This window comes from Lepisosteus oculatus, chromosome 12, assembly GCF_040954835.1.
Source record: "Lepisosteus oculatus isolate fLepOcu1 chromosome 12, fLepOcu1.hap2, whole genome shotgun sequence".
NCBI lineage: Eukaryota > Metazoa > Chordata > Actinopteri > Semionotiformes > Lepisosteidae > Lepisosteus > Lepisosteus oculatus.
The window spans coordinates 14,893,853-15,038,031 of NC_090707.1; the positions used below are offsets into that span (position 1 = coordinate 14,893,853).

The 144,179-nt window shown below is 34.8% G+C and overlaps 2 protein-coding genes across 14 annotated transcripts in view; both read right to left on the reverse strand.

Moving 5' to 3' along the window:
- Positions 1 to 26,779: 26,779 nt before the first annotated feature.
- grb14 (growth factor receptor-bound protein 14) lies at positions 26,780 to 84,628 on the reverse strand. Of its 4 annotated transcripts, none has more exons than XM_015358953.2 (15): positions 84,087 to 84,624; positions 81,839 to 81,968; positions 67,749 to 67,835; positions 49,898 to 50,054; positions 43,113 to 43,234; positions 42,100 to 42,174; positions 41,303 to 41,440; positions 35,111 to 35,221; positions 34,244 to 34,339; positions 33,914 to 33,976; positions 32,306 to 32,422; positions 31,275 to 31,344; positions 30,686 to 30,773; positions 30,355 to 30,448; positions 26,780 to 29,554 (listed from the first exon to the last, which is right to left on the reverse strand). In XM_015358953.2, the coding sequence occupies exons 1-15, from the start codon at positions 84,272 to 84,274 to the stop codon at positions 29,408 to 29,410; spliced, it is 1,683 nt and encodes a 560-aa protein (XP_015214439.2). In that variant the 5' UTR covers positions 84,275 to 84,624; the 3' UTR covers positions 26,780 to 29,407. The 4 variants fall into 4 exon arrangements, with proteins under 4 accessions (XP_015214439.2, XP_015214440.2, XP_015214442.1 ...); XM_015358955.2 differs by lacking the exon at positions 26,780 to 29,554 and adding an exon at positions 29,564 to 30,165 and having other exon boundaries at positions 84,087 to 84,628; XM_015358954.2 differs by lacking the exon at positions 67,749 to 67,835 and having other exon boundaries at positions 84,087 to 84,620.
- A 29,223-nt stretch (positions 84,629 to 113,851) lies between these two features.
- cobll1b (cordon-bleu WH2 repeat protein-like 1b) overlaps positions 113,852 to 144,179 on the reverse strand; it is a 56,499-nt gene continuing 26,171 nt past the window's right edge. For 5 of the 10 annotated variants that reach the window (XM_015358895.2, XM_015358888.2, XM_015358887.2 and 2 more), the window contains 12 exons: positions 135,911 to 136,099; positions 130,658 to 130,865; positions 129,317 to 129,542; positions 128,527 to 128,568; positions 128,197 to 128,291; positions 127,849 to 128,079; positions 125,350 to 125,482; positions 120,125 to 120,377; positions 119,067 to 119,158; positions 117,167 to 118,686; positions 115,612 to 115,791; positions 113,852 to 114,564 (listed from right to left, as the gene is read on the reverse strand). In XM_015358895.2, the coding sequence (XP_015214381.2) occupies positions 114,490 to 114,564; positions 115,612 to 115,791; positions 117,167 to 118,686; positions 119,067 to 119,158; positions 120,125 to 120,377; positions 125,350 to 125,482; positions 127,849 to 128,079; positions 128,197 to 128,291; positions 128,527 to 128,568; positions 129,317 to 129,542; positions 130,658 to 130,865; positions 135,911 to 136,023 (3,168 nt within the window). In that variant the 5' untranslated portion in view covers positions 136,024 to 136,099 and the 3' untranslated portion in view covers positions 113,852 to 114,489. Of the gene's footprint in view, positions 114,565 to 115,611; positions 115,792 to 117,166; positions 118,687 to 119,066; positions 119,159 to 120,124; positions 120,378 to 125,349; positions 125,483 to 127,848; positions 128,080 to 128,196; positions 128,292 to 128,526; positions 128,569 to 129,316; positions 129,543 to 130,657; positions 130,866 to 135,910; positions 136,100 to 139,247; positions 139,349 to 139,399; positions 139,423 to 140,530; positions 140,555 to 142,286; positions 142,769 to 143,027; positions 143,319 to 144,179 lie in introns of those variants that run through there. The other 5 variants (XM_015358889.2, XM_015358890.2, XM_015358896.2 and 2 more) reach the window with 5 other exon arrangements.

Genomic DNA, 144,179 nt, shown 5'->3' on the forward strand with positions numbered 1-144,179 from the left:
TTTTGGGGGGAAAATTAGCATGAACAAACAATCTGAAGCTAAGATAGACAATATAAAGTGCTGTTAGATGAGGCCTGATTTTTATGTTTTAATAGGCCTGATTTTCCCTGGTGATCAATTGTCTTTCTACAAAAACAAATTTGCTATGGAGTGGGCAGCTTGCACAGGAAAAATAAGGACTAATGCTGAAATACAGTGTAATTGGTAGCACTGTTAGTTTTAATAGCTGCCTCACGACATTGGTGTGAAGGCTTCCATCTTATGTTACTAAAGATGTGGTTTCAAGTTCAAAATTAAGGCCAAGATAGCTAATACAGAACCATCGGAAAAAAGGATGATTTTGAAAAATGGCGTTTATGGTAAATCTTCTAGAGCAGTCTGTTGGAGATGGAGGACTCCAGAGACTGAAATGAGATTAGCAGAAACGTGCCCTAGGTAATTCATATGAAGGTTCATGGATAGGTTTCAAGTTATGTTTAAAAATTATATGAGCTGGGTTAATTATAAAGTGAGGTGTTTTTTATCAAAAGACCTACTTACCTAAATAAGATGCTAAATGAGTTTTAATATTCTTAAATTCAGTCATTTCTATTATACAGATACTGTATATACAGATATTTAACGCCCAAAGAAATGTGTGCTAACTAATTGTACGCTTTTCTTTTTGCAGTTGACGATGAGATCCGATGATTGAGAATCCATATTAAGTTTTAACATTTAAGTTAAAACATTTCTTAAAGAATATTTTCTGTAGCAACGCATGAGGATTTCTTGAATAGCTCTTCATACATTACTCTTAACGTTTCTTTTGATCGTTAACACTATTTTGTTGTTTTTCCAGAGCCTAGAGACACCCAGCTTCTCATTTCAAATTGAAAAATTCTGCCCAAAATCTGATGTGCACCTAAAAAAAAATTGTGTTAAAAGACAGCATTGATGAAGGTAAATTTTGATTCAGTCATGGTGATAGTAACGCCATTTTAAAAAGTCTAATTCAGACCAGATGTTAAATAGACTTGCAGTATAACCTTTTGCCTCAGAAGCTATGGATCATTCATTGTCCAGAAACCACATCATAGATTACTTTGGTGCAATGAAGGTAATTTTCAGGGAAAAAAACCCCATAAAAACAGGAGTCTCAATGTGAAAAAGCTTATGATGGTGAAGAAGATAAACAAAGCAGCCTAAAGGTTATAACTGACAGAATCCTTGTTTTGATTAAATCCAGATAAAGATAGAATAACTACTTTGCGTTTAATTTTCACTATTTTATAATAGGGAAATTCTGATTCATGACACCTTTTTTCAACTTTGCCTTCATAATTCAATTCATTAAGCAATTTAAAGAAAAGAGTATTGTGTGTTTACAGTATAAATATGATATGGTAACATTACACACAGAAAACAGGAAATGGGCAGATTGTAATTTACTCAAAATACTTAAAAAGGAAAAAAAAAGGGATGGAAAAAAACAGTCATAATTCTATTGCTGCCATTTACAATCTGCTAGCAATGTCCAGCTTAACATAAACTGGTTGGTTTTGCTAACTGATTATTTTTAAAAATCAAAGTAAGATTAGCTACAGTATGTCATTTTATCTATTAACACTGCTGCTATAAAACTGCTATAAGACTAAAACTGACAATTAAAAACACCTAAAATTTCTTAAAAAACACATTGGTTGAAATACTAGCAAATTCTGAAAGTGATAATCATCCATGATTTTCATGATTTCAAATATGCTGGTCTAGAAAGAAGTTTATAGGCTCTCCCTTCCTATTTAGCTTGTTCTTTATACAGTCCTGATAGTATTCTTAACATCTGACTGCTGGGGGACATAGAGAGAAATCTTCAAAAACAGAGCAGGCAAAAGGCAATATTATTAGAGACAATCTTGTTATCCTTAATGCCTTCTGCCAAACTCTTGACCCTCAGACGTCTGAAGAAATCTAGGAGAGGTAAGTACTTTGCAGTAGTAACCTATGGTTTGCAGCAGAACTTTGAGTTTGTCATCAGCGTACACCAATCCCAATGACATTTCTATTTTAGCTTAAGTCTTCTGACCAGTGTCACAAGATGCTGTCAACTTACAGTATACAATATAGGTCTCATCTTCCACTATTTATTTTCCATAAGGAGACGTATCCCATCTGGAGACAATTGTGTTTTAATTAGAATGTGAGAAAATAAACTCCCCTCACACAGGAAAGTATATACATTTGAGTGCTTTCTGACAACACTTATAATACAAATTCAATAACATGACTCCCTACGAACAACAACAATTTCCACAATGACAAAGTCCTGAACATTTCTCAGTGCTCAATTTACAAATAGAAAACAGTTAAATAAGATTTTTTAATGTGGTGCTACAGACAATTTGATTGTATTTTTTCTTCATCTGAATTGACACACTTACCATGGTCTTTTTATTTTAAAGTTGGGTTAATTTCTATCTCTTTACAGGACATTTCTTCTCATACTCTCCAATTTAGATAGAGGGGGCATGATGTGTGACACAGGACCTCATCCAGAAAAAAATAGTTAGAAAAGCCCGTGCATGTACTTTTGTTGTAAAAGCCTGTATCCCTGACCTGGTGACAAAGCAATAATGTCTTGCAGTGTCACAGGGAAGAGAAAGCCAAAGCACTACTTGCACTTTTTAAAATTGTTCTTGAAGGGGTAAAAAGGGCACATCAGAGTAGCAGGGCTCACCTGTTCTGCCAAAACATGCTTGATAGAATATTTTTTTGGGAACAGCAAGAAACAGTATTCAAATGTTACATGTTACTATAAAAATGGTGTCAGGACATTAAGAATGGAAAGGCAATTTACAAGTATATAAATTAACTACATACAGTACTGTATACAGAGGAACCATATAACATATTTTTACAGTAATCGAGTTGAAAGACTCATGAATCTTAAGCAATTTTTTAAAAGTCAATACACTTTCTAAAATAAGTATTATAAAGTTGACTGAATGAAAAAGAAGTAAAGATTGCATTATAAGAAAATAATACTATAGAGCAAAAAGCACCATGATAGATACATGTAACTTCTAAACTGCTTCTTGGCTACAGTTTTGAAAGGCTTATTCTTTTGCTAAAAGGTACTGTATCTCTCCCCAAACATCTGTAACATCTAATATATGTGTATACTAAAGAAATGTTGCATTCTTGAAATAAAGTTGCAAACATTTTATAAAAAAATGCATTTCAAAATGAAGACAAAGGTGGTCTTTTTATTTAGGACGTAAGCATTTTCAATTTTCTTTATACACAAAAGTTTCCACTTTGTAGGAAAAAAAAATCTTAGCTTTTTCCTAAAAGGTGTTGTCACTTTAAGGTCATGGACATTTCACCTAGAGCACACACCACAGAATGACAAACATTCTTAGAACACACTCCACCAAGGCTACAGGAGCCAAAGAAAAATCTGATAATGGATTAGATGGAGACTTTCCTCAGCAGTGTCAATAGATTAATATATGAATAGGTCAATGTGTGATCTTTTGAAAGGAAGATGATAGGAACATTATCCAGAGGTGAAATTAAAGTATTTACAAAGCTGGATATGCCAATATTCTAACCTCCTGACCAGAGGAAGCTTAATCTGCAATACAAATAAAACATTTTTTACTGTAACACTTGTACCATCCCTTTATATTTCCTTCCCATAAAACATCTCATAAGACAGAATGAATGCCGTTTCAATTCACTCATCTTATAACAAGGGAGCTGTGAAGACATAGGCTATACAGGATGAAATGTGGATACCGTCGTGTACAGCTTATAGCATTAATTCAGTCAAAGGTATCAGAAAAATTCACAAAATGACATTTACTCTCTTCAGGAAATATTGTTTTTAAGAACAAAGGATGCATATAATTAGAAAGAAAGGGAAGGGAAACTCCTTTACAAGCATCCATTATGTGCCACTTTTCCCTAGAACAAGTGTGATTAATTACGTCTTTCAAAGAAGCAACAAACTGTCAGATCACTACAAAGATGGACATGTTTTGTGCTTCTGTCATGAATTGAATAAGTCAGTGCATTATGCAGTAAATCTTCAGTATGAAGGCCAAACCTCCGCGTGGAATCAGTGGGCTTGATACAGAAGAAAATCTAAAAGGAAAGAATTATTAAAAGATGGAGAGGATAAAGGCTAAAGGAGCAGTGTCAATAGCCAACAGTGAAATATAATGGATTTGGTTATATAGATACGCATACAGCCTTGGTTCTTTTCTCATTTATAAGGCACTACAAAACATCATTTAAGGAGACATCACTTTTAGCATTCTCTGATTCTCTTCTGGACTTATTCTACCTGTACATTAATCAAGATGCTTTTGTGTTTTTGAATAGATTGTAGCACCTTAAATCAATTTCCATTTGCTTGTTACAAAATAAAACAGTGTCAGATACAATCTGGGACCTGTCATTCTTCACTCTGATTGATGTTTTGAATTCCTATTGCACTCCAGTCTTTTCTGTGTAATTGGGCGCTTCTCCAAGTGTTTAATATTTAAGACCATAAGACAACTTGTAATCAGGAGGAAGCGATCCAGACCACAATATTCATTTGGTTTTTAGGTCCCTTAATGATCTGGCAATGAATCTATAGTATCGGCTTTGGCAACATACTGTACAGTAACTGGGTGGCTTGTTCTAGATTCCCATACCACCTTGCATAAAGTAGTGCCTTCTGTTTCCATTTGTAATTTCTACTTTTTGGTTAGAGCAGTAACTGTCAATCAAGTCCAGGAATGCACTGTACCCGACTGCTCTTCTCTGGATTGATTCTAGAATAGTAATATTTTTTCTTACTGACCAAAATTGTTTATAATGCCCTAAACAATGCAATATTAATACAGTGTACAATTTTAACATCCCATAATTAAAATTCTGTTTTGTATCCCAACATTTCTGTCTTTTTGTTACTTCCCCCACAACATCCGCAAAAAAATGCTGTGTCCACATACAGTAAACACCTAAGTCTTCTTCAAGCTCAGTATGCACTTTACATTCTATATTTATAGTTTATGCTTTTGCTACTTTGCACTTGTCCACATTAAATTTTGGTGTGGCTCTGTTATTACATGAAATGCTGTCAAAATATGTGCATCAATGATTCATCTTAACCCCTTGTTAAAATACCTTTGCAAGTGTTGCTGTTTTTAAACAAAGAATGGCCATGTAGCAAGTTATACAGTCTTTATCACAACATAAATCAAGTAAATCCAGGTGAAAGCAAATATATTGAGTAATTTATTGGTCCTCTCTATTCCTGACAATATAAACTCTTATTCCACCCGAAAATACAAAGTTTTCCTCTGGAAGAAATTGATTAACATCTACAAAATTCAGATCCAGTGTTGAGTACTCTGGCAGAAGAGTGGAGATCAAGCAGAGAACTACAAGAATATTACAGACTGTAGTAATCCTCTCAAATTCAAATGCATTTTAATTGTTGCAACGTTCAGTGACCCATCTTGGCCTTAAGACTGAAACTGAGCAAGGAGCTATTTCACAAAGTTATCAGAAAAATGAGTCTTTTTGTGCACTGAAAGTGCATTTAACGAACATGACAAATGGCAATTAAGCAGATTAATTTTCAGATTGATCAAGAGAGGGTCAACATTGAACAACAACCTTGTAGTATGTACCTTTGCTAAAGGAACTAAAAGCTCCATCTGTCATGCATGTTTTGTATCCAGTTGCAGATACTGCCTTGCAGGATTCTCACACAAAACCTGGATAAGCAGGTGCTTCACATCCACATCACATCAGAAAGCCACTGTTGCACAATTAGCAAAAAGACATGCTTGGTAACATTCCAACAGGACAAAGCCAGAATGAATCTGCCAGGAGAGCTGCAAGTGAGGTACCATGCCTTTATTAAAGCATTAAAGCAGTGCCTTGCAGTCTGTAGTACCAAGACTCCTATCCAGCTGCTCATGCTTGGACCTCTTTAGCAACTGGACAGTATAATACTACAAACAATTGTTTAGTCTACACAAAGCTTTGATTCATCACTAAAGAGGACTTTACAACTATTAAGTTCACCTAAAGTGCTGCTTACACCATCTAATGCTTTTTTTGTGTTAATGAACATTGGTGAGCATACAGACCACCAAGTATTTGTCTGGCCTGCAATTTACAACTGTTACAAGAATTCAGTGCAATCAATTCCATGTCTCCCATCTTTAACATTCCCTAAAAACCTTTAACTCAAGGAGACACAGGGTGACATTAAACCCTTTTCAAATCTTCACTTTAACAGGAGAATTGACAGGATTTAACAGGAGAGTTGTATTCAACTCAATTCTTTAGGCCCAGTTCCCCCCACCCACTTTTTCTTCCAAGTCAGGATCACAGGGACCTAGTTTTCCCGTTTTAACATTCAATACACCATGAAGTCTTATTCACCAACCACCATATCTTCACTAGCAACTACTAACATATCCAGCTGATCCTGTTTGGCCAGGGACACTGCTTTATAAACAGAACTTGTGCCCCTGACACAACAGGTTGAATTCTGAATAATCAAGGTAATCTAGACTCACATCTACTGTGCTGACAAGTGATGCCCAACACCATCAGGTTTTAATGATTCCCATTAGCCCTGGTTCAACTAACCCACACTTCTTCCTCATTGGCCAGCTCAAGTCCTTACTACTGCAACATACCACAACAGAGGAACACTCATTCACCCTCTTCTTATAGCTTATGAGCAGAACATAGTATAAAGTTCCTTTTCTCCTAGCTGTTCTTATAAGCCCCTTAATTAGCCCAAAGGCTTTTTCCAAGCAGAGGTTATCCTATCACCTATTTTCCCTCTGAATGCTAATTGCTCGGTCAGACCAGGTGTGCCTCATTCCACAGGTTTATTCCATTAACGGTTGGCTCTCACAAACTCAGCTCTCACCCCCACATACCACATTTCTTTTGATACTCAGTATATATTGTACTGTATGTAGAAGTTGTTTTTTTATAAAAAGCCTAGCACGGATGACAGGAGGTTTGGGGAATACACTCAATTAAAAAATCTTAAATTGTCAATTAACTATACAGTATATTGTATGTGTGTTACACTAAGAGTGCTGTGTAACTAGAAACAAAATTGTAATAATTTTTTATCACAACACTACTCACAATTTAAAATGTCATTCTTAATATCAGTCACAGATATTTTTAACTATCCCCTCAAGCATATTAATATTAATTGAATAATTTGCTTTGTCAAGTATCTCCTGAAACAGAATTCCATAACAACACATTTTCTAAAAAGGACAAGCAGAATATTGTGAAACAAAAGTGACTTGTTCATATAAACTCTGGCAGTGTAAGGGCTCTAAATATAATAAAGACTTCCTCTTCTTTACCACTCAGGCTAATTTAGTATTCTGCATTACTGCATAACTGGGAGTTTTTTTAATCCAGGAAGAAAATAAGTAAGGTATTTTTTCACAATTTAGAGAATATTGTGTTGTTTAATTTAGTGATTTTAATAATTGGATAATTTAGTAACAGTGTCTATATAATGTTTGATTTTTTGTTTTGTTTTTAATGACAATTGTATTTGTTATGTAAATATAAATATGAAAGCTCTTGACAGATGGATTTGAATGGAAAACTAATTAGTACTGGAAATGAGAAAAATGTTCTAAACAAAGAAATGGGATTACTATGATGACAGGTGACTTGTTTCTTGTTTTAGTGACTACTTCAGAAAAGATCTAGAATCACATTTATTCTAATGTTGGAGAATGTCTGCATTGCCATCTATCCCTGAAACTGTTAAGATTTTTGCCAAAGGTTTCTTCCAGGGTACTCACCATAGCCGGGAAGTCTGTACATACTGTACTACCCCTATTCTAGCAATGCTCCACTGGCTCCCTGTAAACCAGAGAATGGATTCTAATGTATTGCTCCTGTTTTGTTAAAGCTCTAAATAGCAAAGGTCCAGTCTACCTCACTGACATCCTTCTTTTCCAAACTTCACCCAGATCTGGTTAATTTAATATGTTTCAGGTCTCCAGAACCAAGCTACTGTACATACCATGGGTGACTGTAACTTCTCCATCTATGTTTCTTGCTTCTGGAATAGCCTCCCTGATCATCTCAGACAAGCAGTTTCAAATAAGACCATTAAAGGAGCTCTTAAAGCCCTTTTCTTCCAGAAAGCCTATCAACTTCCAGTACTATAAATTGTCTAATTTCCATCCTAATTGTTCATTGACTACTCTATTAGCTTTTTCTTTTATGTGGAACACATTGGAATTCTCTGTTCAATGTTGAAATTCAATGAATTATTATTAAATTCAATGTATTACTATTAAATTCAATGTATTATTATTTTTTAGAAAATAATATTATTGTGAAAATAAAACTCAAACTTTAAAGTCTAGCCATTGCTGAACATAACCTTTCTGAGTAAGTTCTTGAGTACAGTATGTTCCATTTTGCCAGTCTTAACGGTACTGACAGAATCACCAGTGACAAATGGTAGATTCTATTTACAGTATTGTATTCCCAAAAAATGTGAAATCACTGTTAATTAGCTGTTGAAATCACCAATTAGCTTTTCTTACTGTCGCTACCTCCACATTGCAAAATGAGGGCACATGCTTCTCCAACCTGCTCACTGCCTGAGCCAGTTTTTCATTTAATACAGTACGTTGTAACCCCCAAATGTGAATTGCAAGAACAACAGCAGTTCTTAGTGAAAGCGCTTCAAGCCCTCAGATTCCCAGCAGGACCCAGGAGTCACTGTTGAGTTGCCAACTCAAACCCATTTCACCCCAGGTAACATTTGGCCAATTGTATGGTTTTGTTATCCCCATCAGAGAAAGTGGGAGAATCCCCAGCTGGCTAGGATCCAACTAGCCAGATGTTACATCCCCAATTATGCTCAATCTAGGGGCAAATAGGGACTAACATATGAGCCAGGGATTAAACGGACGGAAATATACAAACAAAAAAAAACACTACACTCTCCTACAACCCAATACCCTCTAAACCTGCCTCCCGAGAAAAGGCGGTGGCAAAGCCAAAGAAAAGCCTTCCGCAAGCTAACTTATTGCACGAAACTAAGCTGTAACAGGAAACAAAAAAATACAAGAGCCACAACAATCCCAATCCCCACCACAGCCAAATAAACAAACCCGATAGATCTCGTGTTTACCAAAAACACAAACGGACATCAGTCTCACAAAAATTTGCTGTAGTTTATTCCACACCACTCTTCTACCTCTCTCTCCGGACATCTCGTATCGGCATTTTAAAACCGGACCGCTCTCTTCAACCAATCCACAGAGAGAGCCAATTTAGGTACACACCCACCTCCAAAAATGGACCCTGCACAGGAGGGGAGTAAATAAAACAACTGTACGTAACAGCCGACTATAGTGTTCAACCTGTACAATGAACAAGGGCCTTTCTTGAGCCACAAATCTAAATCAAATCTTGACTAGACTTTGACTATGATTTTTGCCTAAATGAAGATATAAATTCTCAAACTGATTTAAAGAATACATATTACAGTTTGATCAGGAAATATTTAATTCATTGTGGTCAATTGTCAATCCTGGACAATTTGTGTACAGTCAAGACAAGATCTACATTATATGTGTGAAATAAGGGAACTGAGTTTGCTGTGGTTAAGCTATTGCTTCAAAATACAATGCAGAGCATAATACAAACCAATAAAATATTTAAAGCTTTCTGTGCAGCATGTAATAGCTATTTTTTATTAAACTGACAAATGTACAAAATTTTATTTAGTGCTCTTCAGTTTACTTTTCATCCAGAATCAAGTCACCTGCAACAATCTTATATCTCAGCGGTAAGTAAATAAATCATAGGCCTCAGTTACTGTTGCACAAGCTTTTCGTCATTTAAGAAAAATAATAGTTAATCAATGAAGAAGTGTAATGTATTAGTTTGCAGCCCTTCATCATCCCATTTTCCTCAATTGCCTGGGGGTTTGTATTCACTACTCATGAAATCGATTGCTATTGAGAGTGATCATTCAGCGCAGGCTGAGCACTGTCAGCTGTGCCTTTCGAGAACAAACTGTAGTGTTAGCTTTAATGGGGGATACAATCATCACGGAGAACTTGAAACAAGGTGGTGTTATCTGCAGAGAAGAAGAAATATAAATTAAATATCAGGACACCAGAGGCTGCATTGAAATGGATATTGCTTTGCATGTATTTCCAAACTTTGAGATTTGATCTAGTCAACAATTTTGTACAGACAATAATTTTTTGTACTTTTTTACATATTTTTTTTTATTTGGCAGCATCTTATTTCCCTTTACTGTAACAGTTAATTTCAAACTTCCTTCACCTATTTACAGTTTTGCTTTTTAAGTTTCATCATTTATATGTCATACAAGGTACAGTATGTCTTATTGTTTTAATACTCACAAAACATCTCATGTTTTCATCTGTGTTCAGTGTTCCCTGAACTTTCTGTGTAGATCTTGTACTAATGTTATCACTGTGCAACAATTCAGTTACATTCAGTTATAATGTGTTGTTCTTGTGTAACTTCTGTTTACAATTGTCTTGCTTAAGTGCAACTATTTTCCTGTTTAACTACTTCAGTACTTCATGAATTTCGACATTATCATGGTAGAAAGGTCTGTGTGACCTTGGGATCCTGGGAACTATAGCCACGTAGCTCAGTTTCCTGTTGGGGTTAAGCATGCTGAGGGATCAGACTAACACAGCATTAAGTTAAAACAGCCTCAGTTCCCTGCCATATTTAGTTTTTTTTTCTCCTTTGGGAGGTACCCAGGTATTTTTCTTCTTAATCTCATTTTTATAATTTCCCGCCAATTTTCACGTAGGTATTCTGCTAATCTCAGGTGTCTCTCCCACTCTGAATCCTGTGGTTAACTCAGTGATAAAGTTACAAATATACCCAGTAGGTGTTCCACATGTTCACCATTCCCTGTGTAAACAGTGAACATAAGGGCTGATGTCTGATACCTCCAATATACCCTGAACATTTTTTAAGGATAAATATTTGTGAATAACATTGTGAACTACTGTAACTGCCATTTTCAGAGAGATGGTAAAAGCTTATATAGCACAGCAGTGATTTCTATAATCCAAAATCAAAACAATATGGTCAGGTTTTCGATTACCTGAATTCCAATTGGAACTGGTCTATTACAACAAGACCTCAAATGATCCTATAAGAAGCCTTGGTGAGTGGAACTCAGCATACACATTTCATAGCATTTACTGTGCCTTCACCCTGATTTTCTTAGGGAAAAAAAGGCAAGTTGCTGGTTTTCTGAATGTGGCAGGTTGGTCTTTGAAGGGAATTGTAATACCAGTTAACCTGCCACTGGAGTCCACGCAACGGCTTTTATATTCATTAATAGTTATAATGGATGATTGCTTTTAATTAGATTATTGGTGAGGGTTAATTCAGCATTCTTACATGGGGTTATTTAGTGGAATACTTGGGTATATTGAAGTATTTCACAGTTTTAGTGATGGTTGGTATTTGATACCAGTCACGAGGAGGTTGTGGTGGAGTATTACTGTACAACCACTACAACTGTACTACAGTTGGATAACTGGCAAGATCTCTAAAATTATGCCTCATGAACTGTTCCCTTGAGGGCGGTTATGTTTTCAGCTCCCTGGTTCCACCTTATTTAAAGGAGGTGACTGTCATGTTCACTTTACATACAATATATTTTCTTTAAAGTTTCCTTTATAATACCAACACTGAAGGGTGCACTGTTCTTTTTCCTAGCATAACCAGAGGGTTGTGTACATTTGTAGATAAACAAATAATAAAAAAAAAACATTGTACTCCTGCTGGCATGACCCACAGGAGAAATATTGAATCGTATTCTGGAATTAAAGACCGCTGCTCTGGTTAGGAAAGGTTCATTTCTCTTAGAGTCTTGGGAAGGACTTACAGTACAAGGTGGGCAGTACAGATCAGCCGTTTGGCCCCCATGCATATTAAAACAATTCCTTCCAGAACATGGCTTTACATTTAGAAGGGGACTGACTTCATCGATCACTGAAGTGAAGCTTCCACCTAGGAGATGTGCAACCATCATAATGTCCAGGAGCCCCAATGCAGTATAACACAGATGAGGTAGAAAAGTAAGCAACTAACTCACTTGTTGAATCAAGGGTGAAGTTTAGGAAAACCTGATTGTACAAGACTGGATCCTAAAACAATGATCACGTAGCTATAACTCAGTTGTGCTTCTTATCCAAAGGATAGCACCGCCTACAACATATTGTCCCCTGTCACCTTTAGATTGATCAGTATTATCCAGCAGATGATATCACAACTGTTTGATGCACACATCAGCTTTCTTCCTCAAACTCATGAGACTTCACAACTGATGCAATTTCTCCTGGAATTCCCTTGGTTTTCCACATAAACTGATAATGGCAAGCATACTGTACAACCAAGACACAAATTGAAACAACTGTACTTTTAATGGTATTTCAGAATTCTTAATTAGAAATGTTCTATGTTCTCTGGTATGTTGAATAAACAGCTAAAATGTTTATTGTGAGAAGTAGATTCAAACTTTAAACTATTAAATTTACAGACTCTGGGATAATATGATGTGTTTGCAGATAGCGCATAAATCTTCCCATATTACTACACTTTTTTTTAAACCATTGAACTAATAATTAGGTTAATTACTTTATTGTTAAATAAACACTCGTTGTAGCGTTGAGCAAGAATAAGCTGGTTATTCAGGAATCAGGGGGCACAAGGTAGATCAACACTCTGGATATGGATGCTAATCCACTACAAGACGCAGACACACAAGAAGCACAATTTAAAGACTCCAAGCATGTTCACATGCAAGCTCCACACAGATGGATCTCAAGGCTGGAATCAAATTCAGACTGATGAGATTTCAAGATGTATAACCCCCACACCACCATGCATTCCCAATAACGATCATGTTCTAATTTTATATATTAACCTGTGAATACAGAAAATTATTTGGTGTGTTAACAATGTCAAGGTTTTTATTATTTATTAATATCGAATTATTAAATCCAGATAAAAGTGTTTTCCGCCCTTATTGGAATACCTCTGTTGCAGTGCTTGTAGTGCCCTCTAGTGGTTATAGGACTGATTTAGGAAACATTAAGTATTTGATTTTCAGATCTTTAAAGAATTATTAATTATAAACAGATATTTTGACCTTTCTTCTAGGTACAGAAAAACATAATATGATATTGCAATGTTACATGTTCTTATGGAAAAATGTTTTATTTTTACATATTTTAGCATAAAAATAAGATTTTGCTGGTAATCTAATACTGAAAAGCTAAATGCATTTGACATTAAATACTTAAATGGCAAGTATTTGTGCAATAGAATAAATTGTGTGCATACAAATATCAAGTACAATGCATAACACTGATGTATGCTGCTTGTTACAAATGCAGTTTCAGAGATTGAAAAACCAGAATGATGAAAAATGAGGAAAGAAAACTGGTTATCCGAATACTCTGTTCCACAGTGACAGATTTGGTCACCAATCAAAATATATGTTTATTTCTAAAGGAACATTTATGGCAGTAAGCATATTACCACCATTACAAATATATAACTTTCCCAGTGAGACTGTTCTGTGCCAGCTCCTGTTTAAAATGACTTTTATAAAACTGGAACATACATATGGTTTCATGTGATCTTTTTTTATTAAATTCATGAAGCAGCAGTGTAAAGGTAAAAAATATTTTTCACAACTAGGTCATGCATGTTTCAAATACATACCTTCAAATGCCATGAAAAATAACCTATGGATACAGCATATGCACGTGTGAATTGTCTGGTTCTGAAATAATGTCACATTTATGGAGCATTTCATAAGGAACAGGACAAAGGTCTTCAATATGATCCACTTTGGCTTAGAATAAAAATATCTGTTTAAAAATGAAAAATGGACTGATCTGTCTAAATATTGCTCTCAATTCAATACTCAAGAAAGCAAAATCTATGCCATAGCTCAATTCACTCAAATCCCTCTGTTACATCTAGATTGGTATTGATATGTATTGAAAATTGATTGAATGATTTTTCTAGTTACAGTATAAACACTGAATGCTATAAAATGGAAATCATACAAGCCACATTTTGTGCAGAATCCACAGTACAATTTCAATTTTCTTCCAAAATCCATAATAATGCAGTGTGATTACTGTCTTAAACTTCTCATTGATCATTTAATAATGAACTAATGCATATTCACAATAATTCCTAAAACTGGAGAGGTTTATTTAGCAAGATATGCGATCACAAAATATTTGATCTATATTACAGTTACCTCAGACATGTTATTTGTTCTTACCAAACTTTTAAACTGTAAGTAATTAAAACTTCATAATATTTAACTCTATTAAATCAAGCTCTTTATGATCTACTGTATTATTACTTTCTGTATATATTAGATACAGTATTACGTTGTACAGTGTATATAAAATATAAAGCTGTAACTTTTAAGTAACAGATAAGGTTAGCTGACAAACTTGACAGTTTAGTTAATTAATGGAAGGCTCCAAATTTTAAAATGTATGGATTTTCGACCACACTAACAGTTAACTGGGGAAGATTTTATGATTCTCCATGCTGTAAGGAAGCGTAAGACACCAAATGTGAATGGTATTGTATGCCCAGCGAAGGGTCAAAGCTGTATCGGATTTCTCGACTATTTTCACAGTACCTTCTGGCATTGCAAATATTTTTGACCACTGCTTCTCACTGTGGGTATGTCTCATCATCCCTGTGCACCACAATATTCTGATATCGAGTCCAGAGAAATACAGCTCTAGGTTATTCATCGATTGAGTATTTAAATGGGAACATACGGTGCACCAGTTCTTCTGAGTTCTGGTTATAGGATTGTTCCACTTCTTTACCTTTTCCAAGAAATTTCCTTCCTACTTCATGTGCCAGTGTCTCACGCTTTCCTTGAGAAAAAGATATATTCTGCATTAGTGTATGAAGTAAACATTTTTGAATTCATGCATTCATGTATATCACATGAAGTTAACAAGGGTGCTACTGTAGGTCAAATGAAAGAGGCTGCAGGCCTTAAGAACAGCTGCAATTTACTGTGTTTATTTATGTATTTGCCTTACTTGCATCAATTAATTCAAACCATGATCTCTGTGTATTGTATCCAAGTGTCTGTCCTCCATTGGATTTACAAGCAGTGCTCACTGCTACCTTGTTTAACATATCTGAACTTGAACTGCCCTGAGATAGATAGATGACAATGCTACTTTGTTATTTAAAAAAAAAAAACATTTACACACATTAGATTCTCTTTTTCACATTTTCAAATTAAACAGAGTTCTGCTTACAATACAGTACAGTTTGCAAGAAATAATCATAAAAATATCTCAAGGTCAGGTCGCATTTCACATTTATACTCATTTGGGTAAAATATAATTTACGAAATATTAGATTCTTAGATATCATCTAATTACTGTATAAAGCATAATATTTGCAGCTCTAAGTTATTGTTATTGGGAATTTTTATTTGGACATTTTCATGAAATTGCATAAAAATATTTATTTACTTTTTAAGAAATATCCCTGCTCATTCATTGCAGCATAGTTAGTAGTTTTTTGTATGAAACAGCTGTAGGTATGAAAATTATGATAAAGTGATTAAGAGTTCAATCTCTATAAATGAGTGTATAAATGTATAGTAGGTGAAAATCCTTTTGCAACACATTGAAATACATTCATCCTAAGGAATTAGAAATTCCTTTGATTTGTATAAATTGCACACTAAATTAGAAACAGACAATTCAAGTTTGTTGGCTCATTTCAAAGAAACATTTGCGTTTCAGAAAATGCAGAATTAAGATTACAATAAACTTTTTTATTAACACATTCCACAAGAAGCATCAGATATAGTATATTTGTTGTTTCTCCCCATGCCAAAAAGATATAGATCATGTTGACGTCATAACTTTAAATAATGCTAATTATTTCCAATTGAAAGAAACAATATCTGAATGTCCCAGTTAACCATATTAAACAGAGCAGTAATATAGACATCTTAGTCTGAAACTGTTAATTAGAGGCAGGCAGGTATGAGGACAAGTGCTCAGTGTTCTTGAAGCTGGTCCCTTGGTTTTTCAGCTGATACACATGATGTGTATTGCAGATCATTTTTAGATTTCTATTCTGGTTATCTTTGAATTTTACAGACACGGGCAATCAATAAAACATAATTCTCCTGACTCACAAACCTAAGTGTCTCTTTTATTGTATTAATGGAAAAGAGATTGTTTCTGCAGCTGTAGCTGATAAACTCCATACATTACCTTGTACTAAACCCCACAAAACTATTCTGCAGTTATTTGTTCATTTCTTAACTCTAAGTGAGTCTAAGTGAGTTTCGGATGGCTTACTTCATTTGAGAAGTTAAGACTGTCTGGTAAATATAACACATAGTTACTGTTACCATTTACTCAACAAAAACCTGTGCATGATTTGTAGAATGGGCTAGGATCAATAAACAGTCCATCTCCTGAGGGATGGTGAACAGAAAGTCTAGCTGTACTTAAAGTCACTTTTATGGGGCTAATCTGAAGGAATTGTCCCCTCAATTTAAAAGAGCACATATTCGTTTCAACGTCAATGTTCATAATGCGACAACTTCACTTTCCATTGTCTACTGTTGCTCTTAAGGTAATCTGTGATGAATGAATTACACAATACAGTAGAAACAGGGACAGGGACAGAGTCAGGACAATCTGTACTTACTGTAGGTTAATTTGCAGGTGGCTTTTCATTATTGCTTTATTAAGTGTTTTTTCTAAAAATATAAGGCAATGATGCATCATTATTTCACAGGTGTATGAGTTATATAGTGTAATAGGTTCTGTAAAGATGCTTGGGATTTATTATCCCCTATTGAAATGAACAAAATAGTCCATTAGGAAATACAGAATAAAGAATAAAAATTAATTAAGAACAAGAGAATAACATATATTTAGCCTTCATATTTATCTGTGCAAATAATATCAAGCTCTTTGGGCAAATGCAATAAATTATTTCTAATAATTGTAATTATTTACAGTATATAAGTATTTCTTGTTTCTAATGCTGATAAGCAATTAATAGAAAGAATTCTGTATCTTCAACAGGAAGTGACAGATGAATTTGACCCCCATCAGGTATCCCCAATACTGAGGCAGAAATCTATTAAGCCATCTTCATTTCTCCACAAAGCTTGCAAAGTGTTTTGAAGCTGCTCTGAAAAGATTATGGAAGTATTCTTGCTGTCAATTAAAAACAAAATGATGTTTTTTAAAGAACGCTTTGTAATGCACAATTTAGACATAATTCTAAAATGGTCAAAATTGTCCCATAATATTAAGTAATAATTTGTATTATGTATTAGTAATGCAAATGTTGTTTAGAGCAATTTCATTAGTTTGGCTTGTCTAACATGTGAAGGTTTCAGATGGGGAATTATGGTATTCACCTGACAGGTTTGCTTTGACTACAGGCAATTGTACTCTTTAGTCTTTAATCTTCACCTTCAAACATAAGAACACATATGGTTATCATAATTGTTTTAACATACATAAAACTAAATTGGCATTTAACCTCAATAAATAAGAAGAATAGAAAAGCTTGTCATTTTAATTTACAGGAACACCCACCTCAAGCAGGAACTACCTTGACTCAGCTCATGGGTGTGCTCATAAGAGTTGAAGACGGTGGCCACTTTTCTCTGAACCACACTCTTGTTAGAGTCGGCTGCAGTTTTTCACACTGGATGTTCTACAGTGCCCGAACAAATAGTTATCAGCATAACTAGAGAAGTGGTGCGTCATCCCTCCTCTAGAGGGCACTCCTACCTTTTTCTTGGTGTTCCCAGTTTTATTTGTCCCAGCCCTTTTCCCCATTTAAGGCCAGCGTCTCTGTAGTTCTGGAAGACGGATGCCCGGAAGCCCACCTACCACTGGGCACAGGAGTGGCCTGACGACACAGGCATTATCACAGTGTCCTGACCTACTGAGTACGGGGCTCGGAGTGCCTTGTCCCGTCAAGGTTTTAACTATCCGTATTCCTAATTCCCTATTCCCTGTGTTCGTCTTGGATGGATCTCCCAGCACCTGGACCTTGGACTGCGCCCTGATTTCCCCTAATGGACTTCCTTTAGGACTCGTTCGCCTGCGCTCCCCTCGTGCACCAGATCACTGCCGTCACCACCCCGTGTTTCTGCCCGACCCGATCCTGCTGTGTCTTCCTTGATGTCTTCCGGATTATACCGTCTCACATAGGGTCTTTAACTACGCATTTCACGGGAGTCAGAACCCGCTCCCGTGACATGGTGTTGCTCCTGCTGTAGCGCAAACTGGCAAGATACTGTTGACACTGTTGGAGGCACTGTTGCGCAGCAGACTGAGGGTACTTTGGATAACTCAAGTCCACCCAGCGCTTGACAGGGCATCCCCACTTGGGGAATTCCAGTCACAGTTAGTTAACAAAATAAAATGTATTCCCTTTAGAAATGTTCTTTAGTGCAATATGGCATCACTATGTGGCAAGGGTTACTCACAGAGGTAAAAAATTATATACAGTGTAAGGTTGGCTGTTATACTCCAGTTTAGCTGTTTCAAAAGAAATTAAATGTCTTAGTTCTCACCTTTGTAATGATATATGGTCACGTGGTTATGTGACAGTTGAGGCCTTGCCACATTCATTAAAGAAGCTGTAGGTCTTTTTTTAATAATCTCACTTTTAATATTCCTGGTCTAAATGAGATAGTTTGCATAAGAATAAAGTGGCAAAAAATGCATAGAAATGAAACAGAATCAGTTCCCTCATGGTTGTTAAAAATAGAGCTTTTGACACTTTTGCATTTCGCATGTTTCGTCTTTTGAGACTTAATGACTCTCTTGTGATTTAATGGAGAATTACTTCCAGTAATTGATTATTAAAACTTGAAATTGCAAACCATATCCATTATTAGATGAGTGAATATGTTATCCTTGTAATTAACAAAGCTAGGGACTTGCTGTCCTCTAGTATTTGTAATGACTAGAAACCTTAAAGCCACATTTAGCAAATCGTTTAGTGAGCAGATGAAAAATGTTATGATGAAACAGGGCAGTAAGATTAAATACAATATATAAAGAACAATTTGAAAAGAAATCCATCTCAAATTTACTAGCAATAGGGCAATATGTTATGTACAAACCATAACAATTTAAAAGTACAGTATGTTTTAAGGACATACAGATGTATTCATTCTTCAGTCTTTCTGACAAGATGAAGTAGATAATTTGAAACAGTAAAAATCATGTTAAGAAGACCGGACAAATTAAAAAAACTAAAACATAAATAAAAATAATAGAATATCAATATAAAGAGAAAATGTATAACAATATATAACATACAGTACATAAATATTTATAGTACATATAAAACATATAACAAAGCACTTAAAACTTAATACTTGTTATCATAATCTCCATTAACAAATTTACTATTCTGCATAAGCATAGTTAATCAGAAATTAAATGTATTATATTCAGACTAACATTTGTAAAGGACTAAACAGTGCAGACATATACTTCTACTGTATGTAATAAGGTTCTTTCATGGGAAATAACTTTTTGAAGACAGTTCATAAGAACAAAACATTACAATTTAAAAATGCAGTAATATAGCACAGTACATCAGTACATAACGTCTTTTTAAAAACAAAGGACTTATAAAATTTTATTGAATACTATTTAATAATATTATTAACATTATAAAATGTAATTGAACATAAAAAAGTAAAACAGTGAAATGGGGGGAAATTGCAGCAGTAGTACAGCGCAATCCTGTCCAAGTATTATAAGAAATGTTAGAAAAATTAATTAATTAAAAATTGTCGAAAAAGAGGCCTCAAAGACATGACCATACACAGACTTCTCTGAGCTAACAGAGAGCAGTAAGAATCATTTCAGATTATAGTAGCAGTTTTAGGACAATTATCAACTAACACCTCTGATTAAGATATCAGATTTGTAACCACTGCATAAAGAGAAATATTTTGGAATCTTTACATTGCATTAGCAGTTAGCAATTTTCAGGAGGTTAACATGCAATACATAATGCTCCACAAGTCTGCAAGATCAGTCTAAGATTCGTATCCTGCTGTACTTACTGTAGTTAAAACAGTTTGATGCGACTGCAGAGAACATGAACTTGTGATCGTCTTGATACATGATGTAATAATGTACCACAGTTAATGTTTTTTGCTCCTAGATTTCTTCTTTGCTATTTATTATAAGCATTTAAAATTTAACTGCTTGTTAACAACAGAATTGTTACAATATTAATTTTTGTCATGCTTTATTTTTGTCATGCCCTGAAACATAAAAAAGAAAACGTAATCTGATTTTTTGAAATGTAATCATTAATCCCAATGTTTTTCTTTGTATTGTAAACTATATTTCAGACTGTATTTCAGAATTATTGTAGATCACTGAAAATGTGAAAATGGATAAACAAATGTAATATAGTGTACTTGTACAGTATTGAGGTTTGATACTGGTAAAAATAAAACAGAAAAAAAAATAAATGTAAATGAGGAATATTGCAGAATCTCATCTATTTTAGTTACCGTACATTTTTCCATCCAAAAATGTCCCCATTTCTTGTAGACAAACCAGATTTGTTTTACAATACTTCACAGCTCACATCAATCATGTGGATTATTGCTTTTAAAGCTAATTCTATACACCCCTGTATGAACTAAAATGCCTTTAGTGTTTTATGCAGCTTAAATGTTAGAATTAATGTGTATGGATGTCCAAACGCATATATTACTTTATAATAACTTTCTGCTTTAATGAGCCCTCCTACAAAGCTTTGCCTTTTAATAGATTACAACTGCTATAGTTCATGCTGTTTGTGTTCTGTGCTTCTACTTATCATCACAACTGATTATACCCATAAAACCTTCACTTAATGTGTAAAGTTTTTCTTTGCAACATATACTTTGACAAAAAAAATAGAACTTTGTTACATTTTAAACAGGCTGTTAGAAATATTAATCTTGCGTCTTAAACATTTTTATGTAATTGTTTAAATTGTTATAGGCCTGAATTTCCCTAGATTGAAAATCTATAGGTAAATGTTTGCATTTAAGTGTTTTATCCCAAATATTGTATTAAAACGACTAGTACAATACTTTTATTAATACCCAATGTTGCTCACATACAGTATACTGTATATAACCTAACATTACGTTTTGAATGTGTCACATCTGAAGAAGACTCCATTGCCTAAATCTTGTTTTTCTTCTTTTTTTTTTCTCACTTTTCTCTGCTGGTTCCTTTGACAATTTGCATTTTGATGTCCCTCTCTAGATCCTTGTGGAAGAGCTTTTAAAAACAAGAACACTTCTTCAACTATAGGGGTTGTGGGAGTCTGTTACAAGCTGCCCTGTTGTGGAAGCTGATACAGTACCTCGGCTTCTTTCAAGAAATGGCTGCTTGAGATTCTTGGATCAGTTAGCTACCATACTCCAAAACAAGCTAGACAGGTTGAATGGCCTCTTCATTTGTTCTGGTATTCTTTATATAAAAGATTCTATAAGAAAGTTCTTACATCGAACTTCAGGACCTAGGTATTGTTGAAAAATGAAAATGAAATAGTACAAAATGACTCTCCTTTCTTTAGTGTAAATGGCATGATTTTAGATGGTAGCAAACAGCTATACTTCACCTTCATTTTCTTGGCATAATTCCACCCAATTCTTCATTATCTGTTTTTCCTACTTTAGCACAACAACCACATCCTTAAGGCGTTCTTGAAGAGGTGGAGCGATGGGCCATCAGTTGTCAATCTTAATTCACTTCACCGCTTAAAACAGGTACGAGCCCTTTCTTTTGTGTGTATTGTTTTTTTCCCGCACTGTGTTCCTCCTTCCAATTCGTTTACCTTTGGGGCTATAGTGACATTTAATGTGACAGTGACATCTGCCATCTTACCCCACGACCCAACCTGAACTCTCAGGAAGAGTCCCTGCAGGAATACACAAGGGTCACTAGGACCTTACTAGCGAATGAAATAACATTACACAGTCCCTTCTGCCAGCTTCTGAATATACCCCACACTATGAGACGCTTGCAAATAATCAGTGACCACTGTCCTCTCTGAAGCCCCAAACTGAGCTTTATTCGACCACCATTGGCTGTGAGAAAGCCAGCGGAGGACCAGACAACTACCATCTCAGACTAACAAGGAGGAATGGAAGAGTATCCACAGGCTGTTTAGCACCGTCTGGCTGAATGAATTAATTAACGGAGCTCTCACACGGCAGTCATCCTCCCTCCAGCCAAAGGTGGATCAATGGCTAAAATACAACGGAGAGAGTATTTAACAACATAACCTCAAACCATAAACACATTTAGATATTTCATTCTATACATTTCCCCAGACTGCGAGCTGATTTTGTCTGATCTTTATAGAGATTAGAAGTGAACACTTCAGGTTTCATTGCCTGGCAGGTAGTAAAATGCCCTAGTACTACAGATGTCAGATGCTGAAAAATTAGCAAAGTACAAAATCCAGCTCAACTCATTTTTTTCCTCATTCTACTATTGATATAACAATAATTAATAGCATACTATATGTACATGTACTTACTGTATGTAAAAACATCTTAGCATTTTGCATTGTTCTATTCCTTTCAATGTTTTTTCTTTTTTATAACAGAAATAATTTTACAGTGATCTTTTTAACTGAAACTTCTGCTGTTTTATGTTACAAGTTAATTTTGATAGACCTGTGATTTGTAGTACAGTATGATATAGTTATATATGATATGAGGTATTTTAGCATTATGAACATGTACAGAAGAACAAAAAATGTTCATGACAAGAGTACAATGTGAATTAAAGATTGCTAAATGACAAGATTGGATTATTCTCACCCTAATTTACCTAATATAATAACCACTAGACGTTTATTAGTACTAGAAAACATTACTGTGTAAATCACTAAGGCTTTGCCTATCATTTGCCTAAATATCCCAAACACAAGTTATTTAGGATAACAGTAAAGTAATTACCTATTTAGTAGTGCATCTTCCAGTGTATTAAATATACTTCAGAATGTCAAGAATTATAATGTGCTAACAAAAAATACTCCCTATTAGTACAGACTGTAATTTCCAACCTTTGTAAATTAATCTGAGTCCCTGTGATAGAGTGGACATTAGGTTTCTGTTGCTCACCTAAGGTATTATCCACATTATCTTAAGGACTTATTGCATGAGTATACCTGAATTCTTCATCTGTTTTACCCTTGGTTTTACTGACAGTTTAATGTGTTTTCATTTTTCTTCTGTTTTCTTATGCTTCTGTATTACAGTATGTGTGGACTATTTTCTCTAAAGATTCTTGAAAAGGGGTCATAAATGTATTATACGAACATATATTTAGAACCCCAGATTCTAACATGGACATTTAACACATACTTTACAGTATATATTATATATATATATTATAAAACTCCAGCTATTACTTACAACTTTCATAAAAATATTACATATACTGTAGCTTACACAAGAATATATATATCTGTTGAATTGAATGTTTTATTGGAAGAAAATGTATTTTACATTGAAAATGTAGCAAAATAAATAAAAGAGACACCCTTCTTTATGAATAGAAAATGAATAAATATAATTTTATATTTAAGTATCAAATGAACTAAATTGAATCTGAAAATGTGATTCTTCCTTGAACTATAATATAAATTATAATCAAATACATACAGTATATTCCAAAGAGGTCTTATTTTCTTACAATTCTTCCTCCCTTTAGAGCTCATACCTTCTGAACTTGATTTTTTTGGTGAAATTCTAAACTGTAATAGTATTTAACAAGTGAGAACTTTTGTGTTTCAAGTTTAAAATATTGATTTACATTCTTAATGATTTATGCTGATAAAATTTTAATCACTTATCAAGTTCAGGGTCTTTTCTCGCTGCTTAATAATAACAAACCCAGCAATTCACACAACTAATTGGTACAGTACCTGTGAATTATTTATGCATGTGAAAACAGTGGTGTTTGTTCAGAATGTGTAGAGAGACTAAAAGTCAACACATATTATAGTTGGAAGATGTCTAAAAAAGAAGATAAGCACACAGAGTTAGATTTTTGGTTAATAACCAAATGCTGCCACACAGTGCTTTAAACTAAAACTGCAGCTCCAATATTTATTTCGTAACTAATGCAAATTTGTTTAATGCCTTTATATCCTTCATGCCACTTTAATGACCTCCAATATGGACTGTACTCTAAATGGTAGATTAAAATTAAATTCAAAACTTGCCAATAAAAGGAGGATTAAGAATATACCCAGGTACCTATTAAAATCTGTAAAAGTTAAAATGAGTTGTCAATGTACAATATTAAGTGAAATTCAATGAACTATAAAAAGTTTAAACTCAGGATGCTGTAGGCAAGCGTTTAATGGCACCTAATTTTAAAGGCATGAATATAGAACTGAAAAATCTAAAAATATTTTGACACTGGCAGAAGAAGACCTAAACAGTCCAAATCAAGGGGCTTTATAGGTAAAACCTAGCAAAAATGCGACCATTGTGAGGTTTTCAAGGAAAAATGATGTAAAGATCAAAATCCAAGTAATCTGTATTTTAAACACTTTTTATGATTTTGGAGATTATGTTTCTACAGACTTTAAAGGATACTGTAACTTTTGACCAAAAACTAGTTAGAAATCCTACTTACAGTACCTTCTCAAAGCCATCTCCATTGTGACAATAGTATATATATTTAACTTGAAAACATAAGACAACATTCAGAAGTTATAGGTTTTCATGTGATAACATCCATACATGTTGATATTCTCCAAGACTAAGACTGTGAGAATTAACTAAGTGAGATACAGTAAGCAACTTAATAAATATCGTATAAAAATGAGAATATATGTTCTGGTAATGACTTCTGAAAAATACATTAGTTCAAATAAGAACTACAGTAAATAATAGAAGGACATTATACTGTATACATAGAATTAATGGCTTAACCTTCATTAGAAAAGGATTGTTAATAACTGTAATTTTAATGCACACTACTGTGTAAAGCATAGACACAATTGTCCAGGTCTCAGATTATCTCTAGGACAGTAAATGTGAAACATTTGCATCTGAATTGCCTAATTTACCTGCACAAACAACCCACTCCAAATGATCATTGTCTTTTTATTCCAATTACTTTTTAAAATGTAAAATATTTTCACTATGCAAGAGGTAGTCAGTTTGGTATCCAAAATTATTTAAAGGGTTGCTCAGAATGTTTTTTTTCCTGCAATGCTGAGAAGAATGTCTGACTTTGGCAGATGGAGTTAGGTTTTATATTGTTAATAATTATTTAAATTGTAAAGGCCCCTCAAATTTGGTTGGGCATAATCACAATTCTTAAATTTGAATTACGTTATTGTTGCACCGAGTATTATAATTCTCTAACGCGAAACAAATAAAATGCCCTTGAAATACCGTGCTGATGTCTGAGAGAGAAGAGAGAGTCAGAGAGAAGTGATTACTCTGTAAATGACACTCGTACTTCCAAAGAAGACATTAGGAGCAGGCTAGTGAAGAGTAGGACAACGCATTCCACACAGTAGCTTAGGAATCCTGCCTCCCTTACTTTTCTGCTTACTCAGCTGAAAATGTAGTAATGCTTACAGTAAGCTGAACCCAAATACATCTAGAATATCATTTGAAGTGTTCTTGACCTGTATTTCATGGGTTTAAGAAACTTCCTGACGCAAACCCGTATTTGATTAACCGATGAAATGAGACTTCTTAAAATTGCAAAGCAAGCATTGGATTGCCTTGAAAGAACTAAACACAGAAGATTATTATAATTTAATTGTTTAATGCAATCAAAAAGGTTTCCGGTTTTTGGCATTTTTTTTTTTACAAGCTTAGTGGTTTTGCTGAGATACTTTTGGAATGCCTTTAATTTGCTGAATTTTGAGATAAAATCTTTTGAGAACAGCTTGACTAGCTGCGGAGTGGCTGCATCAAGCACATACACAGTATACAGTAAGAGAGAAACAAATGTGACACCATTTACCTGTTAGACATTCATATTCAGTGAGCACAATTTTCATTATTCAAGTTAATTCAAAAATAAAAATGATTATTTCCTCTTATTTAACTCCAAAGGGTGAACTAAGAATCAACAATTCCTTTTGCAGAGCTATTAAATATACAGTACAGTCTTGATTTACTGTCTCATCCTGCTGCATTGTGAAGGGAAAATGCATTAGAATTCTGCATTGAGAATTAACAGACAATAAACCTAATTCAAATTCCTCTCCAAGTTCTTCCAACTCTCACACATTTGAGAGAAGTGACCCCCATTTATGGTTGTAAACAGTGGATCAAATGGACTAAAAGCATCTAAACTGTTACCAGAATGAACCTGAGACAAAATAAACATATTTTAAGGAAATAATCATTTCTGTGATCTTATGAGTTGTAGAAAAAAACAAAAGAACATAGATATAACAATGCTTTAAAGTCGTGATTTTGGAGTCACCATAGTTTATTAATGTATCAGTTTTTCTTTTGCCTGTCTTTACATGCTATTTTAAAAAGGAAAGTATATAATGTACCTGGTACAGTGCATTACCTTTCTGTAAATAGTGACAATAAGTTAATTTTTTGTAAAGGAGAAAGAAACATTGATTGATGGAAAAAATAGTTTATTGGATATTCTCTCTTTTTATTTCAAGTTTACTTCACATAATACTAATATCAGTATAATAATAGCCTCTAAAGAAAACTGGAATAATGAAATGCCTAATACAAGTGGCTATGCAGCAGATTCCTAAGTATTTTGGTACACACAGGATGAAAAGTACTTAAGAATATTATAACACAATATTGCTAATTTTCTTACTTCAAAAAGTAAACATTTTCATTAGAATTATTTTTTTTTCTGGGAATTCTTCACAATCCTGTAAACATTTCATGTGCAGCGGTAAAAACATGCTGCTAGAAAATGGTCACTATAGCTGAAGTGATAAAATATTTCAATCTGGGCCACTTGTGATCTTGACCAATCAACATGGATGGATTAATATCTAGAAGAAAACAACACGCCTAAAAACTGTACTGACTTTGAAATAACAGAAGGCAGTAAACATGATAATGATGGATGCAGACAGAAATAAAAATGTGAGTAAAAAGCTTTTATGAAGACATTAAATTATATATACATTTCACATACTAGATGGTCATTTACATACACTTTAGACTATTTAGGTCCATATAAAAATTAAGCAAAAGCATAACTGACCACACATACAAGAATGAAAAATGCAAGCATTTAACATCTTAACGTATTTCAACAGTCCTTATAGTCAATATTAATAGTTAGCATTAGAAATAATTGTTGCCAGTGTTCCAACTACAGTGCAATTAATATTGTCATCTAGAAAGATTTAAAAGCAACCCTTTCGATGAATGTAAAACATCTTATAAACCTGTGTGACTGCTCAATTCTGAATACACACAAATTACTAAACCGAACCCACACAGTGGAAATTGACATTGATTTATACAAAATACATTGCAGTCCTTGATATTTAATGTTTTTAATGCACTGGTCTTTGTTAACTAAAACATATAACCATCCTGATTTTTTTTTAAAAAAGTGCATTTCACTTTCAAGATTTTTTAGAAGTGCAAGTCAGTTAATTTCTTTTAAAAGACTAGGTTTTAAAAGATTTGGTTTTCCTTTATTTGGGTTGGCCTGTCCTGAAGTATTATTTTTTTACACTATCCAGAATCAGATTAGGCAGTATGATTCAACAAAACCCACAAACCAACCTATTCAAAAGTAACTTGCTTCCAAAAAAATGGTTTCAATTTAGTTTTATTCATTTGAAATCCTCTCAATTTACTTGCTGACATTACTCAATAGCATCAAGTGTTGCACAAGGCATTAGTTGAATATTGGTCAAGGCCTACAAAGCACACAATTGTAACATTAACAATAATTCAGGGAAAATAAAGATATTACACTCACTTTGATGTGCATTACTATTCCAAGCTTTTTCATTTTGAAAGAATAACAAATGAATAAAAATAACACATTATCCAAAACCAGAAAAAGAAAGTATTTGGTTTGGTTTTTAATTAATTTAAGTTATCTTTTTCACTACATTCTTCATCATGATCATACACAGTAATGGTAGTTAATTTGGATTCATGATCACCTTCCATTTTTCCATTTTGTTCTAAATTCTGGTATCATTTATACTGAAAACAATTACTTGTAGAAAATACCTGAATACAAAGAAAAGGAACACAAAATAATAAGCCAAGCCTTACTTTCACAATTAGTCCTGGAGCTCTATTATACTCAATATTTACTGAAGTGTGTGCAAAATATTGAAATATCCAAATTTAACAGTTCTGCAAAGCAAGGAGACATAAGTTACATTGTTCAAACTAAGACACCTTCCCATTAAATTAATCAATTAACGCTTTAAATCTGGTGAGCCTCTGAAGAAAAGAGTTTGCCTTAACTACACTTATCTGGGCCATGAAGTGTGATCAGGTCCTACAGTAGTATTAAGTGTATCAGCCCTGTACTTAGATGATAACCAGAATAACAACAGCTTCAGTTTAAGATTCTATGAGTAAGCACAACAAGAACAAAAATGAAAGTTACTAAAACGATTGATGATAATTGCCCTCCATAATAATTTCTTCTTTGAAAAGTACATGAAGATTATTTTGTCACACATGAGCTGATATACTGTACAAGTATATAGCTTACACTGTACATTATATACAGTAAATTCTCAAAAGCTCATCTTTATCAGTACCACCTCATGAATCAAATCCATGCTCATGGTTTTGCAATTCATTCTACTTCCTACAAACCAGGCCAACCCAGTTCACCATAAAAATACGCAAGATTAGAAGGCAAAACCCTAGTACATGGTCTTAACCTGCACTGGGTTACTAAATATACTACTTTGTGTTTTAGAAGCAGTTTATTCATTTAAATTATGATTTACTGTTTTTGTTTTAATTGTCTTACCAGAAAGATTAAAAATAAATCACAAAGTTTCCATGAAAATGAATCAGGTTGGCTGAATCGATAGCTTCAGGCTAATTTGGCTACATTAATATTAGTGCTTTTCTTGTCCAAGGCACGATATGCATTCACACGTGTAGCTTGAAATTATCTTCAAAGCCATCCAATTAAGGTGCGTTCTGCACTCAGCACGCAATGCCTTTTGCTTTTTGTGACTCTTCCTTTCAGAACATCTGATGAATGTAAGAAATGGCATGCCCCGATTAAAGAGCAATTCGAGCACAGTGATGTTTTAGCTTGCAGGGCAAGACTCCCTTATTAAGCTGGTAGAACTCCACAAGCTGGATCAGATCAGTGAATCTTGTGTGACCATCATCCAGGCTAAAAAACAGCTCCCCCTCTTCCTCAAGCTGTGCAAGTCACAAAGAGGAACCACAATAAGGACACATTGTCATTTTTTTTCAATGTATAAATAAAGCAACCATCAACAGAAAATTTAAGCTAGAGTACACCTCACATTTCTCCTTAAAGAGTTAAGTAGAGATTTGCTGAACTTATACAAACCCCACATACTGCAGACAAGCACATTTGTGCCATGTATCTGAGACTGGTTCACTGATTTCTTGAGAGTAATATATATATAGTTTCATAATTGTCTTCTACAGTACATTTACTAAATACACATTACCTTTGCTATTTTAGGATGTAAAGTAATAATCCTTACTACAATATATGTCTGCAGTTGTACCTTGCATATTTTCACACGTATAACACTGTATAACCAAGAAAACATCCACTGATGCTGTGAAACACCATAAATTGTGAATTACTTCAAACCTTTTTATAGTGGTCTTGTTTATATATTTAATTGACTTTAAGTACATTTTCCTGAAACATGCACTAAAGGTATAATATGAAGTAGGAGAATATACAGAGAAAGAAGACATGGGAAACATAGATCCTCACGGATATTTGCCTAGCAACAGCTCTTTCAATGGCTTCCAGCCTCCCTAGTGCTGTCCTGCAATCCAATGGAAACTGAAATCATTTGTAAACCAGGTTTACAAGCACTTACTGAAGCCATTTTACTGTAAATACCAAAATAAAACAATACTGAAACACGGGGCTTTACACAACACATACACAAGAAAAACAAGGAACAGATGGAAATTATTTTATGAAAATGTTCAAAACTTAAATGTATACTTACTGGTACAATCTGAAAGTGTTTTATTTTCTGGGCGTGACACAATGACAAGACATATGTCTTGGGATTGCTTTGGCTGTCCCGTAACAGAAAAACCCTGCAGTTAAAACATATTGGTGTAGATTCAGTTTTGCCATTATTTTTAATATCTAAAATCCTACATTAAAAATTAAAAAGAATGACATTCATTAGAATAATATTCCTCCATTGTCGGAACTTGTAATAAACATAAGGATCACGATTTTCAAAATGAAACTGTTTCTTACCATGCCATTAATTCAATTGATAATGGTGCACATGTACCCATTTAATAAAAATGCCAATGTGTTCTTACCCATCAATAAGACCTTGCTGTGTAATTAAGCGCTGAGCTTCATCTCGTGATATTTTGCAGTGAAACCAAGGCTGACACTTGTGGATAGCTATTAAGAATAAATACATTAATAAATGTAAGAAAGAGCAACCTGTACAAGTTTCAAATATTGAATAATCATTCAATTTTGCACTAAGAGGAAGAGTCTGCATTAAAGGTTGAAAAAAATATACTGATATGGAAAAGAGCCTGATTTCTATTAAATATGTCTGTGATGTTACAGTGAGAAATGTATTGTCTAGTAAAAAGGCACCATGCTATTTCAAAATAGAAGTGCCAAATTTGGATAGACAACAAGTAAATACTGTATGTTAAAAACACATTCAAGATTCTGAATGCAGATCTTATTATTAATTTAAAAATGTCAACAATTTTTCATTAACTATAACAAGTAGGTCCATGTGCAGATAATATAAAAAACATAATGGTCATAGAGTTAAGAGAAAATGAATTCCTTGATATCTTCTTTCAGTTTTTGGTAAATAAAGACTAGTCTAGATTTTGAGGTTCCAAGATAAGGAGTTACAAAGTAGGGACTATCCCCACTCACCTAAGTTTGAAGTTGGGCTCTGAGAAGTAGATGGGCTTCCATGTGAGCTCAAACGATGGCAGCTTTTTCTCTACGTAAAAAATCACAAGACATGCAGTCTAGAACGTACTCTCAAATGAGTCTAATTCTCACTAGACCTCTGTTGGATCTACTACGAAGAAAGGTTTCTTACTGTATGTCAAGTGAATTAGAAATGTGTCTAATTTGAGTGAAAAATGAAAAAACAGCCTTTATGCCATGAAAGGAAAAAACTGAATCTAAGAGACTTGTTTTCTTGATGCGCTTACATGACTCAATACTACACTACCACTCCATGAAACATTTAAGTATCTTTAAAGTACGTAATGTTTAAGATTCTATTTTGTGTACTTTATGCATGCTGAATTCTTGTTGTAGATAATAGATAACACTGTTCTTCATTACAATACAATATTGTATACAATGATGAATACACTTCTCTGTGTATTGTTGTTTTTTATTGTTTTATTTATTGAAAACACATGTTTGTCTGGACTGAAACCCATCATCTTCAAGTCATTTATCCAAGCATACTATACATTCAGGGACAGTATCTTGTTTAAAGAAATAACAATACCCCAAACTCAGCAACTGATTTTTGTAGTTGATGCAGTTTTCAAAAAAGAAGAGTTATTTATAGCTTCCAATTACCTGCTAAATTAGCAAACATGCTGGAGTTACAGCAGGGACAGTATTGTAAGGAGCAAGGAAGTATTAAATAAAGAAGCACATCTACAAATTTATAAATGCACAACTTTTCAGAGTTTTAGAATTGGAAAAAGCACACACAGACATACTGTAGAATCTAAAATCTAGTAAGGTAGTGGTAGTGGTAGTGAAACATTATTAATATGTTTAAAATATTCTCTGGGAAATAGCATATAGTGTAGATCCTTAAACAGAGTGATTTTGGGGGAAGAAAAGAAAAGGAGCACAATCAATAAAAAAACAATGGGAAGATCCTAAAAGCACTAATTTGAAAAAAACTCTGCCAACAGAAAGAGAAGACATACCCGCCAAGACAGACCTTCCTCAACTGCAACAGACAGCGCTTCTGTAGGGTTCTCTATCACCCTGCTCTTGTGCCCTGAGAAATCCATTGCCACAAGGGAGTTTTCAGAAATGCTTCTCTGGAGAGAAATGTGAAAATAACATGTTGAAACATCTCAGAGGCCCAGCTACCTCTATTAACACAAGCTGGACAAACTGCAAAAACGAATACAAGGAAGCCTTTGTATCGCGATACTTTAGTGCCATCTAGTGGCGGACACAATTAAATGAAGCTCAGAAAAATGCAGCCCTCAAAAGCCAACAGCTTCACCCTAATTACACTTTTCTTTTTTCACTTAAATTTTACATATCCTGGAAGAACTGCAAAAACACAGCATTTTGCAAATAAAATGCAGTGGTTTAAAGCTATTTGTCAAAAGCAGAAAAGGCAAGTGTGAAGCTTTGAATTAAGTTGTCACAGTTTCTAACTTCCCCAAGACTCCCCCACATGTGCTTAGAAACTTCTCATTTATTAGAGTTAATGAGCAAGCTCATCAGCTCAGTAATGTGTGTTTTGTCTGCTAACTATTTTCAGTACATTCTTATTACACCAATAATAAAAACTAGGGCTGTTTCATTTTAATGAATCATTTTTTCTACAAATTATTAATAGTATCCTATACCACTCTAACAAAGCACCAGCTTTTATTACAAGGTTAATGGCACACCGATGACAATAAGATTGAGACAAGGATAGTTTTAAAGCTTTCCCCTACTTCCTCAACAAGACTATATCTAAAGCATTAGAACAGCTAACCAAACGACACACTGGAAACACTGTGCATTTTTCTCATACAGAAGTAGAGGTGATGAGTTGCTTAATCTAAGAGCAGCTGATCGAGAATCTATTTTTGGGAGACTACAGCACTCATCTACCCAGTTATAGTTACTGGAATGGAACAGCAGTTCACGTATTTAGAATTCTAATTGTCTGGTTTCATGTTTTCAGGGACAGAACCAAGCACTTGGAGCAAATTATTCACACTAGATTACCAAAACAATAGTAAATGTATTTATTGTCCCACGACTATATTATCAATGCGTACATTATGTTATTTGTTAAAAGGTCATTCTTAATGATTCATGTACTGTTTTCCCTAATATTATAATAATGACTACTAAAATTAGGTGATAGCTTACAATAACGTGGTAGTCTTTAATGTCCTACAAAAATTTTAGATTTTAGATGTTAGATGTTTCTGCAGAGTATGAAGCATTTATAAAAGATGGCAAAGATAAGAGTGCTAAATGTTAAAAGTGTTAGAGGGTTAGTATGGTTTGGTTTTTCTTCTTTTTCAGGGAAAGAGATCATCAGCAAAGCAGTAACATTGTTAACATTTTCTAAATAGTACCACCATTTTCTCAGTGATTCAAGAGCAAAAATTAAAAAATGTGTAAGATGGCCTCCTCTTACTCGTAACCCTATTTCTAAAGCTTACTTTGCAATACAATAACAAATGCTGAGTAAGTAGTTGCATTAAATTTGAGAATAGCCCAAAATCTCGTTTTTCCCTTTAATGTTTTTTTTATTCTTGAATGGATAAGAAAAAAACTACAAATAAGGCACATACCATTGGTGATGCTTTCTGCTTTTGATGTGGCTGAATGAAATTTTGGTACAGCTGCATCCCATACTAAAAATACAAAACAACAGTATAATTCATCTACATACATTTCAGCAAAATAGTAAAAAGAAGAAAAAAAGACATCAGAGAAAAATAAAAGGCAAAACATCTTCATTCATCTTCAGTCTTTTGTGTTGAACAAAACTGCATATGAATTTAATTTGTTGTACTAATACAAAACGAAAACAGACTTTTCATTTCAAGAGCTCCTATAATCCAAATCTATAATACTAATCACTCTAAAATTACAAGGAGCCTGAAATTTGAAGAACTTACTTTGAAGAGACGAATGGCCGTCACCCAGCATGTCTTAATCTGCTCCTCATCTGCACACAGCAGTTTCAGGTCTCTGGCTGCTCCAGATTTGGTAGGCTAGAAAGCCACAGCATATTGTTTAGGATTAGTATTTAAGGCTTTCTTGAAGACAAAATCTGTAGGAATAAAAGCCTCTAACATTGTCTTACTCGTAACTAATGGATAGGTTTTATGTCACATTCCTTTTTATACAAATATTTGTTTTTGCTCTTATTACCAAGGTAAAAGATGCAAATATTTGTAGAATGATTATCATGCAGTATTTCTGCAGGAAATAAAACAGAAGTTGTGGTCCTTAAATTAAAATTATTAATACAGTTTGCCTCTATGCATTTCCTACCTGCTTTATCCAATACTGGATCAAGGGGGAGCCATAGCCTAACCCTTGTGAGCAACAGGCACAAGGCAGGATACACCCTGGAGTGATGCTAATCACTGCACCACCATGCCACCCCTAAATGTATTTAACCCCTCATTAATTACCTGAAAATGTAATTTGGGTTTGGGTTTCTCTTCTCTTTTACAAGACAAATCTACTTTTAACTTCAAAACAACAGAGCTGAGTAAAGTACTGTACTGTAAGTACCAGACAGATTGCTTTGTTCTCAGCAATCTGTGATCTACAGTACATTAAACATACATGTACAGTATAACAGATAACTGGAAAATGCCCAGAAAAAGTTTGTGTCTCCCACATTTACTGTATTAAGTGTAGCTTAATATAAAATTATGTCAAACTATGTAGCATACTCATAATGTACAGTGCATGCTCATACTCATATTCTGTATCTATCTTTCTTGATAGGAAATAAACTATTATAAAAATACCTTAATACAGAATCCATAGTCTGTTGGAGCGCCATACATCTTTCTGGCTGACATCAATGAATACACATCATTATCGCTGAATTCAGCAATGAATTGAAGATGCCTTGGCTCCTAGAAAATGAAAATAGCAATTTTGTGTTTGTTGGTTTCAATTGATAATTTCATAGTTTGTTTTCCATAATGTTGTTTTGGAGCCTCTGAGGATGTACCCTCACAGTCATAAGCAAACGAGTGTTTTGCTGTTGCCTTTTTTATTTTTCATTATACTTTCCTATTCTTATTTAATTTTAGTTTAGTTCCTTCAGTTTTTATCTCTGTTACTGCTTTATCCTTGTTTTCGGTTGATTACTTGTACTTTTATTATCTTTTTTATATTTCTCAGGGGATTAAATTGGAAAGTTGGTTCAGTTGTTTATCTTGACTTATTGTTCCCCATGTAAAACTTCAGTAAAGAGATTCGATAAAAAGTCTTAATATTGTCCACCTTGTGGTTATTACATCTTCCTTTTCCATGCATGGACCACATCATGACCACATCTTGTCCTGAAAGAAACCTCTAGGTGAACACCTGTTAATAGACACTAAACTATACACTGAGCTTTTGTAGGAATGTTAATATATGGCATAATGCCTTTATTGGTTGCTTTAGTGCTTGGGATCAGTTGAGCCATACACTGGAGGATATGAAAGGACTCATTGATGTTAGTGAAAATCGCAAAAGTAGATTGAGATTTAAAAGTAGCTGAACAGAAAGGGTCTTTATTGCTGAGAAAGAAGGAAGAATTGTGTTGACTAAGCAAAATGACTTCCATCATTTAACATCAATTTAGAACAGGGCTCTACATATTGGTTATAGTTCATTCAGAAACAATAACAAAAGTATTTTTTTCCCAATGTTGTCTCCCACAACCCTACATACTGTATCTGTACAGTATCTATGATTGGTTATACAAATTATTAAAATGCTATACTGACAGACACATGTAATAATATAATATACTACTGTATATTCAGTATTACATTTATTATAAGATTATTATTAATGCCAAATTAAGAAGAAAAACAACTCCATTACAGTGCACTTCAAGGTCAGACCTTTGATTTCATCCCATACATTACTAACCAAAGCAGAGTATACTCTTTTCTCAAATGTATACTTTATGCACAGGTGAACATCTGTACCATGATTGGAACATGACTTAGAAATGTGACCAAATTTAGGTAGTGTGGTAATTGAGTAGGAGGTTACTGAATATTCAACAGCAGAAACTTAAAATGAATCTGATAGAACTTTACAGAGTTATACGGTATATATAGACAAAAGCAATCTAGACCCTCCTTTCACATTAAAAGCATATTTATTATTGATCTTGAAATTAATAAAACATAAAATTAGAGAAGGTGATAGCATATATACTGTATAAATCTGCCTTCTGTACCACATAAATCTGAGCACAATCATTTAACAAATAGAATAAAACGAGTCTGACTAAAAAAGGCAGTCATAGGAAATACCTTACTCTGCTGTACTGTGTTGCACTGATAAAATCTCATGTTGATCATACTAAAATACAGAAATAAAAAATAACTTTCAGGCTAGAGCTGATACCACTGGAAAAACAAAGTTCATGTACTGTAGCATTTTACAGTTCCTAAAGAGCTGAATGCACTAGTCAGAAAAAAAAGAACTATAAAATTGCTTCTACTGTATAGCATACAGGGGCTTCTTCTAATGTTCACAATGTTGGTCTTTACCTTTAGAGTGACTGAAGCTCTGTGACAGAACTGGCATTTGAAGAATAACAAAATAATAAAATATCTTCTAAACCATATCAATGAACCAGAAGAATAAACAAGATTGACAAGTCTTTACAAGATTAAACATTTACAAGTTAATAATGGGTACCAAGTACAGTAGTTACTGTACATACTGTACTTTCCAGCAACACTGTACAGTATACACCTTGTAGGTGCACTGCAAAAGGGGTTTTCAGAGCTTTCCTTATACTGTATTTATTTGTATTGTATTTTATAATAATAATTAGCAAGAAATAGCTAATTACTGAAGTAACTTTTACGATCTTTTTTATTGGTATTATTCATGTGCCTCTATCAATGAACAGTATACAGTACCTTGATACTATCAGAACACATAAAAACACAAAGTGACGCAAAGTGAATGCTACCTCTTGGAACCAAAGACTGCCAGTTTGGAGACCTTTGTTTTGTTTATTCACCTGTCATTTTTGTTGCTGAAAAAACACATTACACTACACATCCATGTATTTATTAAGCTTTACCATATTAAACACATAATTCTCATCATTTTCTTATTAAGTTTAGCATGTTAACTACACATGGGTGGCAAAGACAGTTGAAACAAAAGAAGGGAAACAAGGCTACAGCATTTAAAACTAATTTTTAGCTTTAATCAAATTAACATTAGCTTTCAAATAAAGGATATTTTTAAAAATATAAACCATGTTTTTCACAACAATTTTGTAAAGTATGTGCACTATTTATGCACATACTGTATGTTTTAAGAAACAATTGAAGCCTACAGATTTTGGATATTGATTAATGCTTTGGAATCATTTAGATTAATTGATAATTTGTGCCTGGTCATGATTCTTGAATGGCTTTGACTGTTACAAAAGCACTAAATAACCTCAGTAATGAGAGAGTTGACAGAGCAGAGGTAATGATGCAACTAAACCTTTTGAATATTAAACATGGTGAAAATTAAGATGGGAAAACACAAAAATGAAATACAGAAATGACCCACCTATCAACATATAACACCTTTGTGCCATTGTTACAGTGGAGAAACACCAGAGATGAACATGCCGGCACCACTACCAAGTCATTTTTAGCAATGAATCCAGGTTTAATGTTGACTACTATGATGGATGTCAGTAAGTGTGATTCAGGAGTGGATAATGATATGCTAACACAGCAATCAATGAGGAGGGCATTTGTAATGGTCTGGACAAGAGCATCTAGTCAATACACAACTCTGCTCTTAGTGATTGATGACAACCTGATTACACTGCATTACATTGATCATGTCCTGGGACCTCAATTGCTACCCTTTCTGCAGGCTTATCCAGACCACATTCCAGCTGGATAGCAACGTTACTGGCATAGCCAGAGGGGTGGCATGGAGTGGCTCTTGCCATCCTTAAATCAATTTTCCACCCCAGCTGCCAACCCATTTAAGGCATTACCTAAAATCCCATATTGTTGTTAATTTACCAACAAAAGAAAATTTCATCATAGGAAACAATTACAGTACAATGTGTTTTAAATGTTTTTAAGAGTACACATGTAGCCTATATTGTAAATGATTGGTGTCAGCAAGTAAAGTATGCGTCAGATCATTGTCGATTATTTCCATGTAGATAAGTGAAAGATAAGGTGAGATTTTGGCTGGGGGATGTGATGGCATCTCAGATCGAGCCAAGGCAGCTCATATCAGCTCAGTTTCTTAAGAGAGATGAAGAAGGTGTTTAAAATCAGGAATGAATAGATATTGATAAATATGAACTGATATTAAGGCACTTAATTTCGATCATTGTAGTTGTGATGTTTTAGTCTGATTTAACGGGAAATAACTGGTTTTCTGCACAAATCCACTCTGCTTGCATGCCAGTTCCATGGTCTAAAACAGAGGTTACCATTGTAATTGGGCAGAGAATAGTAATACACCTTTTGTAGTACAGTACATCCTATTTATAGTCCAAATAATATCTTTTAAAAATGACATCCCCATAAAGTAGATGTCCCAGCCACCCCTCTGCCATGCCAAATATAAAATCCTGGCTATACCATCGGCACACATCCTTATGCTAATCATGTAAAAATGACTTTATTGCAAGCTGACAATCTGACAGGTATGCTGTGGATTTCCATCATGCCAGAACTGAGCCTAATTGCACAGTTGTGGGATGAGTTGCAATGATGTGTGGCATCTCTGGCTCAGACATCAGTGAACAAGTACATGCTTGTCCAAGGTCTACCTTATATGGACAGAATCCCACCAGTGAGCATTTGTGAACTGGCGTAAAGCAGGTGTCACAGAAACACAACTTCCATTGTTTTCAATAGTGGCCACACAACCTACTGTACAAGTCTTTATCTTAAACAGTGGATTCTCTATCGTGTCAACTGTGTTTACATATCATGTCTGTTCAATGAGTCGTCAGTACACCTTCAAAAAGACTGTCATTATCCAAATAACTTTGTGAATTTGCAGCAAGTCATGGGTGATAATTTTCTTTTGATGCTCAGTATGGAGTATATCTCTTTGTTGCTGACCTCATTATAAAAGGGGAAGCACCACAACCCCCAGAATATCAAAAACACAAAACCTGATTTATGAAAACAACATTAAAGCACTGGTGATCTTAGTTGAACTATGAGACATATTTTTCCTTAAAGATGTATTCAGTAGTCATTAATCCTTGTAAAACGCCTTACAAAAATACGCATATTTATTCACATGTACTATTATTATTCACATATTCATATTTTGTTGCTTTAATTCGTGCCACCATGACACTTTGAAGTAGCAATTAATATGTTATACACACCACCTACACCACACGTTCAAAGCATCAAACAAAAAGGAATAAATAATTACTATGAAAGAAAGCTGAAAAAGTCATTATTGCACAAGTGTTCAAACCTTTTGCTTTGGTAAACCTAACTGGCACACATAATTACCTTAACAAATCTTTCAATTAGCTGAGGGGCCTGTATACAATAATGGTAATATGACATCAGAATAAACACACCTACAGTACCTCTGTAAGATCCCTCAATCAGGTAGTGAATTATTGTAGTCATGAACATTTTGAAGACTCTAGATATGTCTGTGAGCATGGTGCAGTTGATTAAATTATGAAGTGGAAGGTCAAAGGCATTCTTAATATACCTACATTCGACTAATCTGCCAGGCAAGGGGAGAACTGGTTATGGACACCACCATGAGGCCAGCAGCAACTTTAAAATGAGTTACAGATTTCAGTGGCTGAGATGGGAGAAAATGTCCATGAGTCAGCGACATTCAGTCACTCCACAAAGCGAGCTTGAATAGAATTTGAAAAGAAAAATCAAATTCCGCCTTGGGCTTTCAACAAAGCATTTAAGTCATACTGCAAACATGTGGAGGAAGGCTTTGTGGTCAGACAAGACAAAATTGAATCTTTTTTGGTTTGGTTACATGTGATGCAGACTCAACATAGTGTAATACTCAGTCAAAACCATCCTTACTGTCAAGGATGGTGGTGGCTGAATTATGTTTTACAGTAGTTCTGTTTCTCTTCAACATGGATTGAGATACTTGTGAAGTCTGGTGGGAACACTGAAAGAGCAAAGTACTGGTACTGGTTTTAAGTACTGGTAAATCTTAGAAGCTAACCTGCTACAGACCTAGAAAAATTAATCTTCCAGCAGGGCAAAGATACAAAGCGCAAAGATAAGGTTACATTGGAGTGGCTTAAGATTTTTTTTTTTTAAATGCCCTGTAGTGGCCCAGATGTGACTCCTACTGACCATTTACGGAAAGACCTGAAAACTGCTGTGCAAAAGTAACGCAACCAACTTGAGAGAGTTTGAGCAAAGCTGCCAGGAACAATGAGCAAGAACTGTACCAAGCCAGTATGTTAGCTGGTAGAAAGTGACCCAAAAGGCCTTGCAGCTGTAATTACTGCCAAAAGTATTTCCAACAAAAAAGTTTAAGGGTCTTAATACTTATGCAATCCACATTTTTGTGTTTCTTTCACTTTAGGTTTTGCAAACATTTAATGTAACCTATCCAAGACGTGCCCAGTTTGAGCACTCCGGTTTTAAATAAAATATTATGTGTAAAAATGTGTATGTTTTGTAAATTCATATAATGGAACACCATAGTAATGGTCTGAATACTTTTGCAAGGCACTGTGCACTCCCCACCTAATACAGTGAAGTCAATTTATGACAAAGAGTTTCAGTGTTTCTGATGCATATACAGTACATTTATGTTGATCCTGTCACAAGAGTATGCTGGTCTCAAAGATTAAGGTATGCATCACACAAGCTCCGTAGGTCATACATATGGCCCGTACAGTGAAACTACAAATGGCTCATTAACTCACTTATATGTCCTATACTGTTTATAGAATCACCAGATATAAAATAATATTTACAGACCTTTGATGTTCCCTTGTTTGAAAAGTACAGTCCAGACCTTCTCAAAACAAAGTAAAACTTTTTCCACGACTTTTTTCCCTGCTCCTTAGCGTGCAGATAGCCATGAATCTCAGGACAAGTACTTGAGCTGAGAAATGTCTGTGGAAGACAAAACATACCGAAATATGACACAATTTACCAAATAAACATATCTTAAAAACGGGAGCAGTTATTGTGATTCACTTTATAAAACATGGCATTTACAGTATCAATCAAACATTATACTGATATGATGGACAGATTATATAAGAAGAATCAACAATGTTACATTATTACTAATTATTCAATGAAAAATAAAATCAATTCAATACAAAGCATTACAAATTCGAATGAAAACACACATTATTGTGTAAACTAATCTAATTTACTGTATATATGAATGTAAGTAACATAAAAACTATTTGGTAACAGCACAGCACAGAAAAGCACTGAGCCAACTTGTCTCCCAGCAACCAGGAATTTACCAATTACTTCTCTTGAAAAAGACAGTAGCTTGCAGTATGCTCTTAAAATTTTGACAACTAGCTTACATTCTGCAGCCATCTGCAGTCAGAATCTTGTAGTAGACAGCTAAATCTTAAGAAAACATCCTCCCCTTGTGTGAGGAGTATGCTAGCTTTATTAATGGAATGAATGAAGAATACACTTAATTATGCTAGGGAAGTTTTCAAATGGTTAACTAAATCATCACTCCTCTCTGTGTTGTTAAATCTTCAATTTCTCAGAAGGTAAATGCTGTCAAAATGTACTTTTATTACCTGTAAAAGCTGTGAATGGTTCATAATCCCATTTGTTTCACCTGAAATAGACACCATATGTTCTGGAAAAAAATCCTGAAATTAACCAGAAAAGTACATTAATAATATTATTTTATGAATAATATGCCAAATGTTGTGTTGAGCTTCCTTAGCTACATACTGCTTTTTATTTGCTTAACTGCAACTGACAAATACTGTATAAAAAAAAACATGATCCCAAATCACAGTACTGTACTTGGCAACAGGAAAGAAAAACCTCCGATTGAGAAAAACTATAGCTGTTGTTTTTTTTAAGAACTGCCCGAGACATTCTGGAACATACAACATTCCATGTTGTGATTTTAATTTATGACAACTTTTTAATATGGGATTTTGCAGTCACTGTATCTCAGATATGCATTTTTGCATCCAGGGTTTTGCACTTATTGGGTTATAAAGCTTACCTATTTACAGTATTTCTACACACCTGAATGAAGATAAATGTTGGTTAATGAAGACTGAGAATCAGCTCGCTGTTCCTTTCATTATTTTGTATGTAGTAACACAGCAAAGCAACAGATGTTTTGTTTCATTCATTGCACACTTTTCTCACTGAGTAAATATCAGTCCAGTTTCCACACTGTATTTAAAATTAACTCAAATACTTTCTGTGTGTACAGGATCACAGTATAAATGAAAAACCTGCATACAGTATCTTTGAGTCAAGTGCAGTTTTGACCTGAGAAGGTATTGTAACTGTTCATACTACTGTACAGTATATATGTTGTTTAATAAGCAGAAGACTAAAACAGGGAGGAACTCAAGTAAAAAAAATGTGTTTTTATTATTATAAAAAATACACTTGTTGATAATTGCTCATATAATGTACATTACATCCTACTTAAATGTATCCTAAGCTGGATTCTAAAACTGGAGTGTATTTCCCAAGTTATGCACCAATAACAAATTGACAAATCTCAGTTAGGGTTTACATTTTACTCAGTTTATCTTTAAAGCAGACATGCAACACTTACCAATGGTTTTTTGAAGAATTCGTATTTGGCATAATTTTTCCTGAAGTACAGACGGCTGTCTCCTTCCATTCCCCAGCTTGATTGCACTTCAATAACTGATTCATGGTCTTCTATGGTTCTTTCTGTACAACAAAGTAAAAATAACAAACAGGATAACCTGATAACAAAAGAATTTACTTAGCTGACGGTATTTAATCTAATATTTTTTTTTGAATCTACAATCCAATGTTTAAGTCAAATTCAGTTGCATGGCTGTGTATGCATACCTATCTATACTGTATATCTGCACAAACATACAGTATAAATGTTTGTAGAGGCATGCAAGTGCAATGCAAAAATAAATTTAGATTTAAAGTTATGTGTAATTTTAAGATTTGTACTTACACTAAACATTTGAAATAATATTGCAAAGGCCACTAACACATTACTGCCGTGTTTGTGTAATCTTTAAAATCTGAGCTTTGCAGTTTCATTTAGAGACTGTTTATGCATTTTGAATTCACTTTAAAATCTTTTTAGAAACATAACCTACAATTTTCCTGTATGGGGCTATAATGATCTACATACTGTACTGTAAGCAACAGTTTCTTAAAACGTCAGCGGAATTACTATCTCAGCACATTCAGTCAAAGTTCTCTTCAAAGATTTTTCACTTCTTTCACATTAAGGGATTTTTACCCTGCTGATGGCATTATGGTCAAGTAATTTTTATTAATGTGGGTTTAAGTGACCAGGTCTAGTTTCAGATGAAAGTGGGGCATCTAGAGCAAACACTCCTAAGCTGAAACATACTGTCGTCCACATTATGGAATACAGCACACAGAAAATACTGGGTTTTAAAAGCAGAGTACTGTAGGGCAAGACACTACACAAGATTACCTATACAGTAGATAAAACATACAGAAAAAACAAATGCTATGAGGAAAAAAAGTAAAATGAGACAGGAAAAGCTCATAGATGCATTATATAAAGTCTACAAATGTACATTTCCCAAGTGGTAATAATTGCAATGAGAACTAAAACATTTTGCATTCAGGACATTGAAGAGTGTGCAAATTTTGGCTTAATCCAGCTGTAAATGAACTGAGTCAAAAGTCTGTAAGCCGCAGAGACAGAAAATATTAAGACTGTAAGACCAATATTTCATGATAAAAAGCAGGTGATCTTGACAAACTTGCAGACTGAGCAATGATATTTGAATGTTACAAATAAATGGCCCATTTTTATTGCACAAGCCATTTAGTATATGATTTTATGCCTGGTTGTGTTTCAAGCATAACAGCACTGGTGCCCTACAGCACATTATGCTGCACTGATTAATTATTAACATTGTTTTTAATTATTCTTAGTAAATGAATAACCTTAAAAACAATAAATTTGATTTTATAATTGGAATGACGGCTAGTTATGCTGGTTTTCCTTCACATCATTATTAAAGTTTATTCAGTTCTAAGAACTAAAAATTAATATTTTATGATTTTATGGAAACCTATCATGTGGAACTCTGCACAGTTTCTTGAAGTTAAAGTAATTAATTCCCAATATATGTTCATAGTTAAGGGTAGTTGGTCATCTTAACAAATTCCTCTTGGTTAATTTAAGCATTTTGAAAAAAAGAGCAAATGGTCACTTCTGATAACAGGGACTTAGAGCAGGGCAGTGCATAACAGATGTCCTCCATAGATTGCAGTATATCCAAGAACATGACCAGTCACAGTTCTCTGATTTTTCTTTTACAGTTTAAATGATGAAGAGACCTTCCATGAATTGCTCCATATTCCCATTCCAACCAGTGTCTTTGCTGTCCACAAGCATATGTTGTATACACTGTACACACACAGCCTAGGTACATACAAAATACTGTAAGTCATCAAAAATAATGAAACAACAAGAGATTAACTCAAATATTTTTAATGATCAAAAAGTAATTTCCATAATTTATAACTACTGCAAGCTCTTAAACATTCCATATACCTAAGAGATGTTGTTTGTGGGATGTACAGATTATGCATGTACAGTACACAGACATACCACCCCTATATCGCGGATATTGGAGTGCAGTCCTTATATACTGTATATCGGGGATAGTGACATGATACAGTTGTAGTAGCAGGCAGTCACGGCTGTCTAGATCCAAATCTAAATCTGCTACAGTACATACAGTAGTTACCAAGGATGAAATATACAGTACCTAAGGAGACTAAGAATTATATTACTAATAACTAGGCAGAGTATTTCATGAGTTGAATAGTAAGACTTTTTCCGATCAAGCTGTTTATCAAATGTTTATCTTTTAATAAAGTGTAATCATGACATTTTCAATTTGACAAAATTAAATTACTAAACCGCGTATTTTAAGTTACAGTCGCAAACATTTAAACGTTACCTTTTTATTATCCGCGGAATACTAATTATTAGCCCTAATCTAGCCCTTAATGTTATTAAGGAATAAGAAATGTAAAAAGCATGGGATTTAAAGATAAATGGAAAACAAATATTAATAGTGATGCTGATTATGATTGCTTGTTTTGGTTTTTAGTGATTGTTAGCAAGATGTGTCGTTGTGATTTTCAGTTTAAACACGTGTGTCGGTTATTGCCTTCAGTTGCAGAGCAACTTCAACTTCATTCATTGTGAATGTACAGCTAAAGGCACAATTATCCACTGGGTACAACACTACAATGCATGTGCTTTACCAGTTACAGGACTGTACATCAGGGCCGACAGCGTCACATTCACAGTTCTTAAAAATCACAAAAAGTATTAAGGTTTTTCGCGTGGCAGTCACTGATAAGTGGGGGGTAAATGCGCACAGTTTATTTTCTAGCAATAATACTTTTCCAGTTAGCGCTATCTTCACAGCACATGCATAGAAGTGCAAAACGTAGTTACTGTACTGAACATTTTTAAACAATACGTATAAATATGATTACTGCGCTAAGATGGAAATCGTGTACAAGACGTACAATAACAAAAATATGTAAAACGTAGAGTTTTAAAACCAAAACGAAACCATACTACTTTCTCCAAACTTATTGAAAACTTTGGATATCGAAATATTTTACCATCACCAATTTATTGGTTGCTGTCGTACTCATCAAAGGATAAGCATTTTTTCGTCACGGATACACTTTTTCGGAGTGACACTGTCCTTTTTGTTGTGGACACCGACTCTTTAAAATAGCTTGGTGTGCCAGGAGTTGTTTTCCAATGTACAAAAAAAAAAAAACAGTTTAAAGTTTTTTTGTCACAGGCAGCGCAAAAATGTCACGGGACAGTAGTTTTTTTTATTGGATTTCGTAAATAGAAAAATGTATTTACTGTCAGCTTTAAAGAACACATACTGTACTGTACTCTGATTTGTTTTCGTCCCCGGTTTACTTGCCAACTTATAAAATCGCGAAGCATCTTCCTTTTTCGCCTGTAGATAATAGCATCCAGGTTTCTTTTTCTAGTGATACTTTATTTTTTGCATGTTGATAAAGCAATATGTAATCACCCAATAATTCCAGTTAAACACCATATACTGTACGCTGCTTCAATCTTTCGTTGTTCATAATAAGGTAAGGGGACACATAGAGAATTAGCTAACAAACTATGCAGTCACTTCCCTTGCCTACTGTAGATACAGTATACCTGAATCTGCGATACAAAGGCTGGATGTACATACTGTACATAGCATGCATTTAACATACAGTATACAGTATATGTATTGTATACTGTATGTAAAAGCACCAGAGACAGTCCATTAATAATTTCCTATTATGTTAAATAAGGGTACCTTTAAAAACAATCTCTCAATAAACATTAAGAAACACTGTTGGTACCTTTAGGCTTTCCAATCATGGGTCTTTTTTTTACATTTAGCTGCATTCTCTAATACTGTACATAATTAAACCATTAACAGAGCTCATAATTTAATTATAGCTTAATTATGGTTATATTAAATTCTTGTTTAATTAAATCATACATTGTAGAAAAACGTTTAGTGATTTACACATTGTCATCATTGTTTGACAATGATTTAAGAGAACACAAAAAGTCTAATTAAGTAATTAGTTCAATTACAAGTTTCAGCAATTGTGAACTAATCTGAATAATATCCAGGGGCCTTGAAAATGATAGCTGAGGAGTCCTGTTACAAAAAATAATAACTTAAAATTAGAAAATTGGAAGCACATCTACTTAAATAAAGCATAAAATAACTAAAACCATAAGTAATATTTATTGTTCCAAGCTTGGCTATGTACTGAAGGCACAGTGAGAAGCCCAACAATTTTAATTTGCCAAAAATGATCATATTGTCAAAAGAAACGAAGGACAACACAGACAACAAAGAATTCATATTTTTTTCAGTAAAAACCACTGAATATAGGAAACGCCAAGCAAGCTGATTTTCAATATTGGCTGAAAAAGTGATTTAATTTACTTGACTTTCAAAGGCACTTATAGAGAAGAGTTCATCTTTCAGCCCAACAGTTTAAATACTAGGCCTCGTAAAACTTAAGTGATGGTCTAAAAACCATCTGCTTTGCTACTTTGCATTGTACTGTAAATATCATCCAATTCGAGTAATGATAATCTAATAATTACAATCATACAGCATAGTGCTTTACCTCACATGGTACTATATGGCAAAAGTGTTTTACAACTAGGACAGGATTCACTTTCATTCACTACTGAAGTACTCTATATGCCAGCTGAACTGCTACAAAGAAGATCAGGTGGAGAAGTGAGATGGTATTTTCCCAATTGAAATAAGAGAAAATATTAGCCAGGACACACTGTATAAACCAAGAGTAGAATTAAGCATGGAAACAGGGGTTAACACCCCTGTACTTACAAAGGGTGCACTTGAATATACAGTATAATGACCAGGTAGTTAAGACCTCAGTGTAAGGCACTACAACACAGTTCACCCAGTCACCATACTGGAGCACTGGTTTTGAACTACACTGGTCTACCAACACCACTTATGCATCATGGTTTTGGTTTTCTTCAGAGGCCTCCTGTCTCAGTATTGACCGGGTCTTGCTAAGCTTCTGAGATCTGACAACATCAGGCTACAATGCAGTAAAGCGGCACTCCAGAAAATGAGTTCCTTCATTATAAGCCTCATCATCCAATGCAGTGTAGCACTTCCACACTCCACTGGTGACTGCCCACATGTATGCAAAAACATTTATTTTAGATGCTTAAGATCTAACAATTTTTTGTATGTGCACTATGCACATAAATTAGAATTTCATAAGTACCATTACAAAACCTATTCATAAGGCATGTTTTCCATCCTTAGGAATATATTGTTGTTTTAAGTAAAAAAAATAATCGAATTCCTTTTCCCATACAAGGTTATGGGAGAAAGAGTGCTGCAAACAGAAAAGTCTTAACAATTTAATACTTTTGATAGTTATGAAATTTCTTCTTTCATAATTTCTTCAGTGTATGTTACAGTTAAAGCCCTGTTCCACGTCTTCTATACTAATTCCAAGAAAACAGGTAGTGATGGCACTACTATTGACTGTTGACTGAACAGAAATGTCAATACAATATACAAGTATGTTCATATATGATGCAGTATATGATCAACAGACCAAAATGTTTCTCTCGTTGATCATGTGGAAAACGCCACCACAAACATTTGCATTTTTAAAAAAGTTAAACCATACAGTAATGCAACGTCAGCAAAATAAAATATTTTTCTGCTTTTACTTAGAAAGTGTCACTTACAGTATAATAACAATTGTAACACCATTGCACCAATATGCAAAATATACATCAATTATACACAGTTCAGTGATACATGATAACAGTCGAAATGCATATCTGGATTATAGGCAATTTGGCTGCAGTCTGTATTAGCTAATATTGTAATGATTGATAGCTGTAAACTTTGTTCAGTTTTATTTCTTAAAATTCCCTTGGAAATACAATTTTATTTTATGTGCGATTCATTTCATTTTTGCAATATGCATATTGACCTATTTTCACAATGATCTTGCGGACACGCAAAACCCCTTTCATTGTAAGAAAAGGATATGAGTAAACATCCTTATGTTCTTCTGAACAAGATTTAAGCCTGTTGCATCTTTTGGTATCAGAGTTAATTTATATAATGCTTGAATAATGTTAAAGGGAGATGTTATATCAGAAAAACATCTTTGGGATCCAGGAACATGAGTGAATATCCTTGTGTTTTTCTACACAAGATTTAAGCCTGTTGCTTCTTTTGGTGTTAGAGTAAATTCTTATACTGCTTGAATAATGTTAATGTTAAGGGAGATTTTATATTAGAAAAACTAACTGCTGGTAAATGTATATGATTGACAGAATCTGTGCTGACCGCAGATTTAAGTACAAAGGTAATCCATCATTTCAATTTGAGTCATTAACATTTTTAATACAACTTTAAAACAATTCAGGCTTTGCAAACCACAGTTTTGCACACAAGAAGGTAACCTTTTAGAAGGACTGCTTTATTATAACACAAAGGAATAATATGGATTTGACTAGTTTTAATTACAAGTTACACTTGGGTAAAAACAGTAAAATTATAAGGGAAGTGTATTTACCAGTATATCAGATGTCTTTTTGTGAAAATGAAGACTTTTTTTAATTGGGCCTAAGATGGCAAGTTACTGTAGACATGACTGCTGCTGTGATGTCTAACTTGTGGACATTCGAATGTTATAAAACCTTATGATGACAATCATTTTTGCATACAAAGAAGCATGTTAATAATTAGACAAAGAGACCCAGAATGCAATTAATTAACAAAGTCTTACCTATGCCTAAGTGGGAGATGTGCTCAAAGAGTGTCCAACTATGGTCATCGATGCAATGGTTCTTTAGAATGAACAACTGGCATATGTCCCGAGCAGTAAAATCACTGGGTACTTCTAATGCTCGACTCGTGTTATCCTCATTATACACTTTGATTACCTGAAATGAAAACATTAATTTATATTTATATATGTGCGTGTCCATATAATTTGCTTCACCCACATGTTGGGAATTAAAGTTTCTTACCATCTTATATAAAATTCTAAACAAATATTTAAAACAATATTAAAAGTTAATACTCAGAAGGTTTTATCTTTAGTTACCTTTGCACACAGTACATTAATACCTCATACAAGAGAACAGGAGCAACCTCTCATATCACGAACACACAAACATACACTTCCTTACAAAGGGAATGTGCTTACTTTCTATCCTCTTCTTACCTGATGTGATTTTCAGGCCTATATCAACTTAGTTTTAGTATTATCAGTTCATCACAAGCCTGCCAATGCAATAAAAACTTCACATTTAGAGTTTAAATTAAAACGGTGTATCACGATCGCATAGTAAAACCTGAATTTTCACTAGCTGTGCTGCACCAACCTAAAATAAAATAAAAATGCCGCACCAACATAAAATATTTCATTCTCCTGAGTGGTTAATCAAACATCCTTCAAAAGGTCTGTATCTACAGTAACATCATGATTTAAAATGCAGGGATAAATAAACATTCAAAGATTCACAACTGAATGATTCATACAGTATACAGTACTAGAGGCTATATTTGTAAAAACTATATATTTTACTTACCAGTGTATTTGGAGACAAGAAGACGTGTGAATTTTGGCTAGCTCTGCAGCTGATGTAAGTCTGAGTGCACAGCATTATAAAAAAGGCTTTGTGCATTAAACATAGAAACATACATCAGACACCACTATGTCAGCTGTGAAGCAACCTACTCTTTACTGCAGCAAGCTGAAATGAGGTGATTATAAAAAGCTGCCTCTTAGCAGAACGGTTTCCTGACTCCACAGATACATGTCACAGAGTCTCTGCCCAATCACCTGCTACCTTTTCAAGTAAAAAAAGCACAGGATGAGCCTGCTCAACACCAGAAAAAAGTCACAAGGCTCGCTCCACCTCCTTATTCGCATACCCTTGACAAGTATAGTTCTTCGCATAAAGCACTGCATGAGTCCTCAAGAAATTACAAAGGTAATAGTTAAATCTAATGCTAGTTGGGTCAACTCTGTCCAAAGTTGATGGGAAAGGGGGAGGGAAAGAGTCTCAGTATAGATCAACTTGCTGCCACGGTCTTTGTGCTTCACTCTTGGTTTAAGGCGGATCGGCAGGGCAGGACAAGCCAGCCTGCTTTTGTACAAGAAAAGAGGTCACTGTGTTCCAGCTGGGGCAGGGTTAGTACCCTTCAAGAGCTACCAGCGAATGAAAACCTTCAGCTATGACATCATCCCTAAATGAGGTAAACGATCTGCTATTTAATCAGTCAGTGTGGAGATTTACAAGACAAAAAAACTTAAGGATCTCCATTTGCAGGCACCTAACAAAAGCCAAGGGCTGATTTACTGAAACCTCTTTCACAGGCAGTTTTGCTTGCATGATCTATCAGTTCTTACTAGAAAAAAATGGAAGAGAGTAATAATGTCTTAATTGCTGTTACAAAGGACTCCAACAGTGAAAGATATAACACGACTGCAAGATGTCAGGACTAAAACAATCCCTGATATAAAATTCTGCGATACCGGCAACATATTTTCAGTTAGATGTTAGTTTATTTAAAAAAAAACTCCCACAAAAGATAGATGTGGGAATTGCATCTAGGCGTAATTCCAAATTTGTCCCTGTGTGCATTTCATTTCCTGAGACATTGCCAAATCAAATCTCAGAGCTATCATATTTCATGAAGAACAGTGCCGTGTTTGTAACAAGGTGTAGAACTTATAATGCACCACTAGGCTGTCTTAGGTTGATTTTTCATTAATTCAAAATGGTTAACAATTATTGATTTTTTATTTGTTGAAAGAGAAAATGTGTATGTATAACTAACATTCAAAGGAGCTTCTTCTGTGCCTAAAAGGCTAGTAAAAGTAGCAGATTGTCATAACTCAATGATATTTCAGAAAACCATAACTGTTAATTTAACAAGAACATGCATACTACTCATATATTTGAAATGATATATTTTATTAGAGCTTGCTATTGCATTTGATAAAATATACAGCTCACAAACCATTTGTAGTTATTTTTGTCATTATTTTTTTCCTCTACAACAATTAATTGGACGTCAGTTGATCATTTTTTTAATGTGGGATACAAATATGTGGTGCTGGATGTTTCCACAACTCTAAAAAATAGAAAATAATCATTGGTAATGGTGCAATGGTTAACTGGCTAATATTAAGCCTGAAAAGATATTCAGCAAACCTCGCAGAAGGCTAGAAAATGTGCTGCACAGTAATGTTAAAATTCTCTCCTCATTTAAACCTTTTCCTCAATAAAACATAATTTTACCACATTATACAAGGTTTGTCAGAACAGTCAGAAAACATTAGGATGAATGACTGTTACTAAGGGCTGTTGCTAAGCTATTGCTTCCTTGCAGGCTGCCTTCATCTGAAAATGAAAAAGAAACTTTTCTTGAACTTAAGGAGGTTGACAGGTACAGAAGTTTATACTACTGGGAATTTAAACCCAATGGTTTTTTGCAAATTTGTGCCGTGATACCCACCAAAAATAATGGAAACATTCTGCATTTGTACTCTGTGAGTTCTGACAAACATTTGATTAAGGGATACAAAATAAATTGATACAGTATATTCTGCACTGAGCTGTATACAATCTTTGTTCCTTGTTTAAATTCCATGTTTTGTGCACTGCATTTTTGCTTGTAACGTCAACTATATAATTTTACTTAATTGTGGTTTAAAGAAATTACAAAAGCCTTCAAACTGAAAAATTACAAATAAGCTCTGTGTTTGCTGATTAAGAAAAGTTATACAAGGAACTTGTACAGCTGCAAAAATCTGCAGAAATATAAATCTAGGACCTACAGGACAGTAAGTTTCATTCTGATATGTGTGTACTTATTATTTAATTGTTCATTCCTGAAGAAATCTATTAATGGAAGGAAAGCAGTTAAAAGAAATAATAAATAAATAAAATACCACATGTATAAGGCATATATTTAATCCAATTTGGGGAAACCTACAAATATTACTGAAACTACAAACAGACCAACTTAATATGAGAAAGTTTAACATCCAAAGTAATTATGACAGTAGTTACTCATCACAGTAATTTTACTAATGAGCACCTTGAAGCTAGTAAATTTAGTACATTCTTTTCTCATTAGAAAGCTACTAGAATTCAAATATCCTTTGGTACTTCAATTGAGACAAGAAAGCTTTCAGTAGTTTGTGCACTTTAAACAGACATGTAAGCGGTGGGATTGGCTGAAACACATCCTGCAAAATATTCCAGAAATCATGGTTAATTTTCAACTAGCCACCTTAAATTACTTGACCTTCCAGTTCTTCATCAAATCTCACCCTACTGTATGAAATGAAACATTACTAGTATAGTGAATAGTTACAGCTCAAAACCTTTGGTAAACCATTGATAAACCACAAGTCAAGAAGAGTGTCATGGACAAAGGCATATGTAGGGTCTATATTAAACAAGGAGATGGTAACACAGTGGTTGCAGTTATTTTGCTTGTATACAAATAAAGGAACTAGGAGAAAGAAAGGTTTTGAAATCAGTGCATTGGCCTTCTCAGTAGCCAACTTCAACCCATCTGAAATATTGTAGGATCACCTTGCCAGAGGTGTGAAAAGTAAGACAACAACCAACTTAAATATGCTGTGGGAAAGGATTAGGAGTCAATGGTAAAAATAGGCATCTGCATGCTAGTAAATTGTTGTGAAAGGATGCCAAAAGTATGTTGCTGTGCAACTGCTAGCAATGAAGAATATTTTGACAGAAAAGTATGCAATAAAATGCCAGCAAATCATATCCTCTTGTCTTTTCATTTGAGAAGGCTATTTTTTTTAATATCCAAGTTTTCCTGGTGTTTATGTGATGTGTACATTCTGGCAGGCTACACACACTGTAAACTCCTCAAAGTATTTAGAAAAACAGATGAAACCGTTAGTATAAGATCATATAAAATTTACATCTTATCAACGGTATCCCTTATTCAGAGGTCCCTTATCTCAACTGTGATTTAAAAAATACAGACCACGGACAATGAAACCTCCCTCCCCCAAAAACAGATCCTTAAATGCTTCAGCCAGAATTGTGTGTGACCATGCTATTCACAAGTAAATGTGCCCAAACATTGGTCATTGTATTTTTTGCTTCTGTGAGAGACTTACTAGATCACATGGTATGGTGGTAAGTTCTGGGAAGTTTCTCCCCATCTGACTATGGTTAGAAGTTTAACTCGAAAAACTAACAAGAAAAGCCAAGTACTCTTGCAGCTTGGAATCAATCCAAGAGAGTTTGTCCAACGAGATCTCACACTATCGTTTATAAAGAGGAAATTTAGATGATGGTATCTGTCCAAGGACGGCACTGTGGTGCTTTGGTTAGCCTTGCTGCCTCAGAGCTGGGGACCTGGTTTTTAATTCTGGACCTAGGTTGCTGTCTGCGTGGAGTTTATATGGTCTTCCCATATTTGCGAGGGTTTCCTCCAGGTGGTCCGGTTTCCTCCCACAATCCAAAGACAAACAGAACTGGTAGGTTAATTAGTTCGTCTGCCCTGCAGTGGACTGGCGTCCCTTCCAGGGTGTACTCTGCCTTATGCCCACTGCAGTCCAGAATAGGCTCCAGCTTCCCAGTGACAATGGATGAATGGACGGGTGTCAGGGATTATTACAATGTGTACTGGTAATACTGGTCCCACACTATGACTTGTATGTCAATATGATGCATTAAGGTCACAGAAAACCTTTCATGCAATTACACAGTCATCACTGTGCCTCTCCTTTTCCAGGACATTGGTGCTAGTACTGTATATAGTTTCCCATGCCGCCTCCATATGAATGTTCAATTTTATCAGTAAAACAAGTCAATGCCCAAAAATGTGAATTGCAGTCGAACCCACTGTTTTGTTAGGATTTACAGATGTGGCCTATACCAGCATTTTGCCTCGAAGATAAAAAATTTGCAGATGGCTCAATATTGTCTGCTGGGACATGGACATGGACATGGACACCATTGGCTCCTTTATACTGTATACAGTATATACAGGAGTTATACTTTGTACCCTATGATTAATAGCAACTGCCTTTATAATACACTGTAACTCTGAAAGGTGTTCCTTCAAAGATACACATATGTGGCTGTTGCAATGGTCAAAGATAGTCATCTGCCACTGTTGATCACTTATAAGGGTGAAACAGCTGTCTGTAACTTCTGTTTTGGACTTTATATGTGGAATTAAGAACATAAGAACAAACAAGACAGGACCATTTAGTCTACCCAGCTTGTTTGGTTTTTAGATGCCCACTATTCTGTGGACTGTTTGCGAGAGTAGCAATATCTTTTTCGTTCCATAAATACCACAATTATACACAATATTCTGAATGAGATTTAACTAGTGCATTGTATAGTTTTGAATGGTTTTCCATGAACATTAAATACAGTAAATATCGGAAAATTGGCTGCATTTTTGATTGCTTTACTAATGTGCCCATTAATGGGAGCAGCCCTGCTCTTCTCCTGTAAGAATTTGATCATGGTTGCTTAGAGACTCACAGCATATCTAAAGTACCACTCCCTAGACAATGTAAAACGCCAAAAGACCTCTGCTTTCAGTGAATTCTACACTGTTACAAGAGAGTAATATCACCTTCCTTAAAAGAATCAGTGCCACTAAGCTCTGTTAAATCAAATTGAACAGCTAAGTCTTTCTCATTCATAATATCTTTAAGCTCAGTGTTTCCCTGTTTATATGTATAATTTATATTTTTGCAACCAGCTTACAACACCCTGCACTTGCCTACTTAAATATAATAAAGGTGTTTATGCAGTTTTGAATTCAGTCTCTTTTTGAATTTTCTTTTTGCAGTTTCTACAGCATTAACCAGTTCTCCTAGTTTAGAAAAATGTGTACCTTTGCGAGTTTACTAACTGAATCCAGATCACTTATATAGATTAGGGATATTACTGGTTCTAATACAGATCCCTGAGGTACTCCACTAATTAAATCACACCAATTTGAGCATTCTCCCTTTACCTGTACCCTTTGGTTCATATACAGTACATTTCAAGTTTATTTAGACAGGTCCTGTTTTCAGTATCATGACATGGTGAGAGTTGCTTTTCATTAACATTTCCTTAACTCACAAAAACTGCCAGCACATAAAACAGCTTTTGAGTAGATGTTCCTTGAAATTTCCTGGACAGGACAACAAAGAATGCCCATCTTTACTGCATCGTTTAACAAAGAAACATTCCAAATATCCTATTAGCTACAGATGTTTCATAGATCAATAACCAACCTAGTCAGATGTCTGGGATAGGCAGATGTTTCTTATTCTTTCTAATAAATATAATATGGTAACTAATTAAATTCTATTGTCCTAACAGGAAAAGATCATGGTCCCATTCTCCTGTGAGGCTCTCTAAACACTATAACTCTAAAAGAGGTCCCTTGCAGCACATGTAAAGTGCCTTGCCACACTTTTCAGATTTTGCAGCTTTAAAGCTTTACAATCATGAAACTCTGAAAAAGCAATTAATATTTCTTATGTACACAACCTACTCCACACATTCAAATTGAAAAAGATGGGAAAAAATATATAGATTGTAACAGTCCTGATTGAGATGTTGTAGAAAAACAGTGCTAGAGAAAAGTGTAAAGAAACCTAATATCCTTTTGACCACTGTGAAATTGAAGTTTAAGAAGTGTAATGGGTGTCTGACCACCCTGATAATGCCTAGATCTGTCTGTCCATCATAACTGAGCAGCTGGGCGCTGAGGAAACTGGGGGGATGCAGATGTGAGATCAACAGTGACTTTGCAAGAGTGACTGAGTTCAATCTCTGGGATGGCAGAAAATGTACATGAGTCAACAATCCATATCCCATTAATTTCACAAAGTTCGCCTGTATGGCACAGTACATAACCCATCCCAAGTCCAGCATGAAGTTTGCAACAAAACATTTATACTACATGTATGTGGTAAAATGTTTTATGATCAGACAAGATAAAGTTATAACCTTCTGGTCTAAGTGCAAAAGTGTTACATCTGCAATAAATGTACAGTAACATAGTGTATCACTCAACATGCATGGTGGTGGCAGTATTAAGTTATAGTTCTGCTTCTCTTCAGCAGGGAATGGAAGTTTTCTCTAGACTTATGAGAAACTAGATGGGAAATCTTAGAGGAAAACCTGCTTCAGACCTAAAACTGAGATAAAAGTTTAAAATAATACTCAATACAGTATGTTATGTCAAAAACACCTGTGTACAGTATGTGCATGAGGGATCTGAATACTTTTGCAGGACAAGAGCACTGAAAATAGATATTATTATATACAAGACACAGACATATACTGTATATACAATATATACAAACACAGGCGTTGGCAATTCAATTGCAGTTTTTCAAGTTTGGATACTGGCGACCAGTTTGAATAGAAACCATTAAAATAAACCAAACTTGATACGACACGCGATTACTGCTAAGAACCCTCTAGGCATAAAATGTGTGATGGTGGCACTTTCTTCCTCATTCAATTATCCATCAGTGTTGTTTGTAGCTCTGTCTTTGGAAGTAATATTTTCAAAGTATTACTTTAGTTCAAACTGCCCACAGATATTAAATTATATTTAATATCCAGTTTAATATGCTAACCTTGTTTCTTCAAAATTATCCCCTGCTACAGTATGTGTGATTTATGGCACTGTATACTACAGTACGAGGCTAGACTATAACTTTAGTAGGTGCAGAATTAGAAACAAAATATATGCAGCAGCCTTCAAAATATTTCCCATAGAGTTTCACTCTTATATTAAGACCGCTTTGCAAAACTGAAGCTGATGATATACTGTACAACTCTAGGCCACAAAGCTTCACCCACCTAATTTGACGGGCACAACCATAAAGTTAGCATTAAACTCCACCCCAACTTTCCTTGGTATAATAGAATTTTCAATCTGTTATGGTATAGTAATGTCATTATTCCTCATCTGCATGGGTGTATTTATACTGACCAAAGCACATTTGCACAATCCTCCGTGGTCCAAGAATGAAAGCTCTTTTGCTTACACAGACTTATTTTGCAGTTTCCATAAAGCCATGGTTCCTTCCATCCATCCAATCTTTTGAATCCTCCTTAATTCTATTTAGAAGTCATCTTCTGTTTGAGCTGAGAAAATGGTTCCATTTGCTTCATAACAAAACACCAGAGAGCTCTAAAGATATTTTTACCCAATCAGTTATGCAGATGATAAATCTCTTTCTTCACAGATTGTTGATATCCCTTTTCTCAACCACTAAGAGGTCCGTGTGTAAAACGTATGTGCTTTTAAACTTTTTCAGGATTGCAGATCTTGTGAGTGTCATGTGTTTTGAAACCGCAAAGTGGAATATATCCTACGGGGGAAAATGTTTTGTTTTGCCCTTTAGATATCTTCTTTGATTTGAGCCTTTTTGCACAGCTAATAGGCCTTTAATTTTAAGTTATGAATATGCATTAGTGCTATCAATTATTCAAGAAAAAATCAAGGGCTTGAAAATAAAAAGATTCTTACAATGCCTTGTGAATGCAGTGCTACCACAGGCCCGATTTACTTAATGGCTATAATTTGGCATACAGCAGTAGTACTGTATATGGTCTATAGCAAACTCACCGTGGTTATACTTAATGTCTAACACTTACTGTACATTTCTAAATTAAATATATAAATACTATCCATAGGATAATGATGTTAAAAGTAATATGTCACAATCACACAGTCAGACAAAAGCACTGAGGCTTTTTCACACAAAAATTCGTTACCACAAAGATGGTGATTTTTATAAATCTCAACAGTGCTACTGACAAATATAAAGATGAGATTTAGGTTAATAATAAAATATTAAATTAAATACTATTTAACATGCATAACAATGATCTAAAAAATCCAAAAATCTAAAAAAGTCATACTGTACCTTGCCAGAACTTTAATTTAATAGTTTGTCTTCCCACTTTGAGAAAAATCTACTTCAGGTTTTCATGTGCCCACACTTTGTATCCTTTGGAATTCTCAGTCCTTTTTTTTGGTATTTGAAACAAGTCTCCTCTTTCTACAGATATGTTTTCGTTTTCTCATTTGTCAACACATACAGCATTCAGTTTTGCTACAGTTTCTCAATTGGATTCATGTCCGGGAAACTGAGATAGCCAATCCACAACTCTAATCTTCCTTCCTGAAATTCCGTTCCCTGTAGAATTTGCAGAATGCATAAGGTCATTATCCAACTGGAATGCAAGCTTCCATCTATTAAGCCTTTTTGCTCTTGAAAACATATGAGAGTGCAAAATTTCTTGATATTTTACATCGTTCATTGATCCTTCAGCAATACAAAGGTCCCCAGTTCCCAAAGAAGAAATAAAAAGACTACATCACAAAAACCTTCTTATGTTTAACACCGGGCTTAATGGGCATGAAGAACTTTAAATTCCTCGCCTCTTGTGCTGCAAATTAGGATGGAATCTAGGAAAATAAAGCCTTAATTTGAATTGATCATTTCCATAACCTTGGTTGTAAAAATCGTTAGGATTTTTTGAGCATTCATTAGGAAACTCCCAATTACTTTCTTCTGCGTATTGGTTTTAACAATGGTTTGCATCAAGGTTTTTGGTCATTAATTCCTGAGGTACCACTTGAATTATAATGTGTGTAATCTCAAATGTGTGCATTACGGAGGTGGTGTTGGTGAACCTGTATTACCAGTTCCATCCCCCAACATGGTGACCAGAGAAACTGTGGTGTACAGTAGGAGGCACCATCTTTCAGATGAAACAGAAGTTATGACAACATGGTCATTAAAGTTCCCATAGTTCAGTCTAAAAGAGTAGAGAAGTGTTAACCCCCATGTCCTAACTGAATTCCACTCGAAGCTTCCCAGTCTGACTGACCTAAACACCCCCCCTTAATTGAACTGTTGAAGCAACTCTTTAATTCTCCATCTAATGTGCTGTGTAAATGGGCTTTTGGACTTAAATGGAGGATAAACTGAATTGCCTTGTACAGTATGTGTAAAGCATTTTGGGATACTTTTGGAAGAACAACAGTTCATGAATGCAATTTCAATATTAATATTTTTTTAAGTAAACCTAGGATTGTGCCATGTGGGATCATGTGTTACTTTACAATTACTGTATATGCAATTGTTCCCATCCTTCTGTATTTTTCGGTAATTGTCCATACTGTGCTCTGCTGTTTTTTTCTAGTAGTCCTGCCATCTTCACTTATTTATATTACTCCAACTCTGAAATTCTTTCTGTGCTAATCAATTATTTTTTTGCAGTTTTTATTCAATTTATACTCGATAAATTTATGATTATGTATTTATTATACCATAATATTCTTCAAGTGATGGTTTTAAATTATTTCTGATAATGATTAGCAATTAATAATTTACACAAACAACTTAATTGGCCAAATACTTAAAATTTCTTTTTTCATTTTACATACATTATGCAATGTTTTGCTTTGCAATAGATCTTAATTCCTAACTTTTTTTTTCCAATAGCACAAATGGAATTTAGTGCAGCCACTTTGTGGTTTTTAGCAGGTTTTTTCTAAGACACTTTTTTGCAACTGTATATCCAAAATTTATATTTAGGGAGTGGGCAGTAAAATGAACATATTCCAAAGTTCCAGTCAGTTTTGAGAGAATTGTTTTTTTAGAGTCTGAATATTTGTTACATGTCATTTTTGAAAAAAATACAAATATTGTATTTCAGCATTTAAACTTTGTTAATATTTTTTGTTTTGAACATAGGTCTAAAATGAAAATACAAGCGATTATCTTATTCCAACAATGTTCATGTTAGCAAATAGTGTGGTAAATAAACATTTGGGATTATTTGCAATATTTCGTGGTTATCAATGAAGTTTACAGTGTCTCTGTATTACAATCTCTCTCTTCCCTGAACCATTTACAGGGCATATGAATATCTAAAAAGCAATGGCTTTTGGTACTGTGATAAATATCTTTTGCTACAGTATAAAGCTCACAGAAGTAAAATACATAATCCTTGCTAAATTGTTTTTTATATCTATAGAGTTTAATATAATATACTGCTCTATATGGCAAGACTCATGTAGTTGTTTTTACCACAAACATCCAGGAATCAAAATTTTTATGCATGACATGGACTTCTCAGGCCTCCTTTGAACACCTTATGAATATACGAAGTGTCATTATAGTTACCTAATCTTTGATGTTATGTAGACATTATTAATTCAGGTGGCAGTGGCATTCAGACTTTATTGATTCCCCTGGAAATTAGTAACCAGGAAAGCATAGATTAACAAAGAGCAATTCTATTCTCTTCTCATGATTGCCAGTTATTAAATCAAGAACCAAGTGTTTTTGGCAATAATAAATAATCTTAGTTTTGTTTACCCAGTGAAAAGAAGATTGATATACTATGATAAGTATCCAGGATGCAAATTATAGTATACAATACATCTTTTGTTATTTTTTGTGAACAATTTATATCTTATTTAAATCAAAGGTTACCTATGAGTGGACTCTATTTCTTACTTTGCTCCAAGACACTTTAACAGATTTCTGGTTTAGTTAGAAAGTGATTTTACATAGTCTGAACACTTCAAAGATTAATTTATCCTTTTTAAAACAACTTTCTGAACATTTTGGCCACCATAACACGATAAGTGAAAAGATAATATAGAGCACTACTTAAAAATGGTATAAGTGTATATTAAGACATGAACTAAAAAAACTGATATTTTTTATCTTTTTGAATTTTGTCTTCTAAGGAAGAGAGAAAAGTGTTTTGAAGTGAATACAAAGATCTTTATTCACATAGGGCTAGTCTGCCACTACTGACATTCTTTTACAAATTCTGAATGCTGCTACAAATCCGTACATTATCTTGATTCTCAGCTACACCATTATACTAAGGACCAAAACATTTAAAAAGTTAATGCTTTGGTTGCAGGTAGGTACATTTTCCTAGTAGGTTTGTGACGACATCATTCCAGGATCAAGGAAATTTGCGGACCTAGTCAGTGTGTCACCTTAATTTTCATGTTTTAGTAGACTGTCATTTATGTTTTGCAGACAGAACCCATCTGGGCTCCCAGATGTTCAAATGACCCCCCCCTGGGGAAGATCGGTCCATGGTTCAGTAATTCTTCACTCAAGATTCCCAGTCATAAAATCACAGTAGCTCCTCTTTACCCCTTCACATATTTATCATTCTTAAGTCAATAGGCATGGGTGCATTCAGCTCCATTACTCCAAGTCCCCTACTTACAATATTCCCTTAACTATCACTTTTATACATAGAAAGACACCTCTGTGCTCAAATCGACTGGCTGGTTTTAAGTCTTTGCTTTAAGTATCCTGCTTGATAGACTCCGTATGGTCACTTAGTACGTTCCGTACAAAAACCATCCTTCATTAATCTTTCATATCTATGATGACCAATCCTGTTTGGCCAGTGACAAAGTTTTCTGACTTCATTAAAAACCACTTGCAGCCGTGACACAACAGCAGCAGGTTTGACAATATCCCACATCACTCACACTGAGACCGCACACCCATCTACTGAGTTTGTAGCATTGAACACAAGACTCCACGCACACTATTTAAACTCACTGTCCTCACTTCAGAGCTCACACTCTTCTTTCTTACTCTCTAGAGCCTGGACAAAGAATACGTGTGTATGTCTTTCTGGCTGTTCTTATATAGTTGCAAACTCCAGTCAGAGACTATCATAATAGGTCTTCTCCCTCCTGTGGAATTTCACTCCCTCAAAGGGCCAATCATCCAATTAGATGAGCTGTGCCTTGATTTTACTTTGTTTAGTAATTAAGTAATCTTATGTCCTTACAAAACTCTGTAGTTATTGAACCGGACTCTCGACAAGGTATTTTAATGAAGCTGGATATTTATTTTAAATAAGAATGGTTTCCCTAGACAATGCAATGCAAATTAGTTTTACAAATAGTTTAGTAATAATTATATAATTATTAATTATATTAGGATTGTTATAATATATATATAAAATATATATATATTATTAAAATATGTAATATAAAATATAAAGTAATTACAAAGTACAGTTTGTAAAATACAGAGCACTTTACATGGAAAAGGCCACATGCTGGACTGCTGGATAACAGGATATAGGAGTATATATATGTGGATTTTATTCACAATAAAATGTTTGATGTTCATGTTGATGGCACTGCAACATTCCAGATACAAAAAGATTCCCAATGAGGGGATAGAAAATTAATATTTTATTAATATAATATAATTATTATTTAAATATCTGCAATAAGTTTTTTAATATGGCTGGACAGAAACATATGATGATAGTTATCACAACAATATTCCAGCAATACACGTTGACAGCAGTAAAGTTGACTGTCAGCGAAGCCCTATATAAACAAAGGGCATGAAAGAAAGGAAATTTACAAGACAACATCAACAAAACAATATAGCTATTTTAGTTACTGTAGCTTTGAAACTCTAGTCTATACAGAAATGCACATAGCTTATTAACAATACTATATTCTTTAAGCCCTTGTATCTGAAGGACAAACTAATGGATAAGAGTTTCTAATAGCACAGGGCTGGTATTGCCTTGAACTCCACTCCCACAGCTGCAGAGTACACAATTTATCATGGCTTGTTACATTTTTTTTCCACTAGTGTATACTTTGATTCACAAGAATTTCAAACTCTCTTTTATTGTATAGCAAAATGTTAATCAGAACAGCTATTTTGCTGAAAGACTTTGTCGCCAGAGATTTGCTTTGCAGTTTCCAAAATGCACCTCTGTTGTAGGCTTATTCTATGCCCTTAAGAAGGTAATTCCATTCCAGTCTCATCGTACCAGAGCTTATCCCGGTTTGTAGACATGAAGCAATCATAGAGCAAATAGTCAATACCCCCACTTCCCAGATAAGGGGCACCATTCCAAGACAGGGCCTACACACAGCATTGTTGGTTCCCATTCATACAACTGGTTGCACTGGAGCATTTGGGGTAATGTACAGTACCCACCAAAGTCCAGAAATTTTAACCATCACGCTACACTGCCCCTGCACTTCGTTAAAATCATTTTAATTATTCTTTTCTCAGCTGAGGTAAAAGAAATATGTGAACCTTGGCAAAAACATATCCAGAACTTCAAATGATGAAAGTTCTATTTACCCATTCTCACAATGTACAAAAAACTGATGTCAACTTTGCATTTCATAGACTTTCTTTTTAAATGTGACAATGACGTGTTTTGCTTACCATCCACTTATAGACAAGATTTACTTTTATTCTCACCAGTAACCCTTTTTTTTTTTCCACAGTGGCTTACGTTATGGCTCACATATTGTCTGTATTTTTGACTGCCTCTTGTCAAACTGTTCGCACTGTGAAAAGTGGACATAAATAACCACGCTTTGCAGCTGATTTATTGTAAGGCTTATAATTGTATGTCATTAAAGTATCCTATTCTAAGTTCAAATTGTGTGTTTTGGCATCTGTTGGAGAAAGATTACAAATTCAAATCTGCTGACAACTAAAATGTTAGAGCTTTGAAGAAATAGTTACAATTGGCTTATAGTCCTGTAACTTACTGTAGATAAAAGTCAAGGCAAATGACAAAAATATATTTAATCATAATATATCATCACAGAAGGAAGGATTTTTTAAGATTTTGTAGTAGCAAGTGGTTATTACAGCAGTATTAAATAAAAGTCTATGAAAATGATTATATATTGTTTAAATTTTAATTATTTAGATTAAGCCGGTACCCACATTCACATTATGAATGACAAAAAATTGCATTGTTTCACACAATTACTATATTTTTATTTTCTAATCAATTTATTATCCAATGAAAAGTTTACTTTAGTATTTTCTCATCAGTTCATTAAAGCTGTTTCTTCATTTTCACATTATGACTAAATTGCAATCAAATCTCATTTTTGTCAAAACCTTCTGATCCAGTAATTAATGTAGCCCACCTCTAGTACATTGTGTAATTCAATAAAAGCAAAACTAATCTGCTTAGACTCAAAAAGGAATTAAAAACTTCATACACATCTGTTTTCCACTACAGAACCCACAGGCTCGCCACTTTTCAATCCTTTTAAAAAAGACTTTTTAAAAGCCTGCGAACATAACAGCTTTGAAGTGAGGCAAAAACTAGAAAGAAACTCAGTTCTCAAAGTTTCTCATCTTTGTACATATTTGTGAATAAAGGGCAATTGGGCTCTGATCTATTTTCATTCCTTTCCTCCAGGCTAGTATGCTTTTCTCACAATGCATTTGCATTGTTTAGATACTGTATCTCTTAACACATAATGTGAGAGTGTTTCCCTTGCATGAAATTCAGTTGGAAAAACACAAATCATGAATTCATCAAGCTGATTGTTTATTTTTTTTAGAAATATACGGTTACCTCCTTCATAAAATTCATTGCATTATAAAATAAAAATGTATTTGAAAAAACGCACACGCTTATTGAAAACCAGATAGACTGTTTTCTGTTGTGAATTACTGACTTTCTTTTTTGAGTCTGTCAAAATGGCAAGACATTTCTACTGAATACACAGTACAGGATATTGTTTTCATAGCAACAGAACTAAGGGTTTAAGTATTTACAGTAAGTGTTTATCTGGGAAACTTATGCTTCTATACTAGCTATGTAGTAAATTAGTAAACTTGGCACAAAATGCCATACTAAAACAACAACAGTAAAAGCAATTAAAACAGATTCCACCGATATGAAAAAATCTTTATGGTTCATTGCTGTTCTTTCAACTTTCAGCACAATTGACACAGGTCTTAACAACTGTAAAGTCTCCTGGCAATGGTGTTATAGTTCCTCAAGCTATTGGAGCATGATATCTTTCTTTGTTTGCTCTCATTTGGCTAACCAAGGAAAATCAATAGGATTTGGCCAGGCAGTCCAGTCTTGTCTGGTAGCAGGCAGAGTATAGATAGATCAATATGCTCTGCAGAGTGACAAAGTATCAGTTAAATCTGCCTTTAGATCCAGAGAGTCACATTTTGAGAACCTATTCCAATTTCTTTATTATTTGATCTCTCTCGCCTGTTGTTTATTTTCCCATGTTTAATGAGAACCAAATGAGGTATGAGGTGACATGCTTCAACAGGCCTTTATTTACCTACAGTACCTACTCACAGTCCATTCTCTGAACTGTTGCAGCAGATGAAGCGATCACATTTCCTTAAAAGAATAATAACAATTTTTGAAGGCCAGTGTGTTCCACTCTATATTTTACAGTCAACAGATGAAGTTAAATTACTTGGAACAAAACATAAATCATTTTCAAAAGCACATTTGTTTCCACATATTAAATCACTTGTTCCAATGAAAAATAAAATTCAGACATAAAACAATGAAACGTAAATGAAATACAGAAAGTGAATTTTAAAACTGTAGAAATTTGTTCACAAATTTCTGTCTGGGATTTGTGGGTAATATGAAATATCCTACTTTTTTTTCTGCCAGCGGCTTCACAAGAGGTATGCATCTTATTGTGTCCAGAAATTAACTATATATTCCATCCGTCACTTTTCTAACCACTTCATCCAATTCAGGGTCATGGAGGAGCCAGAGACTATACAACCCAGACCAGTCTATCAAAGGGCGCACACACTAGCACCAGGGCCAATTTTTCAGAAACCAATTACTGTAAGCTACTAGTATATCTTTGAACAGAGCACCTAGAGAATATAAAAACTCCACACAGATAGCACCCCAGGTCTAGAACAGGTACAAGGCAGCAAAGCTAACCACTAGACCCCCATTCTGCCGTAATGTTATATTACTCAGTTCAGATATTTTAAAAGCAGTTAAAATGCCTGTCACATTCCAGCTTCAGTAATAAATACAGTATACTTCAACTAAAATGTGTGGGCTTTCATGCTAAAAATCATAACAGTTTCAAGCAAAGGCAAAAAAAAAAATCTAAATGGTAAAAGTATCTGAAACATTATACTGCAGTGTAATTAAATAAACCAACTTTGTTGTACAAAAGATACTTGTTAAACTGTGAAATTATTTTAAATACTTTCAAGTATATTATTTAGAGGCCATCTATATCCAAGGTGACTTAAAACAATATATGGAAAAGGCTGTAAATTTAAATTGAATGTTACAAGGTTTACAACACTCAGTTTAAAATTATTCAACCTGCTAAAGAAACCAAAATAACTATTCAGCAATGTACAGTAAACCGAAGCAGTGTAATACAGTTGTGTCTTGGTACCCTGCTCTAAATGTGTTCTTTAAGGTTATATAACATATTCACTCTGCGTCGATATTCAATGTAGGAAAAAAACAGCATCTGGTTTTTATGCATGCCTGAATTTTAAACACAAATAACGCTGAGGAAGAGACTAATTTGTTAACCTTTTAAAACAAGTACAAGTACTGTACCAACACAATGTACTCACATTTTTTTTAAATTTATTCCTGCATGTTTTGTTTTTTCTATGTTACTGGTATATTATATTTAATCCTATTTTGAATACTTGAGTGTGTAGTAGAATTGAGGGCTGCTGTGAGAATAAATTGTATAAATAGCAAATATAAAGATCCTACCCGCTTTTGAAGAAACAGTGGAGTAATCGCAGGCAAGGTGACTCTTCTTGCACAGAAGTTCATAATTTGTCTCTTCAAAACATCAGACTAAGTGAAAGAATATCCATGTAAGTTGATGAAAAATAAATGGAAGAACAGTATAGAGTTCGTATTAGGGCCTCTTAATTTAGAACACACCAACCTCTTCGCAATGAGCATACTTACTAAACTCACTAAGTGCTTTTTGTTCTCATATATATCTCCAGCAGAACTGCAAACAGCAAAAGGATGGAACTGTGGGGCACGGAAACAGAACAGCCAATTACGATGCAAAGAAACTCCTCCTTTGTCCTTGGAGACTCAAAATACTTTCATTAAATACATATCTTCATTTTAATCAAAGAACTATGATAAAGAAGCTCTCCTAGATTTCAGGGGTGACATATAGAGGTTCTGCTATTTAGAATGATGCCCAATAATAACAAGTAAATGACACTGATTCTCAATATTTTAGGCAGAAACTTTAATTATTGCTTCCCGGCCCCCTTTGCTAAACTTTGCTTTACTTAGCTGTGCTAAAGGCTCATGTCCACCCTCTCTGAATTGACCAAATGTTTTACAGTACAGGCAGTAAAAAAGATGAAGCTGATGAAGGCATTCTCTCTTTTCAAAATCTTAAATGACAAATGATATTAAGCCATAGGGATGGCAATAATAAATATGGATTTTTAAGAAGTTCAGGAAATCCTTTGTTGCAAACAAAATGCTATATAAATTATTCTTGCAATTTTAAACATTCCTGCTAATTTTTTTTACAAAGTAAGATGGAACAGTTCACTAGTTAAAAACAATTCTATTAAAAGCTGATCAGCACTACTCTTGCCTCAGGGAACCCTGGAAACCAACGTACTGTACAGTACTTGTGACCTGTAAATTCCACTGCTTACTGGTTTTGGGTTTAAATATGTTTTGTATAGGGGAAAGTTACAAAATATTCACATTGTGTTCAAATAGTGTTTTTGCAACTAAAAAATAAAGTTGAATTTTTTTCATGGATTTGTTCCCAAACCGAAGTATTGTAAGTTTTGTGTGTTTCACTGCACATTCTTTTGTAGTACACAGAAGAATAATTCATTAGGAATTAAAATGAAAAGTAAACATTTTGCCTTACTATGTTTCGGTGTCAGAAGCTATACTATATTCCTGTTTTAACAGTTTGGCACATCAGTTTGGTAAATCAATCGATGTAATTCATAGTAAGAACACGATCATAACAACACCAGTGAATGTAGTACTGTACATGGCTTTTTACTCAGGAATACAGACAAGCCTTTCTTTTTTTCTCTCACTCTTCGGTACTACAAAAAACAAAATGTTTCCCCTCAACCCCGGCCCTTATTCAATTTATTATTATGATTTATATAATAATTATAATTATATTTATTATTATTCAACTGGAGAATATTATTCATGCTGCCTTTCACAAGCTCACTAAGCCAGTATTCTGGCTTCTAATTTGAGTGTGCTGGTGACCTTCAGAAGTGCTTTGCATGTTATCCTACCATAGCTTTTGGATTTGCATTAAATGCTTGCCATAACTACTGTAAGACTGTACAAGTGTTTCATGGTGAGGAATCAATCCTGCAAAACTCTAAGCTAGTTCTTGCAGTAAGGACAGCAATTCCAGATGTTCTCTAATGCTCTAATGTTCTTCAGATATCTCAAACAACACCTATTGGATTTATCACAAATGTTTAAAGGAAGTAGCATAATAAACTAATTTCTAAGTATTACATTGTGAGCTCTTTTATGCAATGAAAACGTTCCTTTGTTGCTAGAGAATACAGTACATTTCAGATACCACATGGTTATCAAAATCATATAAAACATAAAAAATGAATGAAAATTGATTGAAAATTGACGTACCGTATAAAACCAGTGAGATTTGTACTTCTGTTGTATTTTCACACTTTCACACTTTTCTTTTTGCATTGTTTGCTCCACTTACTGTGAGCTTTTATGACCTTATAAGAGACCTTATAGAGGCTTATAAGAAAAATTCTAAAATTATTTTTAGACCAAGGTTAATTTCTTAAGAAGTACAGCTACATTACATTTTCTAATGCAAGAACTGTGACAGCATGATCAGATATGTTCCCTCATTATTCAAATATGTTTACTTTTCCACCCTTTTCCCCAATTAATTGTACTGTATGTGTGCATTTTGACGGTTTATTCTGCTAATGGAAATTAAAAAAATGAAAAAAATATCTCAAAAAACTCCAAATGCAAAAAAGAGTGGATCTGCTTAAACATACAGTACATGCAGTGTTTTTTTATAAAGATGTTTATAAAAAAAACTAATTGTATATTAACTTACAACTGTGTTGTGACATGATATATCTTCTTAAAACTACAGTACCAGCATGTTTGCCAACTTCCAGTGCTATAAATTGTCTGATTTCCTTTTTTCTTTCCTAATAACTGTTAGTTTCCTGACTTTTCTTATAGCTTTTTACATGAAGTGCATAGAGATTCACTGTAATGAAATGCATTATATGAATGTATTATTATTCTTATTCTTATTATTGTTATTATTATTAAATGTGAAGAGAATGTCACAAATTTGTTGATGTTACCACCTTAAAGCAAGTCGGTTTTTATTTTTTGTACTGTCAGAACGCCTTTCACTGGGTTTTGAGAATGTGTCAAGTTTTTTCTAGCCTTTGTTCCGGTGTTATCGAGACCCACATTTCTTCCCAAAGCACAACAGATGCTCTTTTTTTTGCCTACTGTAGCCACAGTAAATGTGACATAGAGTACCACTGTGCTTCCCTAGGTAGACCTGAATCAGGATTGCATGACTGCAAGCTATCAGAAGGAACTTGGACATGCTCCTCAGAAACTGATGTTTGGTCTGACAGGCAGCAGTACATTGTCTGCACTGCCAATAGCTGATATCACACAGTTCGTGGGTCTTCTCAGAGCTACTCTATGTACTGTGGCAGGGGGAAGTCCCTGCTGCAGACACTACTGTTGTACCCTCAAGTAAAGTACTTGCACTTTAACCAAGTTGCTCTGATCCATCCCCCTGCATAAGCGGGGTCCAGCATGACTGAAGGGGTGTTATTCCTGCGATGGACAGGCATGCTATCCAGGGGAGAAGTCATGTGCTCTTCAGTTTGTTTAACGCTACAGTAAGCAGGATGAGCTTTGGTCCACTGAGCACTGGAATAGACCTTTATTACCCTGTACTTGCAAAGACAGAGATCACTAATTGTGTAATTGTGTTAGTGTGTAAATAACAGTGGAATTAAAGTCAAAAGACTCTCCATTCAAAACACCTTAGTAATTAAATCCCCTTTGCTTCCTATGTTTGTGTGTTATTTTTTCCGTGTGGTTTGCATATTGGGCCTTACGTCTATATATTCAAATGACAAACTAAGTATATTAATTTGTCTTCATTTACCGATACAGAGACAATCGCAAAAAAATCTCTTTCAATTACAAAACACTAATGACAAAGTAAATTTGGAAATTAATAGTACATAGTTTCCAAAATGTTACAATATATTTAAATATTAATATTGAAAGCATTATTTATGTTTTTAGTGCACTGTAAGTAATATTATAGTATAATAGTTCTAGTTGGGAGTAGAGGTAAGTAAAGTGATTAATTGTATTTACTTATTCAGTATTTTACAGAAGTCTGTATATGAAGATAAAAAAAGTGTAAAATAATATTAAGTTTAAATTATCGTAGGTATACAAATATGGCTACATTACAGACTATGGGATTCTGTAATGATATAGCGTATGTACTGTAACTGTCTTTATTTTTGTCACTTATTCCTCAATAATAATGACCATAATAGTACTCAGAGGATTTTTTTTCCTTTCCACAATCCCTATCTTTAACAGGAGCAGCCTTTTACCGCAAGAATGCCTTGCACTATCATTGCTAAGCTCACACTGTACTGACCTTCTGGGTTATGTATAAACTATTTTTAAAGTATTATGAAGCACTTCATCTTTAAGCTGCAGTTCCTTGAATAAGGAAGTGATTATCATCCATCTGGGAAGAAAGGCATCTGGCCTTGTTTTCATTCTTTTAACCCCTTATATGAACTTCTGCTTGCTAAAGTTTTTCTTTTCTTTTTAAAGGCAAGGACAGCAAAGCCACCTAAATGATGAGGATACACGATAAGTGACGAGGAGTCATATCGATAAAACTCTTTATCCTGCTGTTTCATAAACTTTTCAAAATAGGAAATTCCAAGGCACTGATAAAAATGTACGTGAAAATGGCTTTTTATTATTTAGTTTTTTATTGTTGCATGCAACCAGCTGTTTTCACTTTAAAACCTATTCAGAAACAGCTGCGACAATTCTCATACACAAAATAAGCTGCTGCATAATAGAGATTAGAAAAATTTCTGTGTGATAGATCTCCTTTCATAAAACCCAACGATGCATTTAAAGGCAACAATAGGTCACAGTTGAAATAGACCCAGAAATTTACAACTTAATACAGACCACACACAATTTTTCCACAATAGGTAGCCTTGCATTCAGTGTTTCTTCACTAATGCTACAGTACAATAATTTCACAAAGCAGTTTTAATGTATGGTTGACCCAAAATGTATCCCACTGTAAAATGACCTAGATGGAAAATAAGTATGTGTAATGAGGTTTATATGTGATGTAAAGACGTCAAAAATGAAATCAACTTTTAGAATTAATAGAGGAATTGTACTTTACTGAAAATGCTGAAGAAACCTTAGAATCTATGATTCTGAAAAGCGAGAGGGGAAAAAATGAAAGCAAACCATTAAAAAAACGAATACAAAGTTATTAAGCAGACAATACATTTTGGTTTGTTCATTTATTTAGATCAAAAGAAAGAATGCTTTTGTGTTATTCAAATATCATAAATCAACACTTGATAATATATTTTGTGGTTCCTTTTAATCAGCCTCATTCTTATCTCTGTCACTGTCAACTGATCACTATCACCTTGCTGCAATGCTATTGATCATGACAATACATACTTGCTTCTATTTCAGAAACACAGTTTGGCTCTGAATACTGCATGATGTACCTCTCTGTCAGACTCATCAAAAGAAAAAAAATCAACAAATTATTATTTCCTATTAGTTCCTGTTTTCCTGAATTGTTCAACTCAAACAGAAAATTTTAATTTTTGATTAGGTACTGTATAAATGATATAAATCTTATTATATATAAAAATTATATAAATCTACTACAGTATGTGGATAGTGAATACTGTACATCAGAAATCATTGTCAAAAATTAGATACAGTAAGAACTACAATAAGCACTACATAAAAATAATTTAGCGAAAAAGAGGGATGCCTAAGACTATACTCACTAAGTTTATCTCCAATCAGTGCTCATCTTCATGGAAAAGCACAGACAACTAGACGCTGAAAATTATCAGACTGTAATAAAATTAATTTGAATTAATGGAGCCAGATTGATAAAGAAGTCTCCTTAACTCTCACAACAAAACAGTCACCAGACAATCAGTCCTTGAAAAAAAAAGTTTGATCCAAACAGAACACATATACACTCCTATTTATAGCAAGGATCCTGGGAGTCCCATATTCAAAGAAATCACATGACTGCACATATTAGAAACAACACTATCAGTGTAAGAATTACATGGTGTTTAGCCTGCAAGACAGGGGGAAAAATTGAAGACAAGATTTCAACAGCAGATTTTGAAGTTGCTTACATTCCTTTGTATAACATTCTCGGAAATGGAGAGGCTCTGTTTAGGAACTTCAATGTAAAATGAAAGTAAAACATATAATACTCAATTCAGGAGTATTTTAATCCCGAATCAAATTGCCTGAATGCTTTGTTTAAATCCGTTTCAGTTATTCAATCCATCCAGTACACCTTACCTTTTTAAATTTGTTTTAAGGTCCTTTAAACATTTTAGAAATATTCAAAATGGCTTTTTGGCCATGTTGTCTAAACTAGGGTTTTCATGTTATACAGACTTTCAATGTGACAGTACATATACATAATTATTAATATAAAATGATTAATAAACATAATTATGGGTATAATACCTTCAATTTATTTGAATGTGTTTGTTGTTCCATTTGCCATAAAAAATGTTTGTTAAAAAATTATAAATTACTGATGTGATCATTTTTACAATTAGGTACAGTGCCACCTTTCTTTAAAACTTTGAAAATAAACTGCAAGACAAATTTTGATTAGTTAATATACAACAGACCTTAACATGAAGACCATGTTTATTGCCTTACATGTAGTCTTCACAGAAGCTTGTACACATTATATTGTCCGAAAGATTAGGTACAGGTAGTGCTTGACTCATCAAACAATTCTCTGAGTCATGAGCACAAGTCTTATGCCAGTTTATCTGGAAGCAATTTTTCAGTCTCATCTGAAGCCAAATATACAGTATATGTGGTCCCACAGATGGATGTTACAGACTATTTATTTATGATTTAAACATTCTTCAGTACAGTCTCTCTAATCATCACAGCTAACATGTGGAATCCAACATTGCCAAAGGACCCTGTTCTTGTTACATCCAAGTTTTTCAGACGTACTGTATTTATCCCATGTGCAGTGAAGCTGATTTTAGATCATTTTAGTTTCCAATTGTACAGTATTTGTCGCCATCCATGACTTCCATGACAGGCCAAGAACATAAATCTGGACGAGACAATCTTGGAAATCAGTTTTCTGAGACACTTCACGGGCATTGTTGAGAGACGGCCCACACATACTGTATACGGTTTGTGTCCAATGATTAGCCATGTATGTCAGAGCTGTGATGCCCTCAGTATCTTTTCATTTTCGCCATCTTACTGTACTGTACTTACTGTACTGTCTCTGATAAAAACAGTTATCTCAGGTGTCTCTTTTGAAGGATCTTGATAGAACACATTGCTGTTTCCGTTTCTTTGGAGACCAACATCTGCGACCAAACAAGACCTTCAGTAGGGCATCAACCTCCAGCCAAGGCTGGGAAATTACTGGAGATGAACAATGGATTCAGTTACAGGAATAGGCAGAAATCACTAACTGCAGGACTGCTGATCTTGTCCACATGATGGATATTGCTGCCAAAAGGGATGCACTATGAGATATTGGTCATTTCCAGCGGTAATGCAAAGTCTTTTAAATAAACAGATGCTCCTTTACGGCAAATTGTAGGCATCTATTTGCCATCCTGTTTCTGTGTGTACATAGAGTACAAACACATGTGTGGGGATCCAGATTTTTCTGGCTACAAAGAATTTTATCTACCAAAATCAGAAAGATTAAAATGGAATACTCTGTAAGTCTCATAGTCCTCATGAAGTCATTGCCCTACATACGTTATAGGATTTGGCCCTACAAAAAGCTTATACAAATAAACAAAGAACCCATGAAAGCCATATTCTTCTCACAAAGGCAGATCTAAAGAACTAAAGAACTATACCACACAAAATGCATTTTCTGAAAGTTTTAGTTTTGAAAACAACAACCTGTTTTTTAGATCTAAAAAATCAGGTTTTCTCAGTAACACAAATCACAGCTAAAAAATCATATTGGAAACTTTAAAGCTTGAAGTGCTGAAAACATACTGGAGTAACTTCTTCCTTGGCAGCATTTGCAAACCATCAAAAGAGAGACATGACTGAGGTCAAGCTCCAAAGTGCACTTGTATTCTGTTTCACAAGGTGAACACATAAGTGCCTTAATACTTCTGAAAGAGCAGGCTCTAACACCATGCTATTTACAATTCTTTCAAAATAATTTAAACCATAAACAATATTACAAGAAAATGTTCAAATAATCAAAGAAACACCGATATTTTCCAATAACTGCGTGCTAAAAGATGGGTCCACAGATCAGATACTGTAAAAAAAAAGGTCTGTGCTAAGCAATCTCAGTGGTGTTTTAGTATTTCTTAAGCAACATTTTGTCTAAGTGGGCAAAAATAACAAATTCAACAAATAAAAGAAGGACAAATAGCTCTGGAGAACCAGATAACATTTTCCCTAATAATACCATATTTGTTACCTTGAAACATTTGTTTTGCCAAAGTGCATAGCAAGAGAAAAAGGACATTTCCTTGAACTATCTTGGAGAAACACAGAAATATTTATAACTGTGTTCTTTTTTGAACTCTGACAACATTAAAACTGTTAAAAGAATCTCAGTTTATGCAACATTAACTTTTACACATGATATCCACATGAACATTAAACAATACACAGTAATTGATCATAAAATAAAAACATAATAAACCACAAATGCCTTCAGACCTGTAATTATTGGTCTTAGCTGCATTATCCAAATATTAGCAGTACACTTGTAATATGGAAATATGCAAAGGCATTATAGCTTTAAGTACTGTAAGATGATCACTGCGTCTGTTTCAACAAGCTCCAGAATACTTGTTATACTTGAATAGAATACTTGAATTCCTGTTATTGCCAGACAAAAACAAATTTTAATTTAGGAACAAATGTCTTGCCACAATAGTTATAATGCTGCAAGACAGATGATTTATTTTCCTCAAAATATGTTTGTCATTGTCAAGAAAGAGCAACAAGCACACATTTCAAACCCTGAAACAAACCCTTAACAATAACATTCTGTGAAATAAACTGATCAAAAAGTCATCTGTTTAAAATGTACATTGGTACACTGAAAATGATAGGATAGTGCAGTGAAAATGTTAGCTAAATATAACTTAGAACACTGCAGCATAGTCTGTAAAACATCGAATAAAGCCCAGTCACTTTCTTACAGAGATGTTGGTATAAAACTAATCTCTTTTAATGTTGTGCCACTTTAATGCTATTGCCTATAATGTTTTTTCTTCAATTGCAAAACGTATGTATAGTGCCACTTACTGTAATCTGAAAAAAAATAATTAAAACATCTCTACTTGGCTCTTGAGTAGTTAAACTTATAATAGTGCCTGCTCAAACTGCAGTTTGAGCCCTGCAGAACAGACATCACAGGACATAACAGTTAACTGACTGTGATTCTCCAAGTGACACAATTCACTGGTAAACTTGAGTAGCCCATGATATTCCTAGATTGCCATGGAGCAGTAACTACTGCACAATATGGACTACCTATAGTATGAGATCGTAAAACCACTTAACTCTTCCAATCGATTCTAATTTAATTGCTGTGGGCAAATACTGTGGTCACTGTGGACCTCAAAGTCTGACAGCTGGGGCAGCTCATGACAGTGCTTGAACTGTGGGGAAGCCTGTGTGTTGGTATTAAGAATTGTACAAGTAACTGTGTATTCCAAATTGTACAGTATTTAAAAACATTGTAATAAAAAGCAGATATCCCTAATTTATGGAATGTTTACATTTAAGGAATTTAAGGAAATGTTTACAACAACATTCTCCTTTTGTTGGCTGAAATTAAAAAGAAAACATATTATATACATAAAACATGTTTCATACTATTAAACATACTTGTTTTACATCTTCACTGAATTACAAACATTCTGAAAGCTTTTGTTTACAGCTGTTCTCCTGGCAGGGTTAACATACTGTAGATTACGAGTGACAAATATATGTGAATTCAGCTCTAGGCTCTCTTTATGGTTTAATTATGCTTATTTTGCTCTTATTTACCCCTGATTACGTTAACAATTTTACAGTGTTTTAGGCTTCTTCCCATGTTAAAGAAACATCTGATCCACAGAAAAATATACCAATTCTACATTATTCAACTACATGATGTAGTTGATCTGTAGAACACCAAAAGTAAATTTATAGCCACTGTTGAGCTAATTAAGGCTCATAACTTGTTTTGTTCTCTGCCTCATTTTTAAATGATTATAAATAAGCCATTAATTCTATATTTAAATGACTATTTTATCTGGATAGCATTCAAAGCAGTCGTCAAGCTTCTACACTCTGTTTTGTTCATAATTCTTAAATGTTCAGAAAACTATTGCACAATATATTAAACATAATGGGAATCCTGTGTAATATCTCAAATACAGAACAGAAAGTGCTGATTTTGTGTTAGCTTTTACTCTTTCCTTTATTTGCTGTTGTCCTTAATGTTTTGAATCTAGTGCATTTTTCTGTATAGATCAATTCTGCTTGATATATGCTATAAATGTCAAAAATAATGCTTTTTTATTGTTCTAATTTTATTTCTCTTGTGATATTCCATGTCCTGAGAATTAGGGATATTTGGAAGTAAAACGGAAAGTAGTCAAGGGCAGCAGCTGTAAGATTAAAAAACATCTAAAAATATTTAAAGGAAAATTATTGCGCACACATAAAAAATGTAGAAAAGAGCACTTGGCTATTTTTTTCTTAGACACAAAACCATAATAGTTTTATAAACTGCATCATGTGTAACTGAGAAGGACTATATTATTCTGTAGGAATCTGTGAGCGGAAATATGCAATTAGGAGAAGTACTTTACTTTAATAGTTGTCATATTTGTAAAGAATTATTCTGACTTTGCTGGGAAAAGTTAGAATTGCTGTCTTACATAAAACCAAAAATGATTTTTGTAAAGAAATAAATGATGAACATAAGAAGATTCTTTTTCACTATGTATAGCCTTTGCTATCAAAATGTTCCCCTACGTGTGCTAAACAGATACTGTACGATGGACAGAAAATCTTCATCACTTATATACTGTAGTAAGAGGATACTTTGTATTTAATCTAAAACCAGATCCTGTGGGTTTGCTATACTAGAGTTACAACGGAGGGCACATGTACTCTACGTACTGTACATACTGTAGAATAGTACATACACTTTTGTCCTACTCACCTTTTTGTGTTCCATGATATGTAAATATGTAATTTTACTCAAATGAGATATTTTGGGAATATTGTACATTGAACAGTATGTGTAAGCAATGTGTTTGTTCTGGCAAACCTTTAAAACAGATATTAACAGCTGCTTTCCAAATCATTAATATAATCCCTTTAACTTTAAAAGGTGTGCTCTTGCTCATGCAAAACTACTGTACATTAGTAAATTACTACAGGACTACAAAGACCAGATTGACTTAGATCCAAATAACTCATACTTTGGTTACAAAAGACAGTTTAAAAAAGTAATGGTGAAAGTTATTGGAAAGTAAATGGAAATTGGTTATTATGATTTGTTATTATATAAATGATGGAACACTAAATATTTCAGGTTACATGTCCAGGTACATTACGCATATAAAAAGCAGTGGTCAGGGCTTTTTCAAACACAGAACCACATGTTGAGCTTTTCTAAAAATCTGTAAAACACTGCCCTCTTGCTGATCAGAGGAAAACAAGACCAACATTTCTGAGACAACGAGCGTGATTTCCAAATGTTTTTTTCATTTTCTTAATATAAGTTTCACATAATATTAGTTTCTGATAAATATTAAACAACGCTGTTTTACTCATTTTATTTTAGTTTCTGATAATTACTTTAGGGACAAACTGGAAAATTATCAATTTTAATAATAGTTTTAATCACGCCTATTAAGATAAATGCTGCTTTATTTTTTAAGCGTGATCAGAATAAGTTGTTTTCTTCAAATTATACTGTATATAAGAAGAGTTGAGACAGAGACTGCACAAATTTAACAAATGATTTAGTAAACTGACAATTTTAAAACATTCTCAGACACCATTACCCAGATTAAATCAGGATATTAACCCAACCGCCAGTAATATGAGTTAATGTTACAAGTCAAACACAAAAAACACAGTCTTGTATTCAGTGTGTAATTTCTCTAAGAACAACCAGAAAAGGCACTCACACAAGTACAGACTGATCCCTATGAACCAGGTGTCATGTGTTTGAGCCTGGGTCAAGTCACTAATCGGGTGTTTGCAGGTTTTCTCAAACGATGACGTACATTATAATTGACTTTTGCAGAGACTCATGTAACATTAGTCAGCCAGGACTCTTGGCTAATAGCAACATACAGTAGCAACACCTGCAGCCTCCTTAGTGCTCGCAGGCTTATGCCTCTGGCACAGCACCTCTGGTACAAGGCTGTGATGCATCTGCCTACACTTCCTCATTCTCCTGTGCACAGTCACTGGGATCATAACCATGAGCCAGGACATGAAGAACACATAATTGGGGATTCTAAATTATAGGGTATAAGAAAAATAATTGTCAATTCTGTTTAAGAAAAAGAAATTGTCAGTTTCTCTATGGCCCTACAATGATCTGGCACCCCAGTCATGTCCTTAGTCTCACCTTGTAGCTAATGGTTTTGGGATATGCTCTGGGGATAGGTTACCCTCACCAGGACAAACAGATTTCCGATGATGGATTGATGAATGGAAAGTGATAAGGCATGCTAACTGTAGCAAGAACTGTTTTAATAGGAATGCTTAACTGTCCCATTTATTGTACAAAAAACACCATGAATATGATATTCAGTGCCTGTGGTGAAAGACAAAATAAATGAATAAATGAACAAAATAAATTTACTTTTGTAACTTAGATCAAATGATATTTAGCAATACTACACAGAATGAGACAATGATAATGTCTATCTATTTCCCTTAAAGGCATTCCCAAGCTATTTATATAATATTCTATATACAGTATATATCAAAATTACAAAATATTTTTTATACAGTATATATTGTAAATTTTGGTAATCAAATCTGTTTACACAGATACAGTACAATGCTTTCAATACTGAAAGCATTACAATAAAATCAATGATAGTATACTACTTCTGGAAAAAGGCATATTCCTCAAAAATAGTTTTTTTAGACAAACCTCATGTACTGTCTGAAACCAGCAATTTAAACCATCAAGACCGTTTGACAAATATTCAGCTTCAGTGGATGTTTGTACAGTATAATAAATCCAGCTCAACAAATATCTGACAGGCTTATTCAAGTTTATTAATGATATGTATTAATATATGCAATACTGTATATATTTGTAGTCACTGTACACAAATTAAATACATTTTTCTGTATCTACTGATCACTTCTATAATATGCCGTTGTATCCAAGCAACAATGACAACAAATACCCAGAAAGAAAGTTCAATCACATTTTATCACAAAGTGGGAAGCAGTCTATCTGAATATAATGCCAACAGCTTCAATATACATTGCTGATCAGGTACATATATTGTAAACAAGCTGCACAAAAAGGCCGCTTAGGAGAACGTAAAGAGAAGAATGGATTTACATGAATATTCAATTAACATTTTAAAAAAGAAAACACAGGATAATGACACTATATTGTTTTGAATTTGAAATGAAGTGTATTAATTACACATAAAATAACTCCAATACGAATTTCTTCAGCTAGTGTACACATAATTGAACATACTGCAAATGGACTCTGATACAAGCTACAAAGTCTTTGTAGACTAAGATTTAGAGTGAACAAACATTACAGTACATTGTATTGGTTCAATGTGCTGACTTAGCTGTTGAAAGCATAACATGGAAAATGGTGATCTTTTATGTTAATCTTTATGCTGATTTTATGTTATGAACCAAAGACAATGATTACTAAAAATGTTGGTCTATGAAGTGTCTTAGTCAGCAATCTCTGTTCTTATGTAACCAGGAATGAGCAATCATTGACTGAAAGATTAAAATCTTCTTTCAGGAAAAAGGCTACCTCATGCAGAAGGAAACTTAAGATACATCTTTTACTTTTCCAGCATATGGTTTGGCCCCATGATGCATTGGCTACATTTCCAACCATTTTTTTCACATTTTCCCATAGACAAACACATCTGATATTATCAATGCCAGTTTCATTGAAAATTAATACACAGCAACAGCAAAATGCCAACCTTTGACATTAAATTACTCTTTCTCATTGATCGACGAAGAGAGTTCTACAATAATACAGTAAGTATATGTAAACAATGATTTACTACTCAAGCTGTACAGCTTGAATTACTCATTCTAAGATGTGTGAAGGTGGCTTGAAAAGAAAGGCCTATAATACATAAACTGATACTGATTTTTACATTGTCAGGAGAAATACACTGTACTGTATCTCCTGAAGCTTCACCTTGCACATGAAAATACACTTATCGAAAACAAAAAACAACACATAAAAGAATGTTACCAACCTGAGTTTTATTCCTTTTGGTCCAAGGTAATAAGCAATCTGAGACTAGAGATGACACTGTAGAAGAAAACAATTCTGGAAAAGGATTTGGAATTGAAGCAGACAGCATTTCCTCGCCCTCCTTACTTTTCCTGTTTCAAGAAAACAACTGTATCATAAATCATGTCATTGAATTTGTTTTGCAGTACTAATAAAAAGTCGAGCAGTACATTGTTAATTTTAGAAAAGTTTAAAAAAAGAGGATAAAAAAGTCAGTGTTGTCATTTTTAACGCAACTGACAACTGTTTGGCTGAGTTCCCAAAGCCTTACGGCATGGCGGGCATGTCTCTCTTTTTCCGCAAATCTATCATAGACATTAAATTTAAGATGTAATTCGTATTCTACACACTGTGGTTTTAAGATAAGGTACTGTTTCTTAACATGTCATTATATCCTTTAGGGAGAATGCGCATTCAGAAAAGATTTAACCCACTTTCTAACATATGACTAGTAAGTAAGTTATACGATGGAAAATGTTATCTCTGTAATTTTAGACACACTGTACTGTATATACAGTAATGTAATAATGTTAACAAAGTACTTTTAAATCATTCATGTTTCTGACCTGATAAATAAACCCTTAGTTTCATATTGGTCCCATTAGAGAAAGGTGATAGTGCCTTCTCCTGCTAAACACCTAGTCTGTGGAATACTCTTTTCTGTGAAATCAGGAATTCTGAATCTGTCTTAAGATTTTCTTGTTCAAAGTGGCATTCTTAAAGAATTTATGATGCATAGGTTCCATTGTACTGTATAATTATCTTTTCTGATTCCTTTTGTTTATACAGTAGTTGGATTTTTTTTCTGATGTACATTATCTTGTACACATATGTTCTGAGGCTTTTTTGCCTCATAAATTGAAATATAAAGAAAATAAAACAGAACTAATAAAAACAACAATAATTACTGTACCTTGCAACACCATCAACCTTTCCTGAAAATATTGACTGTAAAATCAAATGTAAGGACGTAAAGTAGATTTCAAGAACCTTTCCTTTGGAAATTGACTCATAAATCATTTTACTAGATAAAGTTGATTGAATAAAACACACTATACTTTTTACAAAACGTCTCCTAAATCAAATAGCTTTTGAAAAGCAATCTTTGTGGTATCTTTCTTTAGTTTTCAAATAAAACATGAATACAAAAATACCAAACAGACAAAGCTAGAAATAATTCAAGCTACCTATATAAATGGTATACGCCTGTTGGGTTGTTGATACTGCTTAATGTATACAAAGATTTGCACAATTCTATATGATGGGATATTTAGTGTCATCCATGTTATCTGCAAGTACTCTGACTAAGAACAGCGGATCTGAAAGAATAAAGGGTTAATTTCTGCTGCCACATCAGTATGTTAACAGACCTTCCAGTCTTCTACCCAGAGTAATTAATGATGCAAAATCAGACATGAACAAATAATATGATCATATAATAAGGCTTTTATTTCAAAATGATAATAAAACTTGATAAGATTCTGTTTAGCTAATCAGTCCTGTATTAGTTTCATTTTAGAGAGGATTGTAGTTTTAAACACCACCTTATTTACAGTTAGTAACAAGAACACAGCTGTGTCCATGAGAATGAAGTTGAGATTGACAGAGCACAACTGCATTACTGACAGAATACAGTAAGAATGTTTTTAATAGCATTGTATGTGGGAAAGTTACACCTGCCCTAATAAAAGCTACTTGATATTTTTGGCAAGAAAATAAATGCATAAAAGCTGAACATAACTTGTATATTTTAAAGTTGATCAATATTTTAAGCATGCCAAAAGTAGTGCCACAATGAGATAACTTCACTGCTCCGTAAATACAAATGTTACTAAGTAACTAATTATATTCAGGAAAGTAACAGGTGGTAGAATTCAATAAGATTCTTTGTTTGTGCTGTCAAAATGTACGAAATGGACTTACTAACCTCTTTATTCTTTAATCTACATTATTTGCCACTTGTATTTACAAGTACAAATTCTATTGCCTATTCTACTGAGAACACAATAAAGTTAGTATCCTGCTATTAGAGTGCACATTAAAAGCACTCACTGATCACAGAAGTTAAAAATTAGCTTGCCTTTTAAAAGGTTGCATGCTGAAAACTGTAAAAAATGTATCTTATTCTGCAAGAGCACAATTCAAAACCAATGCAAGCGATACAGAAAAAAAAAATCTATGATTATACATTTATATTAAACCAGTCATACCTAATCCCCTTGAAAAGAGCTGCCTTATTTTGTAGAGCATTTGATGGTGGTAAGGGTGCACGCAGAGGTATCAACGATGGGCTGGAAAAACGACTTGCATTACTCCTGTCATGTTGAAAAATAGCTGTTTTTTCTCCCAGGTTTCCAGAAGTTTGTAAGTCTTCTACTGTATTACTCATATCACTCATGGAGATGGCTATATCCAAGGCATCGTTTAAACGAGAAAGAGCAGAATTCCTATTGACGCAAAGTATCTACAGAGCACTCTGTTAACACATTGGGCTCCTCTGCCCTCTGCACGCAGCTTAACCTCAGCGCTTCATATGCTGCTAGCCTGCAACAGCACGATAAATGATCCCTCCTACCAAAACATGATCCACCACAATAAAGTTATTTTTAAAGTGATGACTCCTAAGTCGGTCTTCGTTGCATTTACACAGTAGCACATTAAATTCCAAAAATTTGTTTTGTCATTGCAGTCTTGGCTGACTTCTTTTTTTTTTTCTTCAAACACTACCTGAAGTAAATGCTGCACAAAGCAACTTATACAAAAGGTTCTTCATTGCCGGTATGCAACTTAGTCTTGTAATGAGATCTGGCACACTTCCAGACTGTAAACCAACTGTTTCTTTGTCATGGACTTTGCACTGAGTTCCTAATTGTACTTTAAACTCAGCACTATTCGGAAACTATATTCAAGCACAGAGTTTAAAATCCAGCTATTTTTCATACGTGTGCATATATATAGTATTTGAAAATGTGATTTTACATTAAAGTAAGCATTCTAATGAAGTCAGCTTTTTTTCAAGTAGGGCTGAACTGAACCAGTTTTTGACTATTAAGTCAAAGACTGTCATAAATTACATACAGATGAGATTTTCAATTTCTGGTTTTAAAACATTTATCTGTTCTGCAGAAATTTCAATAAGCCTTGAAGTTCTTCTGGCAACAGTGCAATAATGGAAAACGCTGTCTTCATTGTTAGTGATTAAACACAAATCATAATTTAGGTATAATTGACTAAATAACTCTGAAGATAATGTAATTCTTCCAAAGCTATTTTATATCAATCTCCATGTAAACATGGATTTTTTACATACAAATGTACAGTAAATATGCAGAGATATGCATGGACAATAGCAATACATAACACAGGTCAGTGAGATCACTGGAATCCTTCAGGCATTGTGTAGTGTGCTCCTGGTGAGCAATATTGCTAGCACACTTGCCACTATAGTGTCATCTGTGTACTGTCATTGACCATAGGAAAGCTCTCCCCATTTGGTGTATTTGAAATTACACTGCTCCTTGAAGCAGTTTTCACTACAGTTGTTTAAAGAGTCCAGTAAGGTTATAATCCACCTTATTTTACAACATGGTTTGACCACTCTTTTTTAAAGAATATGAAATATACACACTATATTCCAGTTTATTACAAGAGTATATTATAGATTTCTTAATCACATAAAAAATGAACTAATTTGACTTTAATCTTCCTGTTCAGAAAAGCTGTTGTGGTTTTAATATAACCAAAATGTTCTTCTTAATTTAATCCACACTTTACTTTAATCAAATGTATACATACATCTGTAAGAGTGTTGCACTTTGGTGATGTCAGAAGACAAGTGTCTTTCTGGAATTCCTAAGTTATGAATATTCATTTATCTCTTATTGATACAGGTATACCAAGGTTACAAAAAAAGTGTTTTAAATAAAAAAACCATCCCCTCTTGTCATTCAACTTGATCACTTCAAAATGTGTCTTTTCTACACATTGCTCTAATTTCTCAGGACAAAATCAGATTAGAACATAAGAAGAGTTAAAACAATGAAAGGCCATTTGATCCAAGTACCTCATCCAACCATTTCTTGAGAGAAGCCTGGGTATTGGTTTCAACAATACAGCTGGGTAAAGTATTCCATAATCTCTCAGCCCTCCGAATAAAGAAGAGCCTCCTGTTCTCAGGTTTAAATTCACTTCCACATAGTTTCCACTTGTGTCTCATGATTCATGCTCCACTGTTCATGCTGAGGAAGGCTGCAGGACTCACTTAATCAATGCCCCTGGGGATTTTGAAATGCCATTGAGATTCAAGAAGAAATGATTTAGTACCTATTGGCAATATCTTTTCTAGAACATGGTGACCGAAATTGTACACAATGTTCTTAACAAAACCTTACAAGTGTTTTATACAATTTTAACATCCATTTGAATTCTGCTATTTTAGGTATATATCCTAAGATTTGTCTTTTTAATCACTTCAATTGTAAGCAAATGATGTTTCAATATTAACAGCCAAGTCATTTTCAAAATTAGCCTCTTCTGTGTTAGCACTTCCTATTCTGTATTTATGTTTTATTTTGGATTGATGTTTATATCTTTGCTACCTGAATGTAAAAGCCCACACTTGCCTATATTAAATGTCACCTGCTGCATGTTTGCCAAGTCTTTTTGAAATGTATTTGTGGTTTCTACAGTGTTTCCCAATCCTCATAATTTGGTATTGTCTGCACATTTGACCAAGTTACTAAGAATCTACTGTATATCATCCATATAAAGTAGGAAGAGCAGTGGTCCTAGTACAGTGCAGTAATTACATATCTCCAATTGGAGCATTCGGATTTAAATTTAGCGTGTTGGATTTATAGAACATGGGGACTGAAGTGATCCTATAACTACAATGTGATTTCATTACAAGAAAAGAGGAAGGCAAAATTAACCTCTCTAACAGCCATGTTGAATTTTAACATTGTCACTCAGCCCAATATTTTTGCATTTGCTTTGCCAAGATGTGCTTTTAAAACTATGTTATGCCAAGCTTTATCACAGTTTATATAATGTTGCATGACCACTCCCTGTACACAGGACTTCACAATGATATTACCACGGTTTTATGGTGCTTTCCTTCACTTTATTGTGTTCCGTGTTGCACTATTCCACAGGACTCATTTATTAGGGATGAAATGGCATCCCATAAAACATATACATGTACACTGAATATTCATAAATCATCCCTGTGGATTTATAACAACAATAATTGTTGATATTTGCATAATTCCTAACAAACATGTGCTAATAGTAATGAAATATACCCTAAGGCTTTTTCAGGTTTTTAATAAAATAGACTTTATTGGCAGAATTTACAAGAGATGATTATCAAGCAAATATCCAGCCCCATTCAGACAATTCTACACCTACTTCATACAGCATTTCATTCTAATACTTATGCTTCACAGAATTCTTTTAGAAGGTATATTTGATTCCCTTCTTCTGCAAAAATGTAGTATATGCCCATAGACTTGGACTGCACGAAAGCTCTGAGATATCTCAATGTCTGCAATAGGACGTTCTTGCAGGAAGTTAATTCTTTGAGAGAATCAAAGTCAAAGGAATGATAGCTGGGAAGCAAGCAAAGAAGAGAGAAGAAGTTGTAACCAGCTCCTATGAGCCATGAGAAAATACTTGACCTTCTGGAGAACTCTGCAGCTAAATTATTCCCGGTGCGCAGATTCACTGTAACAATGAAACAGCTTTTTTCAGTTTAGATTTGTTAAAGTTACACCTGATAATTGAATGGAAATCAGCCTCTTCAGTGTTATCTGTTGGTGTGTGCCCCATTCATGTGCTTGCAGAGGAAGACAGTCCAGATAATGCCATTCTAGGAGGTTCACATTACCCATTCATTTGGACAACATTATATGAAAGACACTGTTAGCAATTGGCCAAGACTACTAACAGAAAAGTGTTAGGACAGAAAAAATGGAAGTGGTTAGAAATTATTAATCCAAAATTGTTTGAGGGACTAAAATTGTCATGTATGAGTCTATTTTAAAAAAGCAATGTTTTATTTATTTTTTGTAAACAAATTTACCATTTTGTTCAATCTAACAACCATGCTAAAACGACGGACAAGGACATTCTGCTAGAACAGCATGACTTGTCCAAAAATAGATTGGCCTGAAATGCATTCTTCTGGTATCAGTCAAAGTAAATGCTTTCTAATTACATTAGTATAAGATGAGAGCCAAAGCTATTTTTGTAACAGCTGTGTCAGTACTACCTCATCTTATTTAGCCACTATGACAAGCAATATGGAATGACAAAAGAACAATAAACCACAGTTCTCCACCAGCTCATTCTGTGTAAAGCTGAATGGATATGCAGGAGTGGTTTTATAGAAAGGGAGGTCAGATTATGAGTGGAGTTCAGTGTACACAATCGTGCACAGTAAATTTCATAATCTTTTTAATGTGTTACTCTACACATTCCTAAAATAGTTATAAAGGTGATAATTCTGTAAATCATTTTGTGAGATCAAAATACTGAAAATTATATATTTAATATACAGTAGTATGCAGGCATTCAGTCTAAATATTTACGACTTAGACAAATAATTCTGTCACACACAATGTGCAATTTTTAAACAGTCAAACTATCCAAAAAGAAGGATTCTACACATTTGGTCCTGAGGTTTTTAGGTCTTTCAACAAAGCAGGACAGGTAGTTTGTTTTTCAGGACCTCACTAATTACATTTTTTTACCGGATTTTTGTCTAAAGTACAGAAGAAAATAAATAATTCAAGCTTTAGCATATACACTTTGAAATTATATTTTGAACTAAAGAAATGGCACACAGAAGATGCACGCCCCTCTTTTAGACTATCAACCTGGAAATAAATCAGATCGAGTGCCCACCACGTCTGCACTAATCATGCCTCACCATATGAGGTCGCTCCTCTCAAAGCTGTCACCACCCTCCTTAAGTCACATTGTGTTTTTATTCTCGGGGAGCTGACTGCAAATTCTCCCTTTCCCAGCTATGCTCACCTTGTAAGACTGTCTACAGATGATAGTTACAAAGGTGATGAAAATCTTGCACCGCATTGACTCCTTATCAAGAAACTCAACAAGAATATCCAAGACTCTTCTCATTATTTGTAATACTTAGTGTTCTTTGGTTAGACTATGGCATTTTCAAAAACACACTTTGGAAAGCATATTATGACATCTGCATTTACGTGCATATTTTACTATGAAGGTATATATGTTGCTTTACATAGGTTCAGTATTTCTTCTATGCTAAATTTTCATGGGTAGTCACACACTACTTAGGGAACCCATTAACATTGAAAAACATTTATTCTTAAAGGAAATCATCTTAATACAGGAATGCAGATACAACTGTTATCTAAACTTTAAAATATTGTATTTTTCTGTTCTGAATATCCAATTTCTTTTTTATCATACAAACAGTACTTTTTTCCTATGCATATAAAAATATGTTCCTCAAGATTAGAAGACAAAACCACTTGAAGTGATAAACAATGTCAGTAATCAATTGCATTTGCTGGGTTTTAAATAAAAAATACAGTAGTCAGTAGGTGAACTTTGACAGACATGATTAACTCATACAGTACTATGGTCTACAACATTACATCGATCAATTTTTTCTCCCGAACAAAATTTATTCTTAATTTTTCCAGAACCAAACAAAAACAAAACAGCTCATCTCAACACACTTCTTCTCCCCCTGCCCATACACACCTTCAATGGTATCTTCTTTCTTCCACTACAGAACCTAAAAGCCCTAAAATGTAGGTAAAATGTAGGACTAAAGGATGAGGGGTGGCTGAAGTACTGTGCAATAAAGATCTGAGCCATAAGTATTACCGCTCCAAGCCTCACTGTCCACTCTGGCATCCCGGATCAGAGCAGTTTAGAGCTCCATGTAACCAATAACAACACAGGACAGGATCCAGCAGTACAAGAGAAGGGACTGCAGAGGCTCTCAGTGCAGCATCAACATCTTTTTACTGATACCAGCCAACCAGATATATTCCTGTAGCTGCAAGAGGACCATATCTGCATAATTATTTAACAAAGACAATGAGTGACAGCAAGGAATGTTCAACCAACCAATTTCCTGAATTTGGACACATTTGGACACTCCCAAAATAGATAAAACATGGCCTACCCTTTAGACACAGAGTAAATACAGGGCTAGGAACAAGCTTCAAAACTTAGAAGGTGGCATCGATGTCTTCTGACTTTATAAGAAAAATTAAGTGGTTCATTCGACCAATGGGATTTTAAAAGCCATGTTCACATTGTCCTGGAACACAATGTGGAAACTTTCCTCATCCCTAACATTCATACCGCTATTTCGATAGTGACAGCTGAAAAAGGTTTGCATGAAGCCTCTAAAAGGGAAAACAACAGAGGAAGGCAGTCTTTCTGGCCCCTGAAATCCAGCAGATTATGCATTGGGTAAGTAGACAACCTCATCCTCCAGGCAATGCCACAGGCATGCATAGCAGAACAGGGATGTAAGTAAAAACTAAAAACCAGGGAACTGGCGCTGAGATTGTTCAAGTCCTGGAGCAGGTGAAGATAACAGAACTAAAGAAATTCTAGACAAGAATCACTTATATTACATAGAAGCAAAGCTACAGAGAATGAGTAAAATGAATTTATTCTGTATGCTCAAACCACAGACTAGCTGTTTAAAATGTTATTAAAGTTGTTAATTATAATGGCATGCAAAGAAGAGTGAATCAATGTTTCTGCAGTGCTTCATTAGTGGCACTATCAGAGGTAAGCTGTTTTCCATGTATTCATACAAAATGTAAAGGCTGTAATGAATACATAGGCCAATTCATTTAATGAAAGAGCTTTGAAATCACTAAACTTTGGTAGAAGTGGGAGACGTTGTCTACATACATGTACTGTATAACGATATAAGAGGTTTACATACACAACAAGCGCTACTGGTTCCACTGTTCTGTTTTAAACCCATTTCAATAGATTTATAGCATAGAGTGATATGCAATATTGAGTATTCTTAACAGAAACAGTAAATTGATTGACAGTCTGTGTTAGTGGTTTCAAATACAAGGCAAACAAGGACATCCCTAACGAGCGTCCATAGAAAATAGTAGACTGAGACAATCATTTAAAACTTGTTTATAACATAGTTAAAGAGTTGGCAAATAACAATTGTAACTAACCATCAAAAATGTCTAGCAAAAGAATGGCACAGGGACTGGCAATACCTGTAGCCATATGTTAAATGTGGAGGAGTCTGAGAATATTAACAGATGCAATACAGTATGACCTGAAACCTTAAATCGGTCTGATTGCAGTGCACAAATCTGGACACACAGATCTCCAAACAGAACATAAGCTAACAACAAGAGTGGAAATCTTTACATTGTATATATATTATATATATCTATATATTTCAAAATATAGGGATATAATGGCAGTATTAACGCACGACTAAGAACCATCGTTGATATCTTGCCAAACCAATGCGGCTTTGTGAAAAACTGCGGAACAACAGACGCCATACACGTAGCCCGCCTACTGATGGACAGGCACCACGAGAAGAGGAAAACAATCCACATGGCATTTCTTGACCTCGAAAAGGCATTCGACAGGGTACCCCACGATCTCATCTGGCTGGCACTGCGACAGCACCACGTCCCCGAAGCCTATGTCAGCTGGACAAAGCTCCTGTACCAAAAGGCCACTAGCTCAGTACGTTGCTCAGCTGGAACCTCAGACACCTTCCCGATCAATGTTGGCGTCCACCAAGCCTCAGCCTTGTCTTCTCTGCTATTCATACTTTGCATGGATACAGTGACCAAAGATATCCAAACGAGGCATCTATGGACACTATTGTATGCCGACGATGTTACGATAGCAAGTGAAACGCGACATGGCCTCGAACAGCAAGTACAGGAGTGGAAGACGCGCCTTGAACGATTCAGGATGAAATTGAACATCAAGAAGACGAAGTACCTGGAATGTGGGGATCAACCCGATGGCACAATCGCAGCTGGTGGGGTCCAACTGAACAAAGTGACCCAGTTCAAGTACCTAGGCTCATGTGTCAACTCCAACTGCACTACCCTCCAAGACGCCAAGATGCGAGTCAGCACCGCTTGGATGAAATGGCGGCAGGTCACTGGAGTACTGTGTGACAAGAAGATCCCTTGCCTAAAATCCAAAGTCTACCGCTCAGTGGTCAGACCAGTGGCCCTATACGGAACAGAATGCTGGCCAACAACAAAGAAACATGAACAGGCACTCCATACGATGGAAAAGAAAATGCTGCGATGGACCCTCAGCTTGACAAGACTAGACTGAATGAATGAAGAGGTGCAAAAAACACTACAAGTCACCCCAATCACTGAGAAAATGAGGGAATCGCGCCTGCGATGGTATGGACACGTGCTCCACAGCAATGACATATCAATGGTAAAGGCTGCCCTCGAATTGAATGTGGAAGGCCGCTGGCCCCTTGGGCGACCATTTACGTGCTGGCTGGATCAGCTGAAAGACGACATGCTCCTCGCAAAAGCCACATGCCGAGACGCCGCAGACCGTATGAAGTGGAAAAATCGGTGCAAACAAGCAGACGAAGAAGAAGAATGGCAGTATTAACATCCCTCTGAAATGAACCTCTCTGAATGGCAGCATGCAGCATTTCAGGCCAAAAGGGGCTTAGCTGTGGTCAAAAGGTCAGATACAATTTCAGAAGAGTGCCATCAATGCCAAGAGATTTACCCTTCTGTACTGTATGTCATGTCTTGAACCACCTCCTCTAGCTCAGACACAGGGAGTGTCTGTAGTACACCAACCTGTGCAGGAAAAAGACTAAATGAAATGATGGGAGAAACCTCATACAGTATGCTTTTTTCGATCAGATCGAATGTCTAAAGTATTTGAATAAAAGAGGCGAAATATGGAGATTAGCTTTGTGGCAGTGCCTATCTAATGGCAGGAATAATTGGAAAGCATCTACTGCAGTGGCATTTCAAAGCTAATGAGTGGCTGGGTTGACTGTGAAACTAGTTTACTCAGATAAGATTTCTGCAGTTGTGTGACAAATACAGTAGAATTAGCTTTAATCTAGGCTTTTATCTAAAGCTTTTAACTGTGGCCCCTTAAATAAGGAGGTTGTTGACTGAACCATAGTTAAAATAAGGAAGCTTCTCTTTATTCGAAATTGCATACATAACAGAATTCACACAGGAATTTCTCAGTACTGGCATAAATTAAGCAGTACGATATATACTGTATCTAGCTAAAAATAAATTCCTTTTATCTACCAGACCCAGATTAGTGCATACTTTTTCAAAGCTTTAGATATTATAGACTGGGCAGTAGTCTTTTTTTTACCTTTTGGGGATTTTTGAAGTATTTAATTAATTCGACATCATTTTTCCAGAATGTGCCGATAAAACAAATCTAAATCAGAGAGTTCGAAAAGGTATTTGGCCTAGAGATAAAAACAAATCTGGTTCAAATATCATACAGGTGTATCCAGAAAAAAATGAAATCTCAAACACTATCCCCAATATAATGATTCAAAAACTCACTCAGTTAATACATTTAAGGCACACATTGTTTTGTTCTCTGCAGAAACGGATGGTAAAATATAGCATTAATTATAAGCAAGTTTACAAAAGTCTGATATCAAATGAAACTCCTGTAGCATGGCAACATCTATTTTTTCCTTCATACCAAGTATTTTAGGACCTGATAGAAACATGGTCATTGGTAACAAGTAAATACAGTGTCAAAGAGGAATAAATAATGCCCTGAATGAATAAAGGATACACAGCAGCTGCTAAACAATAATGAAAACAACGTAACAGCAGAAATGAAATTGAAATGAAAACGAATCCTTAACAACCCAAAACTCTAATAAGATTTAAATAAAATCTGAGCAATGACAAACACCTGCAGATCACATTAAATGTAACAAACATTACAACAACAAACAATTCAAAATAGGAAAACGTTTTGCAGCGTGAGTATTCAACATTTTTTTTTTTGTTTTCTTTTCCAAGAGTCCAGTTTCAAATTCAACTGCTGAATGGTTGACATCTGGGCATTTAAGTCCACACATATCATTGCAGTCCAACAGGTCAGAACTGTCATCTCGGCTTTAACAAGCTTTACTTGCTGTTACATTGAGAGCTGCAGCAGAAAGCTATTTCCGTTATTTCAGAATCGTTCATTTTCAATTTCCCCACGATTTCGCAAGCATCGAAAAAATATGAGGGGATTAAAAAAAAACTAAGTGTGTGAGCTGTAAATGAGATCTAAATCCACACAGGCATAACAGTCACTTGATACTTCATTATCCTTCCATTTATTATCAGAAATCCTCTTATTCCTGATATTCCTAGTAGCAACTACCCAGAATCTATCCCAGAGCCTATAGGACAAAATGGATATAAAACTTGGAGATTTAATAGATTTCGTGGTTATTTCATTGCTAAGTATCTTAGTACTGTACATGCAAAGATTGAGATCACAGATTTTATTTTGACATCCTACAATGAACAATAAGAACTGCAAATGATTTCTAATACTAGTATTAAACATGTATAGAATGATTTTAATGCTTTCTTTTAATTGAAATTGATGCTGCAAACTGGTAATAAAATGAAACATACAAACACCTCAACCCTATGCATCTAGATTTGGGTTTCTACAAACAGCAACACAGCAAGATCTGCAGTATGTATACCCTGTATTAACTGTTCAAATGTCATGATGTACCCTTCAAATACATTCAAAGGTGAAAAGTCTTGTGTAACCAAAACAAGTTCAAGAGTCCATGCACAGTTCATCACAGTTCGTAATTAAGACACTAAAAGATCTCTCAGTTACAGTACAGTATGTAATTTTGTGGTTTCTATTTTTCCTGTTGCTATTTTGCCAATTACCACTTTTTCCTATGCACCTTGTAAATTATAGGAGCTACAAATACATTATAATCTGTAGACCAAACAATCATGCACTTAATGCATCTTTAATTAACTTGACAAGATCATCATACAGTATGTACAAAACTGCAGATTTCTCATGGATTTCCTCAACTACACATACAGTATACATTGAATATCTACTGTATGTCATGCTTTATGCTTGCAATTTAAATCAATTTATGGTACTGCCCCGACATTACGTCAACTTTAATTAGCACTTGTGCTTAACAATATAATTGCATAATTTTCTTTTCACCTAAATTGTACAGAATGTCAGAATGATACTCAAATAAGCTTGCTACACTGCTTTGCTAAGGTTTATACAATATAGTTGACCAATTCTTTTTTTAATACTACGAGAAAGGAATACACACCACTTTCCATGGTATCTTGTGAGACTGTATAGACTGCACAAACATGCATGTTCTGTAGCAGAGAATCTGTGAACATGAAACTGAACAAGATTTTCGTTTTAAGTGAAAAACGGGTTTCTTACTTTTATAAGCTTCCCCGTGAGAACATGTTGTAATTCAACAAAAAGCTTTAACTTAGAGGTGTAATGCAAGGTCATTTCCCTGAACATGACACATTAATCAACAAGGGTTACATTGCTATCTGTCAAAAAGAACCATGTGTGAGGATATGTGTATTGTTATTGCTCTGTATTTCTGCTCTAGTGATTCTCAAAGGAAAAATAAATTAATGTAATACAATAATTGTCGTTAACTCCGATGATAAAATACTTGTGCCGTTAAACCTGAAAACAAATAATAAGCCGGTGGATATTTACTAACTAGAAACTAAGATGCTTTTATTCTTTATTAAAACTGAGATGGTTACAAATATATTTACTGTAAGTATTATTAATTATGAGGTATTATTTGTATGCCTAAACTGCAAAAAATACGCCTTTTTATCAATATAGCACCTTTCGAAGTAGCATCTCAAAGTACTCTACAGTATAGTAGGTGTAAAACAAAACGGTTATACTGCAAGTATAACAAATTACAAACTAAGCATAAATGGTAAACAAGCAGTTAAAGGTGAAGCAGAGAATACATGCCTCAGGGGTGGAAACAGGACTCCCTGCAGCTGCTTTTACCACAGCGTAATGTACTGTGGCTTTCCTACCAGAGAAAGAAGGCCATAACCCACAGCACATGGGCTGTACTGTGCTAAGGGCTGCCATTTGGGGAGTACCATGGATGAGCACTGGTGTCCAACAAGGACATTTGAATGTCTTGTGGAGGCAATAAAATCATTACGTGCTTCTTGAGACAAGTGGCCGTACTATAGCCTGAGCTGCAGATTTATTTGAATGTGTATTAGATCCAGATGTATGACATCATCATATAGGGACATTGTGATGGGCTATGTGTGCCTGGTTGGTATGTGGGATAGGCAAAGATAAGAAGAAAACTGAATTTAGGCCAATGGCTTGGACAGTAAACTGCCACATGGGCTGCATAAAAAGAATTTGGGGACCTGACCTGGTCTGAAGTCTTTATGTTGGACACCCCTGGCATACAGTACAAGCCTGATGCTTATCCTGTTCTGTTTCCATAGACATATCTTCTCAACCTGGACCTGTTTGGGTGTTACAGACTTCAGGAGGGACCTGCAACACACTGTCCTGAGAGCGTGGGGTGTTTCTTGATCTATGCGTACAACTACAAGGTGGAGCTACGGTGCTAATGCAGATCCTTTTTCAATGAAAAGAGTTTGAGTGTATTTCACTGCTTAATTATTTCTCAAAAGCTATGAAAACACTTGTAAGGGCTACAATGTCTCTTCCTTCCATAAGAAAAGTAAACATAAGATGTACCACATGTATACAATTGTTGACACATGGGCTTTTGGAATTTTCGATGAGGTGTGTTTGAAAGACACAGAATTTGGGACAGAATGTGGCACAGTGGCACAGTAATTACTTTTGAAATTGCACAGACAGAAAACCTTATGGATCCAGAGGTGATTGAACAATTTACAGTATGTACCAGGAGCCAAATTTAATGAAAAGCATAATAGTGCTACTTGAATGTAGTATTTTAGAAACTTAAGAAAGAACAAAAACATAGCATTCACAGTTTTATACAATATTCAATTTAATCAAAATGGTTAATCAAATATACAACCACAACCTTAATCAACACAGGACATTATAGTGCATGACAGTCCAACAAAGCAATCATTGATCGGTCCATGTCTTGTGAAAGGGATTCAGATTTTGTTCATAAATGACTAAGAACACTTCAAAGGCAATTTTATTAAGTGCTAGGTTTATGTCGATTCATAACAGTATTTTATGACTACATGATTTTACAGCTACTTACCATTGAGCTTGTATCCCATGTATTTCTTATTACTAAAGCAAGTCTCCTCCCAGTGAGAATATAACTGTTAAGTATTCATTGCCAACACAGTCCTGGGGCTGTATTCATATACTGTAAGTACTTATGTGATTAAATGGAGTCTCTGTTTAAAATTGTCACTTAAATGGGGCACTATATTGTGTATTCATATAACATCTTAATCTTAATTAATTCTCACCTTAATGTCTTGACTTCTCTTAAATATGGTTAAATATTGCAACTTTATGATTAGGGATAGGCTTTGACTTACTGTAACTACACAAAAATAATAGTTTTCAATTTGTATTTCCTGTAAAAAATAGCATATTCTCTTCAATAATTGGTCAAAGGTTTCCTTGCCTTATCTGCTAAGAAATTAATCAACAGCAGCATACAGTAAGTCACAGGTAAAAACATAATCATAATAACATTTTATTATTCTGAACTCCCTCCATCTATTTTCTAATCACTTAACAACAAGCAACATGTCCAAGGCAGGGTACATGCCAGTCTACTGCGGGACAGACACAGACACAAACACCAACACACACACACTCACACACACTCACATGAGGGTTCATTTACCAAGAAGCCAATTAACCAGCTAGTAATGTTTCTGGCTTCTGGAAGGAAACCTGTGACACAGGGGAAGAACAAGCAAACTCCACGCAGATAACATCCCAGGTCCTGACCTGAATCCAGGGCCCCGGTGCTGTGAGGCAGAAATGCTAAGTGCTGCACTACCGTACTGCCCTTTTCTGAACTTATTGTAGTAAATTAGACCAGCATCGTTTGGTAAGTCTTTTGTGTGATATACTGTATAATGTATAATTAAGCAGCAAATGTTTCATTTCATTGTTTCTGTGAAACTATTTACTGCAAAAAACAAAACCAGGCACTTCAGTTAAAATAGTATCATTTTATTTTTATTTTTGCAAAGTGTATTTAGCTCAAAATTACTTTTTGTAAGGCTAGCTGATGGCCCAGTTGATAGGGCCATGTCTGAGTCTCTTCATTTTTAACTCACATTGAAATTTATAGCTTTTAAACGTCCAGTTTTACCAAAAGTAATTTAAAAAATGCTTGTCTAAACAGAATACTCAATTTTATTTAGCTTTTTTTTTCTGGGAAAATGTGGGTTTCTTTCAGGCTCCACTTTCAAACAAAGAAAGTATCATTCCCCAAGGAGACATCAGCTTCCCTGGTATCCTAGCAACACATCAAATTATGGAACAAACGTTGCTGTAAAACAGCGACAGACAAAGTGGGCTTCTAAGTTCTCCACTAAGTTACATGGAACACTTAGAAATGTTAATGAACTAAAGGAAATTGCTTCACTTAGAGGGGCACTAAGAACATTTATGAATACTATGCCCTATATAATCATGTTTACATAATTACATGTTATAAAGAATAACTATAAGCTCAATTGATACATTGCTTCGTTTGTAACTCTCAATTCACAGTACACAGTATGTTGCCAGATTAAGCATGCAAAACAGGTTAAACATCACCTGAAGAGTTTGCAGATTTTGGTATGGCAGGATGTAGATGTAGTGTTAGGCATTTCTACAGTGCAGCATTAGAACGGATCCTAGGTGTCTCAGCAGACAATTACTGAAAGATCTGTTAGTGTATACTGCGTATAGGAGAAAAAAAATAACTTTGGGCCATGCTTTATGGCATATGTGGTGACAAATGTTGGCATAGCCTGCTATTTTAATATTGTAACCTGCATTACTCTACTGCTGTAGGTTATTCAGAAAACTAAGAACGCACCAGGGGACCAGACTTTTGCCACTGTAAGTTTGATGTTCATTGTGGTGAGCACACATTTGGCATTAGCAGGTCCTGTGATACAAGAGTGTAAGTCTTGGGTCTGATTGCGTATGCTGCAGTTGTGCTTTGACTCTGAACAAGGAGATTAATACTAATGATGCTACAGAGTTTAGATGGTGAGAATCAAGGGTGTTACAGAGAGTGGTTGGCTTGTCTAACAGGACTTCCAGTATATTCCTGTGTATTAAACAAGTACCAGGGATCTCAGGAGCTTTCAATACCCATATGCCATGGGATGAATGATTTGGTGAGATAGGTTAAAAGACTTAACTGTGGAGCATACTGAAATTTTGGTACACTTGCAAGCTTTCTTTTCCTTCAGTGAATATTTATACTGGTGGTTCCTGTGTCTAACAAAAAGGCTTAATTTTGGATTCACATCTACACATCTACATCTGCATGATACACTATCAACTCTGCTACATTTAATCCGTGTTCATTAATGGATTCATTCGTTTTTAAAATTTGGTAATATTATTCAAAGTAATGTTTTCATTGACTAATTCAATAACGGGTCCAAAATGACAATAATATAAATGACCCTCATTTCACTTTCTCATTCATATGCTGAGAAATGTCATATGCAAATGTCCAAGATTTTATATTCTGCAGATAGAACATATTGTATGAAATCAACAGGTGTATCTAGAAATTAACATCACAAGGAAGTACTATTGGTAAAGTTTTTCTCAAGTACAGCACAAGATTTAAATGTAATAAGATTGTTGCTTGATCTTACATTTGCTTTAGTCATCCTACCTTAGATTACTGTGGATTTCTGCACCAAATGCCGAGTAAATTAATCCATAAACATTTTTAGCCATAATGGACAGTATCAGTTGAATGTGACAATGTGGGGAAAAAAAAACTTGGGATAAAAATCTTGGGTTATAAAAATCTCTATATGCTTTAAAATCCTTGCATTCCACCATACCTCTCCTCTTTCATCTGCTGCCTTCCAGTTTCCATCCATCTCATGTTCCCTGCAGTCCTCAGCGACTTACGGAAAAAAAAGAACATAACAAATATATTTTGCATTTATTTCGGTGGCCTTCCAGGACACAAGCACACAATATTTCTTCCATGAGACTGGGAGACTTATCCAATAGTTGTAATAAAAAAAAGATGAGTCATTCTATTACATTCTGAGGGTATAAAATCAGACACACTTCAGCGTTTTGTCATGTTCTTATTTCGTTAGTTGACTTAATTGTAATGTGGCACATGTCATGCGTTGCAATTTGTTTCATTTCACTTGTGCTGGAGGAGGTTAAGGACATGGCAATAACACAGCATATTTACATCATTTTATTATAATCTTTCTTTCAGGAATCATCGCAATGAGTGCAATTCTGGTATAGAATAAGATTCATTTTCTAAAGTTGGAGATTCCTGCGACAGGGTCCTTGCCCCTGCTGATACTGAGAGGGCCGTCGTCACAGCCCCTCACATTTTGGCAAACGAGAGGCGTGCAGCAGAAAAAAAAAACATTGAATGCAGATTTCTTGACCTGAATACACAAATAAAGCAAGCATTGTCCCGTTTTGTGTGCATAGCCCTAACTATGCCCAAAATATATCAGAAATGCAACATGTTCTGTGAAAGCTGTGCAAGTGCAGTCAAAATGAATGGGCTGTAGAGCATCAGTGAATATTTGGGACTTACTGTATATTCAATAAATGTCTTGTTTAAACTCCTATTAAATGCTTACCATCTCCCGAAGTTAACTAATTCACTTTATTCAATATTCGTAAATGCTTCTAATACCACAGCTTAATAGAGATCTGTGAACCATCTGTGTGCTTAATTAGGTATTACACTGACTTATAAGGTTTTACAGTAATTTGATTTGGGCTGGGATACTATTGAGACCAACTTCATCCTTGCAATCACTGATTTAAAAAAGAAAAGTTGAGAGTTCAGAGAATCAAATAATACATTCATGAGTATGTTGTTTGGGGATCTTTTCTTATAAACCAGTGGTGTCCAGTCCTGGGCATAGAGTGCCAATGTACTGTATCTGCACATTCCAACTCAGAGCTTAAAGAGCTAAACCAGCTGGTAACTGATTTATGTGGAGCAATTTAACAGCCCCCAGCTCTTTGAAGACACCTTGATGTTTGCAGACACAGCTCTCCAGGACCAGGTCTGGACTCAACTGTTCTAAAGCCTCATTTACTGGAGAACAAAATCCTGTTACAGTAAAACTGGGGTCATACCAATTATCAAATCATCCAAATCTTTAGTTTTCACCAGGAAATAAAAATATATTTCTCCACTTTCTGTGTTCAACATAACATAAGCTCATAGGAGCCAGCCTTAGAAAAGTGGTCATGTGGAATATACAGTACAGTATGACTTATATACTGTACATCTACATATAGTATGCAGTTTCTCTGGAGTAGAAATATGTTTTTTGCTCAACAATAATATCAGAAACCTTACCCCAAACACTGAAGACATGCTATCAAACTAGAGTCTACATTTGACATTTGCTTGTTAACACTGCATTAACATTAAGAAGAGAATTTGAGAACTCCGATTTCCCTTTGGCTCAAGAGGCTTGGTCCCTGTTGAGTGATGCCTGAGACCCAGGTTCGAGTCCCCGACGGTGGGGGGCCGACCTGATACAGTAGTGGTGAGGGCACCCACATGAACCCCGAAGCGTTACAATATTATCTCTAGAGAAGAGAGCAAAACCATACGAGTTATTTTGTATAGACGTTGTGCAGACTTATTTAATGCATAACAAACAACTACGATAAATAATTTTTAACTCTGTTCATGAAAGATTATAAAAACATGGGAGTTGATTGTGAAGAACATCCCAAATGATTATCTGCTACAGACACATGAGTGAAACTGTAATATGTACTATATTTCATTGGCTTATTTACACACTTCACCACTGTATAAAGATTATGTCTTCTCTCTGACATCAACAGAAATTAGTCATTGACAATCATGCCAAGCACACCTCTGAAATGTCTCAAACTCAGTTTGTACAATAAATTCTCATTTGTCATTTATAACTTTTGCTCTCATAAAGAGAAAAACATACAGTATAAAAAAACTGATACATACAGTATAAGTGGAAAAAAGCACTGGCAATGCATATTGGGTGTCTTACATAATCTTTCAAACTGGTCAAGAAAAACCATAAATGGAAAGCAGCATGTGAAAGGCTTAATAGTTATAATCACTCTGCACATGTACAGTACACAAGTAATTGATGTTGACAGCCAAACTAACGATGCAAATATTTACATGCAGAGTAAACAAATGCATCAGTATGACTAGACAAAATGCAACACTGGAAACTGGACACCAGACAATTAAAGTGGAATGTAAACATTGAACAACCATCACATTTATGCTTAAATGCATTTGAATCTGACCACACAGCTACTGTATCATATTATAGCCTGATCTTGACAGGGAGACCTCTAATGAAAAGCAGGATTCTAAGCGGCTGTGGTGGAGCAGCAGATGGCACTGTTCCCTTTGGATCAGAATTTCCAAACACATTTCCAAATATTGTGACTGAGGATGCTGTGCTGCAGTCTTTCAGATGCTGAACTTACTGTAGGTCTCTACTACTTTGTCACTAAAGATGGGACTGCACTGTTCACAGTAAGTGTAAGGGCACCAACCATGGTGACCTGGAGACATTTCACTTTGGGGCCTGCACAGTCTGGCCTACCTGAAATTCCCCCTTATGTTAAGGGAGAGGTCATTTCTGACTTCTCCACCTGACCTGCAGTGTAGTGGGGCAGTGACTTGCCACACAGGCTCACAGGTTGTGAAAGGCACTATCCAAGGGCAGGTAATTCACCAAGTTAAACCAAGATAAATCCACACAATGTTAAACCAAATGCTAGGAGTAAGTGGGAATCTGGGCATCTCACAGTAACTAATCATGTCTAGGAGGTTTAGGCAGCTAACAATTTTTCATGAAACAAGGACTTAAAAAGGAGAAAGCACAGCTTTAATTACCAATGCTACATTAAGCAAATCTACCATTAATGATACTAAAAATGCCCAAACCTCTAAAATAATGTATATATTTATTGTGTATAACACTACTGTCAATGTACTCATCCAATAAAGGCTTACTGCATTAAGATTTTAAGGGTTTTTGTCTTGTGTTCACAAAACAGAATATAATGTTGTATTATGATAACTAATGTAGTATATTTAGACCGTACTGTACAGTATTTGTATAATACATGTGATTATTGTCTTGGCTCTTGAAAACACTTGCCAGCATTGTTAGCATGTTTTAGTCAAGGAATGCATACAATTTACTACAAAGGTTCTGTTTAAAAGAATGCAACTAGTAGACAACTAGTGTTTCACTGAAGTGTAGAGAACTTAAATTGCACATATTTACTATTATTTCAAAAGCAATTGAATTTGAATTTCAAAGAAAGTCCAGCATGTATTGTACAACACTATACCTTAAATAAAAGAACATGACAAAGAAATTACATACAAATGTATTCAAAGATTTGTCTCCTGGTTTTTGCAATCAACAGAATTTTAAACATACAATCCACTATTTTCACAATTAAGTAGCTTTTATGTAGCCATCATACAATTTGAGTGACTAGAGCTACAGACTTTCCAAAATTTAGATCTAACATAGAAGAAAAAAGTTAATACTTTAAAATATACCCTAAAAATGATTTTATAAAAAAGGGACATCAAAACATTATACACCAGTTTCAATGGTTATTTTTTAAATCTCATAATACCTTTTCTGTGCTTTAACAGTTAATAATTATTTGCATTATTAGAGGAATTTACAAAAAGAGGAGCCACTTCATCCACCACCAAAGAGCAGTACTCACAGCAGCCATTCTGTGCCAACAGACCCACATACACAGCAGCTCAGGCAGAGATGAGAGAAACTGGGTTTTAGAACTATATGATATGATGTTCCTACTTTTGATCTTTTTGATTATAGTGTAAATTAGAGTTAAACCCTAATTAAGAAAAAGTAATGGCACCACGTAAATTAGCTTGCTTTTTTGACTTAACTCGCCTGTCCAGGAGGACAAGGCTGTTTGAATCCCTCCCCCAAATAACTTGTGTTTGAACTGTATTTAATGCAATGTGTAAAATAGAACACAGGCAGGTTAATGATGTAAGTTGCATGATAAAGTCAGCCCCTTGCAAAGGTAAAACAGACTGGTATCATATGAAAGGAAATGCAGACGTGGGCTAGAGTCATATTTATACATACTGTACTGTAGGTATGCAAAAGTGGGAAAGATTAGGGTCTGTTTACCTTCTGAACTTTCCTTAACAAGTTCTTTTCTTTTCTGACTAATATACTGGTTTTAATCATAGCTAAGGAAGAAATTAAGAGCAAACTAGCCATCACTGGATAAGATCCTTAGATCAACTAGCTACTGACTGCCAAGTTAGTCTCCTTTGTAAATGTTCTTACAGACACAATTTAGATTTATTTTGCTGGTAATTTAATTTTAATCAATTTAAATGTTTAATCCTCTTCATGCTGTGATAAGTCGGTCGCCTTAATTGGAAAACAAAGTGCTGTTAAAATTATTAGGCTTATATAAAGTAGAGTATAAAACATTTTCCCACATTACAAATTCAGGTATGTTCTGAAACAGGCATATTGCCAGGGCTAACATACGATTCTAATTATGTATTTTTTCTAGTAGTTGTTTTTTTCTAAATATTTTACTGGAATACCAACTTTTGAGAACACAGCTCTAATTTTCACCCAGTTTTCTTTCTCTGGGCTGCATTGTGAAATCAACATCTTTCAAGATCTATTATAATCGTCTATTATGGAACAAAGATTGAGAAGAGGTTGGCACAAACAATAACGAATTTTTCTTTATTACAAGAAATTTGGCTAAAATTGTCTTGCTGCAATACACATCTTACCTCATGATCAAGAAAGAATAAATAAGGCTGAAGGTCTACAAGTCTGCTCTGTAGACTTAAATGGAACAAAGGTCAATACAGAGTTAACTACAAAGCTGGCTTTTACCAAATACCAGAGATTCTTCATTCATTCATTTAAAATGTTTCATTCATACTTTCTAAAATGTTAAATGTACTGTATTAATTAAAAATGTGTGTGTTTTTAGGCATTTTCGGTTTAAAAAGTAAACTAGGTGTGCTTTCTAAATTAGTAGGATTACCACAAACCCAATTTATAAAGGAATAATAAGTCATTTCTAGATAAATCAGATTATACATTCCTCTGAACAGTTTATATCATTTATGTTCATCTGAATGAAACAGACGTGTATATTAATGCATATATATTTGCAGTTTCAAACCCTGTTTCCCAATGCATCTTCATACATTGTTTCAGCAAAGCTATTTTGATTACTCAAAGAAACTGCAAGCATCCTGGCTTCATTCCAAAACCTACTAATATTTTTCAGTGCTGCCTCTGCAGTTAATATTTGAACTATTAAGGTTGAGAACAACCACCCACAATAATTCCAAAACCGACACCAGCATTCCCCTGGCAATACTATAGTAATAGGACTGGCTATAAGCCGGCCCCGTGTCTAATGAAGTCTAATATTCCAACTGACTAGATTTAATATCAACCGACTGCAAACATGAAAGCACCCATAATATTTACTCTTTTCAATAAAGGGCCCAAAACACAAAACAGACCTTATTAACCTACAACAATATCAATAATGCAAAAACTAAGAGTTATATGTATATGCATTCCACTTTATTAACTTACTGTACTAATTAACCTCATAATTATTTATCTTTTCAGTGAGGCATAACTACATTTATAATAGCAACAGAATGAATGACCTTCTAAAAACGTGCTAAAGGTTTCTTTATCAGAAATGAGAGCTATGGGGTGAAAGGATCAAACCTAGAAGCCAAAAAGGACATTTTTAAAAAATAAAATTGGCAGGTCTGTGTTGTAACATATTAAGTTAGTTGTTGAATAGAAGATGCTAATAAACCTGGTGCAAATCAAAAATATTGACATAGATAAAGCAATGATGAATCCAGGATCAATACTGAAACAAGACACGGGGTGACAAGCAAAAAATTAAGAGGTAAAGTTCTGCTTTACTCAAAGGGTAGTGAGTGTCTGTAAAACTTTGCCCTGTTTTTGATATATAGCCCATGGGATTTTTCAAGCAATGTCTGGTTGAGCTCTTTGAAGCAACAAGCTGAAAACAACTGAACAAGCTGGGCTGGATGACCTTTCACACATTCTCATGTTATTTGAGTTTTGCAAACTACTCAGTAGGCACACATGCTTAAATTAAATGTTCATCTGGTATGCAAAGAGATGGCAACAATAGGATTCAGTTTTCAGGACTAAGTTATCTTTAAGGGATTCAAGTCTGACAACGTATGTCACATATACGTAGATTTTTATACTATATGTTTTCATTACTGTCAATTTTAAAAAGATCATATTTCATGATTTTGTTCTATACTAGGGAGCAATATAATGCTATACAGTACATTTTACTGTATGTGACCTATCCAACTGCAGGAAATATCTTCAAAAACTGTACTGTATGTTAATGTACTTTATAATCTCGAAAACATAACTATTTAAAAGGTTGATAAATAGAATATACTTTTTATAATTATGATAGAAGGATTTATTATTTTTTCGCAAAAGGAAATCAATTAATTGGTAATCTTTGTTCAAGTAGTTCAGATAGGAACTTCAAAATGCTTGAATCATTCAGCTCTTAATTATTAAAGTATAGCTCTTTCTGCAATCCCCGCTGAATGAAATATACTGTATATATATATTTAAAATGACAGTAGATGGCACTAAAAATATTGAATACAATAGGTATAAAAGCAAACAAAATTCAGCTAATGACCTCTACAGGTACAGTGTCTGTTTCAAGTAAGCATACTGTACAACCTCTCTTTATAACTTCGTTTTTACACTGCTTTAGTTCAAGTAACCCATTTTATAATTTTGGTAAAAAAAGATGTTTTGCGTCAGCTTGTTATAGACTAGGGTTATAACCAGTGATATACGGTATATGTATTATTCAGAATTGAGTATTATGAATGTGATAATGCGATAAAAGCCGCATATAACTAAAACAGCACATACGGTTCAATTCCACAACATTTGAAATAAGGATAACAAGGACACAAGACGAGACAGACTAAAAGATTTGTTTTATGTTACACTTTGTAATCGTAAAATCATTTAAAGAGTAAAGGAACTGTGCAACAGTTTAACTTAAATTCAGGCATACGTTTACATTATTTATATAAATTAATATCTCCACAGTATACATATTTACTTTTCAAAGATATAGATTAAATAGCACATTCAATATTTATTAGTCCATATGGTTTTAAAGCTTCCAAATCGATCTAAGCTTACGCTGCATCCACGTAATGCCCCCAAAACTGTTTCAGAGTATCAGTAAACTGACAAATCGTATGTGAATTCGGAACTGAGTGGCTTTGCTAACGCTAGTGTGATACGACCTACAGCCTAAGGTCTAAAATACAAACCTTCATAGAAACAGATAGCATTCCTCTGGTTCGTTTTGATTAAAACTAACCAACTAAAGAACCTCCTTAAATGACATCCTTTGTGTTACATCAAGTCATCTGAAACGTTCTTCACCCTGTTACAGCAAGTAAGTGATACTTGTGTAACAAGTCAGGAACAGAGATTTAGCAGCTAATATTTTTACGTTTAGAAAACAGTAACTTTTTTCCATCATTCTACAATCATCACACTTTCGCGTTTCTTTCGATGATCTCAGCTGTAAAAAGTCTACAATTATACAACGGTTAGTACAATGCTAATCTGAAAACACTACCTGCAATTCCTTGAAATAGGTTGTGCTTCACAGTAGGGTTCCTGACGTCTCTCCCGGTAGATCTTTTTAAGCAACCGATTCACGCATACAGCTCGTATTAACAGGTGTTTGTGGCTAGACATTTATGACGTCATGCGCAACCTTCCTGGGGTTTAAATTAAAAGCATGTCTGGGAAAGGGAGCCATTAGTTCAAGTCCCTGACAGGTAAATTATCTCGAAGATTTAATTATGGTTTCGTTTTAAATACTGTACATTGTATTAATTCTCCAGAAAGTCACGTTATCACACTAGTAAAAACAAAAATTACAATTAAGCATTGAATATTGCACGCAATTTTAATATATATATATTTACCATATTTCATAATTTATTCACACTCATTCAATGAAAGTGCTTTGTGCAAATAAACTCCAACCTGACAATTCCAATTGCATTATATTTTTAATATATTCTACACATAGAATGTAGGAAATCTTCATATGTGGGTTTCAAATCTGTTTTGAAAAGGACAGACTGGATTGTGACTCTTTGGAATGGAATCTTATTATTTGCCTTTTTTAATGGTAGCAGTCACATCACTCAACAAGACCACAGAACAAAGCAAGCATGAAAAAGGGAGATTCGCTGGGATAATCTACAGCCTCACAGCTGTGCGAGAGCTATCAGCTGCTTATGGGTCCTATTACAGCAACTTGGAATTGCCATTGATTAAGACCTACAATACGGTCAACATCCAGAATACCCTACCCACCATCAGGACTAGTCGCATGACAGAAACCCTGAGAATATGATGCCAGAAATCTCACAACCACAGCCACACGTGTGGACGATGGCTTGTGCTGCAGTGCTCATGAATTGTTCTCAGATGAGTGAGTATCACCAGCCCACCTTTGTCAGCAATGTCTTGTACTTGTCTCTACCATTGAAATATTCATTGCCATCTGCCATGTGTAACTTTGACTCCCCATAGGAGCTGGGCACACATTTCCCAAATAAATGGCACCAGATCTATCAAGTTCAGATCGATTCATGCATTAAGTGATTTTGCTGCACAGTCACTCTTAATGCTAATAACAGACCAGCCAATTAGTTTTACAAAGAAGCCAGGAATAACGTTCCTATAGTTTAGCAAAATAAACTTGCAGAGGTTTGTGTGACATATTTTGGTTTTGCAACATTACAGTACCTCAATACTTTTTAGAGTCTTGTGTATATGTTTAATTTTTGAAAGATCTGATAGGAAATTAAGATAGTTACAATTAACTATGAGCACCTACTGTACTGTATACATATGTTCAATCCATCTTCTAAACTCTTCTCTCCAGTATAGGGAGCTGGATTCCGGCAAACAACAGGCACAAGGCAGGATACATCCCTGATGGGACACCACTCCATCACAGGCCACACACAGACACAAACATGCACTCATTCACACCAGAGTCAATTAACCCTCCAGTCTGTTTTTGGATTGTGGGAGGAAACTAGAACACCTGGAGGAAACCCACATGAACACAGGGAAAATACACAAACTCCACACAGATAGCACCCCAGGCCTGGATTTGAACCCCAGCAAGACATCCGTGCAAACCACTGCAGCACCTTGCCATAGTTTCTACATTTCTGCTTCATTACCAAAAGGCCTCTTTATGGTCAGTAAAGAGAGGAAAAGTACAAGCAATTAAAATGGAAATGCACTGTCCTATGTTCTCAGTACTCACATTTCAAAGATCAAAGGATACCTAAGTACAGTTATAATACAAATCTTTGTATTTTTCCTAGGCAAGCGTTTGTTAATCACAAGGTCCTACAGTCCTTATAACCACTTGTACAACAAGAAGAATGCTGTTAGAAAGTGGTTGGTATGTCAACGTACAATTAATTTTTTTTATAGAAACCTCTGTTCTTAATTGTGCATACTCTGTGTTACTTTTCAGTATCAGCAAATGCCCTATAATTTCCTTGATGCCTTTTGAAATAACTTAAAATACAGCAGATCAAACACAGATAATAAGGCTTATTCCTTCACTCTTCAGTATCAAGTTAGTTTGTCCCTTAAATCCTTTCATATATAATTGTGACCTGCAAGCAGGGCAAAATATTGTATATCTACATTGACTAATGCTGAAGAAATCAGAATGAACAAATCTACATAGCCCGATAATATTCTATACTTTTAATTTATAGAAACAAGAGATGTTATTCATAGCCCATTTACAAAACTCTTCCAGCTCAGGACAGTGGTAACATATATTAGCAGAAAACTGCTAATATGATAGCCATCCTTAAAAAAGGCAACACAACTGTAATTATGATCCACTAAATCTTACTTCTGGTAAGGTAAGGAAAAATAGATGGAACTAAAATAGAGGATCATCCACATATTCTTTGGAATATTCAACATGGATTTAGAAAACAGGCCTTGTTTAACTTTTTTATGAATACATGTCAAAGTACATTTACATGATCAAGTATTGTATTTGATAAAGTTCAAGGTAATGCATGTATTTGGTACCACATGAATCTTTAGTGGTCTTAGGACCACTAGTCTACTTAATTTGTACTGTATAGAATCATACTATACTGTATATAGCATTAAAAAACACATTGCTGCTCTGGAAAACACAAAAGCAATCAGTGCTTAAATTAATATCCTGCAATGACACACTACAGGAACAGAATCTATTAGTTTTCAAAATTAAAGATAATAAGGACACCCAATTCAGGTAATGAATATCCTAAAAGGCAATAACAAAGTCTACCCAGACAAACATTGAATGAATAGTGAAACCCCAACCAGAGGATACAAATACAATTGCCACCCTGGCTTTCTTCATGAAACAGCTGGATGAGATCCTTCTGACCAATTTATCTGCTAGAAACTCAATGAGCTAGATGGGTTAAAGGCCCCCTCTGGTTTGTAACCTAACATCTTTAGTTTGATTCTTTCCAGAAGCAAAGTTAATGTCACAACAGCATAATACAGTATCTGTAAAATGTATCTTTTGTTATGTTAAAACAATCTGCTTAAAATAAAATAAGATTGGTCACAGATGCAAGGAGGCCATGCGGTCCATTTAACCAGTTTGTTAGTAGTTAATTGATCCAAGAATCTCATCCAGGTGTGACTTGAAGGAAGCCAGGGTATCAGCATCAACAACATGGCTTGGTAGGGTTTTCTATACTCCCACAACCCTCTGTGTGAAGAAATGCCTTTTGTTCTCAATATTAAATGCATTGTTGTGTTTACTGGGAACTTCAGAAATATATCAAAAAGCTAGAACTTGATGATTTGTATTTGGATAGAAAAAGTTTTTTTCAAAAACTTTGTCCTTATGCATTTTACACTGTAACATAACAGCGTATTGACATACACTGGATGTTATAGTGCTTCGTAACTTTTAGATGGGTCTGTTATCCCTGTGTTAAGATGGATCAGAACAAAATTTAAAATCAGATAATTTTAGTTTTCTTTTAATTGCTTATAAACCACCGGAAAAAAATGCTTAAGCAAAAAAAAGATCTGTTTTACTCTTACTGTATGTATGTCATAAAACAGTACTTCAGCAGTTCTCTGGCTGTTTTCTTAAATTATACATACATTATTCTACTGCAACACTATTATCTGCTAAAACAATAGAAAGGAAGGGAACCACATGAAATACTGAAAACCATCATCTTCTTGAAACCAGTGGTAGCCAAAGCAACCACACAACCTAAGCTTTTATATACTAAGCTGAATCACGGTAAAACACTAATTACGTTTCTACCATTTCTGAAAACATGAACAGAGAAAAGACCCTTGAGTTGTCTCAATTATATTTCACTGAACAATAGCACTCATTGATTGTAGAGAGATGCTGAACAACCCATGCTAATTTGAGCACATTATAAAGCAAACCACGTTTTTCTTAAGTATACTGTACCATAATACAGAATATACTGTAATTTCCAAGACATTTGTGAAAAATATGCACAAATTGATTTTTATATGACCTTTTAAGAAAACGGAGAACAATTTCTAAGTATTATATGAAGTCTAAACAACAAGAATCCTAAACACTAGCACTTAATATCTGATTATGCTTTAAATCGTTTTAATGAAACTGTCTTGATGACAGTGACCTTTTCTAACCTGAATTTAAAAAATACATACAAACATGCAAACAAAGAAACACACATGCATCAAAATTTGGTTACTATTATTATTTTTTTTTACAGTTAAGTGCACTGTAAAAATTAAAAATTGTTAAAAGCATAAAAATACACATTCACCTTCATATTGTATGATTGTAAATTACAATTTGTAAAATTTAAAGGCCATCACAAAAGGAACAAAACCCTGGAAATATAACAATTGATTATATTTAGAAAAGCCATAAACATGGCAAATAAGATGTATAGTATTGCTGACAATGTTTTGACAGCACCTCAAAATCAACATTTCATTCTGTTCATGAACCATGATTTCAACAATTTATCTTTACTTAATTAATGTAATGTAGCCCACTACACAGATTTTCTTATATACCTATATATGAATACATACATGTTTGAAAGCACCTCCCAGGAAATAGAAGACATTTATTCACATAAGGATTGTACTAATGGATACTGTCCACTATTGTACATCTCTTCTAAAAGATCAATGACAACTTTTTTGTTGTTGTTTTGGAATATTGAGTTACTTTTTTATCATACCAACCCTGTTTGGAACCAATAACTGTTCATACTAATTGTTAAAGTTTAAATTTGGTTACTGCACTGGTAGAAAAATGTTACCCAGTCATAGTCCTCAAACATGTTTCAATATGCTTAATATGCTCCATAGTGACTCACAGAAGAAATAGCACTGATTGGAGGATTGGCACATTTCTCAATGACCTGCACAGAAAGCCGACCCTGGCCTTTATGCACAAGTGACGTGGACAGTGACATGAGTCAGACTTACAGTAAACCAGTAAATCAGAATTACAGGACTCAACCTGCAGTCTCTAATGATTCATCGTTGCACTGCTTTGCAAATTTCATTTTATTTGCGAATTTCCTTTTATACAGTATGTCCATCTTGAATTTTCACTTTAAAATGCCAATTTATTTACTCACCAATTTAAAATCTAAACTTGCTAGATAACCAAACTGTTGTACCTATATACTGACCTAAGAGATTAAACACTTACACTTAAATCATAGGTGGAACGTAATCTGTTGGTTTTCTCCACTGTGTTTAGTTAAACAGTAGTTTGGAATTGAGTCAAATTCTAACCTCTCACTTTCCAATGCATAGAAGCTCCACTGCTGCACACAGCAGTGTATGGATCTCTTCTAGCAAACCTCTCTGCATCTCAGCTTTGCCACTGCAGAGTTTTCTCTCTGGCTCATTCCTAATAAGTGAGGAGGGACGTGATACCATTGATCTCTATCTAGTACTATCATTTCCTCAACCAGGTGAGTTAAAGCCAAAGCCTTAAGTATCCCTTATACAGAATATTTATTGGTTCATTTTACCATTAGAATTTTAACCTAATTTGCAAATTGGAGAAACTGGAAGATGCACGCACACAATGCTGCTTCATAGTCACCCAGGGAACATCAGGGGTTGCTACTGGCTCACAATTTGGGACAGCCAAATGATATTCACATAGTCAGTAGGGTCACACACAGCCTTGATCCAAAAAGGAAAAACAGAGGTAAAGCACTAATTTTCACTGTCTTGTGGGGCTTCTTCACTTAAAGTGTCTGTGTGTTACTTACTGTAATTGTGTAATTAAAGTCAGTGCTCAGAGAGCTTCAGGAAGAAAGCAGAACATTACCAAAGCAGTAACATGAATAGTAGTTATGTTTGTTTGTAGTTAGACAGCAGCTCTGTTTCTCTTAATGCCTAAAATTCAAGTAATAGTCAATGGCAGTGACTGTGTACAAAGATTAATAATGCAAATATGACAATGCTGAGATTACGAAATTTACAACTGTATTTTGAGGAGGTTATTTCTATATAAACACAAACCAGTTATTGATTGGGAAGTACATTCAGAGATATACAGTTTCAGGTTTATTATAATCAAATACAAAAATAATAAAATTCAAGGATATAAATTTATTGAAGAACTTGAATAAATCAGTACCATATCTTCATGTCACTCCAACAGACCATCTCAAAATCTACATATTTTTGTGGAGGAAAATTACAACTTACATTTAACCCTAATAATTTAAATGAAACAAAAATACATTAAGGCAACATAACAGAGGGACGTTTTCAGTCATATTTAGACGAGACCTGAAATTTGAATTTTACATATATATTTATAAAACCAGAAAACCCAATGGAGCATAAATTCTCCATGAACCAAATTCTTACATTTTAAAGAATAAGCACTTCTTGCAAAATATTAGACTTAATTAGTAATAATTTTTATCACCAAACATTTTCATCGAAGAAAGAAATGGCTAAAAAAACAGCAGTTACACCACTAGGACCTCATATCCAACCTTTCATTTTCTTTCATACTGTCGACTATTACGAACTGTCTTCTGATCACTCTGCATGCTGCGTCACTAAGATGGCTGAATAGTTCTACACACAGTCACTCTACTTGTGTAGCAGGGTGACCTGCTGTTGTGCCTCCATTAACAGCCACTGCATCTGAAACACTGGGAACCTAAAGAAATAAAAACACGAAACAGGTATGTTATGCAATACATATAGACCAACTCCAATTATGCACAGCTGGTTTTTCACATATGCATTCAATATTAGCTCAAAAGGTACAGCAACCACAGTTCAGAATATAATGGTGTTCTCAGCCATCTGGAAAAAGCAATTCTGGCAATAGATCCATTTTCCACCTGTCAGTTTTGACAATCAGCCCGTGACATCTGCGTACTGTATGTGGACTTTTTTTTTTGTATGCAAGGTGTGGAAACTCCCTGCCTGCGGCTAACAGGGCTTTCACACATGACCCATTCCAAACACAGATGTACTTTTGGACTGTTAGGAGTTTCAGAGCATTCACAGCTTTAGTCATCATATTTGTTTCACAAAATTAATTAACTCTCACATGGAATCTGTAAACTCACATCGCTCAAGTGCTGAGGTTACCTCCCTGTGCCTCTTCTTTCTCTCCCTAAACTGTTCTGCTGCTGACTGCTGTTGCTCAACCTTTTATACATGTTATTTAATGCTTCCAAATGGCCTCTACAGTAGTAGCAATCCCACTGACATTACAGCCTTTGTCACAGGGCTCCCTGCCACAGAATGCACAAGGCTGACCACAGAAGAAGATGTTATAAAATGACAGATTTGTTTTTCTGCTCACAGGATGCTTTGACATACATTCAGAAGCTGCAGTGAGGTGTCAGCATGTCAAGTGCTAGAATGTGGCTATGTGAATAGATAAGAACAGATAAGATTATACTAATTCTATAGTATAATCTAATCATACTAGAATATGATTATACTGCCACCACTGCGCCGCTAAAAAACTTTTAGGACCACTACCAGTATGCAGATGGCACAACGACCAACCCCCCCCATGTCCCCCAAAACTACATTGATAAGATGTTTAGCAATGCTGAGACCATACCTGTGACTCAGGAACACCTGTGAACAAGAATAGCTGCCATGGCAGGGAATCTTTTGGACATATAAGCTACAGTTTTACATTTGCAACAACCTCTTTTCCCCCTGCTGAAGCATTCGCACTTACATTTTTCTGTTTGGCGGCTACATCTCCAGACTGCACAGCTTCCAGTGAAGTCTTGTGGAACATGCCTTGGCCACTTGGGTGTGAAGCTAAAACAGGAATGCCATTGTCTTCGCTCCTACAGATGTGCTCTTCCATGGGCAATTTCATTTTTCCTTCTTTACGGTCCTGGTGGTCACGTTCCTTCATACCCCAAAAAAGAAAACCAATCATTCTTGCTATGCAAGAGCAGACAAAAATTGAAAACACACTAGTTGAACATAAAACACCTAAACAACATTCTTAAGATAAGAGAAAGTCTAATATACTCCAGTGTTCTAGCTGATCTTTATGTGAATAAACTGTACTGATCCATTACCACTGGAGTCAAGCAGTTTCCCCATCAGGATATGATTTAAAATGGGAAGTGATACCTGCACCACAAGGACATATTTATTAAACCAGAAGTCCAATTTATTGGTGTTTTGACTTTTTCTATCTTTCTTCTAGAGATACCAGACCCTAGTAAAATATGTGGTCCTAGTACTTGGCTACACAAAATTGCTTTCAGTATGCCACATTTCACCTTCTCCCTCAAGTGAGAAGCCACAGTTGCTTCCTCAAATAAATATGCAGAAAGCATTAGTACAGGACCAACCATCAATCCACCCACAGAATCATGTATCCATTTTCTAACTGCTTTATCAAATAAGGGGTTGTGGGCGAGTTGGAGCCTAGCCTAAAGGAGGAGAGGAAAAATATCCTCAGGATACCAGTCCATCGCAGGGCAGACACAGACACGCACACACTCACACCAGGGACAGTTTCAATTAAGCTTCTAGAATATCTTTGGATTGGGAAGAAATCCAGAGCTCCAGCAGGAAACCCACACAAAAACGTGCAGAACACACAAACACCAAGCAGATAGCACCCTAGGCCTGGAATTTGAACCCAGTGCTCCAGTACTGGTGGGCAGCTACTGTATTCTAACTGCCATTCTGCTCCCCACAGAATCAAATGACTATCAGCATAAAAAATGTTGACCTTCTCAAGGCCATTTTATACACATTTCCAACCATCTAAAATTCCTCACAACAAAATTGCGATCACAAAAAATTCAAAGAATGTTTTTTACATAACAGATTGTAAATCTCTTTTCAAATACGTTTTAAGTCCACAAATTGGGGACCATTAAACATTACAGGTGCAATTATTTTAATTGGTTCAGTGATAACGTCCATTCCATGCAATGGAAATAAGATTCAGGAGTGCAACACAGATCGATCCTCAGTGTGAAAAATTAACAATAAAGGGTCAGAAGAAAAGGAGTCAATTGCTGCTCTCAGGCTGTTTTACAGCAAGCAAACAGAAAAGAGAAGGGAGGGTAACTCAAGCAATCAATCTTCTAACACAGAATAGTTACATATCACCTACTGTGAGAAAAGCAACAAATCTGCAGACAAATTAACAGTCCAAAGTCGTGATTTTGTTTCATTCATACAGAATGTGATATTGAAATTCAGAAGATAATTCTCTACTTTCTCAACTTGTCAAGACACACAACACATTTAAAACTCACCGGAGAAGAATCCAGTAAAGCTTTTCCAGGTTCTGCTGCTGACCTCCTAAGATAGGCTGAGCTTGGTAAACCTCGAAAGGTATGAACAGTAGGAACAGGCCTCCGGCTTAGGGACTGTGTCCGCCTGACTGCTGAAGACACAGCAAGAGCGAAGGGCGATGGGGTGCTAGGAGTATAAGGTTTTGGAGCAGCAAAACTCCTAAGTTTCTCTAAACTTAACTCTGCTGGCTCTTTAGAGGGAAGACTGAACTGCCTTGTGAACTTAGAAGCTGGAATGTCTACAGTCTTATTAGCAGGCTTAGCCTCTTCCTGAAAGCTTTCTCCTGATACTTCTTCAAACTGTACTGGAGGAGGGGGTGGAGGAAAATAGTTTTCATCTTCTACATCAAGCAGCTTTTCAGGCACTGTATCCTTCTCTTTTCCAGGGCTCCTCAGAGTCTCATTATGACCAGAGCCAGAACATGCACTCACATTTTTAATAGCTGCTGAAGTTACATAATCCCCAGGTGTTCTTTTGTGTTGTGATAAGCGGAAAGAGCCAGGTTTTGGTTTAGTTGCAGGTGGAATTTTCTTTTCTTTTACTGCCGATGTGGAAGGCAGCAGGTTGCCCGTTTCTGAGGGAGATAAAGGTTTGCTGTCTTTTGAAGAACCTTTGCAAATTACATGAGCTGCATGAGAAGGTGAGAAAGGAGCTATGTTATTATTAGCTGTGTGGTTACTGTTCACTTCAGATACACTACTGGGTTTGAAATTGTGGATTCCATTTGAGTCAGTGGCTTTGTAATCCACTGAATCCTGTGGCACTTTGGTTGGTAAGTGAATGTCTGAATGCTCTGGAAAATTAACAGATAGCCCCTGATCCTTAGTCTCATCTGGGACCTCCAAAGTCAACTGGACCTCAAAGAATTTTAGTTTTTCCAATGATTTTTGTGGCACAATTTTGTAAGTAGTCAATCCAACCTTTGGTATATATTCTCTTGTGACCTCATTAGAAGGCTTTGGCTTAGGTTCTGAATCCTTTTTATAAATTGGAGGACTTTGTGCTGCCACTATTTGGCATTCAGATGTCCCTTCTGTCACCTGAGGTAATGTTGTTACACTTTCTCTTGGGCTTAATTCCTCGGTGGAGGTTGCCATATCCTTTTTCAATCCCCCCATTTCAGCTGAACACAGTTCAGTTAAAGTAGAACTATCTTGAACTCCAGCAGAAGACGTAGCATATGATTTAATTGTATTTTGGCTCTCAATATCTTTATCTTGTGAAGACCTTGTGTTGCAGATCCCTTCGGTTTCATCTTTATCTGACTGCTCTTTGACATGTCTCCCATTGCTGCTGAAATCTGATGATTGTATGGCTACATCATGCATTACAGGCTTTGCGTTTTTATTCTGAGAATTGGAGGGGTCAGCAGGTGTACTTTGAAGAGATATACACACTTCTGTGTTATTATCAATCTTGCTTTCATTGTTCGTACTTTGCTGGTCCTCTGTTTTTGCAGTGGGACTTGACTCACTGTCTTCTGAAAGTAATCAAAAAGAGTGCATTTTGAGGGAATCTCAAATAAAAAAATCAAAACTAAAATTAGATATTCCATTATTTACCCCATCAAAAACGTGAGGTTTACACCAAAGAGGTTTTACCCATGACTAAAATGCACCTATATGTGTTTAAGATACTGATTCTCAGGATTGTTACATTTCAATTAACAATATGATAGCAATATCCCGAAAAGGCACAGCAAACAACTTCCAGTATTATCGATAAATTATGTAGCCAACAACAGAAGCAGAGAAATTTGTTTCAGAGAAATTGTTTAAGTTAAAGTGAAATAAGATTACAGCTGCAAATAAATCAAAATTGCTTGAATTGAATCCAATGTAATCCGAAATAGAAACTCACCTCCGTGATTCAAACCAGAAGTAACAGAATCCTCGCTGACTTTTAATATCTGCTGGTCACACTCCCTGTTGCTTACAAGGTAAATAGATTGTCTGTCAAAACAGAAGTTTAATTTGCACAAAAATGTTACAACAGAAAGAAGCTAAATTAAGGAAACACAAAACATTTTTAAAAGTAGCAAATTTGACATTTAAAGGGAAGTTTCCACCATAAGATACTGGGATATATACATACTGTGTTTTATTTTTCACTCTGTTCTTTGTGATGAGAGCTAGTTATTCTTAAAAAAATAGCCTTTAAAAAGGCTTCTTTAAGATAAAAGCCATGTTTAAAGATCACAATGTGCATGGGCAATATGCAAACATCATGCTGTGCCAAAAGGTATAACTGATATGCATCTCCTTCAGCATTGTGAGGCTATTTTAGAAAGTTGCTTGTCTTCAGGATACGTGGCAAACAATTTGCCATGTAACACAAACCGATGTTGTATTAAATACTCCATTAAACACATTAAACAACTCTGGTTCACTTACAACAATGCGCATTGCTCAATTATTGATCACCTCACCAGAGCCACACAATCCCACTAGACATTACAACATATAAAAACGATATGACTCGGGTAAGAAATGTAATAGTTCTAAATGTCACACTGTCTTTCATTAGCTACATCCTTGAAACACAATTTCTATAATCTTCCATTTTCCCTGTAAATACATTTTCACAGATCTGAAACAAACAAGATTGTGCCAAATCTATGACAACTGCAGTCTGAATGTTGATTTGAACACCAAGAAACCTACGAATCGAATAAGCTAATAGAAAACGGTTTTATTGTATGTGTACAATGCTTAACTTAACTTTCAAATTAAGTTTAAAAGGCGTTTGCTCTTCACAACAAGAAGGTGTCTGAGCATGCTGCATTTTGTTAATGCGGCAAGATTACTGTATGTCTGAAAGTGAGATGCAAAGAACTTGGCTTTTTTTTACATTTGTAAATTTATGAAAGCATACTATCAGGTGGTTGATCATTAAGTATCCTTTATGAGAGTTCGTACTTGCCATCTGTGGATACGTCATTCATTTTATCTTCCTCCTCGCTTTTAGATGTTGAGGAGCTCGGCATCTCAACATCAGTGGGCAGTGAAGTGAGCTTAATTTTCCCAGTGTCTGACGGTGCATCAGCAGAAGTGTGGGGTCTGTGCTCTCCAGCTTGAGTGACAGCAGTAGTACCTGCATCCTGAGCAGCTGTGCAAACCATTTCTTCTTTCTCATTAATTTCTTCGAGAATACACGGTGAGGTTACCCCAGCTGGTCCACATTTAAAAGAAAAGAAAATTAATTTTCCAGAAAGCTTCTGATGCTTTGAAAATGAACAATTATAAAAGAATCAATGCATACTATAAGAACTGCATTTAAGACAACATTAATGTAGAAACAAAGGGGAAAGACAAAATATTTAAGGTCTAAGTAGAATTGATTTTTTCTTTCAATTAACTGACCTTCTAAAACTAAATGTTTAATCCTTTACTACACAGATTCATTTTTCCCCTCAGAGTACACATTACACTAACAAAAAAAAAGCTCGCTAAAAGTTGACCTCATGAATAGGATATTATAGTAAATCTGAAGATAAGCAGTTTTAACACTAGGAATGCTCAACCCCAAGTGAACCACAGTTAATTATGGGGTTTCTAAAAGCATACTTTAATTTTGCAGCTATCCTGCTGAGTTATTTATTCTTAACTTCAAGGCATATCACAAAAGAATGATATGGGGATTTAGGTCAGCCAACTGTGGTGTCTTGTCTGACTTGCATTTACTGTATTGCATGTTCTTTCATTTTTTATAAATAAGTATACGATAAAGCAAGCTAAAAACCAAAATATTTAGATGGGGCTATCATAAGTATAGTTACAGGATTACAAATGAAGAAAAAAATAAAGAAATAACATTTCTATGTAAACATAAATGCAATCACAGTCGAAGATTCTGTGAAAAACAGGAACTACAGTATAATTGAATCACAAAAAAAGTACCTAGCTCAGGACTGTTTATTTAAATCTACAGTATAGAAATATTCAAGCTACAATACATTAACATGAAATTAAAAAAGCTAGAACTCAACGTGTTTAAGTTAGATGGTAAATGAAAACACACAGCAAAACTGACATTAAAAAAATGATCTTTCCAGGATTTTTCCTTTGTTACCAGGATGAAATAACTACTGAGGGTGGAATGAGCAAGTCAACATGTACAAAAGACCAACAAACAACACAAGACACAAAGCATGAGAAATACAGCACTTTGCCATGCTCATTTAAGACACAATCCCATTAAAATCAAATGACAAAAAATAATTTCAACACTTCTGTGTTACAATAATCACAGTAAAATTGCTATGGGCCACAACACTGAAATTACAAATTCATTTTCACATATTTACAAATAAAGACCTGTTACTTATGAAAAGTGTGTATATTCTGTATATAATGCTGAGACCCTACAAGAAAAAGGAATCCTAAATTTCTACAGAAACAGCTGCCAAGCACATTTTCTGAAGATGGGAGAATAGTCATGTAACTGGCATGCCTTGCGTCAGTTGCCTGTCTGTTGCAATGTACTGTTGGATAAATGACTGTGTGAAAGTGATGAACATATTCTTGAAATCATCACAAAATTTTAAAAAAGTACAAGACTGCCTTTGATAATTACTACAGTCAGTCATGGGATATTGTACACCTTTTTCTTGGGGTAAGGCACGATTAGGAATTACAAGTAAAGCACACGCCTTAGAATGAAAGAGCAAACAGTTTTATCGCCCTCACAATATCCTGTCCAATTGCTATCAGGCCTGCTATGTAAAATATCCAATTGTGCCAATAGGTGCTTTGCTTATGTTGTTTCTTCCATTCAGTTTTTTTGTGGGGACTTCAGAACTTTTGTGAAATTCTAAATACAAACATGCACCTTCTGCGTCAAGATAAAAGTATTTTTTTAACTCATTAAAAAAGCATTTTTGAAGTGTAAAATGGAGTGAAGTAGGAAAGACCCTTTTCTCTTCAAAACCTAATTCTTAAAATTTATGTGGGTTTTTATTAAACTTTAAATATTTATAATTAAATATCTTTTTGTATTTTACACCTTCTGTTCTCATAATAAGATGCATGTAAAAAACATTGCATTCTAAAAGTATGTCTAGATAATTCCTAGGAGTTTAAAAAAAGAAACAGCACTTTAATATACCGTCACACATAGGTTGTGGCTGACGTATGGAAGACATTGATTTTTGGAGTGTATAAATATTAGCTTTGTAATCATCAAGAGTTTTTAAGGTTGAATTGCATTACTCTCATAAATGGTTTGCAAATAACAATGGATAATGCAATTAATGGAACAAAGATTGATATGATTAATGGGAGTAAACTGTTCTATTCAACTAAATCTTATGTACATCAAGAACACTTTAATGGACTACACAGACAAAATGTCACTTAAGTAAATATTAGGTAGCACAAGATAAAGGGAGAAAATACATTTAGAAAAAAACAGAAAAAATAAGGACAAAAGTCTCTGAAAAGACAACAAGTATGTGAGAAATAAGGAGCCACCACATAAGGAAAAAGATGACTGCAGAGCTGAAAGCAGAAGCTTGGAGCAGGTACAGAGGAGAGGAAGCTTGGGACAGTTCAGACATGCACCTCCTTCTTGCAACTCACGGCTCTGCAGATTGGAAGAAAAATATGATGATTTTTATCCAAATAAGCCACACATTGCCATTTACAACAAGGGAAAGAAAGAGCATAAATTCTAATGTGCTGCTAAAAAACTGGCATCCCTGTTGAACAATTGCAAGGTCCAGTTTTGTACATGCACAGGGTAGTTCTGCTTTACATTAACTTCTAAGAGTACAAATGTGGAGGATAATTTGCAAAGGAACAAAGCCACTGAAATTAACTCTGTAAGGCAATGTTCAGCCACCAGAGGGCTACTGAAGTATACGAATACAGAATACCAGTACTGCCTCAGTATTCACAATACAGGAAGAACTTTAAATATGTACTGCACTGTATATTTCTAATTCCAAAATCTTCTGGATTTCTCTGTTCTGTAGACAACAACGATCAGCAGTACTACAACACCTTTTGCTTTTACTAATGCCCATCACTTAATTTAAAGTTCAAACAGCTAAAAGGCCAAAAGGCCTATTTATAACAGGAACCTTCACAGTTTAAAAAAGTGAATACAAACCCATTTCTTTAACTGCTGATTGGGTAGCAACTGTAGCCATTATGTGGAATCATCAACAAAAAACGAGCCAAAGTTATCAGCATTAGGCTGCAGTACAAATACTGTATATGCACAAAGGAATATCTAACACATTAAGTTTCACCCACATCGGTTTACCTAAGCAAAAGTATCATAGTATACAGTAGTATAGCTGATACAGTTAATTAAGTTTGCTAGCATTTGGTCTTTTTTGCTTTATTTGCAATTACTAAACATTGACACTGGACATTGCACTTTTAATTAGACGTTTTTCTGCTCATCCTTCCACTTAGTTTCTAACATGTTTTCTGATTGTTTTCTATGGTTTGAAAATACCTGTTACCTTAAAATATATTTGGAACATTTGCTGTGAGCAAGTACAACCAGTTTACCTGGGCTGAACGCCAGCTATTTATCAAAATATCAGTTCTGAAGTGTTGAAATGTTAGTTTCAGTTCTAGGTGATAAATGTTACTAGCAATTGGATTCTCCATTTTTTATTACTAACATCACAATCAGGACAAACGGAAAATAAGAGCAATAGTATGAAAGCACTTATAGAAACATGAAATTGTAAAGATTTTTTTATCAAACTAAATTCTTAATACAGCCTCTCTACTGTTGCGTTTCCAGAATACAGAAAGTGGTAAAATATGGAAGCTATTGCTGAATGGTAAGAGAAATTCAAAAGGAGAACTACTTACAATATCAGTTAATTTCATTTATTGACTATTGAAAAGTAAAAATACAGTCAGCTTGTTTTCACCTGCTTTGATGTACACAATTATTATAATTGCCTTTTATGTAGCATTTACCATCCCAAAGGATCTCACAGTTTTTACATATAGGAGAATACCCAATACAACCAACACTACAGCCCTTGTGCACCAGCAGCTTCATTACACAGAAACCCAGGTGGAAAAGTCACCTGTTGAACTAAGTGAGAAATGTAGGTAACCCAGACAGAGTAAGTCCTGGGTAGATTTAGCCAGGAAACTGGGTTTAACTCCCTTGCCCTTATGAACAGTACCAAAGGATTTATCAAAATCAAATAATCAAGACCTCAGGATAGCGTCTCATCTAAAGAAAGGTGTCTCCTACATCACAGCATGGTTACCCTACTGAGGCACTCAGAAGAATGTCCTACTGACCTACTGGTCCACCAACAGCACTTACAACAGCAAACATTTGTAGAATTTGGTTTCACTTAAGAGTACATGTATCCCATCTAAGCAAGGCTAGGGGAAGTCTACTGACCAGCCTTAGCCCTGCTTACAGTAGCTTCTAAGATTTCATGAGTTCAGGCTACAAGTTACAGTAGAAGCACTGCTCTTAAAATATTCTATAGCAGGAAGATTGTCTGGTTGGTTCCGTTCAGATTATTACTTGGAATGTTCACAAAGTACAGCTTTTTAAAGATTGAGAGGAAAGGTTTGAAATGATTCAACAAACATTTTAAGGCCTTTGGTGTGCTTTTTGCAAAGCTTTTTACATCAATCAAGTCTGTTTAGAACCTGATTTTGTAGGAATACAGTAGATATTGCGCTTGGAAAAAACAATTGAGCAAAAAGGAAGCATTTAAACATTTACAGTACTGAAAATTAAAAGGTAATTGGGTGTCCAGGTGCAGCTTCCACATGTCAAATCTGGGTGACTAGCACCTATTTGCATTTTGTATGTCACAGACAGTTTGAACCAAACCACATATAATGAAAAATTATACATAAAATATAAATCCACAACTTGATAATGAGTTTTATTCAATAGCTATAGTGACCATCCTGCTTTCAAAATGCATTAAAGGTCTGTGATACAGATTTAAACTCCAGTCAAACATAATTTCCTTTTATACAATCGGGTCAAGTCGTGTGACTGTACACATCTACATGTTAAACTATGGAAAAGAGATTAAAAAAAGTTTTTGGAATATTGCACATACTGATTATTCAACACGGACAATATGTTTTAATTAGCATTGACTTATGTAAAAATAAATCAAGGGGTCCAGAAATACCTTTAATATTCCTGTCCTGCAGATCCTCATCTTGTGCAATTTTGCTTGGAGGTGATGGAGGTGGGGGTGCTTTTCTCTTGGTTCTTTTCAAAGATGACTCTGAAGATGAACCTCTGCTAAGTCCTGGCAAATCCTGAAGAGAGACAAAAAAAAACACTATAAAATAACAACAACAACTTCATTACTCACAGTGATAGAACTGGGGAGGGAAAAGCACATGCGATTCAGAGAAGAAGGAGTATATAGAGTTGTTCAGTTAAAAATAGTTGTATGACTGTAAAATTCACAATTACATGTACAGTATGTTTAGGAGAAAATAATATAAGCTGTAACTGTTCTACTCTAGTTTGTAAGCAAACTACTCTATATACAGCAGGCTAAACCTACTTGAAATTAAAAGAGCATTGAAACTAAACAGTAAATAAAACATGACTTTAAAAGTAATAGACGGAGATAATTATTGTGTACTGTTTTAAAACCTTCCTGCTTACTTGTGCATTTGATGCACTGTGAACATAATGTTTTTTTTTTTTCCCAAGATATATTTTGCAGAGATTTGTCTTATGGAGAAGCTCTGCCACAAATTCGTTTTTGTTTTAACAAATCTCATACATGCAATTTAATCAGAACCTTTTCCAATGAATTTTCACAGAAAAAAAACACTCCACACAAATGCTGATTAACAGGAACCTGGCACTGTTTCAAATATGTCAAGATGAGCTTTAAGATAGCAGCTCTCAAACTTGTGTTGAAATCTTTCTTTTATTTACAGTTTACAAAAAAACACTGCTGAAAATCCAGGGAAAACAAAGAGCAGAAATCAATGTACAGACTCCTGTCATGCATTGGACTATTCAATCCATGGCACAAAGTATCTGGCTTAAGCAATGCTGAGCTTTTCTTCCCCCACATCAACACATCACATACCTGATAAGATTTTTTATTTACTATGAAGTGTTTGACAACAGCCTATGTGTGTTGTCATTTTACAATGTTTCCAGTTCTGGGATGACTGCTTAAAAATTCAACGTTCTGTCAGATTAAATTCAGTTTTGGTAACAATTCTGTCTTTAATATTTAATATATCAGTAAATGTTATTTTTGGTTGCATACAATCACAAGGAGCCCTCTTCTGGTGCACCAGATACACTACAAGTCTAAAAACACAACAAAAGTATTTAAAATATTCCACCTTTTTGTACAGCATCATCAGAAATACAACCATACCTGTGTTGCAAATGTGTCTTTATAAAGATATAAAAAAATCACATAGCAAAATACTCCTAAATTTCTACAGTTTTCCCCATATAAGCTTAGATTGCTTATGATCAATGAGATTTTTGCTGTGTTTCAATGATTAACAACAGTGAAATCAGGAGCTAAAATGGAATTTACTGGCTCTGTAGTAAGGAACCTACAGTTTATCTTAAATACATAAAGATGTACTTTCATACAGTATGTTAGCATTTTACTGGGTAAAAATATAATCAAATCCTGTGTCGAGTTTTTAGATGCATTTCAGATGCTGAAATTCTAGATTGTGGTTAGAAAACAATGTACCATAAGATTTCCGCAAAGAAAAAAATGCCTGCAGAAAGAAAGGTGTATCATTGCACAAGTGAACCAAACAACCTCTTCTAAAAAGAACTGCACTGATCTGGGACATTTGCCAGCAAATACCTAATTCTCTCAGACGTACTGGTCTTGGATAAACTAAAATATTGTCTCTTAAGGTCTCTAGATAATCTTTTAAAAAGTAAATAAGTAAATTGTACACTGGTGCAGCATTAAGCCTTAAATGACTCTGTAAATAAATCAGATTGAGAACGCTCGGAAAATGGGGCAGTCTTCTATTCTTCTTACACTGAAGTTTAAGAACCATACCAGATAATGATATCATACGTCTATTGAGAACAAAGGGAGCCAAATGTCTGAAATCAGAAAAAAAATGTCTTAGGAGAGAAAAAATGTCCAGATGTAATACAGCCTATATTTGTCTATAGATTGTACATATTTGTAAAACCTACTTACAAATATAGACGGTATAACATGGACATTTCTAAAAAGTTTTGATAATCTGCATCTGCCAGCACTAGGAAAGAAGCTAAGAGTACACAGCTCAAAAACTATTAAATCCAGATTAGAAGTGACTAGAGATTCAGAAGCAATGTTTTTTTTACAGATATGAGTCTTTTCACAACTACCAAGGACAAAATAAAATAATTATTAAGAAGAGAAGTAAAATATTCCATCCCTGTGGAAGCTGTGATAGACTGGAATTCTGTAGACAGTACTGTCCCACCTTGCCTCCTATGCTCCCAGTATAATTAAAATTCCGGGTATCCACAACTCTTACTAGGAATACTGGAAAAAACAGCTTCCTAGTAATGGATGGTTTGCAAATTCCATTATCAGTGCAAAAAATGGCAAAACTGAAGATTCCCTTTCACAAACGCAGTTCAAGAAACCTTATTCAAGAATCTAAATTTACTTGCTCACCTGATCACTTGTAGGAGAAGCCTCAGGCTGTGCGTTAGTTTGACATTCACTCAGGTTTGTTGGGAAGCTCTGTGAAACCATCATGGGCGGCAGTGGGGCCCGTCGTTTCTTTGGCATTTCAGATGGCAGTGTATTGGAATTGTACATAGAGGCATGGGCGCTCAGTGAGCTCATGCTGCCAGGCCTCTGCTGGTTTAAAGTTGGCGATGCTGGAGCACTTGCAGTGGCAGACTTCAACACAACAATGACAAAAATACAGTATTCACATTCCATCTCTTTCAAGCACATCATCTTTACTAAGAGGCAAGGCTCTTTGAAGGGAAAGAGAAAAAAAAAAACATACTGTACCTGATCAGGTTTCTTCTTACTTTTTCTAAATATACTGAAAAATCCTTTTTCTTTCTCCTTCAAAATTTTGTCCTTGTTTGGTTGGCTTATGTTCTCTAAAAATGCAAATAAAAAATTTCAGTATCTGTTTTCATTGGAGGATACTGTTAACAACTGCAGATATGTTTTGCAAGGTGATAGATCTGAGTAAAACGTTAGAATTAACAATTCATCAGTGCTAGAGTATCAGTTTTTCAAACACAAATTAAGAATTGGACGGTTATTATTTTTAGTGTCATATAATTTGCACTTTACATATTTTTCATTAAATAATAAAAATGTAGATGTTACCTTGATGTACTGAAGAGACCTGTAAATCTGTTAAACCAACACCTGTTAAGGAAAGACCACATCATTACAGTATAATGAATGTAGTCAACATTCTGTTCTGGTCTGTACTTTTCATGAAAAACCTTTATCAGTGACTTATAAAATTTTGTATAGGGTTAAATCTTAACATGATTACCTTCAAAAAGTACAGCTGTTAATAACAGAAGGGTTGCAAAGTGCAATTTTAGTCTACAATATTTTGTATTTTAAACTGAATTACCAATAACAGAGAAGACAGGGTCAGGACAAGGTAAAGAGGTCAATTGTACTTATTTCTTCCCTTACTGCCATTTTATTTCTCTGTTTATAAAGTTTTAAATCAATTCAGAACAGCACCCTCAAATGTGTAATTCAATTGTTTACTCAGAATACATTACAGCAGCCAATTCAGACTGCTTAATAACACAATATGTTTCACAATATCCAGTTTAAAAAGCCTGCCAACACTGAATTTTTAAAATTAAAATAATTATTTTCAGTTTCCCTGTTTTTTTTCTGAAAGGTTCTTAGTCACTTAACTTTTAAAATGCCAATCTCAACATGTGATGAAAGGTCAAAGACAACTGCTATTTGGTCAAGAATGGTGGAGGACAGGTGGGACATAATAACATGGGTTCATTCTCCAAAAAATAAAACAAATGATCAAAGTCAAAGCAACAGAAAAAAAATAAAATGATGATCAAAAAGCAATAAAATTGTTCTTCCCTGATTAAACACAGCAAAAATATATAATACTTGTACCATCTCTTACCTTTACCATCCTTTGCATAAACTTCTCTTATACCATGATCATTGAGGGATTTTGACAAGTCCAGGGGCTCTTGTGAGTGGACATCTTTCAGTAATACCGTACTCTTTGGATCAAATTCACATTTTTCACTAACTGCAGAAATCAACTCTTCAAGAGGTACTTTTGGGTTAACTCTCAAAACAGTTTTCTGAGTCTTTTTATAGTTTATTACAAGACGTACAGTAGCCTGCAGATAAACAACAAAACAGATGCACAAGCTTTGTAACATTAATTTTGCTGGGGGTTTTCTTGTATACATTAATTGCACAGCAGAATAAACAGAAGACAATAAATCACACAGCTCCTATTGTCTTCAAAATACACTGTTTTCCCCAGTATATTCTAAATTTAGAATCTTCGGCTGTTAACCTCCATATTGAACTGGCATATAAGATGCTACAGTATACTGTGATTCAACATTAACTGTTATATATGTTATTTTAATTGGCATCTTACACAGCAACTGACATATCTAAAACAATAGGGCTGTTCGTGAACACAAAACAGTATGTGCTGTCCATGCTGTGCTCGTGGTTATCATCTTTCGAAAGCATCAAAATGCACCAATATTTCCTTCCACTATTAATACTGATCAAAATTACCAGGCACTGGTGTTCATTTCTTCTACTTTTATTGCATATATTACTAGTGGTGTTTAATTGCATGCTAGAAATTCTGCCTGACATTCTACCAAATAAGCAATGAGGCTTCTTTACAGCTGGTCCAAGATCCTTGTTAGTTCTGAACTACAGATCTACTTTAAGGCCACAGCTTTTTAAACTCAGAAAACTAGATATGTTTGTCTAAAAGGCAAGGCAAAATGTTTTTAATTTAAAAAAAAGCTTTGGGTTATTCCAAATATTTTTAAATACATTTTCTTTGTGAGGACACCAGAACCAAGGACTTCAGGTGCTAGTAAAACATTTCTTTTCCTAAACAGTAACAAGTTTAATAAGTTCAATATGTTAATAGAAAAATAACAAACGGCAAATAAGTAAGTTATAGCACAGCTCTTCTTCCTCAGTTGCTCATCGTTGTTCCTGTAACTATCGTACTTACTTGTCCTTGTAAATTAAATAACTATTACTTAAATTTAGTCCATACATATACTACAAATCTCAGTCCTATTTTTTTAAATCATCCATCCATTTTCTAAACAGGGACACGAGAAAGCTGGAGCCTAACCGGACAAGCAACAGGCTCAGGCTAGATACACGCTGGACAGGACACCACTGCATCGCAGCATTTGTTAAACAATGGATTTGTCAGTTTCGCTGGTTATATATTCAGATTTTTCTTTACCTCAGGCATTTGAGGAGCAGCCTTTTTGTTCTTTTCATCAGTGCCTTTAGGTTTTAGTATAATCTTTTCTGCATTTAGTGTCCCTATTAAAGCGTTTGGCTTAAACTTGATTTGGTTTCTGTTGGTTGAGATGAGCTCAATAGTGTGGCTTGATGGGTTCAGATGATATTTACTGCAAAGAGCAACCAATAGGTCCATCATCGGTTTGCTGTAAAAGTGAAAGAAAAATGAAGTAAGATACAATTATTTCAGAGTAAGACAGAGAATCATAGAAGAACAGAATACAGAAGGTTTTTTTTTTAATTAAATGAAGCAAATTACACCCAGACACACCCATGCCAAAAGTACTTAACTCATTTTCAAAATGGCAATGCTGACAAATAATATCAAGCACAGTATGTGTAGCTGTGTGAGGTACTACTTAGATACAGATAGATTTCTGCTGCAGCAATGAAATTTTAATCTTTATACTATTTAAAAATGTTAAGTTCACCTGCACAAAAAGTTTCTTAAATTATCTATGCCCTTTGTAGTAAACGTTAAGCTATACATAGAAGGCTATGCTCACACTATGGTGTAAATCTTGCACAGCAGTGAAATATATTACAATTTGGACTTCCATTCTGTCCTGACACTTGCACAATGGGTATATCAAGCGGTGTTGGCCAATTCTTAATCTACTGTCCAGCGGGGTTTTCATTTTTAAGAAGTCAAAAAATTACTTATGTCGGCACTTTCAATAGAATTCAGCATGTTTGCTTCACAAATTTTATTCCTTCTCATTTAACATGCAAAACAGTTTGTTCCTGGGGCTCTCCAAGCGGCTTAACTGGAAAAGGAGCTTGTTTGAGCAATATGATCCAGGCATCATTGGTCTGAACCTGGGTCGCATTACAGCCTGTTTCGGCTAAGATTAGTGAACACAAATAGCGAACGCTCCCGAGGGTAACGTGGAATAGTGAATCGTCGGGCAGGACTCTCTCAGCTCTTATAAAACACAGAGAGTTGGCACTTAACCTCAGGTATGGGTCTGCAAAAAAAAAGTCTACAGGATACACATGCTCCAGAGTCACAGTCATCTTCCTGGCCCCAGATAAAAAGCACTACCTTCAGAAAAGCCAAAGCCGTCCATTTGATTTGCAAATTAATTGGAATCTGTCTAATGCAGATTATTATGACATCAACTCACTGATCATAGGTTTTTGCTAGTACTTGTTCTTCTACTAGTTCGGAGAGGACACAAAGTGGGGTGCATTTCTTTGTTTTTTCAACCTAAAGGAAGCACCAGTGGCCATGTGCCAAGTCAAATTAGCAAGGACCTGCTGAGTTTAAGTTTATATTCGAGGGTGTAGTACTGTAGGTCAAAAACAACCATGAGTAGATATTACTCATGCAATAATAGCACCAAAATGCTATGTGATCGTCCCCTCTTCTATTATAGGCAATATGATGAAATACACAAAAAGAGCAACTTTTACATGTCAGGGAATAAGATTATGACAAAATATTTTTACATGCACTGCCAGTGTTCCTAATTTGCATTTAAATTTCAGAAGGAATTAATAGAGACTGAATAAACTACAACGAAAAGTAAATTTACTTACAGATGAAAGAGGAAATGGCCCAATAAGGTCTATAAAGGTACACTTACGAGTTGTACATTCCTTATTAATGAACTAGCCTTTAAAATACTAGAGTTTAGTCTTTAAAATATATTTACAGAATGTAAACTACATTGTAGAAAAAGAAAGATAAAAGGGATAGTTGCCCGATATTAAAATCTTTCAAGTTCATACTGAATGCTATTACATTATCATAATGGAAAGACCACTTGAAATCCTTCACTGTCCTGTAGCTCCTTAATTAACATTTTAATGATTATTTAATCTGGAAAAATCAAAATTAAACACTAAAGGCCTGGATTTTAAAATATATAGTGGTGAATTCCCTAGAAAATAGTCTATTGAACTTTAAGCCCCAAGCTAAATTGCATATTTTACAGTATATATGTTTGTGTTAAAGTGTTACTGTATACAGTACATATCGTGTATAGGATGTATGACCCAGGATGCGGAATTACAGATAATTAAGTCTCATTCTGTGCTTATGGATAGATTTTGGAAAGTTACAGTACACTGCTCATTAGACAAAACAAATTGTCATGAACTGGATACGTGTTCTGGATTTAAAAAGGAACCAACTAAATGCATTGTGCAAAACACGGGGTTCAGAAAAGTTAACAGCAGATTCCTCAATTACTGACCAGTAAGGATTATCTTTCCTGGAATGTAGAAGGCTCCAGAAGCTCCTTAAGCTCCTTATTAAACTTGTAGAAGTTGTTCTTTTATACTTTAATGTATAAAAAGACAACCATACGGATCACGAATATATATTTTTGAACAGTCCGTGGAAGCAATAAGAAGACAATGCTAAGATATATAAAACAGAATATAAAACAAAGCATGTTATGCTAAAACTGTAACAATGCACTATTAAGGCCTTATCTAGAATACCGTGTACAACACTGATCACCACTCTGCAAAAAGATTGCTACTCTGGAATCAATCCAGAGACGAGCAACCAGATACATTCCTGGCCTCTAATGATTGTCCTCCAGTGAGAGGCTAAAAGAACTGAACCTTTTAGCCTGAACATACACCAGAATACATGAGTGGAAACTATGTGAAAATGCATTTAAACCAAGAAGACATTTTTTACTCAAAGGGTTGTTGCAGAATTGACAAAGCTATCCAGGCATGCTATTGAACAAATACCCAGCCTTTTTTTGACCTAACAAACAGCTGGATGAAATCCTTGGATTTAGATAGTAGCAACCAAACAGGATTGATGTGCTGAGTGGTCCCCCCTTGTAATTTCTCTTATGTTCTTATAATTTGGGGGATAACTATGCTGAACTGAAACATTTCCTGTGACATCAGTGCTGCATGTTCAAACAGGTTTCCCAAGGGTATTTTTTTATGATGCACTGATAATTTGTAGAGTAGCAGTAATAATCCTTTTATTACTGCAGGATTTGAATAAGTTTAATGTGAGCAAGAGGCCCTTCTGTGGCTGTCTAAAGTAAACTATGATCATCTTGGTTCAGAAAAGCTTATTCAACAGATTATGCTGCAATGACATCCAAGTTACTCAGCTGCCTTCCTCAACTTGACTCACAAGAATAGTAATAAGGAGATGGATAAAGGTGTATTATGAATCATGATGATACATTGTCAGTCACCTCTTTTAGACATATCAGTAAAATGCAATGTTTCTATGGCATAAGAAGAGGAACAAAGTAGAATCCCACCTCTTTTTTTGCACAAATCATTAATACTTAGTTCATATTAAACAAAACCTCTTAAATGCCTTTAAGATCTAACATTTCTAAATTGTAGAAAACCTATTAGAAATAGCATGCGCACAATGTTACTCAATGGAGTCTCCTTATTTCTGGAATTAAGAAAACTTTTATAAATTTAATCCCAGCAACTTAATCCTTAACATAATGAACACACTGTACTCCTGTAATGCTCAGGACAAACTTGGAATTAATACAGAGGCTAAAGAATTTGAAGGACTGAAGTTGAGCTCTTATTAAAGTACTTTCAGGCCAGGGCACTTAATATACTGAGACAACCAAACTGTTTACCAAAAAAAGATATGGGACATAGAATTACTATTCCCACTGCAATAAACTCTAATGACAGAACAACAAAGTCTGCATTTCATCATAGCTATAAATCAAGGGCATCAATGGTGACAATCTGCCTCAGTACACTCACTGACTGATTTTAAAGATAAGGTTCCTTTTCTAATTTCTCAGTCATAGCAATGGTCAGGCTTCAAGCCTTGGTGTACAATAAAGATGATCCATTTTAGAATTTCTGGTAAAATCAGTCTGCTCTCTGAACAATCCAAATATACAGGGTACAAGATTTGGATTACATAAAATGACAAAAGGTCACTTTCTGTACCCACTTATGGCATAACTATTCACATCAAAGAATAAACACAAGTGATTTATTATATTTTTCCCATAATGATCCAGTCCACTAGTGAATGCACTGTTGTAGCATATTAAGATTTATAGTATTTCTACAAAAGAAAGAAATTGATATTTTGTTCATTATCAAATTATGGAAGCTGAGGCTTTGTAAAATAGTACTAAAGCATTCATATTCTATGGATTTAAACATTTACAGAACCACATTATCTATATAAATTGATGATTAATAAAATATACTTTACATAAAAAACAATTTAACAATTAAAAGCAACACCTACAGTAAAATATAAAAAAACACTTTATTGTGACACACCCCAAAAAATATTTCACTTTTCATGACTACTGCAAATATGTGCTGGCACACAAGTTTAAAAAATACAGTATACAGATTAGGAAACAAATACAGTACTTGGAAGTTCATGAAGCTTCAGGTTCAACACGGAAGTGTTAGGTTGACAAAATATGTGGAGGCCAGACAAAATGCAAAATGTAGGAAATAGGTCTATCCATTAAATCATGGTAATCATAAAACAGGTGAAGTCTCCAATGGAAACCTTTAACATCACTAGGCCGACTTACACAGCTGTTTTTTTGTACTCAGAATTTTATCTGTATCTTAAATGCAGACATTTCGAAACAAGTACAGAAAAAAAACCTCACAGGACCGATAAGATGGAATTCTAGACATATCTCATCATGACTAAAAGCACTTTTGCAAAAAGCCTCAATTAGCCTCCTGTCTCCAAAGCAACAGACTGTAATTTATAGGTTAAGCAGGTTTCAACTTATCTTGTGGCCCAGTGTATCAACCATGAATTTAATTTCTATTACATAAATCATGGAAAATTGGGGTCTTCCTTAAGCATATGTTTCATACAAACCATATGACTGCTTTGCATGCCTTTAATATGGAACACAGCTGCACTACTGTAATAATACTTTTGTGCTGCGAATGATACCAACTACTGTATGCTTTGCAAGGAAACAGCAAATTCAAGAAGCCAGCAGTTACAGACCTGCCCCCACAATGACCTTAGCACATGTGTTGAAAACAATTAGCCTAACAAGTTCCATGCAATGCACAGCTGACGGAAGTACAGCACATTATGCACAACTCTTGTAATAACCTTGAGTCTGTCCCTCTTGAGCAGGACTGTTTCTGTCCCACAGTGTGCTGCTTCGATTACAAAGGTGTCAACACATGTCTATGAATCCCTTCCTCTATGCACCTCATGTGCTCTTACCTTCCATGCACAGTAGCTGTCTTCTCTGTACCTCCTGGAAGCACCACTGTCAGAATGATATCCTTGTCCATCAAATTTTCTTTCTGATCCATGGCTGCATTTGGATTTTCCATGTTCTGTGTAAAGTTTGCACCATCAAAGCCCTTTGCTAGGGGAGGCGGAGGTGGAGCTTTCCCTTTGGTTGATTTTCTGTCAAAGGAAAAACAACACCTTAAGAAAGTCTGCCAGTAACATGCTGCAATATTTTTTTTATTAAAACCTTCAGGACTGCTTTGTTTCCTGTTAAGGAAGACTGCAGTGCAGCCTGTTTTTACACATATTTACAGTGTCACTGTACACATTTAAGATAAGAATGGCATTCAAATTCTTTGTGCTTGCAAAACTAAAGTTCTCTTTAGTAAAAAAAAATTTGAAACTGGACTCCCTCTCAAAGAGGAGCTTGGGTATAACAATGAAGTGATTGATAAAGTGTAATGTGATGAGCAATGCTGGTAAAAGCATTTATAAAGTTCGAGGAGGTAGATAAGGAGGTCAGTTTTTGCTACTTAAAAAATAACTGATATTTGAGAAAGTTACCCTCACCTTGACTACTATGTTATAGTTTTAATACAGATCATCCTAATCACATAAGTATAGAACCAGCTTTGTCAGCAGCAGTTTAGAAGTGCAGTGAAGTAACACAGGATAGACAGAGCTGCCAGCAGGGACAAGTTAATGCAATATGTAACACTGGCATGAGGAATCTTAAAACATAAAGGCAGCTGAAAGCAGCAATCTCCAAAACTGGAAATTCCAAAACTGTATTGTCTAAACCATCATGTTTACCATTGATGCATGACAGGAAAGGTATCACAGTACACAGTTACATAACGAATTCTACTATATCAAAACTCGAATTTTGGTGAAGTGGTTATCTGCAAAAGCACAACACAAACACTACAGATAAAGTTAACTTGAGTTTTATCATTTGCTATTGTCCTTGAAGGTAACCTACATTCTATTCTGTCCACACTACTTTACCTAACTTGATTATTCTATTCTATAAAATATTAACTGCCCCTTGCTCCTCACTTTTTGGTTACTGTAATATTTGCCATTAACCTACTATTTCTTTTTTGCCTAGCTCTTTTCATCTTATTTCTCTTTGCCTTTGCTCTGGTTGAGTTTTTTTTAACTTGGTTGGCTGGTGTAGCTTTTCACAGAATAAAAAAAATCTTTTGTATTCTATTCCACTGATTACACAGCAAAAAGTTTTTTACTCCAAACAAATATGCATTCTGTGCACTCATTCAGACACAAAAGGTACAGAAAAACAGACTCTAATAAGGAGAGTATGTCTGCCTTACATGGAAGGAAAGCAGTCCATAACACTCAAGGGGAAACAAAGTTTAAATAGCACTAAAACTTGCAGATTAATATGTATATATAGCTCATGGACAGGACATTTCAGAATCTGATGTTGTGACCAATCTCTCAACGATCAGCAGTTCCAGATTATACCAGATGGTATGTTTGCTATGAATTAAATGAGTTAATTTGCATATTAAAATAAACTTGTGTAAGAGGCTAAACAGACTTGTTTTGTAAGCTTTTCCCAAGAATTCTGCCCTGCATTTTTAAAACATGGGAATAAAGATGGTTACCAAAATAATATATGTACAGTATATAAACCTCACAGCAACACCAAAAGGATAGGATACCTTATATTAGGAGTTGGTTGGCAGCTTGAATTCAAAATTAAAGTTCTAATGTGACTCTAAAATTACTTAAACTATTCATTTCTATATTAAACTGCTGCTGTTCAAACACTTTAAATACTTTGATAAAGATACTTTGTCTTCCTTACCTAACATCACTATAAAATACTTGAATAATTTTTCAGGCAGGCAGAAACTGAATTGAAGTCACTGATTCATTTTCCCAAATCTCTTCAAGTTCACATCTCCATAAAAAAATTAACATACCTTCATATTTCAACTGTTTCAGTTATATGGTTCTCCTTTCTAGGTTTTTTGGGTATTAGAAATTATTATAATAAAATTATTGACTACACACCCCATATTTGCAATTTCAGGTGCGATGGGAACCAAGTGCAAACTAAAAAAATCTATTCAAGAGCCAGAGATTTGTTGGGGACCTACTGTAGCTCTACCAAACTATAAATATTACTATGCCTTTGTTTGGTGATCACTGTTTCATTCAGTCCTGACCTCTGTATCTTCATTATCCACTTTAATACTCTCTATATAGACTTCAAAATTTCCTCTTGTGATCAAAAAAACATCACCCATATAAGCAGAATCATGCATATATACTGGAGACATAATGGGAACGATGTCACTGCATCAGACTTCAATCGTACATTATACACTGTTAGCCCTGCGTCTCACACTGTTTTTAACCTGACCGGGAAATAACATTGATTTTTTCAGCCAAAGTAAACACCTGGATGTTTATTATTGAGATACATCATTTCACAAGAGAACATACTTTGACCTTGTAGAAAGTATTACAAAGTGTGTCTGTTTTTTTTGTTAAAACTGCATATAAAGTCACATTTCTAAAATACAGTGGAACAAACAGACAAAAATCCTATATACAAGGGGGCTACCCTGCATATATGACCCACTGCTTGTGGAATTCCAGTGTGAAATTTCTTGTGCACTCACTGATAGCACTTCATCTAGTTGGAATTTCAGAAATGTTCCAACTACTTCCATGCACTTTACAAGTACAGCACAAGTGGTTCAATAATTTAAAGGTTTCCTAGTTCCAAATAAACTGTCATTCAATTTTAGTGTTAGCCAAACCAATGTAAAATAATCCAAGTAAGACACATACATCACATGTAGTCATGAGCATGTATTGATTTGCTGAAATTAGAATGTATCTCATTGCAAAATACTGTTGTAATTATACAGTATACTGCTCAACAGCAGCAGCTGTTGAAACTCAGACACAGTTGACTGGAGTTCATAAGAAAAACCCTGAAGTGTGATAAATTCACATGACTATACTATTTAGACCATAAAATGTAAGGCAGTTTCTTTCTGGCATATCAGCTGACACTGGATGCAGTCCTTACAAAACACACATTGTTGATTTGACTGTTTGACTACGATAAGTATATATATATATCAGGAAGTCATCTTCTCATTTGAGCATTGTATTGTATGTAAACACAATACTGAAAGCAAAATGGAACAGTTCCCTTGAACCCTTTGAAAAAAAATATCAATTTAAATATGAATCCAGATGACACTCTGTGCAGAATTAGGCCTACTGAGAAATAAATGACATCTTCTACTAATATGGTAGGAATTTTCTGAAAACTCACCCGACTCCTTAACAGAAATTCAAAATAAGTGAAGACCAAGACTAAAAAAGTTTTCTTGTTCCCTTTTACAGCATTCACACTGAAAACATCCTCCTACCACATTAATAGCAGGATATAACACTTGACTTTGAAACAGACCCAGTAGTACTTACAAGTCAGTTACATAAACAATTGCGTTCAAGCCACTTAAACTGGTCTGCAGCTAGAAATACTTAAATACTGGAACAGCTTAATCTGGAAACTATCCAGAACAGAAACAGAAGAAACATGCCGTGGACACACTGGAGCGCTGGTACTGTATAAAGTCCAGTTTTCAAGGTCTTTAAAACTGATTGTAGTTTAAATAATGGTCAGCCAAATATTAGCTTTTATTTAGAAAGATCTTATCCAAGCAGTTTCCTAAGGCATTACCCAGCTTTTTAAAAACTTCTACCTCTGTGTTTAAATTATAGAACATATACCTTTAAAGGTACTGAATATTACATTTATAAAATTCTATTTGAGCGGCTTTATGACAATAGATGGGTAAATATTTATTTTGAAAATATCTGTTGTTTTGACCCCGCATCATCTATTTGGTAAAAGAGAAAACTACAAACAATACTGTTTTCATATTTTGTAACAGTATTTTAATTCTCATTACTTCATGATGATCAGAAGAGCAGAGATAGCTATAGCTCTTCTGTGTGAGGCAAAAATATTTGCAACCTCTAGGCCCCAAATCTTTCTATCATTTGCCTTTCTAGTATGCTTCAAGGCACAGAGGAATCAAGCACTGCAGATGTGCAATATGATCTTTTTTTTTTTAATGATGTAACCCATTATGTTTTGTAAAGAAATGTTTTTATAGGTAGTGCAGAGGTTCACCGCAGAGCTGCATGCACCTGACAGAGAAAAATAAAGCCTTCAAATGCATCTTTCCAAACTGCTGTGTGATTTTCCAAGGTGTCAAGAGCATGAATTTGAGCTGGAGCCTTATTCAGAGACAACAAGTTTCAGCTCAAAAGCCTACAGGACAGAACAAGGGATCATTGTTGCGACAGGAGGCCTGTAATCTATGAACAGCCCACTTTGCTTCCTTCATTGCCTTTGGAAAACAAAATCTAGCCTACCCTACTTTCGACCAATGTAAAAATGAAAGCAGTTTGTACTAGTTTTGAAACAAACATAACACACTTGGACCTGCTCAATTGACATAGGCATGAAGGTCAAAGTACTAAACAAATCAACCAGTGAATACAAAATGTTTCCAAAATCCCAAATAAAAATACAGTAATACTCACTGCTGCAGACACGTCCCACTGTAAACACCATCTGACAAGAATTAAATTCTCTTGAATTCTCATGACTCTTAACTTAATGTGCCCCATTACAAAACAGCTTAGGCAAATCCAACACATAGTTCATATCCAACCCTGCCACTGATGCTACGAGCAGCCCTGAGAAAAGTTTAAAAGTATAAAATGCAGATTAGAAAGCTCAATATGTTGAGGAAATGTTTGTTTTTAGAGGTCCCAAGCAATCCAACAAATATTCTTAACAATTGACATTGTGAAATATAGCACCGTTTTCATTACTCCCACCTTTACTATTCTGAGTTTGTCTTCAGTGTCTCAAAAAGACCAAGAATAGCAAGACAGGACGGGACATACAGTACATTTCATATTACACTGTGCAGCTATATTTCAACATTTCTGATTTGTAAGATGAAGATGAACTCTTTAAAAATACTGTACGCCCCAAAGAGTACAGTACTGTAAGTACTGTATTTTATTTAGTTGAAGCTGAGTCACTGAAACTGAAAACATTTCAACTAAGAAAAGCCACACAGGAAAAAACACTATTCACTGCAAATGGACACATTTCCACCCCTTTTGTTTCTTTAACAAAAGGCTTCTGACACTTAAACTCAGCCATCTAATCAACAATCTCAGCTCTGCAGCACTTTCTGAAAGTAAACATTATGTTGAGGAAAAAAGTAAAAAATGAAGATATTTTTTTTCTGTTAATGTGTTTTAAAACAGTATTTTAATAAGTCAAGAAAAGATCTCTCCTGTATTACCAGAGGTTAAAAATGTCTCTATTGTCAGTGATACAATTTAAAATATATTAACACTGGCTTTGAAAAAAGGTTTAGATTCATGCTCAGAAAAATGCCACTCCCTGCACAGGACTATCAGAAGATAAGACAAACAGAGCTGGAGGATGTTTAGCAGAAAAAAAAATAAACATTTCAAGGTTTTGCCTCAGGCAAATTTTAAATCAATAGTGAAAACCAAACCAGGGGTGTACAGAATACCAGACTTCACACTTAGTGCCATCTACAGTACTACAACCTCCAGGTGAAAATGAAAATGATACAGCAGGGCAGTTTTCAATGTGAGTCCCCACCTTTCAGAGTGCACCCAATACAAGACTGACTATTTCTCTAAACGTCTGCCACAGAAGCCCCTTTACTTTTTCTCAGCACTACAAATTACTCTGTAAAGGTAATACGTTACTGAACTGCTCACCGAAGCACGGTTCCTGTACTTGGGAATTGAGTATGTTCTTGGATGCCATATGTTTTTTTTTTACAAGACGGGTTTAACGTGTTCTTCCGAGTTCTTAACCCAATTTTCCATTTTGATAGTTAAAACACCATACTTTCATCACATTCAAAGCTTTGTGCTCCTATAATAATACTTTTGTAACTAATAATATAACTAATTTCCGGCGACATTACAAATCTCTGGAATTGTTCCTCCGGGATGTTATGACATCACCAAAAGCTACAGTATGCCTAATTTATTTATTCTTCTTGTAAAAATATTATAACCTTTTTAACATTTGTAACGGATTCACAAATTTTGTAACGTTTATGTTGAGATAAGAGGTCAATTTAAAGTCCGACAGAGCATTCGAATTGCTGTATGATACTTCTGTTTCTCAACCTAGACCAGCTTTTCCTGTCCTAAACAGAAACGCTGCTTTAGGTTTACAATCCAATTACAATTCTGTAATAGTGTCTAGAAAAGAAAAAATAAAAGATCCCCTTACCTTTAACTTTTACTTCCTTAACTTAAAACTGAGCATGCTTTGACACGGTCCCGGGAATTCCTGTGTGAACTCGTACCAATCAAGAGGATATAATCAACGCAACGCCCTTTTTTATTTTTCCGTATCACAGGCTCGTCTAGGTACAAGGTGCCCCACAGTTTAGTTCAGATCTGGAGCAGTGAGCGAATTCATATTTTTTAAAAATATCTGGTCGTGTTAAGCAAGCAAGTAATTAACAGTTCAAACTAAAAACGGTATTTCCCCCCCAACATCTGCTTAAAATTCCAGGAAGCTCACTTCAAAACAAAATGTAGTACTGTAAATACAAAATAACCCCCCCTCTGAGCACTTTCACTGTAGCAAATTAATCAGGCGTGTATTTAAAGATGACCTATTCTAAGAAAACGCCAAACATTTGACATAAGCAAAACCCACAGAATTTAATTAAGGAGCCATGAGAATTCAAACATTCCTATGCAGGATTTCACTCTGAGACCACAGCTACTGTACTTGTTTTTTCACTAAAGACATTTATATCACATGTTCACGGAAGCACACGACAAAAAAGGAGGCAGTTTATAACGGCGAAGCAAGACACTCGTTATTCTTAGTATATGGAGATAATTGCAAAGCATTAACGAAGTAATTAATTTATTTTTAATAGCCAAACTCTTTGTTACATTTTAACGTAACTTTGGAGAAACCATCTACCCTGTATGCTATTATGGCACAGGTACTTACATGCACAGTAATTCACTAGTGTCCAAATCTGCCAGGTGCTGTAGTCCTACGCAGCAAAAACAAGATAGCGTGAAATAGAACTACTGTATTCAAAGGTAAAAACCGCCTTGCTTGCTCTCTTCATGCAGCCCTGATTGACGAACGGCGTCCAATGATAAATTCCTGAAAGTACTTTTTGTTCAAACACTTTAGTTCTAAATATACCAGTCCGGTCTGAAGAGGCTTAGCTGTTCGCGGGGACAAGTCCTCTGGGAAAAGGTGGGTTCATAATACAAAAGGCAACAATATGCAAAGCACCTTCCTGCACACAACTGGACAACACCCAGAGTATTTTAAGAATTGAGATCAACAATACATGCAGCAATAACAGCTGCACATTTCCGTTTGAGTGGATATAGAGGATGATAGAAATGCAGTACATGTTCGACGGGTCTTTTTAATGCACATTTAGGCTTTTGGCATTAGCGAACACCTGTTTCATACTGTACATGCAGGAAAACTGCACGGATATATGTTTTAAATAACTGACACTTTCGTAATCCCTGCACAACATTTAGATTAATCAGCCTAATAAAAATATACTGTAACACTCGTTGTTGCTGATAGTTCCATTCAAACTATTTAGCTTCTGTCTTGGGATGATTGAGTGGACTAGTGTGCAAATCTTGTAATTGAGAAACTCTGCAGGGTTTGCCTGAAGATCTCCTTTAATGTTTTGATAGTACTCAAGTGGTGTGATAACTTCCTTCGGCAAGAAAACTGTTCGCGTACTGTTTGAGTCCATCAAAAACCTAATGCAAATCAATAATGTCATGCTTATTCTGAAAATGTACTTTGTTTTCTCACAAAGCTACACAAATTAGATTTTCATTTTTGAATTACGTTTCAGTATGTCTCAGACGGCTAGTTTCTGAACTGATCACAAATACTGTAGCCTGAAGTAAAGAAGATATTGGGCAGTCTCTTTCTTGTACATTTGCAAAGGACAGAATGACATAATGTACTGTACTGATTATGTACTGTATCAGTAAGCCTTTTACATTCAAGTTAAAAAAATCATATACAACATTTTAAACTGAGAAATGTTATTATTACTGCCAATGAGGGCTTGCCATAGATATTCTAGAGAATAAAAATAAGACATCAATATAT

Coding starts and splice junctions, on each gene's coding strand:
- grb14 (XM_015358953.2), bottom strand. CDS start 84,274: ATGAGTGATATGAGTAATACAGTAGAAGACTTACAAACTTCTGGAAAC. Junction 30,774..31,274: donor GAGCCCAACTTCAAACTTAG/GTGAGTGGGGAT, acceptor TATTCTTAATAG/CTATCCACAAGTGTCAGCCT. Junction 29,555..30,354: donor AACACTTTCAGATTGTACCA/GTAAGTATACAT, acceptor TGACTTGCACAG/CTTGAGGAAGAGGGGGAGCT.